General features: G+C 42.8%; 2 protein-coding genes across 10 annotated transcripts; both read left to right on the top strand.

Annotated features, from left to right (window-relative positions):
• Positions 1-4525: 4525 nt before the first annotated feature.
• On the top strand, positions 4526-38983 carry grapa (GRB2 related adaptor protein a). The gene is made up of 5 exons (XM_080904297.1): positions 4526-4946; positions 11674-11771; positions 12842-12961; positions 24982-25150; positions 37699-38983. The coding sequence occupies exons 1-5, from the start codon at positions 4869-4871 to the stop codon at positions 37882-37884; spliced, it is 651 nt and encodes a 216-aa protein (XP_080760423.1). The 5' UTR covers positions 4526-4868; the 3' UTR covers positions 37885-38983.
• Positions 38984-44329: 5346 nt separating this feature from the next.
• Positions 44330-63390, top strand: fam83ga (family with sequence similarity 83 member Ga). Of its 9 annotated transcripts, none has more exons than XR_013974349.1 (6): positions 44330-45137; positions 46018-46185; positions 54400-54524; positions 54863-56853; positions 56931-57059; positions 61533-61669. XR_013974349.1 is itself a non-coding variant. In XM_080904990.1 (6 exons), the coding sequence occupies exons 2-6, from the start codon at positions 44685-44687 to the stop codon at positions 61962-61964; spliced, it is 4416 nt and encodes a 1471-aa protein (XP_080761116.1). In that variant the 5' UTR covers positions 44330-44570; positions 44663-44684; the 3' UTR covers positions 61965-63387. The 9 variants fall into 9 exon arrangements, 8 of the variants coding, with proteins under 8 accessions (XP_080761116.1, XP_080761122.1, XP_080761117.1 ...); XM_080904990.1 differs by having other exon boundaries at positions 44330-44570; positions 44663-45137; positions 54863-58100; positions 61533-63387; XM_080904996.1 differs by having other exon boundaries at positions 56931-57051; positions 61533-61666.
• The last annotated feature ends 52009 nt before the right edge of the window (positions 63391-115399 follow it).

Genomic DNA, 115399 nt, shown 5'->3' with positions numbered 1-115399 from the left:
CAACCAGGCATAGTCAAATCCGGCCTGTTGGGCTGCTTCGGAAAATGTGAAGGAGGGTGTACATTTTGAACTATACACTGTATTTTCACAGGTTTTGCGACTTTGTTCTGATGATGAACACCTCCCCAACGCATTTAAGTGATAATTAAACAATTAAATGCCAGAAAAGTGCCTGTTTTTTCACTATTTAATTAAGAAATTTCTAAGTTAAAAAAGATAATTTTCTTCTAAATGAACAAAAACATTTTTTTTCATATAAACATTCACAGGACAGTTTGGGCAATGACACAAATTTACACTGACAGAAAGTATAGAGTAATGTTGACCCTGGGCAGCAAATAAAGGAGGCAGTTCTCTAATTGGCTTCACAAAACTTTTTTTTTTTTTTTTTGTGAGCTCAGATGCCCTTCCTGCCACATGTTGTTCAGTAAGTGCGTGAGAGAGGAAGCGAGGTAGAGCAAAAAAGCAAGTGAGAGAATGGGAGTGGGGGTGGGGGCTAAGAGAGGAACAGAGATTAAAAAGCATCGTGGGGACAATGCAGTACAATATAATGACAGCTATTGGAGGTGGGTGGGTGGGGGAGGGGGGGGGGTTACAAGCATATAGGTGCAAAAGAAAATTGAGGGTAGGAATGAGCTGTAGACAAATGTGGCCTGAGAATGCACAGATCCTGAGAGGCATTGTTTATTTGTTTGAGGGGAAGTTGAGCGATTTTGTGCCCACCTGCTTTTTCCGCCATTGCCCACTGACTTCCGCCAGCTCACTCAAACACGCAAACCTGTTCACCCATTTCAAGCCCCCCTGCATTAGTGCCCCCGGCAGGATAAAAATGTTGATGAAATTGATGAAAATGTCACCCAAGCAGAAAAGCACTGGGTTTACATACTATGTGCTGCCTGTGTTGTGGGTAACACATACACAGTGTACTGCAGGGCTGTTAAAAATGGCCTATCAGTCACATTGCATGAAGGATTCATCACTGTTAACAGAAAACACACCATTGTGTACGGGCAGCTGTTTATGTAAGTTGTAACTTGGTGTTTAAAACATCTGACGCTTTCCTGGAAAAGGACACAGGAAGTGATGTCATTGTGTCAGCTGAGGGGCCTAAACAAAAGAAAAGAGCAGTGAACAGCACAGTGCCTGAGACAAAGAAGAGAACCACCTACGGACACACAAACTCAACCAACAGAAAAAAAATGCAAAAAAAAAATAGGATCACCCACAACGTTTGAGTGAGGCCGGAGAGCTGTACACAGAAACACAGCGAGGTGTACCACACATTAAAATACAGAAAAAAAATGTCTGGATGTAGAATATGTCGATCCTTAAATTTTTTAATTCACCTCCAGCATTTCAAACGCACAAGACATCATCACACAGGAAGGAAAAGACTTAAGAACAAGGGTGTTGCTTCAGCCCTAGAGCAGCAGGCAGTTCCACTTCCTCTCTTTCTCTTCCTCTTCTATTCTTCCATCACCTCACATCTAGCCTTCACATCCCGCACTCCTCCTTCTGGTGGCACAGGCAAGTGACGCAGCTGACCGGGGATTTCCTGGACAGGTCACGCTAAAGAAACAGCTACAACTTCCCTGTTGTTTAATCTCATTGTAGTTAGAGCCGTTTGTATTTTTACTTTGCATTTCCTCTTCTATGTTTTACTCTCTGTCTCTTCTTCTTCTTAAGTCCATCCAGACGATATCTACAGATCATGAAGTGTGGAGGCTCATTTGGGAGGGAGTTTGATTGGCTGCTTGTAGAATGTGGCAAAAAGGACTTTCCAAATAAGACTTTGATTATTAGTTATATCATTATTAGTGATAAACCGGGCAGCACTGTTGCCTTAAAGCAAGGTCCTGAGTTCAATTCCACCATCAGGCTGGCGTCTTTCTGTGTTGAGTTTGCATGTTCTTCCCGTGTTTGCGTGGGTTCTCCGGGTACTATGGCTTCCTCCCAGAGTCTAAAGACATGCAGTTAGTGGGAATAGATTAATTGGAAACTCTAAATTGGTTGTCTGTGTCTATGTGTTAGACAGACTGGCGACTCGTCCAGGGTGTGCCCTGCATTTTGCCCTAAGACAACTGGGATTGGCTCTAAAAGGATAAGTGGAAGAGGATGGATGGATGGTAATAAACTGGATTTTGTGATTCTAACTGAAACCTGGCTTGATTATACTGCTAACACAGAGCTGGCTAAAACATCACCCAGTAATTAAAGCTTTGAACCTTTACACCACACAGAGAGGCGATCTGGTCGCTGTTATATATAAAAACAGTTTTAGTTGTAAATCTCTTGTACTCCTTAATAAATGCCAACCGGCTAAACTGAGATGTGATTTTATGGAAAGAATTAATGAACTTTTTTTCTGAAATTATAAATTTTTTTATGCATTATTCTTTATTTTAATTCATTTCATATTCACACTGACACCAGCAGCAACTCAGATTCAAAATATTTCATCAGTTTACTTTAATGTTAATGTTTAACAACATGCAACTCCACCCACTCATACTAAAAGTCACATGTTTGATCTAATTGGTTCCAGAGGTCTTGACGTCACAGTGACAAATGTTCTGGTTGTTACTGTCTCGGGTCGTTATTACATATTTCCAGAAGTGTTTTGGTCGTCTGACAAAACTAACACCAACTGATTTATCAACAGCCGTTACATCAGTGCAAGTGCATTTAGTAGTGAATTTTCAAAATACACATTACTGGTACTGTTGTCATGTGATGACATTTCTCAGTCTATCGATCATATCGCACCTGTCAGAACTGTTAATGTATGCAGTCTACAGTGAGAATGTAAATATGGCAAAACAAGTCTTTGAAATCAATAAAAATACACTTTGTTACTGCAACAATGGAATAAAATTAGGCAGGCAATCCTATGTCTCCCAACTGACTAACAATACTCAGGGTAATTCCACTTCTTTTATTCCCAGCCATTGATAAACTACCCAATGCTTCCAAAACCATTCCCTCTGAATTTATCTAGCATTGCCTCACATTCTTACCAAACTACTGCCAAAATGTCCAGATAAAATCCTGAAGAAGTCATTTATCAGTTAAAATCTTGAGTTCAATTCTGTATTTTGTAAACGATGACATTAACTGCTGTATGTCTACAAACTTTTTTAGAGCCAAACAGAGATGAGCCAGAAATACTTGTTGTTGGTCCACAAAGTCTAGAGCAAGGTAGGAATCTCAGAACTCTTGTGGACTGTGGTCTCAATTGATAACTGATAATCATACCAATAAGGTCACCAGGACTCCTTTCTACCATAAAAAAACCTAAAAGTTAGAAAATTCATATTAAGGTTAGACTACTGTAATGCTCTATTTGAAGGGTTATCCAAAGCATCAGAAAGAGGATTTGATAATACAAAAGACGGTGAAGATCCTTACAAGTACACAGACACTGTCTACAAGTTCAATACAAAATTACCTTTAAAATTCTCCTACTAGTTCATAAAGCTCTCAATGGCTTGGCCTCTCAATACATCTCTGACTTGCTCAGTGTGTATAACCCAATCAGACGTCTGGGGCTATAAGGTTCAGATCTTTTAACTGTCCCCAGTATAATCGTCCTGAATAGGCAAATCAAGCTGAGATCTCCACAGCCACTGATTCCCAATGTTTTATTTCCTACAGTGTAGCCCAAAGCATACAGTGTATACAGGGCTTCTGATTCACCACATACGAATCTGAGCAAACCCCTAGAACGGGCCTCCAGAATTAAAAAGCTATTGCTTTTAACCGTCCACTATTTCTAGCATCAATCCAGAGAAGTTGCTGGAACAATGAATTTAACTCAGCATGTGACATAAATTGAGACAGATGAAGCTGGCAGCCCGCTGCTGCTGTCAGTCCATAGATGATAAATACCGACGATATGATGTAAAACCTCATAGCTGGTTTTATCATCCATGCTATAATCTTTTTTTTTCTTTAATAATAAATCTTGAAAAGGTTCACTCAGCTGCCCAGTTATCATTTTTGGCACAGAGGTTGCATCAGACACGCCTTCACTGTCACGCAGATGCTTTGGAAATCTCAACCAAAGCTACTCAAGAATTGAAATGTAGCACACGGTGTATGTGTACGGTCAGCAGGATGAAAGGAAGAGGGTGTCAGGGGAAAACCGATGCGGTAATCTCTCAGCTTGTTCTGTGGCATAGAGCGATCACTCTTTTTTTTCACGTTTTGAAATGCCTGACTTGACTGGACCATCCGGAAGTTTTCAGCCTTCACAGATGTTAAATATAGGAACAGCAAACGTGAGCTCACCTTTCACTTCAAAGGTGTGAAACTAAAGCTGAATTCGCACGATGACAGAAGTGCAACGACAAACCACACGGAACATAATGGAAAAAGCTGAAGCACACACACACACACACACACTCCACAGAAGCCGCACTGAGTGTGTAAGACAAATATATACACAGGAAGTGCCTCCCACTCCTTTGCCCCTAGTCACTTGCTCTCTCTCTCTCTCTCGCTCTCTGAATGTTTCTGATGGCAGTGTGTTGCTGAGCAGCAGCCAGTCGTGTTTTTCCCCTCACTGAGCTCACTCTCTCTCTTATCCTCTGCTCCGGCTCTCAAACGCTCTGTTGCTCAGTGAACAGACTAGACCTCTCCTCTCCACTTCTTCTTCTCTTCTGCTACCCCTTAACTCTGCTCTATCCTCTTCTTTTATCTGTTTCTTCCTCACATTTCTTCTTCATCCCTGCCTGCCCCCCTGCCCACTAGCACTACCACCTTGGTGCCAGGGGCATTAGTGGGGGTCCCGGCGTGTCTTTTTGACTGTGTGTGTGTGTGTGTGTGCGTGTGTGTTTATGTGAGAGCGTGCCGGTACTGTTTTCAGCATGGAAGCGGTGGCATTGTACACGTTTCGTGCCACAGAGGGTGATGAGCTCAGTTTCAACAAGGGAGACTTGCTCAAGGTAAGAAAAAGAATTTTTCATCTTTGTCTGTCTGAAGAGTAAAACTGGCACAGCACCTCTGTCTTCTCTCTCGCTCCGTCTGCCTACACTGTGATAATTACAGCAATTAAAACTTTACTGTCAGAAGCCATTGAAATTATATTTCAAGTGCTTCAGGTGCTTCCTAAAGAAAGAATAGTCTAAAGAAAGATAAAGTATTAGAAGTGGCTTAAACCTATTTTGGATGATAGCACTCACCTGTATGTGTGGTAATGTGCTAGACAGCAGTGAGATAGCTTAGCTTACCATAAAGGCAGGAAACAGTTTGAAGTAGCTAGCCTTGTTCTTAAAAAGAGCGAAAAGTTACTTATTTTTTATATTTAATTTGCTAATCTTTACACAAAAGTGTCAAAACAATCATGTAGAGTATGCTAGAGGACTTTTTTGGCTTGAACCAGTGGTTTCCTGGAGCGTCTGCTGACTACAGGGCAAATAGTCCTTAGCTTGTAGAAGTGCCAAATCTGTACTTCCTCAGTGGCCACCAATAAAGTCACTCCCTATCGTGTTTAATATTGAAAAGGCTTACTTAACAGCAGAAAGATAAAACATTTTTTTTATGTCTATGAAGCTAAACACATTTTTGATAACTGTGCAAATTTTCCTTAAGGACTAAAGAAAGTGGTTTGGCCACTTTGAGAGCTGGACACTAAAATGCTGTAGCATGTATAAAGTTACAGAGCTAGACCTCACAACAGTGTTCTTTCTGCTGTTAGCTAATTATACGGACTATTTATTGTGCAAACAGCCCATTTAAGAAGTTTGTGTTTCAGTTTTGTGAGTGAAATATAGATTTTTAGTTATATTTTTATTAGTACAAAGGCACCTATGCTATCTGTGTACTGTACAGTCATGTTTGCTAACATTAGCTCAGAACTTAGCACTCCATTGTCTCAACAAATGATAGTTTTTGCAAATACCACAAAAAAGCAACATGGCAACAGACAAAATGCTTTAAAATGTAGCTTTAAAAACGAATGAGTGGTAGCACAGGTGGCTTTGTAGTCTAAATCTTCACATATTAAAATGGGAAGTTGTCATTTTCACATGGCTACATGGCTAACAGGTTACCACTATTTTAAACCTTTTTTTCCAAGCTAAGCTAACGTCACAGGCTACAACTTAATATTTACAGTATAAAATGGGAATGCTGAATCTTCTTATCATTTTACAGAAAGTAAATAGGCATATTCGATTCTACTCCTCTAATTAAATTTTGCTCCAGGTTGCCTAACAATCTTTTTTTTAATCTGCAGCTTTTTATTTGTGTCAAACACCATGCTGAAATGGTTCCGGCACAGCTGGAAATTAGTGTAGTAGAAAATCGTCCCTCTAAGACATCAACAGCAAACCTCAGAATTAAAGAGCCAAGTGCTTCTTTCTAACACTGGTGCTTTGGCACCATCTGTTTGACACTCAGACGCAGGCAAATCAAGCAAGATGGAAGACACAGTGAGATCAATTTGTCTTCTGGATTTTGTCTCAGTTAACCAGTGGGCGTCGGTGCTGCAGGTCCAACTTTTCTCACTAGTTAAAACCTTTATTTTTTCCTTTCACTGGAATATTTCTCTGCTAATTTGAGGCTTTTCTTTGAGGGTGAATTTACCTTTTGTTGCTTGAAGATAGTTGGTGTACTATTCTTCCCATACTGACTTCATTCCAGCACTAAACATGAATAAAAAAGACCTCTTATTCCTGCTGTCTTTAAAGTCATTTGTTAGAAGTCGAGTGTCACAGCATGTTACAGCTAAGATGCAATGGCATTTAGTTTCGACACTAAGACAGATAGTTACAGCAGTCTTTGATGCATACTTGTGTTGTCTGGCCATAGTGATAATTTACAGTAGCTAAAACAGCACCATCACTTAAACCACTGTTAAGTTTGTTTCTTTACTCGTGCAGGGCTAAGCGACTGTCTTGTCTTTGCCAAAAAGCTTTGGTTCACACTCGGGTCAAGCAGTACTTTTAAATAATTCTCCACATTTGTTCGTTTCTGCATGATGCGCCAGATGGCCTGAGCTTTACAACATCAAGAGAATTTGTGCGGAAAAAGAAAAAATAAACTCTATAATTTAGTTACAAAAATACCAAAGAGATAGTTGCTTTCCTCACAGCTGCTCACTGGTGCTCATTTATTGCCCTTATGCTGCTTTAAAGCCTACTTCTGCTTCTTTTCACACCTTGTTGCCAATGCGAACGCATTGTGCGTTTTCCATGTGGAACTGGATCGATCGAGCTGAGCAGAGTGTTGACTCATAAAGAAGTTATAAAAATAGCTTCATAGAAGAATTTGTAAAAAAAAAGAAGTGGCTCTGGCATTATGTGTAAAGCTGGGAGACCGTGCTGCCAAGTTTAACACGAGGGACACAAAAGCCGAGCTTTAGTTCTCCAGATACCGTCACAAAAAATGTAACAACTCCGGCTGGAAATGAAAACCTCCAAAGCACCCAGAGAGTATGCACTACATTCTAATCACAAAATGAAATAACTTCATTTCTTTAGAAAATAGTTAACTATCCTTGGAAATAAAAATATTGCTGTATTTATTTGCTTCCTTTATCCAACAGTTTCGTGTGTCTGACCACAGCAGTCAGGTGCGGTCAACCATACCTGACCTGTTTTTAAGCCTCATTAAGAGCTTTGTGTGTGGTCTTTTCAGTCTACTGCCATGTCAGATGTTCACGTTGTCGGATTTTGTTTGTTTAATGCTCTTTTGTTAAGGGTTAATTATGTAATGAGTAAACTCTCTGGAGTGGTCTGGAAGGAGCTGTTAGTCACAGCTGAATTAACAGGGTCTAGCTAGATAATCAGCTATTATTGGTTATATACGGTCTCTCTCTACATATATATATGATAAACACTGTACATCATCGGTCCCCAACCTTTTTTGCGCCATGGACCGGTTTAATGCCATTAACTGGTATAATCTTCAAGATGGCGCCGAGTATGGCAGCCTCGTCGCAAGCTCCCCCAAGCAATGCACAACTCTGTTGCTTGTGAAGCTCGCACACAAGAATTTCACTCACATGTACTGTACCAATGTACCTGCACATGTGATGTGACAATAAAAGTGATTTGATTTGATTTGATTAATGTCAGACAATACTTTCACGGACCGGCCTTTAAGGTGTCGCGGATAAATACAACAAAATAAAAGGATACAGACAAAGACAAAAACTGTGGTATTTTGTAAATATAATAATAAACGCAAATTCACTGTGTAATTGTATAACTTTATTAGCAGCGTCCTACTGAAATGCGCCAACAATATTGAGAGTAACCTCCTCCTCTCTGCCCCTTAATCCTCTCCGATTGCTATGGTAACACGTAAATATTTCTTTCAAAATAAGACACACAACTACAGCACGGAAAAAGACCGAGTTAACAATAAAAACCCTGAAAACCATAAATTTCACACCCGAGCCTAATGTCTCGCTGCCCGGTACCAAACGACCCCCCGGGTACAGGCCATGGTACCAGTACGGGCCATGGTACCGGTCCATGGCCCGGGGGTTGGAGACCGCTGCTGTACACGGTCAACATTCAGTACAATTGTTTACTTACTTAGTAGCTACTAGTGGTGCGTGATAATGCAAATTTTGGTATGCATGTGATACCAAGTAAAAACAGGGCCAGAGTTACTAATACTACTACTGATACTTTTGATTAGTAAAGGCAGCCTTTATGACTTATGAGCTGAACCAAATAACTTACTTTTACTTTCCACAGTCATTAGTTAACCCAACAAAGCACACATTGCAGCATTTCATGTAATTTGAAAGTGGGGTTGTTTGGAGAGCTGGGATGTAGATACGCTCGTCTTTTTGTGTCAGCTTCTGTTTAAATGTGCTACAGGCTATAAATAAAATAGGCATGAAAGTCAGCTCGCAAAGGCTCAGACATTTTTCATGGTGCGTGTTTGAGGTGTGTATTTTCCTTTCCAAAACACAACAACAACAATATGGGCTGCACGTTGAACTTTACTATATTAATACTGTTGATATTTGTATTGATGCGCTAGTACTTACTGGCATTGTTGCATTATTAATAAAATTAAAGTAGCGATCTATGAAATAGAAATAAGGAAAAGTTCTTAAACTGCCAGTGTTACCCCTTAAGAGGCTTTATGAACACAATACATATGACAAAAAAAAAGATTTGGTTTCTCCACAGAACTCCTGTAGTTACTCGTTATTATGATGTACAAGCAGGAAAAATTAAATTAACAGGTGAAGCTGTACAGGAAGTGGAAACTTTTTGATTGAAATTGTGGTGGGGGGGAAGTTAGTCTCTGAGTCAGACTGATGCAGAAATGGCTGACTGGGTTTCATGAGAAACAGTCCAGCGTGTTGTTTTAAACTGTGGGAAATATAGGAAGAGGTTGTTTAGGAGGGACACCGAAACCTCCAGCCTCTTGAAAGGGCAAGCTTTCAGCTCGATGAATGACTGACGTTATGAGCAGTAAATCATTTCGTAGCCTGCGACGCATTTACAGTGCACGTACAAATGTGCACTGTAGCCATTACAAGCAGCTGATGCATGAAATGAAGTTTCTAAATGCAGAGAGGGGACAGGGCAACTCACAGTGGCCTTCAAGTCCTTGCTGGCAGGATGTCGCGTGAAACTTGAGGTGAGGGAGGATGTTTTAACTACAGTACATGACACGTGGTACTTTGCTGGGTACAGCTGCTGATCAAACACAGAGGCAACGTGACGAAAGCCCAAAAAGTGATAAACCCAAGCTGTAAGGGAGATAAGGAAGAAATGTGGCAGTGCGAGGCAGGCGGCGCAAAATAAAAATCATCTTAAAATATCAAAATGACAAGCCATGTCACAGCTGGGTTAGGAGACTGAATGTAAAAAAGATTTTGAAAAAGAGCATGAACAGAGATGAAGCAATGAAAGGAGACGGGATAAAACAGATAAGGTTTAAAGCAGGAACATATCAGGAGTCGAAATAACAGACTGTCCTTTATTACCATCATCATGATGGAGCCCTGGCCCTGTTTATTACCTACTGTAGCTAGCAGAAATAAGACATGTTTGCAAGAGCTTTTAAATGACTATCATTGTTATCATTTGTGCTTGAATTTCTTTTCATTTTACTTTGCACACCCCACTGTCAGATTACACATCCTGCGAATGATAATGACGCCAGCTAATGTGAACTTGATAGCAGGCTTTGGTGTGACATTTCAGACTTTCTTAAGGCAAGCGACTAACTATAGTAACTATAGTCTTTAAAAAGTCAACTGAAATATTTTCAGTTATGGCTTATTTTCAAGCTATAAAAAAACAAGGGTTCAATTTATTTTATTTATGTAATTAATTTCTTTTTACTTACACCAAAGCGGTGTAATTTTGATTATTAACTCTTTGCCCCTTAAAAAGCTTCTAGAAGCTCTTTTCTGAGCCCAGTGGTTTCTGTTCTTCTGCGTTGATACATACTGAGATCAAAATTTGTCACTAAATGTAAAGAGGAGAAAAAAAGTCAAAGTACTGATATATAAATGTAATCTTCTCTTGCAAAAAAGCTCATTCCAAGTGTATCACCTGCACAGGATTTTTCTTTTGGCGTTTCCTGTATTTTTGGTGAGATGTCTGTGTTTATGGAAAAAGGCTGGTGTCGGTGGGGCCTTTAGGAGTACGAAGAACTGTCTAGAGATAGCGCTGGGTGTTTTGGCTCTGTAACGGGCAGCGAGGGCAGCCTGGCTGCTTGTTGTGACAAGCTGTGTTTCCGTATCTATAGAGTACACGCAGGAGCAGGTAGATGAAACTCAGTGTGAGATTACAACTTCAGATTGTAATGACAACGCCTGCTGAGACGCGCTCATCTTTACTCGTCGATATCATGTGAAATTCCACAGTAAATATATGTATATTTCATATTATTCCTCTGGATCGCCTGGAGAATCTGCGCAAGGTAAAACCTGGTGTCGTCATGATTTCCATTACACTACCCACTTTGCTCATGGTGTTACAGCTCTGCTATAAAACACAACCTGATCAACTGACCTGTAAGTGTAATAGAAACAAACAAATCACTCAACATTATAGCGCATGCATTATATTTTACCCATAATTAGTGTAAACACAGAGCCTCCCTTACACACAGGTTTTGTACTCCATAATGCAGAATATAGCACTGAATAGACTGTAGTTATTCTGACATTATACTATAGGGATGAAAATGTGACAGAAAATCTGAATTAATAAGAAAAAAGGTTTTTTTAAGAAGAATTAAGTTTACAGTATTTATTCTTTTTAATTACTTTGATCTTTTGGGCTTTACTGATGGAAAAAGACACCTATTATGGGGTGTTAGGAATACATTACATATTAAAGTGTGATAAAGGGCAGTAAAGGGCAACAAACATTTGGAAAATACCATCAAACTTCATTTTTATCTCCGCTACACATCTGTGATGTATGGTGGTTTCTGCATTCGGCGTGATGACCCGCGCAGACCGACTGACTCACGTCAGCTAACTCGAGGAAGATCAATTTTGAAGAAATATGTGGATTTGCCAGCCATGGTGAAATCACGAAAGGCTTCATGTGGCATTTAATCTTTTCAAACTTGTGCGAGTTGAGGAGGCTGATAAAACAGTGTGAGGACAAAATCCAGCACCAACATCATTATGGGCAGCTTTTCATCTCACTCTGTGTTTTTGTGTGCGCTTGCTCTTAGATCACCAACATGGAGGATGATCCTAACTGGTACACGGCCGAACTCCACAACCGAAAAGGGTTCGTGCCGAAAAACTACATCAACCTACGTCCACACGCGTAAGTATGCGCACACTCAGGCACACATGTGCATCTTTAGCTCATCTGTATAAAGCGTTTCACACATCTACCTACCACCGGTCCATTTAAACATCTCATCAGCGAGGATGTGAGCAGTTTGCTGCCCCGGGCATTTTCTGCTCTGCTTTGGACATCTGCACTCTGGCATAAGGCGGCCTACCCAAAGGGACACACTCATTCGCTAACTTATGTAATCACACATGATACAGCCCTGTGTGTGTGTGTGTGTGTGTGTGTGTGTGTGTGTGTGTGTGTGTGTGTGTGTGTGTGTGTGTGTGTGTTTACAGTGAAGCTGCTGGTACACCCTGTATCTCCATCAGATGGTCATGCACCAGCTGGTTTGCTGTGACAAACTCTAAACTGACAACACAGACGTTACAGCAGCTCTGGCTCATTAATGAACCCTGATGTACAGCCCAGTTGGAATTGCCTAGTTAAGTCTGTGGACACCCCTGGGAGTGTAGGATACGTGTGTGTATATATGTGTGTCTTTTTGCCTCCAAATTTCTTTGCGTGGCTTTGATTATTTTTTTTTTTAAATCCCTGAAATCTGACTGCATGAAGTTAGCCACGAGGGTCCTAGAGTTTCTCCACCATATTGGATAGATGCTCACTCTTCACGAGTCATCAAACTGACTGCGCTCAGAGCCTCCAAGCAAAGCGCACTACTGAGCAAGTGCAAAAAAAAGAAAGGAGAAAAGAAATGAATAATGACACCTTTACTTCTGCACCACTGCTGACAACTGAATTGCTGGATTTGTTTCATGTGCAAACTTAGCAGCGTGTAGAAAATTCACTTCTTTCATTCTCTCTCTCAGCTCTTTGATCCGTGCTTTTGTGAGCTGCTCTCCTCTCAGTTTCTTTCAGAGTTAGCAGATATCCACAAACTTCTTTTCTTAAATTTGAGTGTGTGTGCAAACGTCTGGAGGAGATGCTCAGATCAGGAGAGTTCACCTGCATAAAGCGGTAACACCGGTGACCCCTTTCTTTCTTTGTTTGCTCACTTGCTTTCTTTTGTCTGTTTTTGTTTTTGCTTGACTGGCCTGCAGCTGGTTCGCCGGTCGCATATCTCGCGGCGTGGCAGAAAGTCGACTCAGAAACAGAGAGTGCGGCGCCTTCCTGGTCAGAGAGAGCGAGAGTGCTCCTGGGGAGTTTTCCATGTCTGTCAGGTAGGAGAAAATTACTAAAGATTTGCACTATATTCTGCACAGTTGCTTTACTGTCGTGCTCCTCGCAGTGGGATTTCATACACCTCTCTGATCTCATATGTATTTCTTCATATTACCCTGCGTAACTTCTCATTACTGCAGCTGCAGGGTTGCTCCACAGCCATCACTGAAGTTTCATTGCATCTCATCTAATGCCACAGAATTGAATTAGCAGACCTATAAGCACACACCTCTAAAAACGCTACATTATTTCCCTGTATCTCTTCATTAATGTATTTTGGATGCGCGCAGGCGAGCGTGCGCATGCTCGATATATTTGTCATGGTGGCTGGGGATTAGAGAAGCAGGCAGAGAAGGAGGGTTAGAGGATAAGGTATGGGGTGGAGGCTAAGAGGGGTGAGGGGGGGATCTGCGGGCCCTCTGGCCTGATGTGAGTTAATCCTGTCTAGCACACCACGGCATCTGGAGCTGCTGATGGGGCTGATGGGTTGTCTTGTCAGTACGTGGCGCTGAAGGGTGCAGCTGAGACTTGGTGTTGTGCCTTGAGGGGCTGTGTGGATATTGGAGTGTGGGAGGTCTGGAGTCTGAGTTTTGGTGCTGATAAAGGCCAGACCTGGAATGGAGGTTTGGCCCTTCACTGTGCTCCTACTTAACTCAAGACAGGGGTTAAGAATTAGATCTGGGGATTGTTTTGTGTTTGGCTGTTAAATCGCCTGGGCACAATGTCACTCTCAGTGGATTTGTCTTAGGATAGTCCTGTGGAAGGGAAAGGAAAAAATTAGGTTACCTGTGTTTAAAAAAAAAAGCTAAAATACAAAATTAGACACAAGGGATGGAAGAGAAGCGATACGCTGCGAGTAAAATAGATTTGCCAAGAGGGGACAGAGCGGAATCTGATGCTTCTTGTTTTTTTTGGGTTTTTTGGCTGTTTATTGATGTCTTTCTGGCTGTTGTTGCTGGATGGTGTAGCAGCTTGAAAAGTGGGTCAGGTGTTTGTGTGAGTTTGCCAGTGTGCGTGTGTGGTTCTTGTGTGCCGACACCGCTCCTGTCAGAGGAGACAGGACATCAGTAACTGCAGAGACTTCAGTCTCAGCTCAGCTCGGTCCGGCTTTGACGTCAGTCTGTGAAAAATCCGATCCACTTTCACAGCCATGAATGAATCCTAGAAGAGACGTCGTGGCTCTTTTTGTCATAAAGAAAAATTCTGGTGGAGACAGAAATCCTCCAAGTGTGATGTACGATAAAATTGGCTAATTAGCAACTTTGTTTTAGGAAGGCAGGGTTGGCAGATCTAAATCTAACTTTAAAACCACTTTAGTCCATTATGAAAATAGTTAAAGTCCCGTGTAAAGATGTGAATATAAATATTTCCACCGCGTTGATCTCTTTGAAATATTGGTCTTGTGGTAAGTAATTCTAACATAAATATATGTGGGTGACCTACTAAAGGAAAAACCAACATAAAGTGGTTAGTTCTTTATCCTCTAATTTGTTGGTCATCTACATCTGTCCCTGTTGTACTTGTTAAATGCAAACAATGTTACTATCTTTGTTCTTGTTTCCGCAAAAAACTCAAACAACAAAACATGCATTGCTTTGTTATCAAATATTGCAGTCATTAGATTTTATATCGCAAACAACAATGTACAATATCTAAAAATGGGATTTATATAGCATCAAATCACAACAATAGTTGCCTCAAAAAGCTTTATATTATAAGGTAAACACCTCACAATAATAGAGAGAAAAACCCAACAATCAAATGGCCCCCTATGAACAAGCACTTGGAGACAGTGGGGAGGAAAAACTCCTTTTTAAAATGAAGAAAAGTCTATATTTAAAAGTACAGAGGTTGACTGTCTCCCAACTCCAAACTAGTAGCTGGCACCACAGAAAAGGGGTCTGAAAGCTGAAGGCTAATGTCTCCCCACTTTTAAATATCCTAGGAACCACAAGAAAGCCTCTGATAGTGCCTTATTGGGGTATTATGGTACTATGAGGTCTTCAAGTTAAGATGGGGCCTGAATATTCAAGGCCTTGTATGTGAGGAGGATTTTTAAATCGATGAAAAATCCTGACATTTTCATTAAGCAAATATCCTGTGCGAATGACCAACAGATCTGAGTCAGAAGTGAGCCACAGTTATACCCATGTCAACCTACAGTAAACCAAACACATAAACCAAAACTGGATCAGAGTTAATCTGAACTGTCGGGGGAAAAAAAGTCTAATCTCAATCTTAAAATATAGTAAGGATTCTGACATGAAGGGCTTCCGTAAAAGCAAGATGTAAGCAAATATAAAAAAAAACAACATTAAAAGAATGTGCTGGTAGTCTGGTACAGCTAGAGAACTAAAATGGCGCTTAATATAAGATGCCAAGTGAATGAAACTGTGCACAAAAGTGTAAAATAGCCACAAATGTGGAACACAAACATCTGCGGAGGGGAATAAAGAACTGACGTGATCTCAATGTCCTGTTCGCTATAGTTCTTCACCATAAAATCAGTCTTAAAAGCGGTTTTGTGGCCTAAAATAAGTAATTTAATGACTCCAGCCATAATGCAAGGGACCTTTTTTAAAACAGTAATTGCTTCAAAATTTCTTTGAACATGCAAAATATGTGGCAGAAGACTGTAGTTTCAGACTACGCCAGCAAAACTATCCCAGTGGGTTATTTAGTAGCTTATTTTTGGAATATAAAGTGATGCCAAGATAGACTTTAGACACAGAGAGACAGAGACCAAGAAGAGAAATCTATTTTGCCATGCCGGGTGGTTTTACAGTTCTCTTTGACTCAGCAGCAGATGCACCCAAAGGATATATTTGGTCTTCTCCTGCAGCGCTACAGTGGCACAACTTAGATCTAATACTTTCAGCAATACCTAATCCAGTTCTATTGTTTGGGTACTTTTTAGATACTTGCAGAGAGACAACATCAATTTTCTCACTGTCTGGTGTTAAATCTCACTTCCTTTTTCAGGCTTTTCAACAGCTGCTATAACTGCAAGTCCTTGCGGCCGACTCCCAAACTCCCTCAAAGTAAAAAAAAGTGTGCGCAGTCACCAAAAGACACTTCAGGAAAAATTTGATCGAGTGCCTTAGCAAAAGTAGCTACACCTGTCTTGAAGGTGCAGTTCACTTGAAATTTATTAGACAGGCAGGAGTAGCATTGTGGTTGTGGTTATCAAGGTTTTGTTTCACATGTTTCCCACATCCAAAGAGTCAACATCACTTCCTTCCTTTTTCTTTTGAAAAGACCTAAATCTGTTCCATTAGATATTTTCTTCCTGCTTGACCCAATGTTTGTTTAGACTATAGTCTGGTGTTGCACGCAGACGCACACGTGCACAAAGACACGTACACAGTCGGTTTTCCTGTTGCATCTGTCCCGTATCACCTGGAGGTCATACAAACACCATTTCTTTGATGTAACAGTCTGATAGAAGCTCACCAACAACTTGTCTGGCCTTATGTCTTCTTGACCAGTGAGTCCACATTCTCAGCCTCAGAACGCCCACCCACCCCACCCAGAAGATGACTCATAGTCTCAAGATAATGATTTGTCAATCGCATTGTGCTCTGAACAGTAAGGACTGAGGTCTGTTGCATGTCTTGCCAAGAGCAATCACCACCCTGAAAAAGGGTTGGCTATCTGATTTCACTCTTTGATTTGTGGGCTCGGATGTTTTTGAAGCCTTGAGTTTATGTCCTTGTTTTAAGGACATCGAAAAACTAGAAATTTTGAGTTAGTAAGTTGAAAGTTTCAGTTAGCTCTGGTATTCAGAAAGGGCCCTGATGGACCTCATTTCCACTTGAATGCCTTCTAGCGAATGATAATTCATAAAAGGTGTTTATGTGGAATTGTTGGACAGCTGACGTCTTCTGCAATCTACCTCCAGGTGACAAGGTAATGGCATAACTTCACAGAGCCCCTGATTGTCAGATCCAGCTTGACAATTTAGGTATTTGCTCAAAATTTTGACTCATTAACTCGAAGCTTGAATTATGATGGCTTTTTTTCACAGTTTTCAGCTAACTTTGCTAGTTTCTCTAGCTTGACTCATCAAAGAGTACATAGAAACAGATGCCTGTGAATTAGTACCAACATGTAAATAATATAGTAAAATTCGGGTTTACTTAAAAACAAAATCTGCTTCAAGAAAGTTTAAAAAGCATAGGTTAGATTAAAATGCAGTGCTTCTGTAAAGTTGCTCATTTTTAACATGGGCATCTATAGTGATTAACTCGCCTTCCATGGAGACTGTAAATACTATTAACGGTAGATGAAAATTATATAGACAGGGCCACTAGGCAATTTGCCCACTGCGCTACCATTTCAGTGTGGATGCTGTTGTTTTTGACACGGCCTCACGTATCACTGACTCACGCTACACTGACTGATGGCTCATACAGTAAGCGCTGATTCTGGCTGTTCATTCGGCTTCCTAGTCATCATTTATCATCAGCCTCTTTTCAGGGACATTTCTACAAAGGGAAACCATTAAAGGGAACTGACCCTGTGGGTGATGCTTATTTTACAGCTACATAATCCGCTCAGAGATTTAAGTAACGCAGAGTGGGTTCAGTGTCCTGTGAATGTCATCATTTGGGGGACAATTTCACACTTCGTGAACATCAGGAAAAAAAAAGTGCTTTAGTTTATTTGATACAATAAAAAAGAGTGTGTTAAAAAACGCCTGCCACTACTGTGAACCATCCATACAAGGCAGAATGGACCAATGGACTATGCTGTTTACAACAAATTCTTATCCTGTAATCTGAATGTCGCAACAGAAACTGAGTCTCATCAGATGAACTTTTTTCCAATTACTGAGATTACAGCAGTGACACCTGGTACAGTCTTCTGCTGCTCTAGCCCATCTGCCTTAAGTTCAGTGTGTTGTACTGACGTGTAATGAGTGGTTATTTGAGTCATCTCAAAGTAGTCTCGGGATTCTCATCTGATCTCTGGAATCTACGGAGCATTTTTACTCCGACAGCTGCTGCTGTAATCCCTCGAGATGTCTGTGTGGGAAAATCCCAGTAGATTAGCAGTTTCTAAAATACTCAGATCAGTCTGTCATCAACAACCACACTGTGGTTGTCTACTAATCGGAAGGTTGATGGTTCGATCTCCAGCTCTTCTAGTCTGCTTTTAGTATCCCGAGTTGCCCCCGATGTATCCATCAGAATGTGAGTGTGTGAACGTAAACACACTTCGACCCAGAAAAGAGTGCTTGTGTGAATGTGTGTGTGAGGTAAGAAAGTGCTTCAGATGCTCAGATAGAGTAGAAAAGCACTATGTAAGTACAAGTCAGACAAGTTTAACATGCTACCTTCAAAATCACCTCAATCAACTTTCTTTCCATTGTGATGCTCACTTTGCACTTCAGCAGGACATCCATGTCTGCATATCTAAGTGCCCTGAGTTGCTGCCACGTGATTGGCTGTTTGTTACATTAATGAGCAGAGGTGGGAAGCAACGAAGTACGAATACTTTGTTACTGTACTTCAGTAGAATTTTCAGGTATCTTTACTTGAGTATTTATTTTTCTGACAATTTTTTAATTTTACTCCCTACATTTTTAAACGAATATCTGTACTTTCTACTCCTTACGCTTTCAAAACAGGCTTTTTACTTTTGGTTTTACGCATTTGAGGGGAGTTATTATCACTGCGGGCCTTCACACATCAAACCGATTTGAGGCTCAGCACTAATGCACAAAAGGCAATCCTATTCATGTGTCAAGAAGCAAACTGTTTGTGTGCAGTTTGTCACACAGTGTGTTGCTAACTAAAGGTCCAGCTGCTGTATTTAACAAGGAGAGAAAAGAAAGAGAGCTAACTTTACTCAGAGATGGAGAAAGATAAGAAAGACAGGACAGGAGAGGAGGAAGAGAGGTTAGATGTAAAGGTAAAGACTGCTCAGTGGTGTTTGATAAACCTCGTGTTTTTAAATCATATATTGTGCCTGTATATGTGACAATGTATTTTTTTCATGTTGTGAAACGTGCTGCAAAAAAGCCAACAAAAAAACCTGAGATAGACTAACTGTTATTTAAAGGTTGCATGAAAATACTCTGCATGTTTGTGCAGGATAAATAATGTGGTTGATTTAAAGTAAAGCACTGTGTTGGGCTGGTGCACAGTGGCTGTGGTTCTCATGGTCAGAGTTAGGTTACATTGGGTGTAGCAGAGATGAATTTTAAGTTAAGCTGATGATGCTTATATCTGCTGACTGAATTCCACCTTCATACTAACGTTATACTGTCTAATATAAAGATAGCCTAAACAGTAAACTGTCGGTGTAGAGTACACTAGTATCTGTACTTCTACTTAAGTACAGAATGTCTACTTTTGCCACCTCTGTTGAATAGAGGTACCTAATAAAGTAACTGGCGATTGTATGTGTGGTGCACAGCACAATAATGTTTGTTCTGTGAAATTCTCCTTTAAGTTGTTTACTTGCAATAAATATGTGTAATCCCGGCATTGATTGACATGTTTGAGTTCCACAGCCAACATGACTGAGACCAGGAAAACATTGTCAGATACCAAAAACCACAGCCTGTTAGAGAGAGGATATTGTATTCAAACCCAAATAAGAGCTTTTCTCATAAATTTTCAGTAGAAAGTCAGGTTTTCATAGCCTGAACCATAACTCATACTGGCACAGTTTAATACCACAGTTCAGTGACCAAAACACATCAGAGAGAGACAGGAACGTAAACACGGGGAAGAGAGAAAGAGGCAAAGCAAGAACAGTGTCAGAGAAGGACAGGACTTTATATTTCCTTCTGTTGTGTTTTCTCACGGTCAAGTACGACCATCACGTGCTCTGTGAGAGGCTCCAGAGGGTCTCCTCCTCCTTATTTATGTATTCATTTTTTTCTCATTTTAATTAATCCAAACTCGCTCTGTCTCTCACTCTCTCTCAAGGCTTAGACCGAGTTTACTCTGAGAAAAAGCAGATACAAAAAGTTATATTAAATTTATTCCCCAAATTCCAAACACTCAGATTGAAAAGATTTTCAATCATAACATAAATGTACCACAAAAAAAGCTTGAACTCAAGAAATCACAGAGCATCGTAAAAGTCTCATTACTTAAGAATTTTAAAATGTTATTGAATTTAAGGTGAACAAAGTTAATGAAAAGTGAAGACATGACATAGATCTGTAAATCTTTTGACAGCATCATGACAGTGGTGTCATTTGAGCTTTCTGCTTAAAGAGGCCTGCTTGTTGGAGACTTTTCCTGTGACCAACATGACTCATTCAGCAGAAGTGCTTGCTGACAGTTTCTGTCACCTTAGGATGGCAAGTCCTGCTGTTTTTAATTATTCATGTAGAAGGTCAAAACAAAAAAGGAAGCCGAAAAAAGAATACACGTTTAACAAACATCCAAAATGAGAAAAGCATTGTTAGTATTGCCCAACTGCTGTTAAGCATAGCATGGAATTTTTAGCGCTGCTTTTCCAACAATCCTGGTTTTATTTTGGATGCTTGCATTGTTCCACTTTGCACACAGACAAAAAAAACATGAAAGTAAACAGTTTTAACTTGATTTTAAAAAATTGATTGAAGTCAGGGGTATGAGCGCTTTCCCAAAGTTTCAGGTGGACGCGAATGACTTAAATATGCAGTAGAAATATTCAGCCCACTAAGTCAACACAGTTTCGATTAAAGTGCCTCCACCAAAACATATTTTATCATTCCTCCCCTTCTCTGCTTCATCACATCTCTCGCTCTGCACCCTCAGAGCACAGACGGTCACACTTCCTTCCTATCTCCTCAGCCATCTATCAAAACATGCTATGCTTTATTAATGCCACAAGCGGTTTGAAACCCCCCCCCCCCACTCACTCACTGACATGCCTGGTTGACATGCAAGGACGCTCCTTTAAAACGTGCACGCACTGGTGGTCAAAATGTGTGTGCATGGCGGCCTACAACGCATGTAATACGGCAGACGGTTATGCACGCTAGCTGGCACAAAAACATGATATAATCAGCAATTTGCATCACATGGGCACACAAACACACACAGATTAAAAACTGTCGGCCGGAGGTGTTAGTGTGACTGTGTGAAGTAGTCCAGACATCTGCAGCAGTTTAGAAACTGAACAGCAGATTAGACAAGGGGGCTGGCAGAATGAGAGAGACAGCAAGAACAAGGAAGTGAGAATAGATTGATGGGGGAAGTTGAGAGAAAGATGGTCGGACGACCTTTGAGCACACACAATAGCGCTGGCGCAGAGCAAAAGTCTGAAATGTAACTGCTGTCCTCATCTACAGTATATCTGACTCTGAGTTCTATCTCTAAATCTATTTCATTTTCTGTCTTTCAATCTTTCTCACTCTCATTCTTAGATTCTTGCTCTCGTTCTCATTTCCTTTTACTCGGAAACAGAGCATAATCTCTCCATCGCTGTGGGCCTTAATTACACTGGATCAGAGAGATGAGAGGGCACTTGGAGAGACTGCTTTGTGTATGTGTGTGTGCGAGAGAGCGATCCAGCTGAGACAGATGCTGTCTGCGCTCTTACAGCAAACTGCTTCTCTACTGTCTCTACTTCACCGTCATAATTAATAAAACCATCAGTATGACATCGCCGAATATTGTTACAACTACATTATCATGCATTCTCCTCTTGATTACATACAAGTATTTAACTCTAGATTATGGTTTATTTCATTCTAAATAAGGTGTGTTGCCATTGCGATACAGCAAAAAATAGTATTTAAATACTTTTTAAGGCTAGTTTTCTCATGATTTGTGTTCAAAGTCTCAAACTGCGTTATTATTATTTTTACCTCTTTCCTGATACTGATGTGTGTTTGTGTTTTGCATGGCAGGGTAAATTTAGCATCAAGCGTGGTTTAATGTTCAGCCAGTATTTAGCTAGCTTCTGGTCACTTGCATGGGCACTTTTTCCGGTGGGGGAGGGGCTGGGCATGTCAAACATTAATGATAGATGCCAGTTTCACATTAATATTCCAAAGCTAAACTGAAATTAATTTTTTTGTTTGTTTTTCGTTTTCTATTGATTTCTTTTTCCTGAAAATAATAATAATTTTTAATTTCCTGAAAATAAATTTTCTCTTTCAAATTTCAAACTACCACTGAGAAGGATGTAGAGGGTGCAGAATAACTTCAAATATTACCTTCTTTTCTTCTTTTCTTCCATCTGTTTTATGTGTTTAATTGTGCTTTACATTGTTGTGAATCCCCTCGAGGGAAAGTCCGTGTTGAGCTCACATCCTGTTTTAAAATCTTCTCGTCTCTGTTCACCTCTCACAGCACCCCTTACTTATTTTGACTTCGTTATCCAGCAGGGGCTTATTGTGTGATTTACTACCTCAGACAAGCAGCTGCTGCACAGTTGCAGAGCTGGTGGCAGTTACAGAGCCCCACCAGTAGGGTGCAGCAGAGGGCGCCAGACACCTTGGGAGATTATTGGGGCTGATGAAGATTACTCTGACAGAAGACCACAGTTTTGTGCTTTGTGTGTGTGTGTGTGTGTGTGTGTGTGTGTGTGTGTGTGTGTGTGTGTGTGTGTGTGTGTGTGTGTGTGTGTGTGTGTGTGTGTGTGTGTGAAGCTGAATTAAGAAAGGCAATGGAGACAAAGTGAGATAAAGAGAGAAAAGTTAGAAAGAACTGATATTAAGAGGTGATTGTCTGCACTGACAGCAATGATATGGCAACAATATGACAATAATAAAAAAAAAATTGTGGCCTTTAAGTAGCAGTTCATGAACATTACCACCCCAGCATTGGTCTAGGAACACTACAGCTTAAAACACAGTGTTCGTGTGTTGCCAGAGGGGCACAGACAGATCTGTTTGTAAGAGTCCCCGAAATTAAATGTAATTAAGACCCGATTAAACATTAATTCAAGGTGAAGTTGTGTTTGTTGCTTCTGGCTGTTCAGAAATTTTCCTCAGAGTTTATTCACCAAACCTCAAACCCTCGCACAGGGTACCAAAATAGCTGAAGCCAACCAGACCTGTGGGCAAAATAAAAGCACTGTTGGTCATACAGAATGAGTTAATATTCACATGCTGGTAGGCTGTCATTTTAGAAAGACACATTTGATTAATTTAATATTCCTGCAAAATAAAATCCTCAGTTTTGGGAGTCAGATCGTGAGAGGAGAGAAACAAGGACACACAGGCTGGAGAAAAAGAGGAGGCAGAGAAAGAAGGGCAGGGTGGAGGTATAGCTGAATGCCATCCAGTCATAAGGGAGCCAGCTCTGCTTGTTCACAGGAGCACAGTGTCTGAATAGAGAAAGGAATTCTGGGTGAAAAAAAGCCGATGCTCATTTACTTTCCGCGAGCCTGGAGCACGGCCAATCAGACGCGATTCAGAAGGAGCCGAGCAAGGTTAAACCACAAATCCCCCCAAAAAGAGATCCCACATTGTGCTTTTTCGCTTATTAGGATGCATCATTCAATGGCGGTATTTCCATCCACACCGATGACGCTGCGCTAGAAGAGAAATGGGAGAGAGAATGTTGGCTCTCTCTTTAACCACCGACGTGATATTTTAGCAATCATTAACATAACATTAACACACACACCTACTCTGCGATGTGTTTAGAAATATGGGGGTGTTGCACTGATTTCCGCTGCATGTTAGACGCAGTTATGTAACCATGTAATCACGGTGAGATGTCCAGATTTCTAAAGATAAGCTGGGAAGTTACTTAGCAACCACCACAGACCAGGACAAGGGGAGCAGGTATGATTGTCAATGAATGCTGGCCAAACTCTTCTAATTATAACAACAAGGCAAAGCTCTTCAACACCTAGGCTATTTTTGTTTGTGTCACTTATGGCTTTATTTTATTATTATTTGTCATTTGCTTTGCTTGGCTTTGATCAGAATCTGTCTAAAAATGTTGCTGATTTTGTGCTACAAAGCATCTAAACCACATTTATTTAAATTTAAAGGGTATTGGGTTTATTTGACATGAGACTCACAGAGCAGTCTGTGAAAATGTCATTGTCTGCTTTTATGAATTCTGAGAAACTGACTGTGTTAGATATTTCCACAGTAGTTTGGGTTTCTCTTTGTAACAGCTTGTCTGTTTTCACATTATTTCAACAGCTTTAAGTCAACCCAGGGTCCTGGGATTGGACTCGGGCACAGCTTCCGGCTCAAAATGAAAAACACACCAGGTTAATTCTGCCTGTGCGAGGACACGACACTCTTACGGAAGAGACTTGTAATCTCAAGCGTTTCTCTTGCTTATACGTATAATACCAAGCAGAGGTCACTCCACTGATTTTAGAGGCAAATTGAAATGCACTAAATCCATTGTCCAATCAGCAGCTGACATCTGGGAGGAGGCTTTGCAGGCTAAACATTAAGACTATTAAGAAATAGTTGGTCCAGATGTACTGTAAGACAAAAAGAAATAAACTAAAAGAAAAATAAAGAGACCTTGTGATTGACAATAGAGTACATGATTAAAAAGCAGGATTATTCAGCCATGATTCCTACAATAGACCTTAAATTGAGCCCAAGCACCGTCAACACAGTTAACAAGTCACCGTTTTGTTTCCAAATTATTTCTGAGAGTAAATGACCCGTGTTGTTGCAGATATATATATATATGCAATTTGTCCCATATAAACAATAGTAAATATTCAAACTTTTAATGAGATTTGGGAATTTTGCCCAGTGTGTTTTATAGATTTCATTTCCATGAAGTTTAATCCAATAAAGGGAAACTGGCTGTGGCAGTGATTCTCAGTGTTTGTGAGCATGGAGCCACTGCAGGGTGGTGTTGTGGATGACCAGGGGAGAAAGAAATGAGCAAAATTAAGATTTATCAAGAGGAACAAAATAAGGATTTTCTCACGATTTTGTATTTTTTTTAGTGTTAGTTAACAAAATGGCAAAAAAATGGAACTCATTAGTTAAGGTATGCTACTGCGAGGAAGCACATATCCTCATAGATACTCAGTTTTATGATCGTTTGCATCTCTTTGTTTACCTGTTTTGCAGTTATGGGGATCATGTTCAGCATTTCAAGGTACTGCAGGATCGCTGTAGTCAGTACTACGTGTGGGACGAGGCGTTCTCCTCTCTGAACGAGCTGGTGGACTTCTACCACAGCAACAGCATCGCCAAGGAGAGGACGGTCTTTCTGAGAGACCCCGAGCACTTCGCCAGGGTGAGTTTCTTTTGATTTCATGGTTTTCTTAAAGCAATCTAAAATAAAATTTAAGTGGGGAAGCTATAACCTGATTTTTTTTTTTTTTTCGTATTTGTACTGTAACAAAGTAAACCCTCTAAACTGATCTAATCAATCAGTTTTCAGCTCAATCTGCTCATTGTAGGTCTCCTTCTATGGTCATTTCAGGTGAGATAAGGAGGTCTAGCTTGCTAGCACTGGATTCTGATTGTGAAAGCCAGGTGAGGAGCTACCAATCAGATTAAACTGTGCTTTAAGGGAGGGGTGGCCTTAAAGAGGCAGGAGCTAAAACTGTGACTAATGCAAATGTGTTCCAGTGGAGTCCTAGGAGAAAAATATACAGTAGAAGTAAAAATGTACACAAAAGTCTCCCTTTAAACAAACAGTTTTTAAAAGCAACCTGAATATAATTTATTTGAAATGGAATATATTAAATTAAAAAAAATTAAATGTACCTAAATCACCTAAAAAAAATAAATAAAAAAATCCCTATGCATTTTTTAATCCCATTATCCTTATGAGTGTCCTCACCAAACCATTTAAGACACATCTGTTCTTGCTGTCATCTGTCTCTGTCTCGTTCCTCTTCCCTCCGCCGTACTCCCATACATCATGTTAACTATCAGGCGAGACACAGTAAATTATCCGGTGCTTATCAAATCAGTACGCCTGGACAAACATAACAAGCTGAGTATTCATTTTTCATTTGACTCGAAGGCATAACCTGTCAATCTAATGTAGCTGATAACTATGGGAAAAACTCCATATGTGGAATTTCTGGAGCTGCAACTGCGTCGGCGGAGTTTGATGTTTGACGTAGAGGTGCAGCTTGTAATGAAACATCACAGAGCAGCCGCCAGTTTGGAGCAAAATCAAATCAGTCATCTTAGACAGCGTGCCAGACGGACTGAGCACAGCAGTGTTAAAGGAAACTGATTTTCTAAAAGGCAATTCTACGCATTAGTCATGAGGTAGCTACATATCAAATTTGGGCATATTATTACTTTACTCCATAATTCAATCACCCGATCAGTCTTAGGTGGATCACACTCTATGTAGAGTGTGATATGTAGACTCCAAAAGACTGCACACGATAGTGATATACTACAGCTGTAAACCAGAAGCACAGCCCAAGCATTAGTAGTACTTTATTTGATTTTTAGTATGAGAAATGACAGTTAGTTCCTGAGAAGGCGTCATCATGGGAAAAGCTGCTGTTGTTGTTGTCATTATGTAGACAAGCTCGTATTGCACAGTAACTACTCCTGGGAGCGGCAGGCAGTGCCGCACCCGCAGGCGAACCCAGTTGCACCGAAGGGATTTGATCCACAGCAATCCCGACCTGACAGCATGTTTGTGTCACTGTAACACAAACCACAAGCTAATACTTCATATAACATCATATTCACTTCTGTGGTTTCAGCCCCGAGATTTGACCTCGATTCATCGGCGAACAGAACGATCAATTTAGTGCAGTCATCTGCCAGTGTTAGCTGTCACATGGAGATCATGTTTCATTTACTACACTGACAAAAATTATAATTCTCAAAATGAAACCGAGGAATGTCTGGCATTGCTGGATGCGTGGTTTTTGTCTTAAGTCGTTCTTTTAGTCAGCCTCCTGTCTTCATGGTTTACTCCTGCTACTCTGTCAGCTGGCTGTTATTGTACATCACAAAGTCCCCAGTTTCTTTTAAACAAACAAAAAGTCATTTACAGTACTGTGCAAAAGTCTTGTATCTTATCATTTTCATTTGCTTGTTAAGCTGCTTAAGACAATGTCAGAATTTGGTGTTTTATGTTGTATTATCGTGCATGTCGCATGTTTTAATTAAATGCTTGCACCTATTTGTCATTTTCCTAATAAACTATAAAGAAACGAGGGCTAGTTTGAGACTTTTGCGCAGTACTATATGTTATTTTAAATAAATAGGGTTTGCTGTTTTTCTTAATTTGTGCAAAATTATGTTACACAAAAAGTCCTGCAAAATGCATAACATGTAACTCACTCAGACTTCTGAATGGAGTCCAGTATTTTACAATCATATGAAGCACAGAAGAAGCCAAAGGCATAAGCTTAATGTGCCCTGGATGAATTTCTCAGCTGGATTTTTAGCACAGACTTTCTTACTTATTCCAGCTAGGGAGCCGTAACGTCATAAGAGTAATATCAGCGCAGTGTAATTTCCAGATCCTGTATATTTAAAATAAAAGAGTCACAATCAAGATGGGCTTGATCTTAAGTCATTTACATGAGCACTTTACACTTTTCTCATTTTGGGCTCGATGGGAGTCGAGGATTAACAGAATGTGACAGGGTAAATTTTGCTCACATCACTCATTGAAATGGATCTCATCATATGTGGTTACTTAGCCCACAGCTCAACTGAGTATCAGTTAAGAATCAGTGCTTCAGATGGCCTACAGATGATGTTGAAGTTTGGATCGTTTAACCTCAAGAAGTTGGATTTTTCAGTTTTCTGCATGTTTTCTTTTGATTGTAGATGATAGTGGTGATAAAGGTTTAATTGCAGTTTTTATGTTAGAAAATGCAAGAGCTCCCTCGTACTCTGTGTTTACAGTACATGCACAGACAAATTTTGCCATAGAGCTGTCTCATGTTTTCTTTATTGACTTAATAATGTTTTTAATACCCCAAATAAGAAGACATGATCCTAAAGCAACTCTGGAGCAGCTTAGAATTACATCCAAGCTTTATCCTTAATGCTGCCATCTGTTTTCAAAGCACCCTTGCAGATGGGATCTGTTTGCGACCACTGCTTTCACTGCCTCGGTTCGGTTCACCTTTGAAATCAAACCTTTCGCCTAACGATCAGCTCTGTGAAGTGCCAAAAAAGAAGCAGAGAGGTGCTGACATCCGAGGTGGTGGCCTGCAGATAGCCAGTCACTGCTGCTCTGTGGTGTTTTGCAGATGATCAGAGAAGAAGTGATGTTAGTGGCCAATGAGTCAGTGCTGTTATTACAACTAAAGGGAGGCAGGGAATAAACAGACACACATGCACGAGTGTATTTCAGGCAAGGTAGCAGCACATTGTAGTTCTCGCCCTCCTTTCTCCACGTTCCTTTTATGTTCTGCTTGAAGTAATAATAGCATCCTTACTGATCCAGCCTGGAGAAGAATGCCTGCAGTAATATACTTTATGTCACCACAAAAAGAGAGAAAAAGATTATTAGCCTTAACCCAAAGTAAAACCACCAGAATCGTCACTAAATTATTTTAAACCATCGTTAAAAAAAGGAAATGTCTGTTTACTAAAGAATAAAATACACCTTTGCACTTATAATTTACAGGATTGACACTAAAATGCACTGACTTCTGTGTAAAAGCTAACTCATACTCAGTGCCTTAGCTATACGAAGGTTAACTGAGCTCATGTGCATGGCCACCCCTCCAAATTTGGAGCCGATGTGGATGAGAGGACCCGCCCAGTACTACCTCAAAATCATCCAGGTGTCTGCCATGCTTACTCTGATATGAAGAAACCTGAGTGTCCTATCAGTCCCACATGCTAACGGTAGCTCCCTATTGATCGTGGCACTTGTTAACATGACCTTAGTTGCCTGGACAGCAGGCTCCAAGGAAAGATTGTTTTAATAGGCTAGGGTAACCTGTAAGGGCTATTTGCTCTGATAAAGAATAATACTTTGACTTCTACCTTTACTGTTTAACAAAAGGTTAAAAAGTGGATGTCCACAAGTTAGACTTTAATTGTGGGACATTTTATTAAAGACATTTAGCAAGAGCAGCTGACATCACCCAACAGGAAAGCAGCTGGGCATTCAGTAGAAAAATTATGTAAACCAAAATCCTTCTGAATGAACCATTTAACACGGCAAAAAAAGCGCACACAAAAAGCCAAAATTTACAAAATGTATGCATATCTGAGTCGTGAAGATGATGCATTTGATCGTTGTGATGATGTGCTTTTGGAGTAGCTGCTTCTAGATTTGTTGTAGTTTGTCTCATGGAACAGGAAACCTTCAGATTTTTTTTTCATCCTAAAAAAAAGTCTTTTTTTTGCAAATTGAGCTCCTGATTAGTTGCATCATGGCTGGTCATAAAACCGTTCAGAGCGTGCTCCAAATCACTCGGGATGATGCGCAGTGCATTCGTCTCTCTGTGCAAGTGCAGCTGGAGCAGGTGTGAAGTGATGAATTTAGCTTTAGGCAGTTATGGTGGTACTTAAACGGAAGATGGCTACAGCCATCCCCCGGGAGACTAATAAACTGTATGACCTAAATACTGTGATAATTGAATTCTCTTTAATGCGAGTGAATAGCACATGAAAACAACACCAGGTTTTGTTTCTGAATATTTCAGTTTTCTGAGAATTTCTCATGCTCATGCACAGGAAGCTTAAGGCTACACCAACGACACCACCACAGAGGAGGTGGTGTTATGTTATGACTTCTGGCTTTGTGGTTTGGGCAGAAATAGCACAAAAAGGATGACTGTCCTCTCTCCATCTGCTCAAACGGCTCATTCAAAAACACACTTTTGGATCCACTTGTGTGCAGTGACTTCTGACAAACTCAAGCTGAAGTGGAATACGAACACAGGAGAAACAAAACTAGGACAGATGCTGCATTCTTGTATTCTTTTATTGGCACTTACTGCTAGAAAACAGCCTGGAGGCTTTAACAAGATGTTTATGGTTGTTAATTTCATTGCTTTTTACACCCCATTTATTCTGTCTCATATTTTACTATGATGACACAGGCAATTTGCCCTGAATTCTCAATGAATATGCAGGTATTAGAGGTCAGCTGTGACTCTTCTGTTACTTTTAAGAATATGGTTAAACTTAAGAAATAATAGGGCTTATGGAAACCGCCACTGTTCACCCAGCGTCTATCTAAGCATTAGTAGAGCAGCATTACTTTCATGATCAGTGGAGTTTCTACATATTGTACATTTAAGGATCTGTAAAAGCACTTTATGCTAATCCTAACCTTAACTCTTCTTACCCTTCCACCATCAATCTTTTGCATGTAAAGCAAATGTGTTAATCACAACGCCACAGAGCCGATTTAAGGAAATTAAGAAAATTGTTCTTTAAAAACAAAAGAAGCAAATGTAAAATTCCCATAGTTTTGAAAATGCATCTACAAGCTCTAATTTAATGGTTCAACACCCAAAAGAAATTCATTTTACAGTTATGGACATGATTAAAGTCGCTGCAGATTCATTTACTCATGATCGATTATTTCAGCTCTTATCTTCAGGCCACTTCCACTCTGCTATCAGCATTTAGCAGGACCTTCAATATTACTTAAAGTGTATTTTAAATTTGCTCACATACGTGCAGTAGAATAAAAAAAGAAAAACACAAAAATACACATTATCACTACATATGGCTTTCATGGTCCTCAAGTACCATAAAAGACTGTTTCTGTTTTACCAAATAATGTTGTTGTTGTTGTTTTTTTTAATTTTGTTTTTTCTTTCATTTGGTTCTGCTTAATTTCCTGGTTCTATGATATTATATCATATCTGTTCCATTCATCAGTGACAGGAGTCAGGCACAAAACCAAATTCTGATTGTCTTTATATTACGCAGCATCATTAGTCTCAGGTCAGAAAGTTGCCCCATCAGAAGCAAGCTTATTAAGGGTCCACTAGGACAGTGTTATGTAATTATCTTCCTGAAACATGTGTTCATAATAATAATAATAATATATATAAAATGTGGCATGTGTTTGTCACGATCCTGGGTCTTAGGACCCAGTGTTTTGAGTTTTAGTTCATTTTGATGTTTATAGTATGTTTAGCTCATTAGGCCTCCTATGTTGATTTGCTTATTAGTTCCCCCTTGTGTTTCAACCCATGTTAAGTCTCCCCTGCCCTTCATGTCTCTCTGTGCCCCCTCTGTTCTGTTTATGGTGTGTCTTTTGCATGTTTGAGTTTCTTGTTTTCTGTCACCCTGCATTGTGCATTATGTTCTCATGGTTGGTCTTTTGTTACTCCCTCTAGTCTAGTCTCTTGTGTTCAAAGCTGAGTATTTCCCTCTGTGTATTTTGGTTCTTAGACCTCTGCCTTATGGTTTGTCTCTGTTTCTTAGTTGCTGTCTCCACTGTGTCTAGTTCGCGTCTCTGTGTGATACTTCCTGTTTTACTTTGAAGGTCCATGCCTCATGTGAGTGTTTCTAGTTTTGCGTCTCTGTCTCGTCCAGTCCTGATTTCTCCCAGCTGTGCCCTCCTTCTGTGTCTCATTCCCTCGTTATCCCTCTGTGTATTTAAGCCCTGTGTTTCTCTTTGTCAGTGTCGTAGTCTCCCTCATAGCTGTGTGATGTTTCCCTGTGGCGCCGTGTGTTTTAGTTCTCCCAGTTTAGTTTTGTACTGTTGTTTTCCCACTCCACGCCAGCAATAAAGCTGTGTTTTTTGAGTTTACCTTTTGTCTCTGTGAGTTTGCGTTTGGGTCCTACTTTTGCCTGCACACAGCCGTACTGTGACAGTGTTGGTTGTTTACATGTATGGCTAACCTTAAAAATGCAGTCACTTATTTTTTAACGTATGTAATAGAAAAATATGTTGTACTTATATGACTATTGAACATTTGTACATGTATATTTTCATGATCTGTTTCTCATTATGCTTTTCTCCTCCTTCACCACTGCTCGCTCTCCTCCCTCATTTCTACTTCATTGTCTTCCTCCTCACATCAAACCTCATCTCTTGAACTGAAGTCAGGGCTCTACATGCTCATTTATTCCCAATATTGTAATATAGCTAGGCTTGTGTGTCCTAAAAATCACACTTACCCTCTAATAAAAGTTTAACTACATTAATTACAAAGTTTAATTACATTTAATTACTCACATCGCAAGTTCATTCATTAAGTGTCTTTTAACAGCAGCTAACACAAGCTAACAGAAGCTAACAGCAACTAATAGAGACTAAGAGACTCTACTGTAAGCCAAAACAGCAGATGCTAGCTGGGGCAAACACAGAAATGGTCAGGATAACACTAACACTGGCCAACAGCAGCTAACACAGGCTAACAGTAGCTAACAGAGGTTAACAGCAACTAATAGAGACTAAGAGACTCTACTGTGAGCCAAAACAGCAGAGGCTAGCTGGGGCAAACACAGAAATGTTCAGGATATCACTAACACTGGCCAACAGCAGCTAACACAGGCTAACAGTAGCTAACAGAGGTTAACAGCAACTAATAGAGACTAAGAGCTCTACTGTGAGCCAAAACAGCAGAGGCTAGCTGGGGCAAACACAGAAACGTTCAGGATATCACTAACACTGGCCAACAGCAGCTAACACAGGCTAACAGTAGCTAACAGAGGTTAACAGCAACAATAGAGACTAAGAGCTCTACTGTGAGCCAAAACAGCAGAGGCTAGCTGGGGTAAACACAGAAAAGTTCACGATATCAACAACTCACCTCAGTATTGCAGTCATCAGACAGAAGTGAGTTTCATTCACTCATCAGACTCTCTTCTAAATGTTTTACAGCCTCCTCCAGAGTAAACAGACGTAGACACCAGCTGACTTAAACAGCAGACAGCCTATGCTCACTACAGATAAATATAGAAAGATATAAATAGAGTTGTTTATCCTATAGTGGCCACCTTAGCTAGGATTATGCACTTGAATTAGGAAGAGTAAGAAAACAAACTTCCGTTGGCTGCAGTCCACAGACATCTAGACATCTTTTACACACTGTACCTTTAGGACATGACAAATTAATTCTATATCCATTGCTGTGGAGTTTCGCCCACATACAGCAACAGTGTGACTTTGTTTTGAGAAAAAATAAGTGAAAATAACTACAGTGAAGTGTCAGCTGCTGGTCATATACAGTATCCTTGTATCGTTCTGTGTTTAGCACACTGGCTGTGATGTTGTTGCCCTGTAGGTCACTTTGAATCTGAATCACATCATGCCCCAGAGCCAAAGGTGCCGTGCTTTCCTTACATGGCTATGCAGCCTTTCTGTCTTTCCACACGAGATCACAGCAGCTTAGTCAGTTCTTTATGTCTCCATATGTGTTTACTGTTTTAATTTGAGCTTTAAGGTGTATTTTCTGTGCCTGTCTGTGGAGAGCTTTCCTTAGCATTGAATCTCCATAAACATAATGTATTTCTACAGCCTTCTACTTCTTTACAATTTAATCTGTGAGAGGATCAAAGGTGGGGGGAAAAAAGAGAGATGCAATCATGTAAACACCAGCCGATCATTTCTGCACTGGCTCCATCCGTATCCAGTTATCTTCAATTCTTCTTCATCAGTGGGCTTGGTTTCCCAGTAGGTAGATGCGCAGATTAAAAGCACACATGAAACATTGATATTAGCTTTGGACCCATCTGGCTTTTTCACCGTCAAGCTATATAAAATCACAGTCAGCTGGTCTTCGCGTCTTGGCCTTGGGCATCAACAAAGCTCCAACACCCAGCGTCTTCCACTGGCAGCGTTTGCACACGGTCATACAACTCACGCTTTACTTCTCTTGGAGAAAAGATTGTTTGATGAATGACTTAACCTGGTTATGGTGGCAAAACCATATTTAGGGTTTCTATTTGGGTTTTGATCATGAGAAGGACTCTTAAGCATCTCCGAGGTGCCACTGTGGACAGAATTGTGTGAGCTACAAAATACTCTGTGCCGTTTTTGGAGAAGAAAAAACCCCCAAAGAAAATACTAAATGAAAGAAATTTGCCCTAAAGACCAGTTAACCAGACAACAATATGGCAAACTGGGAAATAAACAGTCTGGCACTTTCTTGTGTATTTGCTCAGCAGCTCTTTCTTCTTTGTGAGCTTGATGTGCACGCTCAAAGCTCTGAAATATTAACAGTATTCAGTATCCACTTCTTCACAGCATCACTTCTTTTTCTTTCATAAAAGAAATAAGAATACAAAGAAAAAAACTGTTCATTCCCCCCCTTTAACCATTTAGATTATAAAGAAAGACGAGGTTATGAAAAGATTGTGTTCAGTGTTTCTCTTACTTTTTGTGTTCGACTAAATAGGTCAGTTTCACAGACGTGAACCGAGTGTGTTGAGCACTTGTGAGTCCTTGAATCATGTTGCACCATGGTGGGTTTTTTTGTATGTATGTGTGTGTGTGTGTGTGTGTGTGTGTGTGTGTGTGTGTGTGTGTGTGTGTGTGTGTGTGTGTGTGTGTGTGTGTGTGTGTGTGTTGACCCTCCTATTGTTTTGTTTGTCTTCCCAAACTAATTCCACATCAGCTCATTACATGGCTCTTGATAGCTTCTTATCTCAGTATGGCAGAATAGGAAATAATTCTCCTAACACATCCCTTAATATCCTCATGTCCTTGTGTTGCAAAGCCTTCCCTTTTACCCTGGAAAACTTGGACCTTGTGCAAAGGGGCAAACAAGCAGTATTGGAGGAATTTTCGTTGCATTCTGTGCACAAGGGAACTAGCAAAAGCTGTACTGTCAGTGCTCTCTTAGGCGGTAGAGTCAACCCTAATCACAAGGATACATGGATTGTATTTGTCTTTACAAGAGAGAACAAGAATGAAAGGGTTCTTCTTGTGCAACCCACACAAACTAGAAGTCTCGACTAGATCAGTGAAACAATAAATCATAAGACTGTGAGGATTATATAGATTTGCAGGCCTGATGGATTCTGTCTGGGTTTCTTGATCCTAATCCCACTGTCTAGTTAGTGCATGTACTTGTTTGTAACTGTGTACATGTTTTGTGTGCCTACCGCTACTTGGATGTCATTTTATTGGGCCTTACTCTAAGATAAAGCAGTCCACAATAAAAAAGCCCAGAATTGCAACATAGATATCTACGCACCTACATATAAAAAACAATATTGGTATTCATTGCAGCCTCCCCGCTCCCTCGCAGTTCACATCACATCCACCTTCTTCTGTGGGAGCGCCAGTGATAGCCGGGTTAGTTAAGTTCGAGCCTCTCTCCTTAAAATAGCCACTTTTGTTCTGCCACTCTTAAACTGCTTTTACTTCACGAGTCAGCAGCGATCAGAGGAGGCCGGCGATCGAGGGAGAAGAAAAACAGTACTTTTGTGAACTCAAAGAAAAACATCTTGAGGAAGAGAGAGAAGAATCTGAGGGCTGAATTTAAAGCGGCTCCCCTTGCCCTGGATTGCCATCAAACATCACAGCGACAAGCATTATAAGCGTTGTTTGTTGTTGTTATTTTTAGTGGGCATGTGTGTTTATTACACTCATCATTCTGGACTGATAGCACCTCTCCGTTGCATACCCATCCCTCTGTGTTTTTCTTTTATGACCAAGAGAAACTAAAATCTACCATTTACTCAATTTAAATATCGGATAAAACCCAACGCTGGGCAGGGATAGCTCAGTAGGTAAAGTGGTCGCCCCATGATCGGAAGGTCGGCGGTTCGAATCCACTTAACGGCTACCCTGAGGTACCCCTGAGCAAGGTACCGTCCCTACACACTGCTCCCCGGGCGCCTGCTTAGTGGGCTGCCCACTGCTTCACTGAGTGAATGGGTCAAATGCAGAGAAAAACAAGTAATTTCCCCATGGGGATCAATAAAGTATCCATTATTATTATTATTATTAAACAAGGCTTTTGAGGAGAAGAGTGGCGCGAAGTGATTTTCATGCTTCACGAAGGTGCGCATAATGAGAATTTTATGCAAAGCACATGATGTTCATCACCATAAAAGTGTCACAGCAATCTAAAATATCTTGCCTCATTGATATTAACCTGCTGTCAGGTAAGGACAGTCTGAGAATCGAAGGGTAAAGAAAGTGGAATGTGTCAGAATGGTAACTTTAAACCCAACAGGGCCAGATTAGTGGTGTGTCTGGAGTGGGAGTAAGCAGCATGTTCTTTGTTTTTCTGTCTGTTAGGTCCTTTCTAACATCGCTGTGTGTCTGTACTCGCTCTCCCCTTGAAAATATGCCCTACACGCATGGTTTTCTTTACAGCTTCCATCACTTTCTCAGTATCACAAGTCCTTGAAGCCCTCGAAACAAAACCAGCCACCCATTCATTTTCATCAGTTTCACCTTCAGTTCACCGTCCTATCCCAGCTGTCATAGGACAAGAGAGGGAGTACACCTTGGACTGTACTCCAGTCTAACACAGGAACAACACTGAGAGACAAACAACAAGTCAACAAGTCACATTACATTCATGCATATGGCCAATTTAGCCATTTATCCTAACCCCATGCATGTCTTTGGACTGTGGGAGGAAGCTGAAGTACCAGAAGTAGTGTGTGTGATTGGGTGAATGAGAGTTGCTGTAGTGTAGTTGTAGCTGTAGTGGAAGGTGCTATATAAGTATCTGTCCATTAGCATATGCTACTCTTGGATAGATCTAGTTGTTTCCCTGGTCCTGATAGTACTGTATCACCCTAATAAAGAATTTTGCTCTCAGACTGCAGGCTTACTAACAGTTTCTAGGATACCCAAAACTGGCTGTGATATTAAATCAGCATGAAACATCTGTCTTTTGCAGGACATTAAGTTGATTTGGTTTCTGCAGCCATCTAAACGTAGCGAGATAAACACGTTAATAACTCTACAACCCCCTCATTTGACGAGTAACATATTTGACCGTCACATGCAAATAACACCATGCTGCTACAGCGTAACCCCACTGAATACTACACACATTGCACCGGTGTGTTATGACTCATTTTATGTGGGAGATGTTGGATTACAGAAGCTTACTGCCTCCTTTCCAGCTTTTAAAAATAGAAAAGTAGCATTCATGTTCTTTGTTTCTGGATTGAATTGGTAAAAAAGAGCTTCATTGACATTTGACATGTGGTGTCTTTATATTGTGCGATGAAAAGGCCTCATCTCTCATTTTCTAATACAGGGATGTCAAACTCATTTTACATCGTGGGCCACATGCAGCCTACTTAAGCAGGCCAGTGAAACTCCCCTTTCTGTGACTGTACAGAAGTTTAACTGCACATTTAATCTCAGAGATATTTTAATTTAAGAAAAAGAAGTTCAGTCATAATAGTTTGTTATATCAGTGAAAGAAGACTGTCATTATGACTCTTTGGACTTTAAAGTGTAAACTGACAGAAAGAGTTCTGGTAGCTCACTTGTCCACACTATAAAAAACAACAACAACAACAACAACAACAACAACAACAACAACAACAACAACAACAACAACAGTAATTTTCTACCTGTTTTTTAACAGAGGCTTCTGTAAATGGCAAATGTGTGGTTGAAGAAAAATATACAAAAAAATCTTTAAAAAATTCAGAATACAGAAATTCTTTCATTTTAAAATTTTGTATAATATTTGCATTTATACTTTATACTGGAGTCTTTGTTGGGCCAATTCTGGCTTTAAGGTTCACTTCCCCGGGCTAATGTGTAAATCTTATATAGCTTGATAGCTGTCTTCAACACAGGGGTGGGTTACTTTTAGTATTTTCTTTGACGCTATTAACTGGGTATTAACTTACTGTTGTGATGAAAATGTGTGATTAACTCTCTTTTTTTTTCCTCCTCCCCTCCCTCCTGTTCCCTCTCTCCCTCCTGACCCACAGCGTTCCCATCATGCCCAAGCTGTCTTCGACTTCACCCCGCACCACCCGTCCCAGCTACGCTTCCTGCGTGGTGATGTCATTGAACTCATTGACTGCTCTGATTCGGTGCGCTGGAGGGGCCGTTGCCATGGACGCGTGGGCTACTTCCCTCCAGAGTACGTCCAGCCCATTTATCACTGCCAGTGACCTGACCTCGTGTCAAACAAGCGCACGGCCATTCCTTCGGGTTCACCGACGAGCCATCCTGAAAGACACTCACGCTGCTCCCCCGCTCTGCACTCGCCCGTCAACTTCCTGGAGCAAACGACGGAGCTACCACCGAACGACCCGTTCCCTAAACTGATTCCTCCCAATGCCCCCCTGTGATGTCGCCCTTTAAATCAGCCTTTGCTGCAGGCTCATCTGATCATCTGATCCTGAAGACTCCACTTTCTCCTCCGATCCAGACATGGACCTTTACACTGTGGAGAACTCTCACATATATTCAAAGTCATACATACTCCCAGTTATAATCATTTATTACAGCATACCATCTCTTTTAGAAAAGTAACACACATAAACACTAAACTGAGGGGAAAAGTGTGTGGCCCATGAAAACTCCTGAAGGAAGGGCAGGCTTGCTCTCTGGCTCATTTACTCCAGTATTTTGCCATCCTTTTCACCAGGAGCTGGACAGAAAGTCATTGTGAGTGTGAACACTTAGAGGATACTGACACAGCAGATTCCTCTGTCACTGAGCTGGTGTGTGTGTGTGTGTGGGGGGGGGGGGGGTGTCTGTACAGGTGTAAAGCTGCAGTCTTTACATACATACATGCATGTTGTGTGACGATGAGGGAGTGAGAAGTGTGTTGATTGTGTTGATTGTATCTGTGTGCGCGTATATATGTGTGTGTGTGCGTGTGTGTGTGTTTGAGCGTGCTCAGTGGACCAGTGAAAGGAGTCACTGTGTTACAGTGTGACAGTAAGACGAACACTGCCCCGACATCGCTTTGTTAATACAAAAAAAGAAGAAAAACGCGCTGCTTAAAATGTAACATGCTCAACTCAATTTACTGATCAATCGTTTGTTCTTGAGTATTTATTCTTATCCACGTGTGATCTTAAAATACATATACTGCAAGTGAATTTAAACATTGTATACATGTTTTGCTTCTGTTGAAACTGTTGCAGTTGCTTATGAGGAACAAACTTCATGTGACTGACAGCAAGAACTTGGATCGGTCTTCCTTATCCTGTAACAAAATCATTGAAATAAAGTGATACATTCACATCTTTGAGCCCTGAAGCTTGGACTTTATTTGGTATTTAATGTATCTGCTTTTAGTGTGTATTTTACAATGATCTTGTGTTCTTTTTAATGAAAAGGTCACATGTGCCATAATTTGCTGTGATCTTGATCAGTTTTGTTGGTGCTATTTCCCCCCCCCCCCCCCCCCCCCCCCCCTTTTTTTTTTTTTTTTTATAATCAGTTTTATCCTGAAGTTCCCTCTACCAAAGCCATTGGAGCACTGCTAATCTCACAATCCCCCAAACCATTTAATTAAATGGTCAATTAAATTTAACAGATTTAATGTACTTGTACTTTGAGTATTTCAATGTTATGCTACTTTCGGCTTTTACTTTAGATTACTCCATATTTTGAATGCAATTATTGCATTTTGTGCCCAATGCTATATAATTTAAAGTTTTAGATACTTATTATTTTTACAGATTAACTTCAGTTTTATAACCAAGCTGCTGAGCAACATTACAGGAACATACACATGAATAAATCAATAATTAAAATCCAATAATATCATGTATATGATTCTGATTTGTTTTTATTTCACATGACTTTAGGTATTAGGTATTTTAAACATGTTTGAATATGTAACCAGTGAATTATTATGCCATGTAAGTAAAATTATAATTTTATAACTTTTTTCAGCTATCCATCAAAAGATTAGGTTTAAATTCTGATGCAGCTCCACTTTTTACATAATAAATCTGGAGGCAGGGCCACATATGAGCTTAAAAACTGTGGTTTGTACATAAATTTTCTAAACTTATTAAATATTAATAAGTAATATACTAAGCATTTTGATCCTCCCTGCTACCTCCAAGCACCATTGTTGGTCTGCCCTGTGCCTCCACACTTAAAAGTTATGGAAATGCTCCCGGTCAAATAGAGTCCACTATGAGTCTTTCTTCTGTTTAATGTCAAACAGCAAAATTCCAGGGGCATTATTTTCATATGTACACAGCATATTCATCACAATTTCAGTAAATTAAATGATATAATTATTAATTAATATATTTATATTAAATTCAGATAATAATAATAATAATAATAAGGGCTGTCTCTCTGTTTGTTTGTTTCTTTGTCCATTAATTCCTCATAGACCATCAGGAGCTGAGTAACCAAACTTGGCACACAGGTACATCTTGGGCCCCCGAAGGTCGGTATCTATTGCAAGAGAATATAATGACCCGCTTTTAACATATAAACAACATCTATCTTTTTTAAAGTTTTCTCAGTCTGATTAAGTACATCAGCTTGTTAACTGCATCAACAGGAAAAGCTACTGTAGCGTGCCAATCTACTCGTTTTTCCTGGATCTTAATACATTTTTGAGTGGACACTGAGCACAACGTGCAAATACAATAAAGCTTGATCTCTCTGATTAAACAAAAATTGGTATTATGATTGAGTAAATCAAACCCTGGTTAACAAAAAGGAACTAAAAAACTAGAATCACTTTAGACGTGTCTAAAACTCTCTTAAAGAGGAAAATATATCCATGTATATAGCCACACAACCTAAACATGAAATTCTAGTCAAGTTAAAAGAGTTGTTACTTGTCTTTTAGGTGTATTTTATAAAAGTGTCAACAAATATGTACATGTTACTTATACGGTAATTAGAGTTTTACAACACTTGCTCATTTTATGGTCTTATTGTATCCTGTGCCAGGAGACGCCTCACTGGCATGTAATTCTGTCAACATAATAATAGATCTGTGCGATAACGCATCACGTCACCGATGTTAAGGACAGTTTTGCGCTGACATTCGGCCGCCGTTATGTAAGGAATGCAGAGCCGCTTCTCTCACCACACTGTAATGTTTGACATGAAGCTGGTAAACTGGGTTACGTTTGACCATTCCTCTGCTCTCAATCACTTCTGTTGCCTTTCACTCTCTTGTCACTGCTTTTGTTCTAACAAACCTCTATTTTCATTCTTCCTGACAGAGTCATCCCTGGCTTGTCACTGACAGTTAGTCAATAAGCTACCGCAATCCAACGGGGGGAAAGAAGAAAAGGAGTTAAAGGTGTACCAGAAATAGCACTGCTGTTTTCTCCCTCTGATCTTTTTTAAAACTGCTGAGTCACTTTGAAGTGTCTGAGTTGTGGATGAAGGGATAAGGTTTGTGTGTAAGTGTGTGTGAGAGAGATGCCAAGATTTCTATAGTGACATATTTGTGTCACGGTGAAACGGGACAAGATAGATGGTAGAAAAGAACACAGGATGAACCAGATTACTGATGAGAGATGAGGAGGCAGTGTGAGGGACAAGTGTGTCGGTCTCTCAGTCGAGGTTGATGGTTAAACAGCAAACGGCTGAGGAAGGCGTGTGAGCTCTTACATCAAAGCTATTTACAGGTGTGAACAGTAAAAACACTGAAACAGAGGAACCAGTTTGACTGACTTACTGGCCCCTGGCTGGTTAGACCACGGAGTGAAGGGAAACTGGTCAAACATCCTGCGAACCAGAAAAACTGTTTACTAAACTAATGGGTCAAATGCAGCCAGTCTGGGAGTGAAAGACGAGATGAGTCATCACTCACTATACTCACCTTTACACCTGACATCCACCTGACAGTCCGGCATAAAGAAAGCTTGGATTATACAGTATAGAGAGACCGTCTTTATATGAAAACACTGATAGAAGTGTGAATGCGATGGAATATTTATCTCATGAAGTAAGAAAGGAAGGAATGATAAGCAGGCAAGCGTTTCACAGTGGATGTTGTAATGTTGTATTGACTGATGGATCGGTAAAGGGGAGAGGATGAAGCATATCTACTCTGCAGTGAATGATATTCAAGTCTGCAGGTTTTTTTGTACTATACTCTGAAGTTTGACCCACAAGAAGTAGCTCTCCATTCTTCAGAGACATGCTCTAACGCCTGGTTTGCACTCCAACTTTGACACCAACGAAGACCAAGGAGTGCTGACTGTCGCTGATTTTCCTCCACAGTCACGTGACCTCAGCCACAATGAACAAGAAGGCAGACGGGCGTTTCACAGTGGATGACTCTGAGCTCTTTGGAACACCCAAATCATGCAGGGATAATATCAGGCTTTATACACACCTGGAGAGTCCATGTCAGTTAAAATGACTGCAATTCAGAGCAAAATCAAATGTAGGAAATAATTAAAAATCATCCTGTCCTTAAAGGTCTAAAAAAACACTTTTGATCGACTGCTCGCCAGCAAGTGCGAGCCCCCCTATGAAAGCAGAAGTTCGGGCAGTTTTTCAGGTGCTGCACTGACACAGCAGTGATGATCTTAGACATCAATCGGGAAAGGGTTCCAATTTGAAGTCTACAGTGAGGAAGATTATTCACAAGTGGAAGTCATTCAAGAGCGTTGCCAGTCTTCTCAGGAGTGCACATCCCAGCATGTTCACCCCAAGGTCAAACCATGCAATGCTCAGAGAAACTGCAAAAAAGCCTAAGAGTACCTCTCAGACTCTACTGGCCTCAGTTAGCATGTTAAATGTTAAAGTTCATGACAGGACAATTAGAAAAAGACTGAAAAAGTATGACTTGTTTGGAAGAGATGCCAAAAGAAAGCCTCTTTTCTCTAAAATCAACATGGCAGTGCAGCTTAGGTTTGCAAAGTTAGAAATCACAACAAGATTAAAATGAAGCTGTTTGACTGTAATACACAGCATTATGTATGGAGAAAAGTAAACATAACATATCAGCACAAACAGCACAAATGAACTGTGTCAAGCACGGTGGTGGAGGGGTGATGATTTGGGACGTTGCAGACCATGAACTCCATGAACTTGTTTGTATACCAAGGTATTCTGGAGTCAAATGAGGCTATTTTTCTACTAACGGTGTTGCAATGACCCACTCAGAGATCAAATGTCAACATGAGGTTACTGAATTGAAGCAATGCTGTAAACAAAAGTGGACTTGCACAGCAAGACACTGATAAAATCATACAGGAAACCATTATTCCAAGTTATTGCTGCATGTGGTTATAGAAGCTACTGAATCGTGGGGCGCATTTGTTTTTTCACACATTATTGCAACATTTTAGATCCGTTTAAAAAAATAAATAAATATTAACTCTTGACTTTATTGTGTCCTGATACTAAAACTGACCGAGGGTGTACTTCTTTTTCTGACTGCATCAATGTTATTGCAGTTAACCAAACTAAAAACTAAAACTAGGCGTGAAAAACACTGTTTAGTTTATCCATCTGTCCAATCTTTCAATTTTATTTCATTTTAGCTCACTAAAATAATAAATCTTTTAGAGGTTTGAAAACTGATCATTAGCCAGAGTTGGAGTAAAATTGTGTGTGTGGAATCTGCAGCGCTATCAACAAATCATTGCTAAATATCTCACGGTATAGCCTCTCCCAAAACCACAAGCAGTGGTTTAAATTTCGTGCCCAGAAATGTTGCGATACCGCCATTGCCTGATTCTAAGCGTCATTGTTCTTTAGGTGGCAATGTGCAGACTTCTAGTTTGAGCATCTGCATCAGGCCTGCTCTGCATTAAAAACAGAAACAGTGAGCTGTAGGCGAGAACACCTCCCTGCTGAAAAGTAAATTTCAGCCTTGACTGCAATCTCTTTGTTCTTACACAGTAATAACATCACATGCATGCTTATAGATGTAACTGGGCTGCCCTGTCACTTTAATCTACTGACAACGAGGTACTATGTTTCTGGTATTAGATGCAGTTCAAATGAAGTTATTATTTGATAAAAGAGATATAACGATCATAAAAGTCTTGAGGCAACACATTTGATTGGCGGTGGTTGTGAAGACTTGTTCTTCGTTTTGTAAAGGGTTGCGTAAATCTAAATGTTTTAATTATTTGGGAATTTATTTGCAACTCTTATTCAACATGTTCTGTGCAGGTCAGAGGTCAGAAACATAGTGCACAAGGCAGGAGACGCTGAAGTTTGTGGTTGAAAACACAGACACCAGGAGAAAAAAACCCAAACAAACCAAAAACAAAAACTTAATGGTGCATGTACCTATTGCCCCTCGGTGATATTTTACATCTTATTAATCCCGCTTTGATCTCACCGTCATATTTTAGTCTTTCTTTAAAGTAATTATGTGCTTCAATTTGATCTTTACAAAACACAAGCTGGGGCTTTTCCATCCTGGCAGGAAGTTAAATAAGAAAAAAAAAACATGACAGAACAGGTAAAACAGCTATGTATGATCCGCTGATGGTTTTCACATGAGGTGCCATCTAAATGATTTAATGGACAAATCGAGGGATGGACATCTTCCTGCTGCCAGCGCTGCAACACTTCATAAAACTGGGAAGCCCTGGAGGTCACGTGATAAAGGTCTGCCTTTTTCTGAAAGCGTGTGGGTAGGTGTGTTTTGCCTGTTAAGGTCACACCTGTCGGGCGGTGCCGCAGGCAGCATGTCGCTCATTATTTACTTTCTCTCTTGCCGGGTAGCCTTTCAGCTTGGTAGTAACAATGGCTCAGTGTTAATGCATTATGGCTGACCAGCGGAATTATAGCGCTGACCGAAGCAGGCGACACGATGAAAGATATTTACCAGACCTCGAGCTAAGCTGCTCAGCTCTTTTAAAGAAACGCGAGGAATTAAAGCACACAGGTGCGTCTGTCTTCAGCCAAAGTCTGGAGACGTTTTGGAGAACTGCCTCGTAGAACTGGGTGGTTCATGAAAGTTGTATTGCTTTTTTTCAGTTAACTATTTCGGGCTCGCGACATGGCTCTATCCCAGCTTCAGTGCCTGGATGATAACCACGTGAACCCGCGGACGCACGAGTCCAAGCCCGAGTTCTTCTACTGTGAGGACCAGCGGCTCGCGCTGGAGGCTCTCCTGCAGGATGGTCGCGAGGCGTTCTTTAAATACCTGGAGGCTCGCGGCCTCCGGGGTTTCCTCTCAGACCCGGAGCTGGAAGCTCTCACCGGCGCCGTCGAACCCTATGACCCGGGCTTGGAGCTGTTCTCGGGGGATGCCGAAGACGTGCAGACCCCGCTGTCGCTTCACTACTGGCCAGAGCTGTCGGACACGTCCATCCCGCAGATGGACCTGGGCTGGCCCGACAGCGATGCGTACCGGGGGGTGACGCGCACTACGGTGTACACGCAGCCGCCGCTGGATGGTCACGCTCACATCAAAGAGGTTGTCAGAAAAATGATCGCACAGGCGCAAAAGGTAGGTGGGCCAATGCAGTTATGATAATATTAAATGGCACTATTCATCATCACATTGTGCATTAAATAATATATAAAAATAACCATGTTTAAGTGCGGATGAAAACTTTGTTTTCTCATCAATATTTATGTGTGTTTTGAGCTTCCTGGATGACTTGTGTGTTGGTTCATCTTCAAAGCATGCTAATGTTTACTCACCTGAGTTCATTTAATGACTGAATAAAAATCCGAAAATATTGATTTCTAGCCATCTAACTAACTTTTTTTTTCTTTAATCAGCTGTGCATAGTCCTGAAATTACCCACAGTGCTGGCATAAAGTCTAAAGAAGTCAGTATAGTCAGACTACAGACTGCTGACCAAATGAGTAAAGTGCAGCTTGATTTATGGCCATTATCAGCTATGCCACTAACAGTGGACTATGTGTGCTAGGTGGGGTATTTGCATGGGTAATTTGCAGCGCTCATGCCTATCAGTCAGTGTTTGTGTCTGTTTATGCGGCTGAGTCATCTGGAGGCAGAAATTTATGACATGTCTTATTTCTTAGCATCACTTCTCTGTGACGTGTTATTTGCCTGAAACGAGCTCGCTGGATCATTTTCCTCAAGAGCTTCAGACAGAAAACGAGTTATCGGTTGTATAAGTAGCTGTGAGAGCTGGGAGAACTTTCCCTCTGCATAGGAAACACTTATTTTACTTAAACCTGAAAAACAACTTGAGTGTTATTTGTTTTGGCATAAAAATGTGTCCGCGCAGTAACCTTAAGGCTGAGGCTTTTATCCTTCTGCTCTGTAATGAATTTTGTTTTCATTTTCATGCATGGACTACATAGGAGTATCTGAGGCTGATCTAGGTTCTGTGCCTGTGCTTCTGCGTCTCCAGGTAATCGCAGTGGTGATGGACGTCTTCACTGATGTCGACATCTTCAGAGATTTGCTTGATGCTGGTTTCAAAAGGAGAGTTTCTGTTTACATCCTGCTGGAACGTGCAACGCTACCTCATTTCTTGGCCATGTGTCGGAGGGCCAACATGCACGCCGGACACCTCAAGGTGAGACGGTACCACCCACTTCGTCATTTTGCATAGCAATTTGAATCTTATCATGAAAGAGTGAGTCCAAATTCTAAGTAAAGCTGAAAACAGTCATAAAAGTCAGCCGTTCAGTTTTCCCACAGCACGCTGTTGGACAGACGTCGCCATTCAAAGCGGTCCACCTAGGCAATAAAAGGTGATTACGACTCAAATGATAATGAGATAGAAAGCGAAATTTCATTGTGTGACATGTGAGGTCAAAATGTTACAGGGTAAATGTTTCACTGACAAGTTGAGCGTCTTTGCCTGTTGGCCCCAAACGCGTGCATTGAAACCTTTGGGACAAAATGGAAAGTCTTGCTGTGTTTTTGAGCCTGAAATAACTTTGTAAGGCTGTTGATGTAGAACACAAGGACAGATTATCTCGCAAAATAAGCAACTGAAGTCAAGAGACTTCTGTTATGCACGGATAAACAGAAGCACATGCCGGCTTCCCCTCTCTCTTTTGTCTCTCGCTGTCTCCCTCACACGCACACACGCTAGAGTCCACACAACCACCAGTAGATCCACCCAGCTGGTACTGCAACGCAGATAAATCCCATTCTGCCTACCTTTATTGTTACATATTGTAAGTAGCTAGCTACGATCAAAACACAGATATGAAACAGATCTTTCTCGTGCCGGGACATGTTAAAAGGGAGTTGCATGGAATATAAAAATGCGTTTTCACTGAACTGTTTTCTTGGGGCATAAATCTTTTGTAGAAAGCTGCCAAAGCAAACACAATCATTTTAACTCAAGTCAACCAAAAGAAACAATTGCTTTCTGTTAGGTGTGATCATTTCTCAAGAACAGTTTAGGATAGATTACTGGTTAAAGTGTCGTTGTGCAGGATTAATGTTCTCTCATATTACTTCACTGTGTAGTGTTTTTTAATGGCTTAGTCAGCATTAGATGGGGCCTCTCACAAGGTCTGCTTGTTTCACTTGGACACAGTTTTGCTTGACAGGTGGAAGAAGGAGCTGAAATCATCCAACGCAAGGTGTTTCCAGTTGGAGTGTTTGGTTCAACTGTAAAGGATTGAAATTTTCCATGAGTACAGAAGAAAATTTAATGGAAATTTTCCATGAAATTGGCAAAATGAAATTCACCTGATTGTTATACAGTTTACACCAAGCACATTGTCCTCAACAGCTCTTTATTTGATTAAATAAATGTTTGATTTCATGTATTTCACTTACATTTTGGTCAGAATTGAAGAATAATTTTTTTTAGCCATGATCACGCCTACCGTCTGCAGCATTAGCCGTACCTTATTGGCTCGACCTGTGTGCTTAGTGGTCCCTGTAATACTGCAGAAATATTTCAAAATATCTAAAGTAGCATGCATGCGTGCAGATCATGCTGATAAGAAAAGATGCACAAACACTCACACTTGTCACTTTATGCCTCAGAGTAACTAAAGTTAAACAGGCTTGACAGTCTTTCAGTACCATCTGGATCCAATTTGCCAACAAAACAGCAAGAAATTCAATAGCAGCAGTGTTTGCTTTGTCAACAAAAGCACATGTTTGTGTGGCACATGACATGATAAGTGAAAGCGGTTGCTCAGTTTAATGAGTTTTTCATATGCGATTCATACTCACTGCATTTGCCTTTTGAATTAAATGCCATGTTATTATTTCCTACTAAGACGTCCCAGACCTTTTTCTTGCTTTAGATTCATAAGCACTGAGAATCTGTCTTTAACAGTTTTACTCCTACTTGCTTCACAGTAGACACACAGGCTGAAGTTGCTCTGCTAAATTAAATATTTGATAGCACAGTGGCTCTGTATGAAGAAAAGACATTCTGTGCCACAGTTTCTTCTAATATTTATGGAGAGACAAGTGTATCTCCTTCAGGTAGGTCACTCTCTGGTTTTAGCCAACAGGAGCGTACAACGTACACCTGACAGAGAGTTTTAAAATGACATGCAAAGCTGCTATTCTGTTTAATCCACGGTGGCTCTGTAGCAAGTAAAACAACGCTGTTAAGAGATGGATCCAGTGTAGTAGGACACAATCTTGTTTGTTTGACAGCCAGCGTGCTTCCTTTCTCTTAGTCATACACTGCGAGTCTGTTAGGTTCTCCTATGAAGTGCACTGGAGGGGCTTGCTCCCTGATGTGTCATATACTGCTGCTTTGTTATACTGGCAGGCAACCTTTGGCGTGGGGCCTATTTCACCAAGTAAAACTACATAGCCATTTATGACATTAACATTAACAGTGCACCAATAGATGCTCATCTATGTGGAAAATCTGAAGAGACAGGAGTACGTGACGACGATGAGCAGCTAACACAAACATCTCTAAAAGCGACAAGTCTGTCAAGAAAGACAATCAGAGGATGACTTGCAGGAAACAGGTGATAGTTTGGGAATTTACCACAAGCCGTAAGTGACGAGATAGAGCGGCTGGAGGGGAGGGATGGGAGGAGGAGCAGATGAGTGGTGAAATGAGTTGCCAAGTGAGTGAGAGTAAGTGGAATCTGGCACCTGAGTGGGCAATAAGGTACTAAATTCTTCTTACCCATCAGTTATTCAGGAAGGTTTTCTAGGAAAATATCCAACTGCCACACTTCAAGCTGACAGAGCTTAATTTAAGTAGTTTAGCAAAGTGTGCACATTGACTGTAGAGACTGTTGAAACCACAGTGCACTCGGAGGTGGTTTTATTTCCGCATAAAATGCATTGAACAACTGCTCAAATGCTCGTCGTCATGAACTTGGAGCATGCAATGCAATTTATCGAATCGGTTAACCAAAGGAATGCACTGGGGGAAGGAGAAAGTTTAGGGTGTGCCTAAACGAAGGAGGAAAACAAGTGTTTCTACTGTGAGACAAAGCATGCCAGAAAAAAAGAAACGAGGAGGAGCTGAAACAAGAAGACTGACTGCATGATGTTTTGGCTGCATCATGTGGCTTTCAGACAGACTTAGCACTCAAAGTTGTGTCAAGGCATCCGGAAGGGCAGGCTGAAAATCCCCAGATCAGACAGTGTAAGTCTACACTTACAACAAACCAAAGGACTAGTGTGTCAAGGTGACTTGAGGGTCTGTTACACACCTTGCTGGGCTTATGGAGCTTATTTATGTACTGCTGAGTAACGACAACAAGAACCACACAACTTAAGGTCAATATGTGTAATGGTGTGATTTTTTTTTTTCTCTCTCCAACGTTACTGTATTATGTTTGTAAAATGAGATTGTCAGTCTAACACTTCCATGCATTCTTTTTTGGATAATACAACAATTAACTGTGATAAATCATCCATGAATATATATGTGTTGCTGTCTACATAGATTGAAATTCACATTTAACTATTACATGAACATTTCTTCTTCTACATGAATATAACCAGAATCCAACCAGCTGGCAGCCTGTTGAGTCGAGTCCCTCAAGTTGCACTCATTGACAAAAACTCAATCAGACTGATGGCAACATGCTGGCAATCTGTCTGCATTTATAAATTAGACAGCAATTCTTTGCAAACCTCCAACAATCTCTCTGAGAGTGACCTCAGTCAGTCCACATGGTCATGAGTGCAACACCCTCAATCTCTGGGCAACCACTGAGTCACCACAAGTTGCACTCGGTCGCAGAATGTGAAAAAATTCAATATTGTCACCAGGAAGCCACGCTTTTTTTTTCTTATTATTTTGTAGATGCAAGGAGATTGATGTCCTATGTTTAATCATGTAACTTAGGTATTAGCTTGTTGCAAATTAGGAGGTTAAGTCTGTCAGATGGTCTTTCAGTTCAGTCGATTTAATGAGAGTTTGCTTGCGTCCTGCGAGCTTATAGCACTGCCTAACTTTGTAAACCTGTTCATGGATACCTAAACCTTTATTTTTTTTATTGTAACAACTGGGATCTTTTTGTTGGAGCTGAAACGAAATAAATTGTTTTTAACACTCAGCGGTATCTTAATATTTGAGAACTGAAGAAGCAATTGGACCTATAAATGGTCAATGACAACAGAGTTGACAAGCAGCTAGTGATGTAGAAAAGTGATGGAAGGAAACCATGTTTTTTAAACTAGTTTTATACAGACTTTTAGCTCTTAAACACTACAGACAATGAAGAAAAACACCCTAAAAGCACCTTTTGGGGTACTTTTAGGGTGGTAGTGTTGCATGTGCCTTTTGTTCACAGCGTTCCCACCATATTTTCATTTCTTTAATAAAATATCAATATTTAGTGTTCCTGTATTGATACAATATCACCATGCAAGTATTAGGATAAAAAATATTTGCAACATTTAACTCTGAAAAGTTTGACTGAGTCAGACTTTCTAATATCAGTTTATGATTGCAACAATGATATTGTACCATTCAGTTATTATGAACCTTACACTGGTTAAATGTTAGCATTGCAACATACATTATTTTATATGTTTGGTGTATAGTTGAAAACAGGCTTTTCACAGAGGTCATGTTTGCACATGCATATGCACAGAGATTGCATAGGCTTAGTTGGTATCTATTTGTCTTTTGCTTTCTGAAAGTGCATTGGGTTAGATGATGATGTGAGGATTCAGTTACTGTGGTTACTTTCAAGCGCTCCAGTTTTTCTGTTAGCACTGTTCATGTACAGCATGTTTTTAAGCTGTTTCTAAAAACTCCCAGGCTTCACGGTGTCCCAGACTCCAAATATTTGAACGTTTCAGAAAGGAATCACTTTCAGTCTGAACAAAATTTCAAAGTGAAAGTAAGCTCAGGATCAGACGTTTGTTTTAGTGAGTAATCCAAACCGTGCAGCAACACCCAGCAAACATGATTAAAACTGCGGCGTCATCTCCTTGGTCAAAACTTGTCAATGATTGATGCCAGAAACTGAACCGTACATATATGGATGTTGATGTTGTGTCACGTAGAATAGTTGTTGCGTCAGCCCGTCTCTTACAAAGTAAGAAATGTAGATCAGATTACTGCAAAGAAGAAATAAAAGGCATTTGTCTCTGTTTTGTTTTTTAGTACATGATTGTGATGAGACTTTAATGCAACTTGGTCTTCTCCATGTACACAAACTAGTATTACTGCAACCTGATTTTAAGAAATAGACACTTTTAAGGTAGTCACAGTTTTGTATACCTCTGTTGTATTTCATTTGTTGCATGTTGAACCTAACATCAGGCTCTTTCCACAATGTTAGCATCATACAGTCAGGAATGATATTATTCAAATGTGCCATTAAGCTCAGTAGGATAAGTGATGAGGTCACAGGTTTCAGTCACCACAGCAGTCTGTGTAAATATATATAGTTCTCATTCATTTCATTTTTAAATTTCGTTCATTTAATTTTAATTGATGCAGAGGTTTTAGAAAACTATCCTTGAACACAAAATTACTGTTGATAGAAAGTCTAACAAGGACATCCAGATATTGTTTAAGAAGCACCTTAAACCAAGGCATCAGTTCAACTTTTATTTTGGAATTATTTTTTTTTATTTTCAGCCACCACTAGCTGCTGAGAAAAAGTTGATTGCTATTCAATGTGTTTGGGATATTAACGGCTAATCTTTTGTTGTGGATGAATAATTTCAGACATTTTCGTCATCTTCTATTTGCCATATTATGACGTTTGTCTCTACTAACTGGAACCGTGAACTTTTACTGAAAACAGTTTAACTCATCCTCCATCTTCCCTGTGCTAATGTTTTATATTATCCTAACCATAACTCTGCAGTATGGAAGAGGATTAGGGCCACAGGAGAAACAAAGAAAAAAAGTGGACATGTCTTTTTTCTTTTCCAGAATTCTGACTTTAATCTCAGAATTCTGCAAAAAAAAAAGAAAAGAAAAAGATGTGGCCACCCCCCCCCCCCCCCCCGGTGGGCCTAATCCTCTTCATTGTAGCTAGCCACAGAGGTAGGACATAATTGTGTGCCAACTAGCACAACTTCACTAACCCTCCAAATGTTGCTACTATTTAGTTTTCTGTCTCTGTCAAAACATGGTCGAACATCTTTAGAAACTAGCTAGCTAATGTTGTGCTAGCTTATAACACAGCTAACCTTATAAATCCTCTTGTCATGGATACCTGAACGTTAAACTTTATTGTAACATCTGGGAAAATAAACGCATGGATCATTGTGTTTTAACCTAAAAACAGTACAGACTTTTTTAACACTAAGGCTACGTTCACACTGCAGGCGAAAGCGCATCAAATCCGACTTTTTTGCTATGCGACCCATATCCGATCATGGTATGACAGTATGAACGGCACAAATCCGATATTTTTAAATCCGATCTGGGTCACTTTCGTATGTGGTACTGAATCCGATACATATCCGATTTTTTAGAAAGCAACTGCTGTTTGAACGGTCATGTCGCATTAAATCCATCTTTTACGTCACGGACACAAGACAGACGCCAATTATCAGCTCCGGAGAAGCGCCCGAGAAGACATCGCGAACGCTTCCTGGTTATCCAGTGTAGATGTCAGTGAAACTGTTGAGAAGACAACGTTGGAGAAACGTGAACATTTTATTTGTACTGTATAATCCTTTGAAGCACCGCTCCTCTCTAAAACAGCAATAAGGATAATTATTACATTTTACAAAATAACTTGAAGCAAAAATTGGGAAACGTAAAGTCCGAAACAAGTCTTTATATTAACAGCCATCAGTCAAACCATACTGCTTGGTCTGGATCTAAACAGAGTGCAGTGTGTGTGACGTCTTCTTTTGCGCATGCGGGCCGCTTTGAGGATTCACACTAGAGCGCGTTTGCTGTCACCTTTTATTTGTAGTGTGGCAAAAGCAGGTGCAGGAAAATTGACTCAGAAGGCTTATTTTATAACACATATGCTGTGCTTTTAAGAGGCATGAAAAACAGACAGTTTCCAACAAAGGTGGGGAATATAGGTTTTCAAATCAAGTAAAGACAAGCCAGACATCATAATGTGGGTTGTGTAAGTTTTAAGCAGAGTGTTTACACTGGCTGTAGTTTGTGTGATTGCTTAGATGTTTGAACACATGGAGCAATTGCCTTAGATTAAGGCAGTAAGTGGAAAATGACTGCTAATGACTTCTGTATCTATGTTTTAGGGATTATTATTAAGGCAAACAGTTGTTCCATCCATCTATCCATCCATCCATCTTCATCCGCTTTGTCCGGGGCCGGGTCGCGGGGGCAGCAGCCTAAGCAAAGAGGCCCAGACCTCCCTCTCCCCAGCCACCTCCTCCAGCTTATCCGGGGGAATACCAAGGCGTTCCCAGGCCAGCCGAGAGATATAATCTCTCCAGCGTGTCCTGGGTCTGCCCCGGGGCCTCCTCCCGGTGGGACATGCCTGGAACACCTCACCCAGGAGGCGCCCAGGGGGCATCCTTGTCAGATGCCCGAACCACCTCAGCTGGCTCCTTTCGATGTGGAGCAGCAGCTGCTCTACTCTGAGCCCCTCCCGGATAGCCGAACTTCTCACCCTATCTCTAAGGGAGAGGCCAGCCATCCTTCGGAGGAAGCTCATTTCTGCCGCTTGTATCCGCGATCTCGTTCTTTCGGTCACTACCCACAGCTCGTGGCCATAGGTGAGGGTAGGGACGTAGATCGACCGGTAAATTGAGAGCTTCGCTTTTACACTCAGCTCCCTCTTCACCACGACGGACCGGTGCAGCGTCCGCATCACTGCAGCTGCAGCCCCAATCCGTCTGTCGATCTCCGGCTCCCTTCTCCCATCACTCGCGAACAAGACCCCGAGATACTTGAACTCCTCCACTTGGGGCAGGAACTCATCCCCGACCCGGAGTGGGCACTCCACCCTTTTCCGGCTGAGAACCATGGCCTCAGATTTGGAGGTGCTGATCCTCATTCCCGCTGCTTCACACTCGGCTGCGAACCGTTCCAGTGCGAGCTGGAGGCCCTCACCCGATGAAGCCAACAGAACCACATCATCTGCAAAAATCAGAGATGAGATTCTGAGGCCACCAAAGCGAAAGCCCTCTGCCACTTGGCTGCAAACAGTTGTTTGTTAGCAAAAAAAGAAAATTCTACATTGGCTACATTTGAGTTGTAAATGTTTGATATTACTATTATTTGTGGATGTTATTGTTCTTTGGCTGACGTAGTGTGACTCACGGTCTCTACTCACATTGTTTGGCAGGCTTTTATTCTATAATGCAGGTCACAGGTTATGAAGGCAGTTTTGGGTCTTTAATATGTACAAAAATTGCGTGTTTGTTTGTGTTTCAGCACCTTCGTGTCCGCTGCTCAGAAGGAGCGGAGTTCTACACGAGGTCCTGCACCAAGGTCAGAGGGCGAATGGGTCACAGATTCATGTTCGTTGATGGAGACAAAGCTGTGTCTGGGTCGTACAGGTCAGTGCACATCACGTGTGTGAGAAGGAGGGAGAATGTGTCAGAAAAAGATTATCCCCTTGTGCTCCACCTGCTTTTGAAACTGCCAACTTGGCACAAGAGATAAATAAACAATGGCTTGTCGACATAGCAGACAAACAGGTTGTAAATGTATCCAATCTACTAGAGTAACCGTGCAGTTCCTAAGTGACTGGATTATTATACTTTTACGTTTGCAGTCATTGCTGATTACTTCATTATGCTTGCAGTGTAGTGTAGTTTGTTTTGTGGTATCGTGGTGCAGTTTAAATAAGTCTGAATTTGCATTTTTTATTTGTTCATATTTGTTTTTTGTGCAGCTTCACTTGGATGGCCTCACGTCTGGATAGGAATCTCATCACCGTGGTTACAGGCCAGGCTGTGGATGGCTTCGACCGACTGTTTCGCTTCCTCTATCTGTCCTCCAGTTCTGTTGACCTCCGGCAGACCATCACAGAGCCTGAACCTGAGCCGGAACCCCTCCCACAGCCCGCCCCTGTCATACCCCCTTCTGCTGAGATTGCGAGGAAGTTGTACAGCCCAAAATATGCCCTGGTTGCTTTGACCAACCCCGGCCCCACCACCTCTGTTAACCAAGAAAGCCCCAAAGAACCCCAAAATCCAGAGAACTCCAAGAAGAAGAGGCGAGGCAAGGCTAGTGAAGAATCGACAAAAGAATCTCCTCCTCTCCATCCTGGATTAATAAATCTAGAAAAAGCATGCTTAATCGCATACCTGCCCACATGGCCAGAACCTGACCCCCCCAGTGATGTCATAGGGTTCATTAATGTTCGGGATGCCAAAAAACCAACTCAAGTCCACTTGCAGCGTTCAGAGATGTTTGAAACCAGCCAGGCGATCAGGTTTAGCAGTCCGTTCAGCAGCACAAAGGAATCCAAGGAAGAAGTCGCCAAGCCCACACAGGCGACTCCTAAACAAGAGGAGGTGAATGCACTCCAACCAGCACAGGCTAAATCCATGGTTGATGATGCTGTAGAAAAAGCACAGCAAGCACAACTCAGTGATGTCACACATAACAAAGAGGCATCTGAACAGAAATCACCTGCATCTGAGGAAAAGTCTGACCTGCAGTCAGACGCCGCTAATTCTGTCAGCCCCAAGAATAAATTTGATTTAAGCACAACCACTAACCAAGAGGCAGGCCTTGATACTCCCCTCGGTGCACAAGCACTTCCCCAATCCAGCAGCGAAGCACCCGCTTCTGACGAGGGGAAGATTTCCCACGCAGAACAACCCGTCTCATCAAACAGTCACGCTGAGTCAGGCTCGCTCCCAGAATTAAACACAGAAAAGAAAGCAGAACCTACAAGTAGATTGAGCACACAAAGTTCTGCTGTGCACAGGACACACACCCCAACACCAAACGGTGCACACACCCCTCAGATTCCCGACTCCCCAGAATTAAACACAGAACAAGGTACGAAAGAAAAGACCCCACCACCACAGGCGGATTCACAAACACGAGCTGTTCACAAGCAACCGCAAATCTCTACTGAAGTGGCTTCTAGCATCCAGACTCCAACTGTCCACAGCAACATTTCCACCTCCCTGGTTTCTGCCACACAGTCTAAAAATAACCACATTCCTATTACTACAGTGCACTCAAGCACATCTTCTAGCGCTTCTGTTCCCTCCACCAGCTCCTCTGCCCTTCCTCTTACTTCTTCCGTTACAACACCAAATCCACCCCTCCCTGCATCCTCTTCTTTGACCCCAGCTCCCCCTATCCCTAAACCTCGTACCATACAGATAGTTATGAGTGACAGCAGCACCAGCAATGGGCAGAAACTGCCGGAGATCCGTCTTGTTAGGAGGCCCGAGGCCAGCACAGGGCCCCTCGTGGCCCACAGTGCGTTTGATGTGGCAGCTGTTGAGCAGACATCTCTGGTAAAAGAGTGTCAAACTGTCCCTGAGCTGCAGGACGACAGTACCAGTAAGGCAGGGGCACAAAAAGACACAGAGAACACAGGGAATCCTGAAGAAACTTCAAAGCAAGAATCTAAAGAGACAAGTGTGGAAGCAGATGAGCAAGACGATGACGGAGCAGCATCCCAGACGGTCGCTGGAAGCGAGCTGCACAAGTCAGACGCTTTGATTAATGATGCACCAAAGGCAGCCGCATTGAAAATTCAAGAAATCATTCCAAAAGATGTTGACCTCGAAACATCCGAAGATTGCAGGATTATTGGGAAGATGGACGCACGCTGTGTAGCAACAGCGCAGGCAGATACAGCGAGCCCTGAAAGGACTCTGACAGGCTCTGAATCTGGTGACGTGTCAGACAGAAAAGGTGAAAATGTGACACAGTGCAGAACATTTCTCGCAAGAGTACATGAACCCCAAAGGATATCATTTTCTAAACCACAGGACATGGATCAGATGGAGGCTCTGAATTCTTCGACAGCGCCAGTGTTCTCGACCTCATGTCTGCGACCTCATAACGGCGATGGCGCACACACATCTGCTACAGACACCCACAGCCAGCAAGGTGAACAAGTAAGACTCACACATGTAGACAATGAGGTTAATATGCGAAATACTGCAAATCACAACACGCACAGCACCTTTCAAGAACAAACTTCTACAGGACGTGTTGGCACACACACGCCCGAAAAAGCCCTGCGTTTACACCTCACCGAAACACACCTGCCGGACTTCCGTTCGCAAACACCTGTGCACCGATCACAGTCGCTTAAAGCACACACTCCCACTCCTGATGGATTTTCTCCACGCACGCCAGCCTTGGATTCTCTATCGCCAGACATTTTTGATGGTTATATCTCCTCACGAGAGGACTCCACTCTCTCCACCACCTCTGAAGAGTATTATGAATGTAGCGACTCGCTTTTTAATGAGCCTGTTTTTGACCACATGGCTTCTCGTGACCAGGGGATGATAGCGGATCACATTAATTTCGCACACACAAATAGTCTAAATTCTCCCGCCACTGGCACCGGTCCTGCACACATAAATTACAGCTCAAGTGATGCTACATTAGGTACGGCACACAGTGAAACACAGACTTTGACTGGGGCCGCTAAAGTCCCCAGTTCTTCTTTACTTGGAAAAAAAGTGGAAACTAGGGAGGTAGAGAACAAGGCAAGTGAAGAAGAAGCGAGTGAAGAGGACGAACATGGGAGGAAACTGAGTGTGGCCGAGACGAGGGAAGAGCAAGAATCCCAGGGGACAGAGATGAGAGGCAGTGAGGATACTAATAGAATAATGGTGCAAATTAAACGAGGCAAAGATTCAACTGAAACAGGAGGAAAAGGCAAAGAGGTCCAAACGCCTACGAGAAAGGTGGCAAGGAGCCAGTCAGCTGCAGACAGACTGGTGGATGGAGGAATGACTGCAGGAGGGTCAAGTAAAGAGAGATCAAAGCCAAAGCGATCGTCCGCTGGTGACATTAAATCAACAGAGGGAGGGAGACCAGACAGAGAGGGGAGGGAGAACGCTTCAAACCAGGTGGAAATAAGACCCAGGGGTACAGAGAGGAGAGCGAGCCCCCAGTCAAAGAGGCAGACAGAGGGACAGAAGGTATGAGCACTGATCAGAATAACATTTAAAACCAACAAAACGTTTCTTTAGTTTGCCAATCATATCCAAATGGGTATATATACAACTGGATTTTGTTAAAAAACAAAAACATCACACTAATTAATTGAAATTAAGGTAACACATTTTTCCTTCTTTGACAACTTAATTAAAAAAAACACAGTTTTTCAATTGGTGACCTTGAGACACTTAGTTGCTGCTGTATGTCCATCGTTTCCAGTCTCTGTGCTAAGCTGAGCTAAGCAGCTGAAACTGTTTAGTATGCAAACATGAAAGTGGTGTCAATCTTCCATCGGAGCCTTGGTAAACATATCTGTATCCGCCAACATCCTTAGTCTCTTGAAGAAACGCACCCATTGCATTGCCAGGGTTCATAATTAGATGCCCAAATGTATTTTACAACTAAATGAGGGCAAAATAAATGTTTTAGTAGATCCCAAGGCTTTACTCTGTGTTAACTTGCGTGACGGAAAAAACCCGAAGCATGCCAAAAATGTGGGTGTGATCTTAGCTTGTAGAAGCACATGCTCACTATCTCTAAGCCGGCCTTTTATCATCTTTAAAAACAACATATCTACAGTTGTAGGTGCTTCCTGTCACAGTCTCAGCCTTTTCTGATGCTTTTATTTTCAATAGAAAATTATGCACCTTTTCCTACTGTAACAATGCAGGTATTAAGTAAATATATGCATAATTATATTTCACCAAATCAAAGGAATAACCCCAACAGTCAAACATTGACTTGGCGACAGCAGGGAAGAAAAACTCCCATTCAACAGGAAGAAAACTCAAGCATAGCCAGGCTCAGGCAGGGGCAGCCATCTGGTGTGACCGGTTGGGGGTGAGGTGTGGTAGACAAGATAAAACACATGCTGTGGAAGAGAGCCATAGTAAGAGATTAATAACTAATGATTAAATGCAGAGATGTGTTTAAACACATAGAATGAAAAGAAATAAGGGAAGAAGAATCAGTGCATCATAGGAAGCCCTCAGCAGTCTAGGCCTATTACAGTGTAACTAAGGGAGGATTCAGGGTCTCTTCGCCTCCCAGTAAAATAATTTCTCACTGCTTGTAAAATCGATGAATGACAGCCTCTTTTCACTCTGTCGGTGTGCTTACTGAATCTAGACCTCCTGGCATCGCTTGAATCACAAAGCAAATACTGAATGATTTCTAAATCATCTAGTTTTATGGTCCCACTCTACCACTTACTACTACAACTACTACTGCTACACCAGTGTGTTCTTTTAAAAAGAGACTCAAAGCGTATCTCTTTTTGCACGTGTGTGATCAATGGGGAAATTTTTCAGGATCAGTGTTATTTTTATTCCTATATTTTTTATCCTGCTGATCAAAATCCCTTTTTAAAGTGTAAAAGGCGATTGTGGCTTAAGAGTTGGCAGTTCGTCTTGTAATCGGAAGGTTGCCGGTTCGAGCCCCGGCTCTGATAGTCTCAGTCGTTGTGTCCGTGGGCAAGACACTTCACCCGTTGCCTACTGGTGGTGGAGGGCCTGGTGGCGCTGTCAGTGCTGTGTGCACCTGTGTGTGAATGGGTGGATGACTGAATGTGTAAAGCGCTTTGGGGTCCTTAGGGACTGAGTAAAGCGCTATACAAATACAGACCATTTAATCTCTTATTTTAGAAGTTTTTGCCATGTGTGATGTCCTTTTTCCTTCTGCTTTGAAGCTTGTTAAGTCTATGCCTGTCATATGAAATGTGCTATATAAAGAAACTTGAAATAGTGCATTTATCAAAGTGCCTTTTTGTTCTTCACTGACAGTTTTTTATATTAAGTTTCATCAAAGTTTAGAAAAATTGAATGTGAAAGGCTTTAATAACATACAGTATTGTGCTAAAGTCTTGAGCCGCCCCTCATTTCTTTATGCTTGGGCAGGAAAAGTATATAAAGCAAAAACAGAGTTTGCACAATTCTAATTTTGAACATTTATATGACTGCATGTTTTTTTCAACACAGTCTGAAGTCTGATAGGCAGCCTTTCTGCAATTTCTTGAAGTAGTCTTCAGGAATAGTTCTCCAGGCTTCTTTGGATGTTGGCTGCCTTTTCTTTTGTTCTGTCAAGATGATCCCATACTGCTTCAATAACTTGAAGGTGTGAGCTCTGGGCTTTAATCAGGTATTCTTTTACTGCCTTGGTAGTGTGTTTTGGATCGTTGTCATATTGTCATGCTAATAAAATGCTTTCCAGAAGGTAATGCATGGTGGATTTTTTTCTGCATTCATAAATTCCATCAGTTCCAGTAAGATCCCCACCATCTAAAATTCAGATCCAAACCGTGACAGCGCCTCCACCGTGTAGACTTACTGTTTTACCTTGCACCTCAGCTGGCTCATGATGATTTAAACTAAATTTTCAAATTTGGATTCATCACTCTATAAGACCTGCTGACCCTGATTTTCAGTCCAGTTATTATGTGATTTGTATATCTCAGCCCATTCTCTCTGCTTCCCTTCTGGAATGGCTTCTTGACAGACACCTTTCCATTGAGGCCATTTCTGATGAGGCTTCAGTGAACAGTAGATCATTGAAGGCCCAGCTTCTCTCAGGTTTATGCTGGATCCCCCCCCCCCCCCCCCTGTTTCTGAAGGACATGACTTTCAGATACTGTTCCTCACACTGCACATCATATTCTTTTTTGGCTTATAGCTCTTTAGGAATTCCATTATTGTTAAACATGTGAAAAGTAGCCGTTGTTCAAAGAAAGACTCTTAAAGCCTCAAGAACTATTGCTCAAGATCACTTAAAAAAAAAAAGAGTACAAAATATATAACAAATTCAGGGTTGGATCAAGAGTTTTGCACAGTACTGTATATAATTGAAATCCTATGTAATATAATTTACAGCATTTGTTTCTGTGTTTGTGTGTTGATCCATGAACCTTTCACCAGCAGAGCATCACTAAGTTGAAACACAGCAGCACAACCATGCTTTGTTCATTATTGAAGAAGGATGCCTCGTGCAAATAAAGGTGGCATATTTATAATGACGTGCTGTGCGTGTTTGCACTGATAGAGTATTTAAAGGAGTCTAAAAGATGAATAGGTTTCACATTTATTGGTGTTTAACTCACTCACTCTTGCCCCGAATCCACTGCCTTTCATCTCAGAGTACTCAGTCTGAGTCAGTGAAGTGTTGTTTGCATGTTTTAGCTTATTTCAGTCATGTAATATTAATGAACGTGAAAATAACACAGACACTTTGCACCCTCTCTTTTCCATTTGCAACAAAGCTTATATGTCACTTGCTAATGCGTGTGTGAGTGTAAGAATCCTACACTGCATTATAGATAAGTTGCCCCACATATAATAGATTAAATATGAGAAACTGTTGGCTGCAGAAGTGTTACACACACCCTGAGTCAGACATCTCCTCTGTCTTTCTTTTTTCTGCAGCTTTCACACTCTTCACCCAAACCTCAAAAACAGAGGGTCCAACGTAATCCGAATTTCTTTGATAATATGTCATCTCTTCACAAAACGTCAACCAGACCACCTCAACCACTGGTGACGGGTACTGTGGGATCTATAGCCGGACGGAAACGGGTCTCCCAAAGCCAGCAGAGCCAGGATTCAGCAGCACAGAACCAAACTCCTTATCCAAACTCCTCCTTACTCCATATGAACCCACAGATCCAGCTCAGTACTCAGTCTCACAACCAGACGGCATCTGGACCGGAAGTGCAGGATGGGAGAACTCCATTTAACTTGAGTTTCAGCCGGCTGTACAACCTTAAGGGGATGAATGGCAAAGTGAACAAGACTCCAGCACACAGTAAAAGAGGCAGCGTGGCCACTCCAGCACATGAGAGTAAAACCACCAGTTAACGTGGTCACTGGTCATCACGTCTTTTTAATGTTACTGCGTCAGGCGAAATCACCACTGGGCCAATGTTTATATACCAACACATGTTGTTACCTCTTTCTTGACTCCTCGTGTTGTATGACTAATTTTTCATGTCTGCATTTAAACTCGTGGAGATTTATTTTTCATATTTAAATCCAGCTGCCTGCCAGTTTACAGCGAGCTTTCTTCCCCGGGAGGTCATGACTTCAGGTGCAATAAAAAGACTAGACCAGAGTTTGCATACATTTTTAATAACTTGGATGAGGAAACTGAAATAGTGTGTTTTCATTCTCCAACCTCAGGCGTCAGTCAAAAAAAACAAAAACTCTTACATCAATCAGCTCTTTGACTTACTGTATTTAAACATGCTGCACATATACAGCAGATAAAAGCAAAAAGAAAAACAATATATTATTGGCATTACTGGATGACTCCCATATGTTTTTGTGGATTAACGTACGGCTTTAATATCGTATTTTCTATTTTTTAAAATTTTTGCTGTTTGATTAATGGGGATTGATGAAAATGTACGTTAATAGTGTTTAAAACTGGTACACACCTAACTGCATTTACATAGGACTATATTATATACCATATTAAAGTTCCGGCTGTTATCTAACATTACTTTACAGTTAATAAAGAAAACGCTCAGCATTTTGTGACTTTTTTTTTTTTACAGCAATCTGGAGCATTTGTCCTGAATTTGTAATATATTTTTTCTCCTCTGTATATCTGTACATTCAAAAAGGGGGTGCATGTTAAAAAAGTGAAAACAATTATAATTTTATTTAGGTCATTTGGTATTGTTACACTGAAAGGCTAAAGAGCAGTTTTCTTTTTTTCACATCAAAAGTATTTTTTTAGATTCTTAATATTTTTGTCCTGGAAGTGACTGTGCCAACAGACTTGCTACCTCTGAAGACAGATAAAGATGTTCTGAAGAATTGCTGCAGGAATGCACCAGATAGTGCACAGGTTTTTCCAAATGAGAGTGGAAATGTGCAGGATGTCCAAGATGCTAAAAATCACAAATATCATATGTCGTTTGATGGTAAAAAATAAAATAAATAAAGAAGCATCTTCTGTCTGTAATGTTATAGTTAATGGACAATGCATTTTTAATGAATGTGCAGCATGTTTACGCCTTTGCCAAAGATTTTGTATTTAACTGTTAAGTGTCCACATTGGTGTGTTTGTAGTGGATTTACATAGATTTAAGATGAATTCAGCTCTTTTGAATCCACTGCAGACAGGTAGACATCTGCAAGCATGACTTCAGAGCTCACTTCATGTGAGCTTACACATATGGTCATGAGCTGTCACCATATTTCTGACTTCAAATTAGATTCAGATTTGTAGCAAGGGTTGAATTATGCAAATAGAGGAAAATAAAGCTCTGTGTCTTTAAATGGCTGGAAAAAAATGAATATCCTTTCTGAGCAACATACTAACATCTTATCCGGTTGTTCAGTCTGACGTCACTAGCCGTGTCTGGGTCTAAACTCCGCTGCAGGTCCATATATCAAACGATCACTATGGCATTACTGAGAGTTGAAAAACTGTCTAAAGTCTTTCATCTTTAATAAAATGATCAGCGTTCTGCTCTACCAGGTGTAACAATTGAGTTTAACATCCAGGCATCCATGAAAACGGAATTTATGACATTTAACGGAGTTAGAAGTTAGCAGGGAGTTAGCTCGCTAGCTTCTAAATACAATATAGCATGTCCTGACTGCGGGTTTTGAAAACAAATTCAAACGTACAGCTCTGTTATCACTTCCAGCATAAATGAAGACAGAAAACTAAACAGCAGTGACGTTTGTAGGGTTACTGAAGTTGGGCTAGCTGGTATATAATGATGTGCTACGTGACCGCTAGCGACACAGCTATGTTAGCATAATATAAACAAGCTAACTTTTTTTCCACTCGATAAAAGTTAACGTGAGTGTTCTCAGTGGTCAGAAACAAATGTAATCGCATGGCAGGGTGCTGTAAAAGGACCAAACTTCAGCCAGGAGAACAACTGAGATAATCCATCCACAATACGAGGTTAGTCATTCATATACTGCTGCATGGGCTGGGCTGTGGTTCCATCCTAAGGTTTTAAAAACTGAGCTTAAATAAATGATTAGTGGTAATAAAAGCCGAGGGAGGTCAACAGGGATCACTAACTGTTTTAGGAGCTTTTTAAGATCAAATAGAAGAAAATACATAACATTAAACATGTTAACAACACAAAAGCCATATTAAACGCAGACTACTTTAGACCCGGAAGTAGGATTCGTCGCGTCATCACTGAACAACCGGATAGTTAAAAATGTTTCACTTGATAGGAAACTATCACTGATGCACGTAACATGAAGTACAGATACATTAAGAAATGAAAGACTAAATAGATGATAGTTTAGGTCGGGGCTTTGGGAAGGCCATTCCAGTACATTAACGTTAGCCTGCTTTATCCAGCCCAAAACCAGTTTTGCTGTGTGTTTGGATTGTCCTGTTGGAACACCCAGGTGAGTCCAAGTTTCAACCATCTAGCTGTTGATTTGAGGTGAAGTTGAATAAATTGGAGGAAGCCCTGCTTCTTCATTATTCCATCCACTTTGTACAACGTACCAGTATCACTAGGAGCCAGTGTTGGAACTAACGCGTTATTAAGTAACGCGTTACAGTAACTACGTTATTATTGTGATAACGAGCACGGTAACTAGTTATTATGCCAAAATCAGGAACGCGTTAGTCGTTACTGGGATTTAGATAGGCTCGTTACTCGTTACTTCGTGTGGTGGCTATCGCGGAGCTTCCACAGATTCAGTAACATTAGCAAGTGGTGGAAGCCAGCAGGTGGATGAAGGAAAGGGGACGCAGAAGGAAAAGAGACCCGAGGCGGCCGCCGGTCCAAGTGTGAACTGAACTTCAGGTAAGAAGTTATGACCTGCAGTCTCTCTGGGTCAGATATAAACCAAGTTTAGGTGGAGTTTATTTTCGTTATGCTGACTTTTTCCATACTGCGTGCTAGCTAGCATGACGGAGTTTCTATACAGCTGGGTGGTGCTATGAAGTTAATGATGTTGAACTTTATTTTGTTCATAAGTTATTAGAGTTGCCAACCGTCCTGTCTGGTATTCAGAGAAAATATTACGCGTTTCTTATTGAGGTGAAAAGGAACAGTGTGTCCCGTAATTCAGCTACAATGAAAAAGGCACAAAGCTGGAGTTATTCTGTGTTTACGCTGCACAGCTGCCTCTTCTTCTCTCATCCTCTGCCCCCTCCCTCTCCTGTTTCTACTTCAATCATGAAAACTGATCAGTGATCAGCTGATCGGCTCTCTTGTTTGTTTATCGCTCACTTTGCGCCGAAAGAGGAAACCAGCGGATGTCGCGCTAAACAACAGCAGCACTTTTAAGCTTGATCAGCTGTTGTTAGAATTTATTTAATATTAATTTCTAGTATCAGCTGATGTTTGCTGGAGCCACAGCTGCAAAAAAGCTGCTGGTCATGATATGGTTTGGTTATCTGGTGAGAGGGAAACATGAAGATGAAACCAGGAGATGTCCTTACTGAATCATCAGAGCTGAACAGGTGACATGAATGAGTTGAAGGGAAGTTATGAACTGTTTCTGAGAGACAAATAACACCAGGATCCTTTTTTAGGTAGCTGACAGCTGGTAACTGTGCAGGGGCGGGTCTAGCAAAGTGTTGCCAGGGGGCAAGGTAGGGCATTAACAGGGAAAGGGGGGCACAAAGAAATACTTTTCTTTCTTATTCTCATTTAAAATGTCTAGCTTTTAAAAAATAATTATCTGAATCTTACAACAAACGATTGATAGATTGATGCATATATACCATCAAAACAGTGTACATCACTGTCACAACAGCATTTGTTTTCATTCAAAGGCTTTATGATTTTTCCTATAATGGTGGGCCGGTCTTTAGTCAAAATGCCCGGGACGATTTTTTTGTCCCAGTCCAGCCCTGTATGCAGCTCATCTGCAGTCTGGTGTTGCCTACATCTTCCTATTCAGAAGGCAGAATTTCCGAGGTCTGAGTACAATCGAAAGCACCACGACTGCAGTTTTTGTGTTGGATGTAAAAGTAACTTACCCAACACTGCTAGGAGCACAACAGCCACAAACATGATGATACCTCCACCATGCTTGACAGCTGCTACGGTGTTCTTAGGTTTGAAAACCTAAGAACTCCCCTTTACTCCTCCAGACATACTTCTTGTCATTGTGGCCAAATGCCTCAATCTTTGTCTTGTCTGACTAAAGAATTTTCTCTTAATAACATTTGGCTTGTCCAAGTGAGCAGCTTCAGAAAATTTCATTCAAGCGTGAAGGTTCTGATTTTGGAGCATTGGCTTCTTTTTTGGTCAACAACCTTGCACTCCATTGTGAGATAAAACTTATTTCACTCTCTATGGCGACATTGGTGTTCCAGCTGTTTCCAGTTCATGGCAGGGTTGAGCCTTGGTGGTTCCTGAGTTGCTTCCAATTTCATCTCATCTGTGGGTGACAGTTTGGATCTTCTTCTAGACCATGACAAAGTTTTTGTCAATTAATATTCAGATTGACAACAAAGTAAAGGAAGTTATGTGAGTTATGAAAATCTGCTGGGAAATATGTGTGTTTTAATCTATGAAATGTGAGGCATGTAATTTAAGTCTTCTTTCCGTTAAAGGCATGCAATGATCCATGACACTGCTCTGCATGTTTTAGATAAGAAGAGGAAGGGAAAGTAACAGGAGACGTCTAATGCAGTTGTGCAAACACGCTAACACATTCCTACACTAGGTTTCACATGTTACAAGTCATTGGAGGTCAGGTCCTGGGTGTGGCTTGCCTCCACGCATTTGTTGAATCATATTTTCACTTAAAAATACATTGTTTGCTAAGCACATGGCTCATAGAAAAATATAGGATTAGATGATTATATGTTTGATATACCTTTATTAGTCCCACAAGGGGAAATTTCATAAGGCTGCCGACCTATTGCACGCAATGGCGGCGCCATCTTACCCTCCGACCATACATACATTACACAAAACATCACATGGGGAAGACAGGTCAGAGAGGTATAACAATGGAAAAATGCACCACATGAGGAAACATAAGGAGAAAAAAATAACTCCCCCCAGACTGAGCTCCAACAGGGAGATCAGTTCGAGAACAGAAAAAAAAACACCTCTGCACATAGCACATGAAAAAACTCTTAATACACCAAAGAAACACATGACAAGCAACAGCGGTGGGTAAAGGGTGAGAGACAGCCGATTTAGACAGTACATCCGGGCCTGAAGCCTGTGCGCTGGTCTCCTTGATCCACTGTCAGCATCGGAAGGGAATAAGCGTCGAAGGGAGGGGGGATGAGTGTGTGCATATCAGTGTATATGTATGTGTGTGCGTGTCCAGAGTTCAGCTGAGACAGTATGTATGCAATAAAGTGTAATTACACAGTATTTTGGAATAGTACTTTTGTCCTGTCAGATCATGTAAGGTTAATATGGTCTATATGCAAGTTTTAGCAACATTACAAAAACCATAAAAGAAAATAATACATATTTTCGATATGCAATATGCCTTAAAAATGTTTTCTGGGTCACGCATCCAAACTTAAAACGAATCAGGTGGTCAAAACCCATGTGACAAGGCGAATGTGAATGTCTTCCACGTGCCACTTGTGTTGTTGTGCATGTGACCACAGTGCTCTTGAAACTTGATGCATCTACAGTCATGAAGTTTTTACAGACCTGCAGACCTGTGAAAAAATAAGTGCATCCCATCATTTTACATGCTTGCAGAACCACCTTCAGGAGCAATGACCTAGACTAATCAGTTTATATGTGACTATCAGTCTCTCCGATCGTTGTGGAGAAATTTTGGGCCAGTTCATGAAGTTTGCAGGCATTAGTTTATCTACATCTACAAGTCCTGCTGCAGCACTTCAATCAGGGTGAGGTCCGGACTTGAGGTCTGGGGCATTGCAACACCATGATTATTATCTTTCTCACTTATTCTGCTCTAGATTTGCTGCTGTGTTTGGATCACTGGATGAGTTTGGACTCCTGTCACATAGATGGCCTCACATTTGACTCAAGAATTCTTCGCTAGCCGAAGGACTTCATGGTTGACACAGTGACTGCAAGCTGCCCATGTCCTGTGGCTACAAAAAGCCCAAATCATCACCAGTTTTTGTTCAAAGTGAGGAAAAAAACAACAAAACACAAACAAGACAAAAACAAAGACCTCCTGGCTGATAAACCTACAACTTAAAACAGGACCACTATCTCTTGGTGGCTAGGCGCCCAGGCACCAGAAGCCAAAACACACCTTATGCATAACGGCAATATGTAGTTGGAATTTGATAAAACAACATTATATAATGCAGCTGCTATAGGATAAGAATGTGTTTCAATTAAACATGCCATAAGCTTGCAAATAGCATCTTTTATGTTATCTACTTGTGATGCTAGATGATCTGATCCTGACTTTGTGTTCACTGCTTGTTGCTATCTCGACTAAAGCCAGAAAATTAGGATCTAAGCAAGTGGGTGGATCCGGGGTTTGGATGGTTCAGACATGCAGCAACCCCAAGGGGAACGAAACAGAAGAAAAATGCATCAGCGACATGAATGTGTGCCAGATACATAACCTATATTGTCAGTAAGCTGTGCAGTGTTAACTGGGATCAGCACCTACGCATAAGACTTATTCATTACCTCTCTGCCCAGCTCAAAAATAATCCAGATCTTTTTTGTTTAGTGAGACACACTCACACACACACACACACACACACACACACACACACACACACACACACACACACACACACACCCTCAAACATGCGACAGCACTGTCATGATGATGGTTTTGTTTTTGTAGATGAGTGTAAGATTGGGATGGCTCAGTCCCAGAATAGCACACCATGCACAATGAAACACACACACACACGCACAATTTAAATAGAAACCATCCACTCTCCTCTTGGCTATTTATATGGAGATGAGAGCCTTGAATACATGGTGAACATGCACGCACACAGGCGCGCGTGAGAGCGTAGAAGTCAGCGTAACATCATCCATTCAGCTGATCGCTCCAAGCTCATCATAAATGAAAATGCCAGATTTACTCTCAGAGGTTGCAACACAGAGAAGAATGACACAATGGGCTCTCTCTCTCTCACACACACAAACACACACACACTGAGTCAAAACTGTTTTAGGTCACTGCTTTGTGTACAGCCCTTTGGGCCCTTTAGCTGCCAAGTGTCCCACTCACACACACACACACACACACACACACAAATGAAAGCATTGTTTGCACTGCTGTACAGATGCACAGGTCTGAGAGTCTTGTGTCTGTGGGCAAGGTAAGGTGCAGGTGACCTGGGGATTAATTCGAGACATCCTTTGATGCCAAACGTTTCTGACACTTGACACGAGTAATTCTGTAATTAGTGCCTTTTCATGCTCGGCCCACCCTCTGTGTAATGAAGTGTCCCTTTAGCCAGTTTGGACTCGACTGTGGACACACGTGTCATTTAATGATGTAAGCTTCAGTTTTTCTGGGTGTCTCTGTTTAACTCTTGGATCAGCTGTGTGAATGAAGAGGAAAGTAATGCTCTGGTTCTTTAAATAGCTGGAGAAATGTTCATATCATCCTTTCTGAGCAGCAGCGGATGATGACATACTAATGTCTGATAGTGAAATATGTTTGTTGAAAATGTTTCACTTCATTGAACCTATCACTGATACACGTAATACAAAGTACTGACACATTAAGAAATAAAAGGCTGTGCAGATGGCAGTTGTGGTGAGACATTTGCATCCACTCATCGGGGCTTTTAATGGTTCCTCTGAACTGCTATTTTCCGATGGTGGGATAATTGTACAGCATACATCTTTAATGACTTTAAAAACCAAGGTTTGAATTTATTTTGGATTTTCTTGAATCCACACAGGGTAAAAAGTATACATGGATTCAAATATGCACATATACCCCACTAATATCTGATTAAATGTTGTTTAGCAAGTTGCACCTCAACCAGATGCTTTTGGTAGCTATCGACAAGCTTCTGCCAAAGCTCCGTCTGGATATTTAACCACTCTTCTTGGTACAATTGGTAGAGTTAATTTGAATCGGTTGTTTCCTGGCATGAATCTGGCTTTCAAGCATAGTCCTCGAGGTCAGGGCTTTGTGAAGACTATTCCAGAAGCTTAATGTTAGCCTTATCCATTCAAAAAACAGTTTGTGTGTTTAGGATCATTGTCTTACTGGAGCACCCAACTGTGTCCAGTTTCACCCGTCTAGCTGTTGATTTAAGGTGAAGTTTTTTTGGCTGTAGTCTTCTTTTCTCTTTATTCTAGCCACTTTATGCAATGTACCAGTAGCACTGGCAGCAAAACAGCCACAAGCATGATGCTACCACCATTATGATGCTACCACCTGGGTTATTCCTGAATATGGGGTGGCTGTAGCTCAGGTGGCAGAGCAGGTCAGCCACTAATCAGAAGGTCGGTGGTTCGATCCCAGGCTGCATCCTGGCTGCATGCCAAATGTCCTTGGGCAAGATACTAACCCCGTGTTTGCCTACTGGTGGTGGTCAGAGGGCCCGGTGGCGCCTGTGTCCGGCAGCCTCGCCTCTGTCAGTGCGCCCCAGGGCAGCTGTGGCTACAATGTAGCTTGCTATCGCCAGTGTGTGAATGTGTGTGTGAATGACTGAATGTAGTGTAAAGCGCTTTGGGGTCCTATGGACTAGAAAAGCGCTATACAAATGCAGGCCATTTATCCACAACAAGTGATGACACATCTGAATAACTTTTACTTGTGTGCAGTTGTTTGAAGTGATGATCTCAGAGTCTGCAGTTGGTTAAAAATGGCTCCAAGAGACTTTCCCAACATGTGTAGAGTTAAAATTTTCCCTCTTACATCTTAACTTAGTTCTTTAGTTTCCCATTGTTCTGAGTGTTGGTCAAATTGATGAGTGCTGTCAAACAAATCCCCCTTTCACTAATTTGAGTCTATATGTACACTTTTGACCATGGGTGGATGAGAGAAAATCCTAAATAAATTCCAATTGTACACCCAATTCTTGTTTTTGAAGTCATTAAAGATGTGTGCTGTACAGTCATTCCATCCTGGAAAAAGAGCAAGTAAAAGAAATAATTAAAGGCCCACAATTACAATGACCATCATGCCAGTGACGACTGACTGCAAACCATATGACTTATTTGTTTTCTGCATTCACCAGCTAAATCACAGCCTAAACCAACTAAATTATAAAGATTTAAATGTACCCCTAGAGAGACAACCTGCAGTGGATTAATATTCTCTTTAAGCAGCAAATTCTAATAAAAATGTCTAATTTTAAAGTGTCTCTGCAGTCACAGATATTGAACATTTGTAGATTTAGTGAGAATATAGGCGTGATTGTGCTCAGTTCTTTGAAGCAACATTAAAAATAGCGGTAGCAGCTTGCAGAAGCTGCAGGGCTCATCCCATCACACAATTGTTTAGCTGCCCAGTAGTTTTATCACCTGACTTCAGTTTGACTACTTTCCTTAGGGAGGGAACAGCAGGTATAAAACACCACGGACTCAGACGCTGAATGCACAGACTTCATTAAACGCAACTCTCTCATGTTCTCTTGTACTCTGGGGACCCTACAGTTTATAGTATCAGCTGACACTGTGCTGCAGAAAGTATCTGGCACAGGATCAGACTACCTATTTGGGTAGAAAAGAAAAAAGGCAATCCCTGCTAACAAAGACAGAGTCAGTCCTTTACAAAATAAGATGCACCTCACCCAGATGAATTATGTGTCTGGATCCTCCGGGAGGAAGGGCGTGTTACATACTTCACGGGGCAATCAGGTGCATGGGCTTGTTTGCGAAGTTTTTTAAGATCACAACCTTGTTACAGTTCATTTTCATTGTTGGTTTAATGTATCATAGTTAATCAGCTAACCTGCTTTCTATTATATGCAGAAGGGGAAATACCATTAAACTGTTGATTCTGTCTAAGACCAAAAGAGGCATTCACAGTCATGCAACTATGCACTCCTGTTGGAAACTAAGTCCAAGTGCTTCCTGGAATTGAGAGGGTAAGCAATAGCTTGGTGCAGCTAATCATAGGCACTTGAATAACTGACAATCAGAAAGTGTGAGCACCTCTACAAAAGCTTGGCTGAAACTGGGTCATGTAAGAGGACATTGATCCCAGGCATAGCAGCAAATCTACAACAGAATGGGTGGAACTGTTGCAATGACCCAGTCAAAGTCCTGACCTCAACCTGATTGAAATGCTGTGATGGGACCTTAAGAGAGCTCTGATAAATAAAAGCTGCAAACGATGAACTGGAGCAATGCTCTAAAGAAGACCGGGCCAAAATCCCTCCACAGTAATGTAAGAGACTGATAAAATCACACAGTAATTGCTTAAGTTGGTTCAAGCTTTTGAATCATGGCACTGTACTTACTTTTCACAGGTTTGCAGAGAGTCTTTTTCACATCACTGTACATTCACAAGACCCACTGCATGTAAACATTAACTGTAACTTTCCTTTGTGAAATCATGGGCTGAGTTCCAGTTGTCCACCAGTTCCCTCATTCATCCACTCACAGTATTAGCCACATTTTAAACTAACTCAGGAGCTAAGGACCAGTGTCATTGTGGACACTGGTTTGATGGAATACTTCTATGTAATTATGTACAGCATAAACCACAGCAAAGCATTTGCAACATATTCAATGCCACAGATGTTATTATTGGAAAAGTATACTTTATGCTTGACAAATATCTCTCTATAAACTTTTTTTTTAAAAATTACTTTATTTACAACATAATTCAGCTGAACTACATCCACCTTCAAAAGGATGATGGAAGCTAGTCATCAGGCCCTTCAGTCAGTTTACTATTTTTTCCCACCTGATTGTAAAACAGCAACCTCATTAGGCAATGACATACCTGAGCAAACCCTTGACAATCCTGTTTTCTGACTCCTAGATTGACCAAAATGTATTAAATGGACTTACTGATTTTGTCTGTATGATCAGAAACGAGTTGTCACAGCTGTCTGGACAGAGGGCTGATTTCCCATAGACTTCTATAGAACTAGAAGTCTCTTTGTAACCACAGGTATTTCCCCCTGCTGGCCATTAAAGGGAATCTAGGTTTAAGTCTTTTCCTCATAAAGACAATTTTTGGCAAACTCTCCAGTACCCTTAACGACGCGTTTTGACACATCAGTATATTTTAATAAAGATGCATGAGGACCATCAGAATACTTTCCCGGGTTTTCTGCCTAACTACCAACCTAGTTAATGACGGTGGTCTCTGCATAGGTAGAGGCCACCCTCATTAACTTGATGCACACCCAGTCCATTTGTTTCACAAAATGTTGTTTTACAAAATGACCACTCAGTTAAAAAAAAAAAGCTTTAAGAGTTACTGCTAAGCTTTCAAGAGGGTAGGCAGTTAAAACGACTGACTAAGCGCTTCCACTCTTCAGACCTACAAACTACATCCATCTTTGTATTCTGAAAGGACTTTGAGATGGTCTTAAAACATAAATTGTCTTTAAACATTGTATAAAGCATAAAGTCCCCTTTGTAAATGTTGGTTATTCTAAGCGCAAGAAGGAAGGATATCCAGGATATTCACTAGCTGTTAGCTTCGTAGCTGCTAGCTTCGAGTTACCTCGATTTCATAACAACAGGTTTTTGGTACTGTGCCTAAAATTAAGTCTAAAGATATGTTCTCATTTCACTCTACAACATGCAATATTTAAGTTAGAAAATTATAATCTTATATTTTGAAGCTTTTTATGTGTCCTATAAGAGGGCTAAATATGACGACAGTTAGCTTAGCAGTTGTAGTGTTTTGACAGTAAAGAGTGTCTTCTCTGTATCTGATGCTTATTCTCTGCAATAATAGAGAAGTCCATTAAAATTCCAACTCACATTTTTGTCAAAGGAGCTGTGGCGACAAAATTAGGTATTCCATGGTGCACTTGATTGATTTTCTTTACATTTTAATGACATCATAACCCTCTCTCCTAAATGTAGACAGCTTTACACACCTTTCTTTTATTGTGGTCTATGGGGAAAAACAGTCTTTGGGTTTCAGAGGATGACTACAAAAACCTCTAAGGTGTGTGAGTGCTGTCTGCATTTAACTTATTCAGTAGAAGGTCTTGCTATTAACAGCTGTTATTTTTCTCAGTTTGATCTGGGCTGAATCAACCACTAAAGGTGGAAGAAGAAGAAAAAAAAAAGTCCCACGAGACATATATGCAAGTTCAAACTTTAGTCACAGTCTCACACTGAATGTCCCTCACAGCAAACCTTTGATTTTTGCATCTGTTGAGCCCGAGTAGCAGGGGGAGTAAATATATAATAAAAAGCTTGAGGTCACACAGACCCACCCACATATGCCATTCTGTGGCCCACTCCTTCCTATGGCATGCAGCTGGTTGTTAGAGTGACATTTAATTAATCTTGTCAGAGAAGGTTAAGAAAAAGAAGAGACAAGGGAGAGAACAAAATTGAAGAAAGGCAGGGGGAGAGATTTTGTAAAGCGCTCCATTTGCCTCTTGAAAAACAATTAACTTCACTAAAGCGATTTATCTCGGCTTCACGCCGCCGACAATTGGTTGTAGCCGAACTTTTACTTCACTAAATCCAGAGTGTGTTTGCATACCAGGGATGAAGGATAAAGGTTTTAAGCTCACAAGATAAGCTAGGTGTCACTGAAAATCTACACAGTGTTTTAGCAGGATGTTCACCCATCCAATCCTCGATCTCTGTTTTGAGTCCACAGGGTGAAATGAACTCTGAGCAAACAATTTAACCTTTACCATAGCTCGCAGGAGGCAATGTGTTGTATGTACAATTGTGATTATGTTATAGGCTGAATCAGGAAATATAGATAGATATCTGCACAGGTTTCCTTGCAAATATATATGCATCATAAGAGGAATTCATGGAGGTTATATGAGAGTATTTTACGAGAGCACTTTTTCTCAGAGGCACTAAAGAGCAATAAGAGTTTTTTTCTTTTTACTGCCTCACACCACAAAATGAGTGTAACACTATATCTGCAGTGGGCAAGAAGGTCATTGATTAACTCATCAGGGTCCAAGTTTTCTGCCTTTCAAAGTCATTTTCCATTATATCTTCTCCCTGTGCAGTTGAACATCTGAAGACATTCAAGTGTGGAGGTCACGGTAGACAAATCATTATCATGAAGCTATATTTATCTTACAGTGATTGTGAAGTCTTGCATTAAAAGTGTATATAGCTGAAAGTCTACCACATTTATATTTTTACATATTTCACATAGAGGTGACCTTCACTGAGACTCGTTTTGGGTGTTTGTGGCTGTCAGATTTCTGTCAGAGCGTGCACTGAGCAACACAGCTGATGCAAACACAGGACACACAGCAATCGTCTGTGGCTTCCTGTGGAACAATGTTGCTCTGCACTCTTTTTAAAAGCTGCTCAGGATGGCTAGATCGAACACATGCACACACACACACAGGTGATCCAAAAGTCTACATTCTCCAGCCTCACGTGGAAAACTATGAGACTACATTGCCATCTGCAGGTTTTCAAGTTTAATGATCTTGTTGACCAACCATTTTGCATCTCTTCAGGAGCCCTTCTAGGCACTGTAGATCTAAAACCTGCAGAATATGTGAGTGTTTAAATAAACATTATAGTGCAAAACTGCACTTAATATGTTATCATAAAGAGAACTCACTGTAGTACAAAGATGGAAATTAAGAGTCATTTAAGACACTGTCTCCCTCTGGTGCAGGAAAAGAGGAGGTGCATCTCTGCTCAGCTACTGTATCCACAAGTGTTTAAAAAGCCATCTCTAGACCCAGCGGGCCTAGCTAATTATAGGCCAATCTCTAACCTTCCTTTCATATCAAAATTTTTTGAAAGAGTAATTGTCAAACAGCTAACAGATCATCTGCAGAGGAATGGCTTATTTGAGGCGTTTCAGTCAGGTTTCAGAGCTCATCACAGCACAGAAACTGCTTTAGTGAAGGTTACAAATGATCTTCTTATGGCCTCTGACAGTGGACTCATCTCTGTGCTTGTCCTGCTAGACTGCAGGTACTGTGCTGCAGTGGTTTGCGTCATATCTATCTATAAACTCCAATTTGTGCATGTAAATGGAGAGTCCTCTTCACACACTAAGGTAAATTATGGAGTTCCACGGGGTTCAGCGCTAGGACCAATTGTTTACTTTAAACATGCTTCCCTTATCAGAAGAAGGCATATCATACATTTTCACTGCTATGCAGATGACACTTTATCTATCCTTGAAGCTAGATAACACACACCAATTAGTTAAACTACAGGAATGTGTTAAAGACATAAAGTCCTGGATGGCCGCTAACTTTCTGCTCCTTAATTCAGATAAAACTGAGGTTATTGTACTCGGCCCTGAAAATCTGGGAAATATGGTATCTAACCAGATTCTTACTCTGGATGGGATTACCTTGGAACCTTGGAGTAATTTTTGACCAGGACATGTCCTTCAACACACATATCAAGCAAAAATGCAAGACTGCTTTCTTCCATCCATCCATTAAAAACTAATTCATGCATTTATGACTTCCAGGCTGGACTTCTGTAATTCATTATTATCAGGATGTCCTAAAAACTTCCTGAAAAGCCTTCAGCTAATTCAAAATGCTGCAGCAAGAGTCCTGACAGGGACTAGAAAGAGAGAGCATATTTCTCCTATATCGGCTTCCCTTCATTGGCTCCCTGTTAAATCCAGAATTGAATTCAAAATCCCCCTTCTTATCTTAATGACCTTGTAGTACCATATCACCCCATTAGAGCACTTCGCTCTCGCACTGCAGGCCTACTTGTTGTTCCTAGAGTATTTAAAAGTAGAATGGGAGGGAGAGCCTTCAGTTTTCAGGCCCCTCTTCTGTGGAACCAGCTTCCAGTTTGGATTCTTTACTCTTAAGATTAGGCTTAAAACTTTCCTTTTTGCTAAAGCATATAGTTAGAGCTGGACCAGGTGACCCTGAATCCTCCCTTAGTTATGCTGCAATAGGTTCAGGCTGCTGGGGGATTCCCATGATGCATCGAGTAATTCTTCTTCAGTCAGCGTTCTCATTCACTATGTTTTAATAGACCTCTCTGCATTGAATCCTACTTGTTATTAATCTCCGGCTCTCTTTCACAGCATGTCTTCTATCCTGTCTTCCTTCTATCTCCCCAACCGGTTGCGGCAGATGGCCGCCCCTCCCTGAGCCTGGTTCTGCCAGAGATTTCTTCCTGTTAAAAGGGAGTTTTTCCTTTCCACCCTATCCAAAGTGCTTGCTCATAGGAGTCGTATGATTGTCGGGTTTTTCTCTGTATGTATTATTGTAGGGTTCACCTTACAATATAAAGCGACTGTTGTTGTGATTTGACACTGTATAAATAAAATTGAATTAATACAAGAAACGTAATAGTCTATTATGTATTAATAGTATGTAGAAAGTACACCCTCTTTCAAGTCCAAGATTTTACCTATTAGGAAAAATTAAAAACTAAAATCTCATAATCAGCAGGTGTTAAAATAAGATAAATAGAACATGAGATGAACAACAAAAGATGATTCATTATGTGTTTACTGAAGAAATTTTAAGCCAAAATGAGGACGCGGGACTTGAAAAATGACGCTCTTACTGCTTCCATAGGAATTGAGAGGGTAAGTAACATTCAAGTGTTACTAATCAGATGTATTTAATGAACTGATCATCCGCTTTTGGCAGTTTGCAGGTATGTGTGTTAACACAATGCCTAGGAGGAAATACATAATAATAATAATAATAATAATAATAGTAATAATAATAAACTTTATTTATAAAGCACACTTAAAAACCAAGGGTATGCCAAGGTGCTTAACAAGTAAGATAGAGAATAGGAGGAGGATAATAGAAATAGGACCAAAGCAAGTACTAAGTATGCAAGCAGCTGTCACTGATACATAGGAAACCAACAGGTACAGAGCAAACAGGAATTTAAATGAGCATAAAAGTGCATGATATAAAATCATAAAAGAAATATTAACTAGAGGGAAAGGCAAGATTGAATAAGTGGGTTTTTAGTCGTGATTTGAACAGTGCAATGGAATCAGATGCGCAGAGGTCGAGAGGAAGGGTATTCCACAGCCAGAGCAAACGCACGGTCACCCCGGGACTTCAGCCGAGATCTGGGTTGGGTCAGAAGTAGTTGAGTGGCAGATCTGAGTGTTCTAGCAGGAGTATGTGGTTTGAGAAGTTCACTAAGATAACTTGGCGCTAATTTATTAATAGTTTTGAATGTAAGGAGTAATATTTTAAATTGAATACGGTACTTTATGGGCAGCCAATGCAAGCTAGTCAGAACAGGAGTAACATGGCAAAATTTCCTGGTACCACTTAAGAGGCGGGCTGCTGCATTTTGGACTGTTTGCAGTCTAAGAAGAAGAGAAGAGGGAAGACCGTAGTACAAAGAGTTACAATAATCCAACCTGGAGGTCACATAAGCGTGAATAAGCTTCTCCAGGTCCTCATGCGGAACATAATGCCTAGCCTTTAGAGATAAGACGCAGTTGGTGGAAGCTAGATCTCACTACAGCAGACACTTGCTTATCGAATTTGAGCGAGCTATCCAGCTGTACACCCAAGTTACTGACATAGTCACAGGAAGAGCTAGCAAAGGAACCCAGGGCAGCACAGAGTTGGGCACGAGGGATTTTACTGTTGAACACCACAATCTCAGTCTTCTTATCATTCAAAACAAGAGAATTACTCAGGAACCATTCTTTGACCTCCCGCATGCATTCTTAAAAGTAGTGCAGGGATACAGCAAGGTCGTCAGTAAGTTCAAAATAGATCTGTATGTCATCGGCATAACAGTGGAAGGCGATATTGTATTTTTCAAAGATTGCGCCTAGAGGGAGCAAATACAATGAGAAGAGAATAGGGCCTAAAACTGATCCTTGAGGCACACCACAACAAACTGGAGCAGAGGAAGAGGAGAAGGTGCCTAAGTTAACTGATAAGGATCTATCAGCGAGATATGATTTAAACGAGTCGAGGGCAGTGCCTCTAATACCCACAGTGTGCTCAAGTCTTAGTAATAAAATGTCATGGTCCACCATATCAAAGGCCGAAGAGAGGTCCAGTAAAACTAGGACCATAGAGCGTCCAGTATCAGTGATTACAAGAATATCATTAAGAACTCTAACCAACACTGTTTCAGTGCTATGCAATGGCTTAAAGGCAGATTGAAATTTCTCAGCAATATTGTTCGTGTCCAAGTACGCCTGGAGCTGGCAGAGAACTAGTCTCTCCAAGATCTTGGACAAGAACGAAAGCTTAGAGATTGGTCTGTAGTTTGAAAGGTCATAACAGTCAGAGTTTCTTTTTTTTAAGAATCGAGTGGACTACAGCATGCTTAAAGGCTGAAAGAACACAGCCTGAGAGCAAGGAAAAGTTCATAAGAAATAGAATACTAGGTCCGATTACATCAAAACAGTCCTTAGCTAAACGAGATGGAAGAATGTCAAGCACAGTATTGGTGTTATTCATTTGAACAACTAGCCGCTTAAGAGTCAAAAGTGACACAGGCTCAAACTGGTGGAAAGTTGAAATGCACTCAGGAATGGGGAGAGGATATAAAACAGGGGGAAGGACTTAAGAGATGAGGCCTTCTCTAAAAAGTGAATTTGAAATCGCTCACAAAGAGCCTGAGAATAAATTAAAGGCATGTCCAGGGAAGGGTTAACCACAGAGTTAAAAATTTTAAATAAGGTACGGGGGTTTTGGTCATTGGCCAGGATGATTTTGGATATGAAGGACGCTTTGGCCGTTTTAGCAGCACTTTGGAATTTTAAGCGGCTAGTCCGTAGCATGTCATGAGAAACTCCAAGTTTATCTTTTTTCCACCTTCTCTCAGCGCGACGTAGTGTCATTAAGCCAACACTGAGAGTAGGTTCTAGGGCGCTTCATCTTAATGGGGGCAACAGTATCAAGGATTGAAGAAAATAGCGATAACAAGGAATTAGCACAGTCATCAACCGAGCGAAAAGAACAAGTCGAGAGTGACAGATGCAGAATCCAAGAAAGACATAGAGAAGTTTGACATCGCTTCAGTATTAATTACATGTATCGGGCGAAGGGGAGCCGCAGGATGTAGTTCATTAGTGCATAAGCCAGTATCAAATATAACTGGGAAATGATCCGAGATCCCAGCGTCACTTATATCCTTGATACAAATGTCCAGACCATATGAGAAAACCAAGTCCAAAGTATGTCCTTTAACATGCGTTGGGTCATTAACCCACTGAGCCAGGTTAAAAGAGTCCGTTAAAGCAAGGAAGTCTTTAGCAAATGGGTCATCCTTACAGCAAGTGTGTATGTTAAAATCACCGACAATGAGAACACAACTATACTTAAAAAGAACGGAGCCTAGGAGATCAGCAAAGTCTGTGATCTCCTAGGCTCCTAGGTATGTCCGTGATTACATACATACATGTATGTAACACATACATGTATGTATGTGTTACATAAATAACACATACATACATGTTTCTGTTCATAAATCTGGCAAGTGTTAAAAGGACATTTCTAGCCAAGTTCAAGTCCATCATTCTGCAGTGAGTAATATTATTCATAAAAGGAAAACATTCAAGGAAAACACTTGCCGGTCTTCCCAGCAAATTCACTTTAACTGGAAAACAAGAGCACTATTAGTTCCTGGTACATACATTATGACAGATGTTATGTAACTACATTCTTTATGCACATTGCAACATAAGTGTGCATAAAGTTATACTGGTAAGTGAAACCCTCTTCAGAGTGTCTTTAACTGGGAGGAAAGTTGTTTACTCATAATCAAATATATGTAAATGCAAGATTGCTTTTAGAGTGGGGCTACAGGCCAGAGACACAGAAAAAGTTGGAGCCACTGAATCATCTTACTGTAGGGGAGCTATTCGTAAAATCAAGAGTGCTGTGGCTCACTTTAAAAACCAGAAAATAACATCCGAATAATTTTTTCCTCTAAATACAAGAGAAAGTGATACATTTCCTTGAAAATTGTTTTCAAGGAAGAACATGAACCACACAGGCTGTTGGCTATAGATTGCTAAAGCTGCACAGTCATGTGAAAAAGGTTAAGGTAAATGTCTGTGAAGGTTCTCAGCCATCCAGGTCATCGTAATCTAAGGAGCTTGGAAAGAAAAGCGTCTGGACTTCTTTAAGTTGCTTGAAGACGTTTCACCTCTCATCCGAGAAGCTTCTTCAGTTCTAAGGGTCAATTGGTGGAGAGTCCCAGATTTGAACCCCGTGGGAGTTTCCCCCCAAAAGAGGGACAAAAGGACCCCCTGATGATCCTCTACCTAATCACATGAGCCAAGATGTGAAAACGGGGGTGGGTCACAATCAGCCAGGGTTTCGGGTGAGCTCATTGTGAAACCCATCCCCACCCTATCATGTGATTTCCTGAGGTCAGATGGCCCAGGGTGTGAGTGGGCGTTAAGGCGTCTGGCAAGGGATCTCAAAACTGAATTATAGATGGCAGACAGTTGGTGTCGTAAACCACCGCCTCTGTTCAAAGATGGTCGCTCACAGTGGACATAAATGGCTTCTTTCACTCCTCTTTCAGGTAAGGTAAATGTGTGACCCCTGCCACAGTGACACAAAGTTCAATACAAGATCAGTAAATTTACATCTTGGATTCAGCAAAGAGTTAAGTATCTTCAGTTCAGAGAGTGCAGATGGAGTCTAATGAAACTAGCTATTGAATAACGAGATAAACCAGAATATAAAGTAAAAATATCCTGCATGAAAATCAACCGTCTTTGTTGTCCTTTTACCAATGCACGAAACACACATAGAAGAGAAGCCAGAATTAAAAAACAAAACATGATGTGCATAGAAAAGGGGTGTGTGTGGCAGACCTGATAAAAAGAATACCTTATGTTTCATCCTTGCTATTGTTAAGATATAAATAGATTATATCTCAATAAGAGAGGGCGCGGAAAAGTCATTGAAAAACAGTCCTTTGTTAGCACTGCATAACTACTCACACTAAATAATTTCAAGTATTTTAAGCTTTTATTAAAGTTGTAGCTTCTTCTGTTCTTGGTGATGTGTGCAAACTGTCAAAGCATTGATATCAATATTATAAATATTAATAGCAAAACTAACAAAGTGCAAAATATTCATTTCAATTGATGAAAGAGAAAACAGAAAAGTTTGAGCTAAAATATACTTCTCTACAGCAGCTGAGTAAAATTACGGTTCCTTCCCTGTACAAATATTAATGTCATACTCAAGGTGAGACTGCTGCCACACCTGCTCCTGCAGCAGTTTTAAGCCTCTGTCTAATTAATTTCACTGAACAGACCGGTTACTGGGCTTGTCAAAATTACAGATTAGTATTAATACAAACGAGCCAACCTGTGCAATAAATAAGTGATTATATATCATTCCCTTATTCATTGTTTTAGACAGATATTTCCCTGACAAAGTCAAATGTATTCTAAAAATCTTGATTTTAACTATAAATTTGCCATTTACATAAAAAAATTATGAGCTGCAGAGATATTTTTCTGTTCCAGCAATACATTTCAGTCTTTTCATGAGTCTAGTGATGTTACATCTACATTATAATATGTGCTTTGACTGTTTCTAGCTCAGGTCACAGACTTATATTGATTATGACTTTACAGTAACTACAGCCGGACAATGTCCATGGCTCATGCCATTAAAGCCGAAACATTGTTTGTTGTGCTAAGCCTTTCGAAAAAAGTAATGAGGAATACATATACATTAAACTGTAGGTAAATGTACATTAAATCTTCAAAAGGTTTTGAGGGATTTTAAAAAATAATGCATTAATGCATTGCAATATTTCATGTAGTATGAGGTAGGAATTATCTCACCATGGCTATTCATTCCAAACTCTACCAGGTTTTATCAACTCTGACCAGTATTAATGGAGTCACATTAATTTAGTAAGTAACGAAATGCAAGACATGCATGAATATGTAACTAAAATAATGTTACATAGCAAAAGAGAAAATGAGGACGCTGCTGCATACCCTTTTTGTATCAATGTACAATTGAACAAAGGGTGTGGTAAGTGTACCACACCCTTTGACAAATGATTTTTCTAAATGTTCATGCTTTAAAAATTTAAACACACCCAATCCTGAATTCACCTGTTCAGTATATAAAGTGTAGCAGTGCTCCTGAGATTTAGTATCAGTCCAGGGAAACTAATCTGTAGAACTGACCTGTTCATCACTATGAAGGTGACTGCTCTGATCCTTCTCTTGGGAATATCCAGCACAGGTAACTACACTTTTTCTTATCATTCAGGATTTGATTTAAGCATTTCAAATCTAACACTAAAACACTTTGAATTTAACAGTAAAAGAAAACAAACAACAAACAAACAAAAAATAAAAATTTTTAAATTTATTTTATACATGTATTAAATGTCTTTTCCAAAAAACATCCAAACAACGACAAAAGCTGCACCAATCACAACAACACCTGCTCCAACCACAACCACTGTGGCACTAACAACCACAACTGCTGCTCCAACCACAAAAACAGCTGCTCCAACCATGACAACAGCTGCTCCAACCACAACAACAGCTGTGCAACCAACAACAACAACTGCTCCAACCACAACCACAGCTGCTCCAACCACAACAACGGTGGCAACAACTACAACTGCTGCTCCAACCACGACAACAGCTGCTCCAACCACAACAACGACTGCTCAAACCACAACAACGGTGGCACCAACAACCACAACTGCTGCTCCAACCATGACAACAGCTGCTCCAACCACGACAACAGCTGCTCCAACAACAACAACGGTGGGACCAACAACAACAACAACTGCTCCAACCACAACCAAAGCTGCTCAGACCACAACCACAGCTACTCCAACCACAACCACTGCAGCACCAACCACAACCACAGCTGCTCAAACCACTACAACGGTGGCATCAACAACCACAACTGCTGCTCCAACAACGACACCAGCTGCTCCAACCACGACAACATCTGCTCCAACCACAACAACAGCTGCTCCAACCACAACAACAGCTGCACCACCACCAACAACAGCTGCTCCAACCACAACAACAGCTGCTCCAACAACAACAACATCTGCTCCAACCACAACCAAAGCTGCTCAGACCACAACCACAGCTACTCCAACCACAACCACTGCAGCACCAACCACAACCACAGCTGCTCAAACCACAACAACGGTGGCAACAGCAACCACAACTGCTGCTCCAACCACGACAACAGCTGCTCCAACCACAACCACAGCTGCTCCAATCACAACCACTGCAGCACGAACCAAAACAACTGCTCCAACCACTACAACGGTGGCATCAACAACCACAACTGCTGCTCCAACAACGACACCAGCTGCTCCAACCACGACAACATCTGCTCCAACCACAACAACAGCTGCTCCAACCACAACAACAGCTGCACCACCACCAACAACAGCTGCTCCAACCACAACAACAGCTGCTCCAACAACAACAACATCTGCTCCAACCACCACAACAGCTGCTCCAACCATAACAACAGCTGTGCAACCAACAACAACAACTGCTCCAACCACAACCACAGCTGCTCCAACCACCACAACAGCTGCTCCAACCACGACAACAGCTGCTCCAACAACAACAACGGTGGGACCAACAACAACAACAACTGCTCCAACCACAACCAAAGCTGCTCAGACCACAACCACAGCTAATCCAACCACAACCACTGCAGCACCAACCACAACCACAGCTGCTCAAACCACAACAACGGTGGCAACAGCAACCACAACTGCTGCTCCAACCACGACAACAGCTACTCCAACCACAACCACAGCTGCTCCAATCACAACCACTGCAGCACCAACCAAAACAACTGCTCCAACAACTACAACGGTGGCATCAACAACCACAACTGCTGCTCCAACAACGACACCAGCTGCTCCAACCACGACAACATCTGCTCCAACCACAACAACAGCTGCTCCAACCACAACAACAGCTGCACCACCACCAACAACAGCTGCTCCAACCACAACAACAGCTGCTCCAACAACAACAACAGTTGCTCCAACCACGACAACAGCTGCTCCAACCACGACAACATCTGCTCCAACCACAACAACATCTGCTCCAACCACCACAACAGCTGCTCCAACCATAACAACAGCTGTGCAACCAACAACAACAACTGCTCCAACCACAACCACAGCTGCTCCAACCACGACAACAGCTGCTCCAACCACGACAACAGCTGCTCCAACCACAACCACAGCTGCTCCAACCACAACCACTGCAGCACCAACCAAAACAACAACTGCTCCAACCACAACAACGGTGGCACCAACAACCACGACTGCTGCTCCAACCATGACAACGGCTGCTCCAACCACAACAACAACTGCTCCAACCACAACAACGGTGGCACCAACAACCACAACTGCTGCTCCAACAAAAACAACAGCTGCTCCAACCACAACCACAGCTGCACCAACCACAACAACAGTTGCAGGAGCAACAACAACTGCTGGTCCAACAACAACAACTGCTCAAACCACAACAACGGCTGCTGCAACCACAATCACTGCAGCACCAACCACAACAACAGCTGCTCCAACCACAACAACTCCTGCACCAACCACAACAACTGCTGCTCCAACAACGACAAAAGCTGCACCAATCACAACAACATCTGCTCCAACCGCAACCACTGTGGCACTAACAACCACAACTGCTGCTCCAACCACAACAACAACTGCTCCAACCACAACCACAGCTGCTCCAACCACAACAACGGTGGCAACAACTACAACTGCTGCTCCAACCACGACAACAGCTGCTCCAACCACAACAACGACTGCTCAAACCACAACAACGGTGGCACCAACAACCACAACTGCTGCTCCAACCATGACAACAGCTGCTCCAACCACGACAACAGCTGCTCCAACAACAACAACAACGGTGGGACCAACAACAACAACAACTGCTCCAACCACAACCAAAGCTGCTCAGACCACAACCACAGCTACTCCAACCACAACCACTGCAGCACCAACCACAACCACAGCTGCTCAAACCACAACAACGGTGGCAACAGCAACCACAACTGCTGCTCCAACCACGACAACAGCTGCTCCAACCACAACCACAGCTGCTCCAATCACAACCACTGCAGCACCAACCAAAACAACTGCTCCAACCACTACAACGGTGGCATCAACAACCACAACTGCTGCTCCAACAACGACACCAGCTGCTCCAACCACGACAACATCTGCTCCAACCACAACAACAGCTGCTCCAACCACAACAACAGCTGCACAACCACCAACAACAGCTGCTCCAACAACCACAACTGCTGCTCCAACAACGACACCAGCTGCTCCAACCACGACAACATCTGCTCCAACCACAACAACAGCTGCTCCAACCACAACAACAGCTGCACCACCACCAACAACAGCTGCTCCAACCACAACAACAGCTGCTCCAACAACAACAACATCTGCTCCAACCACCACAACAGCTGCTCCAACCATAACAACAGCTGTGCAACCAACAACAACAACTGCTCCAACCACAACCACAGCTGCTCCAACCACCACAACAGCTGCTCCAACCACGACAACAGCTGCTCCAACAACAACAACGGTGGGACCAACAACAACAACAACTGCTCCAACCACAACCAAAGCTGCTCAGACCACAACCACAGCTAATCCAACCACAACCACTGCAGCACCAACCACAATCACAGCTGCTCAAACCACAACAACGGTGGCAACAGCAACCACAACTGCTGCTCCAACCACGACAACAGCTGCTCCAACCACAACCACAGCTGCTCCAATCACAACCACTGCAGCACCAACCAAAACAACTGCTCCAACAACTACAACGGTGGCATCAACAACCACAACTGCTGCTCCAACAACGACACCAGCTGCTCCAACCACGACAACATCTGCTCCAACCACAACAACAGCTGCTCCAACCACAACAACAGCTGCTCCAACCACAACAACAGCTGCTCCAACAACAACAACAGTTGCTCCAACCACGACAACAGCTGCTCCAACCACGACAACATCTGCTCCAACCACAACAACATCTGCTCCAACCACCACAACAGCTGCTCCAACCATAACAACAGCTGTGCAACCAACAACAACAACTGCTCCAACCACAGCTGCTCCAACCACGACAACAGCTGCTCCAACCACGACAACAGCTGCTCCAACCACAACCACAGCTGCTCCAACCACAACCACTGCAGCACCAACCAAAACAACAACTGCTCCAACCACAACAACGGTGGCACCAACAACCACGACTGCTGCTCCAACCACGACAACGGCTGCTCCAACCACGACAACAACTGCTCCAACCACAACAACGGTGGCACCAACAACTACAACTGCTGCTCCAACCACGACAACAGCTGCTCCAACCACAACCACAGCTGCTCCAACCACAAAAACATCTGCTCCAACCACAACCACAGCTGCTCCAACCACAACAACAGCTGCTCCAACCACAACAAGAGCTGCTCCAACCACGACAACAGCTGCTCCAACTACAACGACAGCTGCTCCAACCACAACAACGGTGGCATCAGCAACCACAACTGCTGCTCCAACCACGACAACAGCTGCTCCAACCACGACAACAGCTGCTCCAACCACAACAACATCTGCTCCAACCACAACAACGGTGGCAACAACAACCACAACCACAGCTGCTTCAACCACGACAACAGCTTCTCCAACGACAGCAACGTTGGAACCAACAACCACAACTTCTGCTCCAACCACGACAACGGCTGCTCCAACCACAACCACTCCAGCACCAACCAAAACAACATCTGCTCCAACCACAACAACCGTGGCACCAACAACCACAACTGCTGCTCCAACAATGACAACAGCTGCTCCAACCACAGCTGCTCCAACCACAACAACGGTGGCACCAACAACCACAACTGCTGCTCCAACAATGACAACAGCTGCTCCAACCACAGCTGCTCCAACCACAGCAACGGTGGAACCAACAACCACAACTGCTCAAACTAAAACGACAGCTGCTCCAACCACAACAACGGTGGCATCAACAACCACAACTGCTGCTCCAACCACGACAACAGCTGCTCCAACCATGACAACAGCTGCTCCAACCACGACAACTGCTGCTCCACCCACGACAACAGCTGCTCCAACCACAACCACAGCTGCTCCAACCACGACAACTGCTACTCCAACAACGACAACAGGTGCACCAACCACAACTACAGCTGCTCCAACAACAACGACAGCTGCTCCAACCACGACAACAGCTGCTCCAACCACAACAACAGCTGCTCCAACCACAACAACAGCTGTGCAACCAACAACAACAACTGCTCCAACCACAACCACAGCTGCTCCAACCACGACAACAGCTGCTCCAACCACAACAACAGCTGCTCCAACAACAACGACAGCTGCTCCAACCACGACAACAGCTGCTCCAACCACAACAACAGCTGCTCCAACCACAACAACAGCTGTGCAACCAACAACAACAACTGCTCCAACCACAACCACAGCTGCTCCAACCACAACAACAGTGGCATCAACAGCCACAACTGCTGCTCCAACAACGACAACAGCTCCTCCAACCACAACCACAACTGCTGCTCTAACCACAACAACTGCTGCTCCAACAACAACACCAGGTGCACCAACCACAACCACAGCTGCTCCAACCACAACGAAAGCTGCTCCAACAACAACAACAGTGGCATCAACAACCACAACTGCTGCTCCAACCACGACAACAGCTGCTCCAACCACGACAACAGCTGCTCCAACCACAACAAGTGCTACTCCAAAAACGACAAGAGGTGCACCAACCACAACCACAGCTACTCCAACCACAACGACAGCTGTGCAACCAACAACAACAGCTGCTCCCACCACAACAACAGTTGCACCACCACCAACAACAGCTGCTCCAACAACAACAACGGTGGCACCAACAGCCACAACTGCTGCTCCAACAACGACAACATCTGCTCCAACCACAATCACAGCTGCTCCAACCACAACAACGGTGGCATCAACAACCACAACAGCTGCTACAACCACGACAACTGCTGCTCCACCCATGACAACAGCTGCTCCAACCACGACAACGGCTGCTCCAACCACAACAACAGCTGTGCAACCAACAACAACAGCTGCTCTAACCACAACAACAGCTGCACCACCACCAACAACATCTGCTCCAACCACAACCACAGCTGTTCCAACCACAACAACGGTGGAATCAACAACCACAACTGCTGCTCCAACCACGACAACGGCTGCTCCAACCAAAACAACTGCTGCTCCAACCAAAACAACAACTGCTCCAACCACAACAACGGTGGCACCAACAACCACGACTGCTGCTCCAACCACGACAATGGCTGCTCCAACCACAACCACAGCTGCTCCAACCACAACGACAGCTGCTCCAACCACAACAACGATGGCATCAACAACCACAACTGCTGCTCCAACCAAGACAACAGCTGCTCCAACCACGACAACAGCTGCTCCAACCATAACAACAGCTGTGCAACCAACAACAACAACTGCTCCAACCACAATGACAGCTGCTCCAACCACGACAACAGCTGCTCCAACCACGACAACACCTGCTCCAACCACAACCACTGCAGCACCAACCAAAACAACAACTGCTCCAACCACAACAACGGTGGCACCAACAACCACGACTGCTGCTCCAACCACGACAACGGCTGCTCCAACCACAACAACAGCTGCTCCTACCACAACAACAACTGTTCCAACCACAACAACGGTGGCACCAACAACCACAACTGCTGCTCCAACCACAACGACTGCAGCACCAACCACAACCACACCTGCTTCAACCACAACAACAGTGGCAACAACAACCACAACTGCTGCTCCAACCACGACAACAGCTGCTCCAACCTTAACCACTGCAGTACCAACCAAAACAACAACTGTACAACCAACAACAACAACTGCTCCAACCACAACCACAGCTGTGCAACCAACAACAACAACTGCTCCAACCACAACCACCGCTGCTCCAACCACAACAACAGCTGCTCCAACCACGACAACAGCTGCTCCAACCACGACAACTGCTACTCCAAAAACGACAACAGGTGCACCAACCACAACCACAGCTGCTCCAACCACAACGACAGCTGTGCAATCAACAACAATGGTGGCACCAACAACCACAACAGCTGCTCCAACAACGACAACATCTGCTCCAACCACAACAACAGCTGCTCCAACCACAACAACAGCTGCTCCAACAACAACAACAGTTGCTCCAACCACCACAAAGGCTGCTCCAACCACAACAACAGCTGTGCAACCAACAACAACAACTGCTCCAACCACAACGACAGCTGCTCCAACCACGACAACAGCTGCTCCAACCACAACCACTGCAGCACCAACCAAAACAACAACTGCTCCAACCACAACAACGGTGGAACCAACAACCAAAACTGCTGCTCTACCCACAATAACTGCTACTCCAACAACGACAACAGCTGCTGCAACAACGACAACAGCTGTGCAACCAACAACAACAGATGCTCCAACCACAACAACAGCTGCACCACCACCAACAACAGCTGCTCCAACCACAACAACAGCTGCACCACCACGAACAACAGCTGCTCCGACAACAAAAACGGTGGCACCAACAACTACAACAGCTGCTCCAACCACAACAACAGCTGCTCCAACCACAACCACTGCAGCACCAACCAAAACAACAACTGCTCCAACCACAACAACGGTGGCATCAACAACCACAACTGCTGCTCCAACCACGACAACAGCTGCTCCAACCACGACAACAGCTGCTCCAACCACGACAACAGCTGCTCCAACAACAACAACAGTTGCTCCAACCACGACAACAGCTTCTCCAACCACGACAACAGCTGCTCCAACAACAACAACAGTTGCTCCAACAACGACAACAGCTGCTCCAACCACGACAACATCTGCTCCAACCACAACAACATCTGCTCCAACCACCACAACAGTTGCTCCAACCACAACCACAGCTGCTTCAACCACAACAACGGTGGAAACAACAACCACAACTGCTGCTCTAACCACAACAACTGCTACTCCAACAACAACACCAGGTGCACCAACCACAACCACAGCTGCTCCAACCACGACAACAGCTGCTCCAACCACAACAACAACTGCTCCAACCACTACAAGGGTGGCATCAACAACCACAACTGCTGCTCCAACCACAACAACAGCTGCTCCAACCACGACAACAGCTGCACCACCACCAACAACAGCTGCTCCAACCACAACCACAGCTGCTCCAACCACAACAACGGTGGCAACAGCAAGCACAACTGCTGCTCCAACCACGACAACAGCTGCTCCAACCACAACCACAGCTGCTCCAACCACAACCACTGCAGCACCAACCAAAACAACAACTGCTCCAACCACTACAACGGTGGCATCAGCAACCACAACTGCTGCTCCAACCACGACAACATCTTCTCCAACTGCAACAACAGCTGCTCCAACCACAACAACAGCTGCACCACCACCAACAACAGCTGCTCCGACAACAAAAACGGTGCCACCAACAACTACAACTGCTGCTCCAACAACGACGACAGCTGCTCCAACCACAACCACAGCTGCTCCAACCACAACAACGGTGGCATCAACAACCACAACTGCTGCTCCAACCACGACAACAGCTGCTCCAACCACGACAACAGCTGCTCCAACCACAACAACAGCTGCTCCAACAACAACAACAGTTGCTCCAACCACGACAACAGCTGCTCCAACCACGACAACAGCTGCTCCAACCACAACAACAGCTGTGCAACCAACAACAACGGTGGAAACAACAACCACAACTGCTGCTCTAACCACAACAACTGCTACTCCAACAACAACACCAGGTGCACCAACCACAACCACAGCTGCTCCAACCACGACAACAGCTGCACCACCACCAACAACAGCTGCTCCAACCACAACCACAGCTGCTCCAACCACAACAACGGTGGCAACAGCAAGCACAACTGCTGCTCCAACCACGACAACAGCTGCTCCAACCACAACCACAGCTGCTCCAACCACAACCACTGCAGCACCAACCAAAACAACAACTGCTCCAACCACTACAACGGTGGCATCAACAACCACAACTGCTGCTCCAACCACGACAACAGCTGCTCCAACCACGACAACATCTTCTCCAACTGCAACAACAACTGTTCCAACCACAACAACGGTGGCACCAACAACCACAACTGCTGCTCCAACCACAACGACTGCAGCACCAACCACAACCACACCTGCTTCAACCACAACAACAGTGGCAACAACAACCACAACTGCTGCTCCAACCACGACAATCGCTGCTCCAACCTTAACCACTGCAGTACCAACCAAAACAACAACTGTACAACCAACAACAACAACTGCTCCAACCACAACCACAGCTGTGCAACCAACAACAACAACTGCTCCAACCACAACCACCGCTGCTCCAACCACAACAACAGCTGCTCCAACCACGACAACAGCTGCTCCAACCACGACAACTGCTACTCCAAAAACGACAACAGGTGCACCAACCACAACCACAGCTGCTCCAACCACAACGACAGCTGTGCAATCAACAACAATGGTGGCACCAACAACCACAACAGCTGCTCCAACAACGACAACATCTGCTCCAACCACAACAACAGCTGCTCCAACCACAACAACAGCTGCTCCAACAACAACAACAGTTGCTCCAACCACCACAAAGGCTGCTCCAACCACAACAACAGCTGTGCAACCAACAACAACAACTGCTCCAACCACAACGACAGCTGCTCCAACCACGACAACAGCTGCTCCAACCACAACCACTGCAGCACCAACCAAAACAACAACTGCTCCAACCACAACAACGGTGGAACCAACAACCAAAACTGCTGCTCTACCCACAATAACTGCTACTCCAACAACGACAACAGCTGCTGCAACAACGACAACAGCTGTGCAACCAACAACAACAGATGCTCCAACCACAACAACAGCTGCACCACCACCAACAACAGCTGCTCCAACCACAACAACAGCTGCACCACCACGAACAACAGCTGCTCCGACAACAAAAACGGTGGCACCAACAACTACAACAGCTGCTCCAACCACAACAACAGCTGCTCCAACCACAACCACTGCAGCACCAACCAAAACAACAACTGCTCCAACCACAACAACGGTGGCATCAACAACCACAACTGCTGCTCCAACCACGACAACAGCTGCTCCAACCACGACAACAGCTGCTCCAACCACGACAACAGCTGCTCCAACAACAACAACAGTTGCTCCAACCACGACAACAGCTTCTCCAACCACGACAACAGCTGCTCCAACAACAACAACAGTTGCTCCAACAACGACAACAGCTGCTCCAACCACGACAACATCTGCTCCAACCACAACAACATCTGCTCCAACCACCACAACAGTTGCTCCAACCACAACCACAGCTGCTTCAACCACAACAACGGTGGAAACAACAACCACAACTGCTGCTCTAACCACAACAACTGCTACTCCAACAACAACACCAGGTGCACCAACCACAACCACAGCTGCTCCAACCACGACAACAGCTGCTCCAACCACAACAACAACTGCTCCAACCACTACAAGGGTGGCATCAACAACCACAACTGCTGCTCCAACCACAACAACAGCTGCTCCAACCACGACAACAGCTGCACCACCACCAACAACAGCTGCTCCAACCACAACCACAGCTGCTCCAACCACAACAACGGTGGCAACAGCAAGCACAACTGCTGCTCCAACCACGACAACAGCTGCTCCAACCACAACCACAGCTGCTCCAACCACAACCACTGCAGCACCAACCAAAACAACAACTGCTCCAACCACTACAACGGTGGCATCAACAACCACAACTGCTGCTCCAACCACGACAACATCTTCTCCAACTGCAACAACAGCTGCTCCAACCACAACAACAGCTGCACCACCACCAACAACAGCTGCTCCGACAACAAAAACGGTGCCACCAACAACTACAACTGCTGCTCCAACAACGACGACAGCTGCTCCAACCACAACCACAGCTGCTCCAACCACAACAACGGTGGCATCAACAACCACAACTGCTGCTCCAACCACGACAACAGCTGCTCCAACCACGACAACAGCTGCTCCAACCACAACAACAGCTGCTCCAACAACAACAACAGTTGCTCCAACCACGACAACAGCTGCTCCAACCACGACAACAGCTGCTCCAACCACAACAACAGCTGTGCAACCAACAACAACGGTGGAAACAACAACCACAACTGCTGCTCTAACCACAACAACTGCTACTCCAACAACAACACCAGGTGCACCAACCACAACCACAGCTGCTCCAACCACGACAACAGCTGCACCACCACCAACAACAGCTGCTCCAACCACAACCACAGCTGCTCCAACCACAACAACGGTGGCAACAGCAAGCACAACTGCTGCTCCAACCACGACAACAGCTGCTCCAACCACAACCACAGCTGCTCCAACCACAACCACTGCAGCACCAACCAAAACAACAACTGCTCCAACCACTACAACGGTGGCATCAACAACCACAACTGCTGCTCCAACCACGACAACAGCTGCTCCAACCACGACAACATCTTCTCCAACTGCAACAACAGCTGCTCCAACCACAACAACAGCTGCTCCAACAACAACAACATCTGCTCCAACCACAACAACGGTGGCAACAACAACCACAACTGCTGCTCTAACCACAACAACTGCTACTCCAACAACAACACCAGGTGCACCAACCACAACCACAGCTGCTCCAACCATGACAACAGCTGCTCCAACCACAACAACAACTGCTCCAACCACTACAATGGTGGCATCAACAACCACAACTGCTGCTCCAACCACGACAACAGCTTCTCCAACCACGACGACAGCTGCTCCAACCACAACCACAGCTGCACCACCACCAACAACAGCTGCTCCAACCACAACCACAGCTGCTCCAACCACAACAACGGTGGCAACAGCAACCACAACTGCTGCTCCAACCACGACAACAGCTGCTCCAACCACAACCACAGCTGCTCCAACCACAACCACTGCAGCACCAACCAAAACAACAACTGCTCCAACCACTACAACGGTGGAATCAACAACCACAACTGCTGCTCCAACCACGACAACAGCTGCTCCAACCACGACAACATCTGCTCCAACCGCAACAACAGCTGCTCCAACCACAACAACAGCTGCAGTACCACCAACAACAGCTGCTCCAACCACAACAACAGCTGCTCCAACAACAACAACAGTTGCTCCAACCACGAAAACAGCTGCTCCAACCACGACAACATCTGCTCCAACCACAACAACATCTTCTCCAACCACCACAACAGCTGCTCCAACCATAACAACAGCTGTGCAACCAACAACAACAGCTGCTCCAACCAAAACAACAACTGCTCCAACCACAACAACGGTGGCACCAACAACCACGACTGCTGCTCCAACAACGACAACAGCTGCTCCAACCACGACAACAGCTGCTCCAACCACAACAACAGCTGCTCCAACAACAACAACAGCTGTGCAACCTACAACAACTGCTACTCCAACATCGACGACAGCTGCTCCAACCACAACCACAGCTGCTCCAACCACAACAACGGTGGCATCAACAACCACAACTGCTGCTCCAACCACGACAACAGCTGCTCCAACCACGACAACAGCTGCTCCAACCACAACAACTGCTACTCCAACAACGACAAAAGGTGCACCAACCACAACCACAGCTGCTCCAACCACAACAACGGTGGCATCAACGACCACAACTGCTGCCCCATCCACGACAACAGCTGCTCCAACCACGACAACAGCTGCTCCAACCACGACAACAGCTGCTCCAACCACAACGACAGCTGCTCCAACCACAACAACGGTCGCATCAACAACCACAACTGCTGCTCCAACAACGACAACAGCTGCTCCAACCACAACCACAGCTGGTCCAACCCCAGCTGGTCCAACGACAGCAACGGTGGAACCAACAACCACAACTGCTGCTCTACCCACAACAACTGCTACTCCAACCACGACAACAGCTGCTCCAACCACAACAACATCTGCTCCAAACACAATAACAGCTGCTGCAACAACGACAACAGCTGTGCAACCAACAACAACAGCTGCTCCAACCACAACAACAGCTGCACCACCACCAACAACAGCTGCTCCAACCACAACGACAGCTGCTCCGACAACAAAAACGGTAGCACCAACAACTACAACTGCTACTCCAACATCGACGACAGCTGCTCCAACCACAACCACAGCTGCTCCAACCACAACCACTGCAGCACCAACCAAAACAACAACTGCTCCAACCACTACAACGGTGGCATCAACAACCACAACTGCTGCTCCAACCACGACAACAGCTGCTCCAACCATAACAAAAGCTGTGCAACCAACAACAACTGCTGCTCCAACCACAACGACAGATGCTCCAACCACAACAACAGCTGTGCAACCAACAACAACTGCTGCTCCAACCACAACGACAGATGCTCCAACAACAACAACGGTGGCACCAACAACCACAACTGCTGCTCCAACCACAACGACAGATGCTCCAACAACAACAACGGTGGCACCAACAACCACAACTGCTGCTCCAACTACAACAACTGCTACTCCAACAACGACAACAGGTGCACCAACCACAACCACAGCTGCTCCAACCACAACGACAGCTGCTCCAACGACAACAACGGTGGCACCAACAACCACAACTGCTGCTCCAACCACAACCACAGCTGCTCCAACCACAACAACAGCTGCTCCAACAACAACAACGGTGGCACCAACAACCACAACTGCTGCTCCAACAACGACAACATCTGCTCCAACCACAACCACAGCTGCTCCAACCACAACAACGGTGGCACCAACAACCACAACTGCTGCTCCAACAACGACAACAGCTCCTCCAACCACAACAACAGCTACTCCAACAACGACAACAGGTGAACCAACCACAACAACAGCTGCTCCAACCACAACTACAGCTGTGCAACCAACAAACACGATGGCATCAACAACCACAACAGCTGCTCCATCCACAACCTCAGCTGCTCCAACAACGACAACAGGTGCACCAACCACAACCACAGCTGCTCCAACCACAACAACGGTGGAATCAACGACCACAACTGCTGCCCCATCCACGACAACAGCTGCTCCAACCACGACAACAGCTGCTCCAACCACAATAACATCTGCTCCAACCACAACAACAGCTGCTCCAACCATAACAACAGCTGTGCAACCTACAACAACAACTGCTCCAACCACAACCACAGCTGCTCCAACCACAACAACGGTGGCAACAACAACTACAACTGCTGCTCCAACCACGACAACAGCTGCTCCAACCACAACCACAGCTGCTCCAACCACAACCACTGCAGCACCAACCAAAACAACAACTGCTCCAACCGCAACAACGGTGGCATCAACAACCACAACTGCTGCTCCAACAACGACAACAGCTGCTCCAACCACGACAACAGCTGCTCCAACCACAACAACAGCTGCTCCAACAACAACAACATCTGCTCCAACCACAACAACAGCTGCTCCAACCACAACAACAGCTGTGCAACCAACAACAACAACTGCTCCAACCACAACCACAGCTGCTCCAACCACAACCACTGCAGCACCAACCAAAACAACAACTGTTCCAACCACTACAACGGTTGCACCAACAACCACAACTGCTGCTCCAACAACGACAACAGCTCCTCCAACCACAACAACAGCTACTCCAACAACGACAACAGGTGAACCAACCACGACAACAGCTGCTCCAACCACAACCACAGCTGCTCCAAACACAACAACATCTGCTCCAACCACAACAACATCTGCTCCAAACACAACAACAGCTGCTCCAACCACAACCACAGCTGTGAAACAAACAAACACGATGGCATCAACAACCACAACAGCTGCTCCATCCACAACCTCAGCTGCTCCAACCACAACCACTGCAGCACCAACCAAAACAACAACTGCTCCAACCACTACAACGGTGGCATCAACAACCACAACTGCTGCTCCAACCACGACAACAGCTGCTCCAACCATAACAAAAGCTGTGCAACCAACAACAACTGCTGCTCCAACCACAACGACAGATGCTCCAACCACAACAACAGCTGTGCAACCAACAACAACTGCTGCTCCAACCACAACGACAGATGCTCCAACAACAACAACGGTGGCACCAACAACCACAACTGCAGCTCCAACCACAACAACTGCTACTCCAACAACGACAACAGGTGCACCAACCACAACCACAGCTGCTCCAACCACAACGACAGCTGCTCCAACGACAACAACGGTGGCACCAACAACCACAACTGCTGCTCCAACCACAACCACAGCTGCTCCAACCACAACAACAGCTGCTCCAACAACAACAACGGTGGCACCAACAACCACAACTGCTGCTCCAACAACGACAACATCTGCTCCAACCACAACCACAGCTGCTCCAACCACAACAACGGTGGCATCAACAACCACAACTGCTGCTCCATCCAGGACAACAGCTGCTCCAACCACGACAACAGCTGCTCCAACCACAACAACTGCTACTCCAACAACGACAACAAGTGCACCAACCACAACCACAGCTGCTCCAACCACAATGACAGCTGCTCCAACAACAACAACGGTGGCATCAACAACCACAACTGCTGCTCCAACCACGACAACTGCTGCTCCAACCACAACCACAGCTGCTCCAACCACAGCTGCTCCAACGAAAGCAACCGTGGAACCAACAACCACAACTGCTGCTCTAACCACAACAACTGCTGCTCCGACAACAACACCAGGTGCACCAACCACAACCACAGCTGCTCCAACTACAACGACAGCTGCTCCAACCACAGCTGCTCCAACGAAAGCAACCGTGGAACCAACAACCACAACTGCTGCTCCAACCACAGCAACAGCTGCTCCAACCACAACCACAGCTGCTCCAACCACAGCTGCTCCAACGAAAGCAACCGTGGCATCAACAACCACAACTGCTGCTCCAACCACGACAACAGCTGCTCCAACCACGACAACAGCTGCTCCAACCACAACAAGTGCTGCTCCAACCACAACAACAGCTGCTCCAATCATAAGAACATCCGCTCCAACCACGACAACAGCTGCTCCAACCACGACAACAGCTGCTCCAACCACAACAACTGCTACTCCAACAACGACAACAGGTGCACCAACCAAAACCACAGCTGCTCCAACCACAACCACAGCTGCTCCAACCACAACAACAGCTGCTCCGACCACAACAACAGCTGTGCAACCAACAACAACAACTGCTCCAACCACAACAACAGCTGCTCCAACCACAACAACGGTGGCACCAACAACCACATCTGCTGCTCCAACAACTACAACATCTGCTCCAACAACAACCACAGCTGCTCCAACCACAACAACTGCTACTCCAAGAACGACAACAGGTGCACCAACCACAACCACAGCTGCTCCAACCACAACGACAGCTGCTCCAACCTCAACAACGGTCGCATCAACAACCACAACTGCTGCTCCAACAACGACAACAGCTGCTCCAACCACAACCACAGCTGGTCCAACCACAGCTGGTCCAACGACAGCAACGGTGGAACCAACAACCACAACTGCTGCTCTACCCACAACAACTGCTACTCCAACAACGACAACAGGTGAACCAACCCCAACGACGGCTGCTCAAACTACAACGACAGCTGCTCCAACCACAACAACGGTGGCATCAACAACCACAACTGCTGCTCCAACCACGACAACAGCTCCTCCAACCGCGACAACTGCTGCTCCAACCACGACAACAGCTGCTCCAACCACGACAACAGCTGCTCCAACCACAACAACATCTGCGCCAACCACAACAACAGCTGCTGCAACAACGACAACAGCTGTGCAACCAACAACAACAGCTGCACCACCACCAACAACAGCTGCTCCAACCACAACGACAGCTGCACCACCACCAACAACAGCTGCTCCAACCACGACAACAGCTGCTCCAACCACGACAACGGCTGCTCCAACCACAACAACTGCTACTCCAACAACGACAACAGGTGCACCAACCACAACCACAGCTGCTCCAACCACAACGACAGCTGCTCCAACCACAACAACGGTGGCATCAACAACCACAACTGCTGCCCCATCCACGACAACAGCTGCTCCAACCACGACAACAGCTGCTCCAACTACAATAAAATCTGCTCCAATCACAACAACAGCTGCTCCAACCACAACCACAGCTGCTCCAACCACAACAACGGTGGCAACAACAACTACAACTGCTGCTCCAACCACAACCACAGCTGCTCCAACCACAACCACTGCAGCACCAACCAAAACAACAACTGCTCCAACCACAACAACGGTGGCATCAACAACCAAAACTGCTGCTCCAACCACGACAACAGCTGCTCCAACCACAACAACATCTGCTCCAACCACAACAACAGGTGCTCCAACCACAACAACAGCTGTGCAACCAACAACAACAACTGCTCCAACCACAACCACAGCTGCTCCAACCACAACCACTGCAGCACCAACCAAAACAACAACTGCTCCAACCACTACAACGGTTGCACCAACAACCACAACTGCTGCTCCAAAAACGACAACAGCTCCTCCAACCACAACTGCTACTCCAACAACGACAACAGGTGAACCAACCACGACAACAGCTGCTCCAACCACAACCACAGCTGCTCCAACCACAACCACTGCAGCACCAACCAAAACAACAACTGCTCCAACCACTACAACGGTTGCACCAACAACCACAACTGCTGCTCCAACAACGACAACAGCTCCTCCAACCACAACTGCTACTCCAACAACGACAACAGGTGAACCAACCACGACAACAGCTGCTCCAACCACAACCACTGCAGCACCAACCAAAACAACAACTGCTCCAACCACTACAACGGTTGCACCAACAACCACAACTGCTGCTCCAACAACGACAACAGCTCCTCCAACCACAACTGCTACTCCAACAACGACAACAGGTGAACCAACCACGACAACAGCTGCTCCAACCACAACCACAGCTTCTCCAACCACAACCACTGCAGCACCAACCACAACAACATCTGCTCCAACAACAACCACAGCTGCTCCAACCACAACAACTGCTACTCCAAGAACGACAACAGGTGCACCAACCACAACCACAGCTGCTCCAACCACAACGACAGCTGCTCCAACCTCAACAACGGTCGCATCAACAACCACAACTGCTGCTCCAACAACGACAACAGCTGCTCCAACCACAACCACAGCTGGTCCAACCACAGCTGGTCCAACGACAGCAACGGTGGAACCAACAACCACAACTGCTGCTCTACCCACAACAACTGCTACTCCAACAACGACAACAGGTGAACCAACCCCAACGACGGCTGCTCAAACTACAACGACAGCTGCTCCAACCACAACAACGGTGGCATCAACAACCACAACTGCTGCTCCAACCACGACAACAGCTCCTCCAACCGCGACAACTGCTGCTCCAACCACGACAACAGCTGCTCCAACCACGACAACAGCTGCTCCAACAACGACAACATCTGCTCCAACCACAACAACAGCTGCTGCAACAACGACAACAGCTGTGCAACCAACAACAACAGCTGCACCACCACCAACAACAGCTGCTCCAACCACAACGACAGCTGCACCACCACCAACAACAGCTGCTCCAACCACGACAACAGCTGCTCCAACCACGACAACGGCTGCTCCAACCACAACAACTGCTACTCCAACAACGACAACAGGTGCACCAACCACAACCACAGCTGCTCCAACCACAACGACAGCTGCTCCAACCACAACAACGGTGGCATCAACAACCACAACTGCTGCCCCATCCACGACAACAGCTGCTCCAACCACGACAACAGCTGCTCCAACTACAATAAAATCTGCTCCAATCACAACAACAGCTGCGCCAACCACAACCACAGCTGCTCCAACCACAACAACGGTGGCAACAACAACTACAACTGCTGCTCCAACCACAACCACAGCTGCTCCAACCACAACCACTGCAGCACCAACCAAAACAACAACTGCTCCAACCACAACAACGGTGGCATCAACAACCAAAACTGCTGCTCCAACCACGACAACAGCTGCTCCAACCACAACAACATCTGCTCCAACCACAACAACAGGTGCTCCAACCACAACAACAGCTGTGCAACCAACAACAACAACTGCTCCAACCACAACCACAGCTGCTCCAACCACAACCACTGCAGCACCAACCAAAACAACAACTGCTCCAACCACTACAACGGTTGCACCAACAACCACAACTGCTGCTCCAACCACGACAACAGCTCCTCCAACCACAACTGCTACTCCAACAACGACAACAGGTGAACCAACCACGACAACAGCTGCTCCAACCACAACCACTGCAGCACCAACCAAAACAACAACTGCTCCAACCACTACAACGGTTGCACCAACAACCACAACTGCTGCTCCAAAAACGACAACAGCTCCTCCAACCACAACTGCTACTCCAACAACGACAACAGGTGAACCAACCACGACAACAGCTGCTCCAACCACAACCACAGCTGCTCCAACCACAACCACTGCAGCACCAACCAAAACAACAACTGCTCCAACCACTACAACGGTTGCACCAACAACCACAACTGCTGCTCCAACAACGACAACAGCTCCTCCAACCACAACTGCTACTCCAACAACGACAACAGGTGAACCAACCACGACAACAGCTGCTCCAACCACAACCACTGCAGCACCAACCAAAACAACAACTGCTCCAACCACTACAACGGTTGCACCAACAACCACAACTGCTGCTCCAACAACGACAACAGCTCCTCCAACCACAACTGCTACTCCAACAACGACAACAGGTGAACCAACCACGACAACAGCTGCTCCAACCACAACCACAGCTGCTCCAACCACAACCACTGCAGCACCAACCACAACAACATCTGCTCCAACCACAACAACAGCTGCTCCAACCACAACAACAGCTGTGCAACCAACAACAACAGCTGCTCCAACCACAACAACCAGTGTGGCATCAACAACCACAACTGCTGCTCCAACCACGACAACAGCTGCTCCAACCACGACAACAGCTGCTCCAACCACGACAACATCTGCTCCAACCACAACAACAGCTGCTCCAACCATATCAACAGCTGTGCAACCAACAAAAACAACTGCTCCAACCACAATTACAGCTGCTCCAACCACAACAACGGTGGCAACAACAACTACAACTGCTGCTCCAACCACGACAACAGCTGCTCCAACCACAACCACAGCTGCTCCAACCACAACCATTGCAGCACCAACCAAAACAACAACTGCTCCAACCACTACAACGGTTGCACCAACAACCACAACTGCTGCTCCAACAACGACAACAGCTCCTCCAACCACAACTGCTACTCCAACAACGACAACAGGTGAACCAACCACGACAACAGCTGCTCCAACCACAACCACAGCTGCTCCAACCACAACAACATCTGCTCCAACCACAACAACATCTGCTCCAACCACAAAAACAGCTGCTCCAACCACAACAACAGCTGTGCAACCAACAACAACAGCTGCTCCAACCACAACAACCAGTGTGGCATTAACAACCACAACTGCTGCTCCAACCACGACAACAGCTGCTCCAACCACGACAACAGCTGCTCCAACCACAACAACAGCTGCTCCAACCACAACAACAGCTGTGCAACCAACAACAACAACTGCTCCAACCACAACCACTGCACCACAAACCAAAGCAACAACTGCTCCAACCATAACAACAGTGGAACCAACAACCACAACTGCTGCTCTAACCACAACAACTGCTAGTCCAACAACAATACCAGGTGCACCAACCACAACCACAGCTGCTCCAACTACAACGACAGCTGCTCCAACCACAACAACGGTGGCATCAACAACCACAACTGCTGCTCCAACCACGACAACAGCTGCTCCAACCACGACAACAGCTGCTCCAACCGCAACAACAGCTGTGCCACCAACAACAACAACTGCTGCTCCCACAACCACAGCTGCTCCAACCACAACAACGGTGGCAACAACAACCACAACTGCTGCTCCAACCACAACCACAGCTGCTCCAACCACAACAACAGCTGTGCAACCAACAACAACAGCTTCTCCAACCACAACAAGAGCTGCTCCAACCATAACAACAGCTGTGCAACCAACAACAACAGCTGCTCCAACCACAACAACCAGTGTGGCATCAACAACCACAACTGCTGCTCCAACCACAACGACAGATGCTCCAACCACGACAACAGCTGTGCAACCAACAACAACAGCTGCTCCAACCACAACAACCAGTGTGGCATCAACAACCACAACTGCTGCTCCAACCACAACGACAGATGCTCCAACCACGACAACAGCTGCTCCAACCACGACAACATCTGCACCAACCACAACCACTGTGGCACCATCCACAACAACAGCTGCTCCAACAACGACAGCAGCTTCACCAACCACAACAACTGCTGCTCCAACCACAGCAAACACTGCACCAACCACAACAACAGCTGCACCAACCACAACAACTGCTGCTCCAACCACAACCACTGTGGCACCAACCACAACAACTCCTGCTCCACCATCGACAACAGCTGCTCCAACAACAGCAGTATCTGCTGTGACCACAGCCACCGCATCTGCAACCACAACAACTGCTGCACCAACAATGACAACAGCTGCTTCAACCACAACCATAGCTGTCCCAACAACAAGCCCAGATGCTCCAACAACATCAACAGCCTCACCAACCATAAAATCACCTCTAACATCAGCTGTTGCTCAGACCACAATACCTGTTTCAATAGCATCATCAACAACAACAACAGCTACTCCAAATCCAAGCACTGCGTCAACAACCAAAACAACATTTGTGACAACAACCACTTCTGCAATAACCACTACAATTTCTTCAACAACTAAAAAATCCACGACAACAACAAGTAACGCATCTTCTGTCAGAATTAATGTAATCCCTCTTGTACTGGGACTCTTTGTCTTCATCATCTATTATTAAACAGGAAAATCACAGATGGAACCCTATGAAAACCACTAAAACTATGAAAGGATTTTTTTTTTTATTGTCAATGTTTACTTCTGTTCTTCTTGTTTAGTTGGGATTTAAATTTAATTTGTTTCAGATGTAAGAAAAGGGGTCTGGGTAAACCTGAGGATGGATAACTATTTAACACACAATTACCTTTTTCCAAGTGAGTTATAAAGTGTAATATACATTTAATATTTACTTATATTTAACAAATATATTTATCTTTTGTTAAACTTATCATGCAAATGTCTTGAATAAATGTAATAGTGTGCAATAATATGAACAGAAATATATATCCATATATCCATAACTAGTTATTTGGGGATTTTTGTTATGCATATATATTGTCAGTTTTATATTACAACAGTGATTCATTGACAGCATTGTAAAACTACAACAACAATTACACCAAAAATGCCAAAAGATAACAACTGTGACTGTGAAAAAGTTTTCAACAGACATTATGATGGGGGTTTTTTTGTGCTTTGGAACTGTCCCATTGATGACAAGCATGGGGAATATAAAAGCTATGACAATATATTTGTTTTGAATAATGTTATGATTATTCTGAATGTCACTTGTTTTCTTGATTTTTCCCAATCATACTGATGGCCACACATGGCCCCAGTTTTATCTTTCATATAATTACATAGTAACTGTATGTTATTTAGGATGAGATACTCTGGTTTCCCCAGAATGTAGACTTTTACTCTCTTCATCTTAATAAAACTATTAATGCATCAATTGTTTTTCTACATGAATTACCGTACCTATAAAATATTTAAAAGTTTCTTCAATGAAATCTTATATTTTATAATACTCATCCGTGTTATTAGAAAATGTAATATTTTGGGGGGCTTTTGTAATTGCCAGTAAATTTTCCTAATGGAAATACAAATTTGGATAATTGAAAAGGAAGAAGGATGTGTTGAAGTATTTTTTCTTTTTAAACTAATATAATCTTTGTTTCTAGTAATCAGGTTTCAATAATAACACAGTCCTCTGATTTTTAGTGGTTCTAAAAAAAGCCCTAACCACTTGTTTCTTTTTTATAATGTCTAAAGGGTTTTGAGTGGCTGACAAGACTAGAAAAAAGAAAGCTTCATACAGTAAATGCTTGTACATGACATTGTAGTACATAATATACCATATCAGAAGAACCTAAATTGATGGTTATAATGGAACTAATAACTAATATGAATTTAGGCAGGTTTGCAACCAAGCAGAGAAGTCTTCCAACATCCCAAATAATAATTATGAAATCACCACACAAATAATTTTAATGCCTTTCCCTTTTTAAAAAAAATCAAGTACAGAACATGCCATGCAATCATTTGTTAATTAAATCATTACAGAAACCAAAATGGACACTCCGATGGAGGGAGGAGGTCAGCAGCTGAGGTGGTGTTACTTAGATGGATGGCTGGCTTTGAGTTCTGAATTTGACGTTCCGATTCAACTTCTTTACTCAAGTAAAAGTAAAGAACGTAAGAAAGTAAAAAGTTGCTATTTGAAGGACATTTCCACCAGCCATTTTTGTGCAAATCTAACTGAACCTCTTGCTATAGTAATATAATAATATTAGTACATGGGAACACAAAGTTGTTGTTTTTTTTTTTACTGTGCATCCACATCTAAACAGAAATAAGTACAATCAGGAGGTGGGGGAACCCTAAGTTTAGTTGTAATGAAAGAATAACAAGTCTGACCTGTGCTACTGCTGCTCTGATTTAGTGCTCTTTGTGGATTTATACAACTCAATTCAACAAAATCTAACCCAATATTCCACAAACTGTTTGGCTTTGGCTGATTTCCATCTCCTACACTGACTTTATAGGGGAAAGTTTATACTATCTTTATGCTAGTTGGTATAAAGTTGGTATGATGGTGGAATTCAATGAATGATTCTAAGTACCATCAGTTTAAATTCAAATTTATCTCTGCTCCACTTGATGTAACCTAACTCTGACCATGAGCATCTTACCTTTAAATCTAACCTCTCTTCTTCCTGTCTTGCCCTATCTTTCCTACAACTTTCTCCATCTGTGAGTGAAGTTATCTTTTGTTCTTTTCTCCCTACAGCAGCTGTACCTTTGGCTACAGTAGTAGACACTCTCTGTGACTTACTGCACACAAACAGTTTGTGTTTTGCTCTGCAAACCTGTTAAATGGAATTCCTTCACATAGAGTTTCAAACTCTGCGAGAGTCTATGGAGTACAGTTCGCAGCAGGTGAAAACACTTGCTGACAAAAACTCATGACCTACAGTTAGTGACATCACTCATAAAGGGAATGACCCAACTCTCACAATAAAATTTTAAAACCTCAAAGAAACTGTTATCGAGCTCCAGGCCTGCAGCATTGACAGGTATCCCAGAGAAGGCAGAATTGGACTCAGAAACAATGGTGAGACAGTTTATTCAGGTTCACCTGAAACTCTTAGAGGACACGATAAAGACCACCATCTTTTATCGTACCCATTGTCTGGGAGGGAAGCAACTGGACCAGGGAAGGGCTCAATTGTGCTCAAATCTGGACATTTTAAACAGAAAGAGCTGGTAAAGAGCTGCGGTCTGGAATTGAACGTGATTTGTTGATGTACAGAATACAATTTGAGGTATTTGGTGATTAGACCCAGTTGGCCCATCACAGCAGAACGGAATCCCAGCAGGGATAGGGATTAGGGCAGGACCCCCAGAGATTAGACATTGATGATGGAGATGAAGATCGAGGCTTGAATGGAGCCTGAAGTCTGAGTAATGAGAGGCAGAGATGGGGAGGAGGTAGGTTGTGCGAAGGCATCTGCAAAGATGAATGACAGATATGCAGTGAGATTTAAAGTACATGGAGTGGAGGACTTCCGGTCAGCATGCGACCAGAGTAGACGCAGGAACGAACTGCTCCGGTGAACTTAACTCCACTTTGACCAGTTTCACCCCTTCAACTGCCACCTTTAAGTCGCTTACACTTGTAACTACTTTTCTAGGGTTTTGAACACTTTTAACCCTTTCCAATGGCTTCTAAGAGTGCAAAAGCGAACAAAAAGGAGGAAGCTAGCTTAACACTGGAGGCTATCACCACGCTGCTCCAGCAGCACCGAGATGAGTTGGCATCTGAATTTAAGACCTCAATTAACGCCCTCGATTCAAAACTGGACCAGGTAGGACAAGCCCAAGAGGAACAGGCCGAGAGAGTTTCATTCTTGGAGCTTGCAACTGAAGACCTGAGCCAACGTGTCGCTGACCTTGAAAACACGTGTGCCGCTCTTCGCGAAGACAACAACCAGCTAAAGAACAAAGTCACTGACCTGGAGAGCCGTAGCAGGCGTCAGAACATCCGCATCCTTGGACTGCCTGAAGACACTGAAAGTGGGTGCCCCACTCACTTCTTTTCCAACCTTCTCTGTGAGTTATTGGGCAAAGAAATGCTTCAGTCTCCACCGGAGCTCGATAGAGCGCACCGCTCCCTCGCAGCGAAGCCGCCCATGGGACGCCCACCTCGCCTGGTGATCATCCGCCTGCACCGATACCAGATCAAGGACCTCATCATCCGAGAAGCTAGGAGGAGAGGGAAATTCGACTACCGAGGCGTGCCTATCCAAATTGTGGAGGACTACAGTCCCGAGGTCCTCAATCAGCGGGCGCAGTAGAAGGACATTATGTCAGAGCTCTATGGGCGAGGCCTGAGGCCGGCTCTCCTCCTCCCAGCACAGCTTCGCATAACGCAGGCCAGCGGCGCCAGAAAGTTTTTCAGCTCCGTGGATGGACCAGGCTCAACACTACATTGAGAGGCTCCCAAAGGCTCCGGAAGCCCCATGAAGAATTATTACTAATAAAACAATGGCACCAAATGCAGGTACCAAACATTCCATATAGGTATAGAGGCGCAGTCGGGATCCACGTAAGACGTTGCTTTTCCCCTCCGAGTGTAGCGATATAGTCTGAATGCTATAGTACTGAAATGCTGATTATTACTTTAATTTAACTCAATAATCTTTCTTTTTTTTTTTTTTGATAAATAAGGAGACAACCTCATTGACTTCTACCCGTTGGCTAATGACATAATACCTGTTGCACGGAGACGGGGAGTTTTGTTATCTACTCGTAGCCTTCTGTCTGTTCTTATTCAATAATTCAGTTATACCAGTAGTACTTATTGAACTACATCATCTTTTTTGTGTTTGGTTGTTTGTTTACATACTTGGACTCTGCTTTGAAACACTCCAGCAATTACATTTGGACTTGGTGGCTGATACAGTTTCAAAACTTAACAGTATTATAAGGGGTTTCAGCTTACTATGCTATGGCCACCGGAGCAGTGGTTCGACTGCTTCAATACCTAGGTTATTGCTTTCATAGACAGGAGGAATAACACTCTAAATATGTTAAGTTTGAAGAGTTTGAAGAGAATAACAGGATAGAATAAATAAGCATAAAATAAATAAACGTTAAATAAAAGCTAAATTAAAAAGGTGGGTCTTGAGCCTGTTCTTAAAAACATGTACGTTCTCTGCGGCCCTGAGGTCCTCCGGCAGGCTGTTCCACAGATGAGGACCATACCATTGAAAAGCTGCCTCTCCGTGAGTATGTGTCCTGACTTTAGGGACAATCAAAAGGCCAGTACCAGAGGACCTCAGGGTCCGCAAGAGTTCATATGGTAAAAGCAGATCTGAGAGATAAGAAGGCCCAAGACCATTAAGACATTTAAAAACCAATAAAAGAACTTTAAAATCGATCCTGAAACACACGGGGAGTGTCATGGTTCGAATTTTGAGGAAGGGACATACGACTGAAAGTCCATAGTGGGTCAACACAAATTCTTTTATTAAAACACATATATGTGGTGAAAATGGGCTCTGCAAAACATCAGGCTCCATCTCCCGCCTGACAATAGGTGGGTGTAATATTTATACTTATGATGACCAGTAACTCGCGTCACTAAAACAGAACAGTTCCTTTTTCAGTTCCTCCACCGCCTCCCAGATGCATCCTGTTATTACACTTGTCTAGACTTTAGACAACACTTGCAATCAGTTTACCCAGACAGGCTATGTGTCTGTGTCGTTAATCTAAGTGCATGACCTCCCTCTACGTCATCTGTTACCAGGCAAACATCCATAACACAGGGCACACGGCCTTTATTTCCTTTCTTAAACACTCATAGAAAATGTATGTTAAATTGTATATATATAAGCAATCCTTCCAGCTTGAACTTTGCTCCATTGATCGGCCAGACATCGCACTGCCCGTAGCTTCAAACCATTAATTAACTTAACCGAGCTTCAACCCTTTAATTATGCAATATGTGTATAACATGATTACAGTTGCACCTGCAATGAAAGATTATGTGCTTATACTAACACCTGAAATACAGACTTTAATATAACATCACCAGTTTCAATAAATGTGTCAATGAAATGATAACAATGATAAATCATAAATGATGCAACAGTAATAATAAGGATTATGAATAGTAACATAGATTATGAATGTAAAATAATATTTCACCTCGACAGGAGCCAATGCAGCGATTCTAAAACCGGTGTAATGTGCTGCTGAGTTTTGTAAACGTTGTAAAGTTGAAATATTCTTTTTAGGAAGACCAGAGAGCAGGGCCGTAGACTAGAAATAGTTCTTCCAAAAATTATTTCGAAAGACCAGACAGGCTTCATTAAAGGTCGTCATTCATATTTTAACATAAGGAAGCTATTTAACATAGTCTACTCCAGCTCTACAGACTCTGATGAATGTGTAGTCTCGCTTGACGCTGAAAAGGCCTTTGATCGAGTTGAGTTCGATTATCTCTTTGCAGTCCTTGATAGATTTGGCTTTGGAGCAAAATTTACTTCATGGATTAAATTACTCTATTCTCAACCATCTGCTACAATACGAACTAACCTCCAATTGTCAAAACCTTTCAAACTTCACAGAGGCACACGCCAGGGATGTCCTCTCAGCCCCCTGCTTTTTGATCTGGCCATAGAACCCCTTGCCATTGCATTCCGCAGTTGCAAAGAGGTACACGGCATTTGGAGAAACAATACAGAACATAAGGTCTCGCTCTATGCAGATGATCTCCTGCTCTTTATTTCTAAGCCCTTAGCCTCACTACCATCTGTATTGAATCTACTTAGTCAATTTGGTCAGATTTCAGGGTATAAACTGAACCTTAATAAAAGTGAGCTCTTCCCGCTAAGTAGCAAAGCAAGTATGTTAGACTTCACCTGCTTGCCCTTCAGAGTTGAAAGGACAAAAATTACATATTTGGGAATCACAGTGACAAAAAAACATAAAAACCTTTTCACAGAAAATGTGAGTGCATTGCTGAACCAAGTGAAGCGGTCCCTTACCCACTGGACACCACTCTCTGGTAGGACGTATCAATTCAATTAAAATGATCATTCTACCCAAACTTTTATACCTTTTCCAGGCCATACCCATTTTCATTCCCAACACTTTTTTCAATAAGCTGGACTCTGTCATCTCATCTTATCTATGGCAGGGTAAACGCCCAAGGCTTAATAAGATGCATCTTCAAAAATCTAAAATTGAGGGTGGGTTTGCACTTCCCAACTTTTGTTTTTATTATTGGGCTGCTAACATACGATGTTTGGTGTTTTGGTATTTTTACCATAATCGGAGTGGTTGTCCTGACTGGGTCACTATGGAATTGCATAGTGACAACAGTATATCCTTACCAGCTGCACTTTGTTCTCCACTCTCATCCTCTTGATTCAACTTCATTCCCAACCCTGTAGTGGTGCACTCATTAAAAATATGGGGCCAGTTTAGGAAATATTTTAAACTTTGTGACTTCTCCCTTCTCAGCCCCATTGCATCTAACCATCTCTTTAAACCTTCTACCCAGCATGGTGGGTTTGCGGAGTGGCACAGAAGTGGAATAACTTGCTTTAAGGACCTATTCATAGCCAACAAACTAGCATCATTTGAACAACTTGCTAATAAATATATTCTTCCACCATCACACTTTTTCAGATATTTGCAAGTCAGGCACTTTATTTATTCCCAGACTTCAGGCTCAAGCCCTCCACCAGAGCCTACACTACTAGAAACTATCCTACAACTCAATCCAACCAATAGAGGGCTGATTTCCTTACTTTACAATAAAATGTTAAATTTGACACATACCTCTTCATCCAAGCTCAAGACACTGTGGGAAGAAGACTTAAACATGGCAATCTCTGACAAAACATGGGCCTCTATACTCAAACATGTCAACACAACATCACTATGTGCCTGTCATTGTTTAATCCAGTTCAAAGTGGTGCATAGAGCCCATTTCTCAAAATCCAGATTATCCCGTATCTACCCTGAAATCACTCCATATTGTGACAGATGCAAAACTGCTGAAGCCTCACTGGTCCACATGTACTGGTCTTGTCCCAATCTCACTCAGTTCTGGTCAGAGGTTTTTCGTACCCTGTCCAGGATTCTCAGTGTGACGCTGGCCCCCGGCCCCCTTCTTGCTCTGTTTGGCATCAGTGGGAATGAGGTGCTTCTACCGGCCTCTAAAAAACAGGCATTATCATTCTGTTCCCTGTTGGCCAGGAGAGCAATCCTACTGAGGTGGCGGGACGCTGCCCCTCCCACTCACAAACAGTGGTTATATGACCTCATGGCCTGTCTAAAACTGGAAAAGATAAGACACTCACTTCAGAACTCCACTGGGAAATTTCAAAACATGTGGGGACCCTTTCTTGATGCTTTTCAAAATCTATCCGGTTGTTCAGTCAGACGTCACGGATCTGGCAGCGATGTTTGATTCTTGGCTCTCGAGGGAATGTTGTTTTCCAGCATGCCAACATACAAAATGTCATACAGTGCACTAACAATTGTTGTAAAAATATTAGTTACTGTGCCTCTGCTGCAGTTAAACCTTGTTGAAAGGTCTTCATGACCAAAATTAAGTTTGAGCTTGATCAGGGTTAGAAATAACTGGTCAATTAGGGGCATCATTTGGACAGTCCAATCAGAATGATATTTAAGATCAAATCTGGAAAGAAGCGCTTCTAAAAACAGGACAGAAGCAGCATCGGGCAATCCAGTATAGTACTGGACCCTTTCAGGATTGTCAGATATTTGACTGAATGAGAAAGTCTGCTTCTGCTTCTCTACTTGTTTTTTAAGTTTTTCATTCTCTATTCTTAGCATGTCATTCTGAATCTCTAGCACCAGAAGACTTTGGGAAGAACTTGTGGAACTTGCAGTAGCTGTCTGTGTATCTGCATTGTTGGAAGGATGTAGCTCATCTGATCTTTCACTCTGATTTTCACCAATAGCTGGGACCTGCTCTTTTTTCTTCTTTTTTCTAACAGGGTTGTGGTCATCTGGGAACTGAAAAGACTTCCCGTCATTCCATGCAAATTTTGTTGGCCCCGCAGCTTTTCCTTGAGGGAAGTGCCAACTGCAGACTCTTGAGTTGCAGTTTGGGGTGAAGTTTTCACGTCTGTGGAAGTGTTTAAAAAGGCAGAGAGAAATTTCAGATCATACGCTAGCCCTCCATTAGTTATGATTAATAGAAAAAAAATAGAGATAAATAATAGAGAGAAGCTTCTTTCATCCAGATGAGAGAAGCTTCAAGAAACTTAAAACTTAAAGAAGTCCAGATGCTTTTCTTACACATCATTGTACTAATTTGCTTTTAAGCTTACCAGAAAGATATGTACTGACAACCTTTGCTAGCTATTTGTTGGTTAGGTCTTTATTTTGGTAATTAACTGGCACATAGGCTGGGGATTGTAATGTATTTTCTTACATAGACATCGCTTTTTGGACGTAATTTTTATTCCTCTGAGCGTCGAAAGCTAACTAAGGTTCATATATATAGCGAAGTGACCCTTAGCTCTCAATCTTTGCTTGGAGAAATAAAAATGACTTCAAAAATGCAACAACGTCTTTGTATTAAAAAAACACAATAAAATCCATTGTCTATATGAGTACAATTACTCGTAAAAGCCAGTTTGTCTTTTAGTAGCGGGTTTTAATTGTTCATCACTAGCTATATTAGCTAACTAAAGTAAGAGCCCACTAGCTCTTATCTTACAAATTTATTCATTCACTTACGAGTTGTAACATACCTTATCAACTTCAGCCACTTCCTCTTCTCTCTCTTTTCACAAGGAAACCGGTAAAATGACAGTTTAGACTGTTGTTTTGAGCCAGATTGGTTAAACACCAGGAACACAGCATTGTGTCATATTGAACACAGGAGCGTTTAGACCCGGAAGTAGGATTCGTCGGATTCGTCGCGTCATCACTGAACAACCGGATAAGAATTTTTCAGCAAACTCTCTTAAGTCAGGTGTGGAACTACAGTGTGCGGGTGCAGGCAGTGACCTGGGTGGGAATGAATGGGATTGTTTTGCAGGGATTATGTTACTTTGGGATATATTATACATTTGTTCAAAGTGTAGTCTTCAATAAATGAAATGCATGTTCAATTGGTTTTCAGGTGACTGAATTGGCCATTCAAGAATATTCCACTTTTTTCCTTTAATAAACCTCTGGGTTGCTTTGGCTGTGTTTTGGCTGTCCATCTGTATTATGAAATGCTGGGGGGAGGATAATATCTTACTGTTCTTATAAGAAATAATAAGAAAGTAATAAATAAGTAAATAGCAAGTAAGTCATTAGAAGCTGCCTTTGCTACCCTCATATACATATAATCAACAACCCGAGAAAACTAAAACTGGAGTAAAATTAAATAATTACTAAGAAAACACAATTTCATGTGCAAAGGCTGCATTTGAAAAACTTTGAACAGGGCAACAAATCTGGGAAATTCCTTGCTAACTAGTTAAAACTATACAAAGAAAACAACAACTCTTTATTCAATAAAGAATTCAGCTTGGAACATTACTCATGATCCACAACAAATAAATAGATGTGTTAAAGAGTTTTATGAAGCTATATACACATTATATATTAATCCAT

Source organism: Rhamphochromis sp. 'chilingali' (genome assembly GCF_963969265.1).
Source record: "Rhamphochromis sp. 'chilingali' genome assembly, chromosome: 15".
Classification (NCBI taxonomy): domain Eukaryota; kingdom Metazoa; phylum Chordata; class Actinopteri; order Cichliformes; family Cichlidae; genus Rhamphochromis; species Rhamphochromis sp. 'chilingali'.
The sequence above is the reverse complement of the archived record's forward strand: the minus strand, read 5'-3'. Positions and strand labels throughout refer to the sequence as shown.

What these genes read in the sequence shown, in the direction of transcription:
- fam83ga (XM_080904990.1), top strand. Translation starts at nt 44,685, where the DNA reads ATGGCTCTATCCCAGCTTCAGTGCCTGGATGATAACCACGTGAACCCG. An exon ending in TGCACGCCGGACACCTCAAG is followed by an intron (nt 46,186 to 54,399) that starts GTGAGACGGTAC and finishes TTTGTGTTTCAG; the next exon opens with CACCTTCGTGTCCGCTGCTC. An exon ending in GGCAGACAGAGGGACAGAAG is followed by an intron (nt 58,101 to 61,532) that starts GTATGAGCACTG and finishes TTTTTTCTGCAG; the next exon opens with CTTTCACACTCTTCACCCAA.
- grapa (XM_080904297.1), top strand. Translation starts at nt 4,869, where the DNA reads ATGGAAGCGGTGGCATTGTACACGTTTCGTGCCACAGAGGGTGATGAG. An exon ending in ATCAACCTACGTCCACACGC is followed by an intron (nt 11,772 to 12,841) that starts GTAAGTATGCGC and finishes ACTGGCCTGCAG; the next exon opens with CTGGTTCGCCGGTCGCATAT. An exon ending in ACCCCGAGCACTTCGCCAGG is followed by an intron (nt 25,151 to 37,698) that starts GTGAGTTTCTTT and finishes CCTGACCCACAG; the next exon opens with CGTTCCCATCATGCCCAAGC.